Here is a 143,180-nt window from a genome sequence, read left to right on the forward strand (position 1 = left end):
CGCTTTTTACATAAAAAACACTGTCTTATACATTCTACAATTTATTATCAAAGTAGGCCTACACATAGTTATTACCAAAGTACACAAAACTTTACCAAATGACACAGAGTTACATTATGGAGAAAATCGAGATTATCTTCAGTTACAAACAAGTTAATCAATGCATTCGTTTTATTTCGCAGTAAAATTTATCATTATATACATGGAATGAAACCGAAAAAAAACTTTCTTTTAGACCTTGCATAAACCACAGGCTTGTGTAAGCGATACAAATTTCGCTTCCTTATAGACTTCGATTGCCTGCTGTAGCCTAATACTAATTATCCTCATTGAAAAACACTATTTATTTATTTCTCTTTGCCAAAGTATGATTAATCTTTACTCGCGGATGACAGATGTGGCTTGCATGACTTCGTTATTTTTGCCATACATCGGCAGCAAAGTTTTTTAATAAAGAATCATTTTCGTTGCCACATAAGAGTGCTTAAAACATATTAAGCAGTGTAACCCCCTGTCTATTTGTCCCCACAACATAAACCACATCATAGAACCGACACAAAGAACACTAACTTGGAACTGATTAATCGATTTGCCTTTTTTCATAAAAATCTTGAAATAAATATGTCTATTTCCTTTTTGATACACTGTAATAATTTAAACAAAATCAACTCTCCAAACTAGACGATTTCCAGCAAAAGCCGGTAATAAAGGCTTTATTGCCAACGTTTAAAATTACACTTAATTAATAATTATTAAACAATTATTTATATTGCAATCTTTCGTAACCATTATTGCAATTCTTCAAAATAATTACCTTTGTAGTTAAATCTTAGGGTTAAAATCATTATAGTTAAAATCTTGTGTTTTGCCTTAACTATTATTTAGTAAAATAAGTTTTTTATATGACCTGGAAAAAAAATTCATCTGTTTTAAAAAGTAACACAGTTAAAAAACAATTGCATTATTACTTCCTTGTCCATTTATGTTCTCCAGCAATCCGCAAAACAAAACCAATCCGAGGAACAGGACACACTTCATGTTGCAGAACAAGGTTACTTCTGGATTCAAGTTTGTTCAACTTCAGTCATCGTATACTCACCGCATGAACGCCATGTTTTATAACTTGAGCACCAACAATTTGAGCTGCGGGCTACGATTTTTCGTCTTTTTTTCCTTTGGGTACAACCATCTAAACGCGCAAGGGTATTTTCGAAAAGGAACCTTTACATATCGTGAATTACGGCATTCTCTTTGGACTATCTCTGTAAAACTGCAGGATTGATAAACACTACAACAAAATTTGCAAATCGACATTTTGTAACAATCTTTTTTAGACTTACTATAATGAAAAAAAGAGCAATACTCGCCACCTAAGAAAAAAATCTAAACGATGAAAAGCATGTCTAACTTAAAGCAATTTTTATTGCCGTTTATATGAATTGCACCAATGATATGTTGTGTGTTCGCAGGTATTGGTAAAAGTTTTGGTTCTTTTATGAAATATTAAATATTTTTTACACTGCTGCTTAACGATACAGATTTTTTTTAATTGTTAAAATTTCAGTATTATCCGAATATAAAAATTCGTACATAATTTCAACTTGTATAAGCTATTAAAAGTACTTGTAACCTCGCATTTATTGGTCTGATATAGTACTTTAACAGGCGCCAAACATATTATTGAGTTCACTGTTATCAGATGCTTTTTAACATTGGTTGCCTTATTGCATGCCATGTAGGTGTATGGCACATACCTTTACTGTTTTAAATTTTACCTCATAGTCATTGGAAAATATTTAACGCGTAGCTGAAAAATGTACGTGAAATTCACCATTTTGGTCGCGACAAATGTTATAGCCTTAAAAGTTTAAAGTTTTCATTATTACAAAGGCGTGTTCTTTTTAAACTTTATTAGTCATAAATGAAAATATTTTGTTTTTAAACGATGGATTTAACATGTCGGCGATGCGCTGTAAAATTTAAATTTGCAAATATATGATTTTCGCCCGCAGGCTGGAACTTACGTAACAACAGTCGTGAACCACTTTTATTCTTTAAAGCACGAGGGAATTTTTATATTTGCTTATCTCAAGTGCGATTTTATCATTCCAAACGTCTAAAAGTTAGGTTTAGTTTTGTTGGTGGTGGCCGCCCATTAACACACAAAAGTTAACGGGTTTTCCATAGGCCAATCACAAACAACACAGTTCACAGGTTGTTGTTCGAGAAGACTTTAAACGTGGTTGGTAAAAAACAGGCCGTGAGAGATCATTCGGTATTTTTTGTGATTTTAACTTTCGGTTTTGTCTTTTAAACGTGACAGAAGTAGTGCGAAAGTGCGTCTGTGTCTCTGCAGTTATATACTTGTCGATGGGATAGGTGTAATTTACACAGTGCTATCCAACCATGCATTTACCTATAACAGTAGTTAATGAATGAGCTTATCAATGGCTTGAACCATTTATATATAGGCCAATGTAATATTGGAACTTAATCAGCCAATTAGGTAGTCGCAATGCCTAGAGATTCGATTGGGCCTACATGTCCTATCTCTATATGCATTACCAAAGACCACGTTAAAATGATTTGATCGCCGTTTTTCAATCGCTAATATCTCATCATTTTTAATGTTAAAAAATCAAAGAGTTTGTTACTTTTTGTTTCCTACTTTAAATATTACGCAAACAAACAATGGACGAAAAAACGAGAATAAAATACCGCACCGATCAAAGAGCGTGGATAAGTCAAAGAAAATATTCTAAGCGTTGCTGAGAATTTTACGTAACAATGCAGCAAGTAACCAAATTGACCATTTTGGTCTCGACAAATGTTATAGCCTAAAAAGTTTGAAGTGTACATTGTTACATGGGCATGTTCTTTTTTAGGGTAAGGACTAATGAAACTTCATTAGTCATAAATGAAAATAGTTCGTTTTTAAACAATGGTCTTAACATGTCGGCGATACGCTTTAAAATTTAAATTTGCAAATTATATAAGTTTCGCCCGCACTCTTGAACTTACGTAATAACAGTCGTGAACCACTTTTCGTGCTCTTCAAAACACGAGGGAATTTTTGATACTTGCTTATCTCAAGTGCGATTTTATCATTTTAAACATCCAAAAGTCAGGTTTAGTTTCGTTGGTGGTGGCCGCCCATTAACACACGAAAGTTAACGGGTTTTCCATAGGCCAATCACAAACAACACAGTTCCCAGGTTGTTGTTCGAGAAGACTTTAAACGTGGTTGGTAAAATACAGGCCGTGAGAGATCATTTGATTATTTAAGTGATTTTTAATTTTCTGTTTTGTCTTCAAAACGTAACAGTATAGTATAGTGCCCAGTTGCGTCTATGTCTCTGTCTCCTTTTCCAATCGCTTAAATCCCAGCTTTTTAATCTCTAAAAACCAAAGCGTTCGGTATTTTTTGTTTTCTAGTTGAATTGTTACGGAAACAAACAATTGAAAATAAAACGAGAAAAACTGTGGAATCAATCAAAGAGCGCGGTTGGGCTAAAGGCCAGCCTACTTAACTTGATAAATTGGAGTTTTATACAGTTGAATTGCTTTTTTACGACTGGAAGATAAAAATAAACTTAACAAGACATTCGCAATGTGTTTTCATATTTACTACAGCAAGTGTTTCTTAACCTTTTCAATTTTTTTTCCTACTAAAGAAAGCTGCATTTCGTCCACCCTAATGCAAAAAAGTGACAACGATATACATGTGCGACTTGTGCGTGATAGACTTGGGTCGCAGTGTTGCAAAGCATTTGAGGTGTTAGTATTATTGCTGCATGAATGTAAATAATGTTTGTTAGATTCCTTTCCAGATTTGTGCAAGGTAATAAATAATACCAAACTGCAATTTAAAATAAGACTTATTTATCCATCTAAGCTGATTAAACTTGCAAAAATTCCGTTCACCCTGGAGTAAACCCATCATCAGTTAAAGAAACACTGGCTATAATGGCGTATAACGATCCGTATAGCAGTAGGTAATTATAGAAAATTTATAATCAACGTAAATTTCAAAAAGAATACAGGAATTTAACATGAAATATATTCGATATATAGTTATTCTTCTACGGCTTTTTTGTTAATAGCCCTGGTACAATGTGCTAGTGCCCACTAGTGGAAGATGGCCAAAACACGCAAAATTGTATAAGAGCTATAATCCGCAGAAACCCGCATAGGGTTTTTAATTCGATTATTAAAGTTGTACTCAATTAGTTACAATGAAATAACAATAAGTTTCTTTCGTCAAGTGGATTATACATTATTAAGGACAAAGATATTAAACCTAGGGTTGCCATACCCCAGGATTTTCCCTGTCAGGGATTTCAATTCCGTATTGCAATGTGCGTCATGGAGAAATGGCAAAATCTGCTTATGTCCGAGATTTAACTATTCTGTATAAAATATATATCGCCAATAGACAGTGTCGGATTAACATAGTAGAAAACTAGACCTAATACCCGCCGTTGCCCAGGTTAAAGGGTATTTACTTCTAACAATAATATGCAGCCTTTTGCGATAAGCGAGATATATTACGTGCATTCGTGCACTGGCCTGATTTTGCGTGGTTAACCTTGTATTGTGTAGAAAATTGGTCGAGTAAATACTTCCGCACAGTTATAGCACGAGCGGCTAATAGTAAAACAACAATTTGGCACTGGCAGCTAGTCGTCCCTATGCTTTTAGCCGCTGTTTGAAGGTAAATCTATCATACTTCTTCCACTTCATCACCATTGTACATTACGACTTACGTTGTAACAGTTGTGTGCTTTGTTTAAAAGAGCGACTAAACACACAACCTTGGGTTAGCACGTCTCACATATTTTACGTAACGGAAACTCGTGACAAATATTAATCGGAAATTACTAACAAAACAAAACTTAAGTCGTAGCAACAATTGTTCGAATTGCGCGAAATTCAAGCAAATACGTAATCCCGGTAGATACCACACTGCGTACAACAAAAGAAATTCCTGTTTTAAAAGCAAATTTCCAGAAAACGTTCTCGGGTGGCCATTTGACCAATGACGTGTCAGTGTGCTCATATCTCGCTTTAGTACCTATGGTTTATAAATTACTTATTTAGCATGTAAACGATTGGTAATGTTCCGTATTGTGTCTAGAACTAATCGCCGAAATACACGTTCAAAATAAAACTTTTTAAGGATGCAGCAAGTGTTGTAATGACAACACAATTGCAATTTAGCGAAAGCGATGGTCGGCCCTAAAAAGTACGTATTTCAGGCGCCACATCATTCTCGAGATGGTTTAGTTAATAGGCGTTAACTCAACCAGTTCTAACGGAACGAAATTTTGTGATGTATATCGATTTAATCGGATGGCGTATAATTATCGCAATTATATGCGTGACTGTGCAAAATCTATGACATATTTCAATAGGGAACCATTTACAAACGTAAAACCTTAGGTTGTAGCAGCCATTGTTTGCATTACATGCTATTCAAGCAAGTAATCCCTGTGCTAAGTTTGCGTCCAACGTAAGTAAAATCTCATTTGGATCTGAAAATAGGGTACTATTAAAATAGCCGCTTAAAATGCGATATTTTGTGAACTCTACCTCATTTTGCGCGGTAACATGCTTCAAGAAGTTTTTAAACCTAAAAATCTTAAATTGGAAACATCGAAATTAATTTTCATTAGGCCAAATACCTTTTTAAATTTAAATTTATGTCCACGGCGGTAACTGCGCTCGACATATGTTTTGCGAGGTTACGTTAAGAGCGATTTGTTAGGCGACGACGACGTTGCTCTGCCGGTGAGCGACCGGGCGATCTGGGTCACAGTGGGATATTGCTGGTCCTTTTGATAGCCCGGCTTCTCGCTTAAGACAGAGTAATATGTGCGACGTTGCTCTGTCTGCTTCTGGCGAACATGTTGCCACCGATATATAATAATCGTCCGGCGGACAAACTAAAATAAACTGTACCTTATAATTCTCGATTTTTTGCAGCTTGCCGGCATGGTGAAAGCGAGCTTGGAGGACAACCCTGACTCCTTGTATGAAACAGAAAATAACGCCGCATGGCACCGTTAATGTCGAACAGCGGTAAAGTTGTTTGTCGACAACACCGAAGCGCAAATGCAACATGGCGAAAATTAAGACAAATTCCTTTGTAACAATTAAGCAACAAATTACATTTCGATTCTGAGTTTTATAAGGTTTAGGTTTGGTGACGGCTAAGAATTTTTGAAGTAGTGAAACTATTTCATCTAAAACAGTGGTTGCAAAACTTTTATTACGGTGGACCCTAAAAAGTTTTTTTTTTTTTTGCTTTGCGTGAACTATGCAGATTAAGCAAGACATTAGATTACGTCACAAATTGACGTTATATTACAAATAGACGTCAGAAATCTGCTGTTTCCGGTCCACCAAATGTGAAAGTGAAACAGAGTAGCGATCATTCGAAGCAAAACTGTTTTATTTTTTAAATATAAATCGCTCTTCTGGTGTAAACGAAGTATAAACCGACGTTTCGGCAGCAGATACCAGCTGACCTCATCAGGGTTAATAATTAAAACGAGAGTGCGTTAGCCATCTTATATACTGAGAAGTAAAAAATGTAGATTAAAATTAATAATTCTAGACGTCGCTGAAAAACGTCGGGTTATACTTCGTTTACACCAGAAGAGCGATTTATATTTATTGATATGTTGCCTGGTGGAGCTAACTCTATGTTTTATTTTTTGTTAAACTATTTGCTTTAAAAACTTGGTTACTTTCCAAATATACACTAATATTTTAAATAGGCCTTCATTAACTCTCTAAAACTAATTTACTTACCCCCAAGGGTCCATGGATCTGAACAATGCGGGTTAATTACAAGTCTCATTAGTGTCTTTGCCTCATGAATTAACTTCGCTTGTTCAACGTAAAGTCTTATTCAAATGGAATTGTTCATCTTCTGCTTCGTATTAAGCCTTAGCTCAGAAAACAACCACTCAACCTTGCAGCAGCAATTCTGTTAATTGGCTAGACATGACTGGTTATATTGATATAAGCTTTCGCAAATATAAGTTGAAAGTTTGCATGAAAGAGGAAAGGCGACACCAAAAAAGCAGAAATGATTTACAACCCGGAGCCTTTTTGGCAGCCGGGAACAGTGACAATCACGCGTTCACACAGGTGAAATACTTTCAGCTGTAACGGAATATGTGTCAGTTTATACATTAATCATATGTGAACCAGCTGAAGCTTTTGTTCGCAGCGTGACAGGAAGTTTTCAATAAAGGCATGCATAATTTTCTATTCATTTATCATTACATTTTTGACTAATATGCAATTCAATGAAAGATACACACTAAACATTTTAAATCAATAAAAACGTCTTAAAAATGACCCCTAACGCTACAGATCCCAGTTTAAGAGCCCCATGATCTAAGACTATCAGCTAATTCTTTGCTGCAGTTACTGAAATAGGCTGAAGACACGGCTTCATTTGCTGTAAACAATCTGTGTCGTTTTACTACCAGATTAATAGTTTTATTGGGTTAAAATACATTTTTTTTATTACAAAAACAACTATAGTCAACCATCCAAACAACCAAACAATCAACTCATCATCCAAATTATCACTAGGTTTTTGATTTGCACCTAAACAATACATATATCCAACAGTTATTACTTTGAAGGAAGGGGTAAATTAAACTTTATGGTTATCGCTACATTATTTTAAATATGAAATACCTTTATAGCATAAAAACAAATTTTAATAAGGGCAACTATGCCTCTTCCAAAACCATAAAAAAATTTATCTTTCGTTCAGTTTGCTGAAACAAGAATAAAAATTTAATATAAAGTTGATACAAAACATTTCAAAGTACGTTGAAATAGAATGTACCTCTAAGTGATATAATGAAAGCTCTGTGGTGTTTTTGCAGTATATCAAAAATAATTTTTGTAAACGTTTTCGTGAAAATTGAAAGGAAAGTTTATTGTTTGGTTTTAAGGAAGCCTGTATAGCGTACGACAGTGAAAACGAGTAATAATTAGGCTTGGAATTTAAGATTATAAACTGCCTTTGTCGAAATGTTTTCAGATGGTACATTGAAATAGTATGGTTTTTCTGCATTCAATCTATATAGCCTACATAAAGAAGTTTTTCTAACGCGCGGATTGCTATGGTAATGTGTATATAACCATTTTTGATTTTATAGTCTATACTCGACAAAGAATCGATTGAGAACAGATGCTGTTTGAATCCATACTAGTGGAATTTTGGTAAATTTGGAAAGAATAAGAAGAAGTAAAGCCTATAGTAAGCACTGCTAAAATAAATCAGCATTTGTGTTATGTACTTAGTCCTACTAAAACTGGCAACAGGTAATTTAAGCTCTTATATTATGGGCTAAGTTATTTTTCAGCTTGAATATTTGGACAAAAAGCTTTACAGCTTATAACTAGCCAATAACGTACTTTATGAGTTTAACAAAATCCCTAATATCGCAAGTTGAAGGGCCTTTACAACGAGCACTTTATGGTGCAGATTGTTTGCCATTGGCGCAACCAGGACCCATATCAAAGAGGACCGAAGACTCGTTTCGTTTTCCATAGGCCGTCGACTGTCGATCGGTGACAAACAAAATTCATCTGGCAAGCCTTGTTCGTATGTCTATCCTACACTTTTTAGGTGTCGGTCTGTGGTTCGTACTTTTTATATTGCCATTATTTTTTGTCGTTTTTATATTACGTAGGCTAACTAATAAAAGTGCCGTGTAGGACCTGATCGAAAATGGGATCTGAAATACATCATTATAGGTTATACAAAGTGTGACTTCTTTTGAACGGATGCTTTAAATATCCTTTTGACAAGCTGGTAAGAGTATAGGGATCGGTAATGGTATATCTATGTAATTTAAGTAAAAAACGTAAAGGCCTAAGTTTTATTGAAATGATCCGCGGGCTGGATTAAATTGCTTGGCGGGTTTTCAATAAGTTCAATAATGCCTATATAGGAGCATTTCTTTGCGACAAAACAAGTATAAAGATCGAATTAAAAAAAGTTGGAATATTTTTTCTTTACTGAACTTTTTTAAGGCCGGTCCACGACAAAATTTCAGTTTAAAACCGTTCCGCAGTGCAAAAAGGTTGCCGACCCCCTGCGCTTACTTTCCAGCATTCTGCCATGCTACTAACATTCAAGGAAAAAACTTTTGTTTTCATTAAAACACTAAAAGGATCAATGATAGGACTTGGCTTTACTTTTTTAAATTAAAGCAATTAAGATAAATATATATATATATATATATATATATATATATATTGCAAAAGGGTCAAAAGTGTTATTGTTGAAGAGCATTGCTTACTGGTAACCTACACCAACCCAAAGGCTAACCTAACCCGCATCCTAACCTAAATAATGTTAGCAATATAAAACCCTGAACGAAAATGTGATACATATATTTTAATATTTATTATTATTAATACTACAGTATGGGCCTATATTTCGAAAAAATATAGTGAAAAACAATGTTTAAGTTTTTGCAGCCTTAAATTTTTAGTTGTTTTGTTTATAACAATTAGAATGGTCCTGTAAAATTATATGAACATCAAAAGCACTGCATTTCATTGGGCGTTTTTAATTTGCTGTCTGTCTGGTATTCTGTGGTGACACATTGATAACCTTCATAGAGATCCTTGGAAAAAATACATTTTACGTAAACAAAAGTTTAATAACATTTTACTTAATTTTTTTTGAATACCCCTAATTTCTCAAAATTCACTTTAAAATGTACCGGCATGTCTAGTTTTGCACCTTTAAAGAAATTAAATCAAAATAAGCTGATATAGGCCCACTGTGTAAAAAATGAGCTTCAGATTTTTTTTGTTTATTTTCGGTTAGCACTTTAAAAACATTAAAAACCTTTTTACAAAGACATCATTTCAATTTAGGTGAGCTGTCGTAACTGTAGGCGAAAAACGGAAGACAGAAAAAACGGTCTTTAATTTTGCTCAATCAGTTTATGCTTCTGTCGAAAAAACTTAGCCCTCAGCTGGACCCAATCCGAAGTCGGGCTCCTTAATTGTTTGGTGAGGCTGCTTTGATCGACCGAGGCAACAGAAACGCACCTCCAAATTCGGACAAGCCGGAAGATTTTGCAAACCGTAACATTGTAGCCCTATATTGGGTGAAAAGAATGCCAGATTAATGCCTGGTGTTTGGGTTGTAGTAGCGGTTGGGGGGTTGAAGTAGGTTTGCGTGTTGACGATTCTAGCTTGAATTCCGATCCTGTAGTGCACAGATGGATCGTCGACATCGTCGCACACGTAAAAACCAGCTTGTCTTAGGTAAAACACATGCTCACGATCATTGAACCCGGAGGAATCACTACTCATCCAGCCGGTCGCATGTACGTTCTTGAATATATTTCCGTCAAAGCAGAAATCTAAAATAAAAAGAATAATAATTCTACTGAGACTCGACGTGAGAGGCTTAAAAAAACACAGAGATGGCGCATTTAACTACTGTCTTATACATTCTAGAATTTATTATCAAAGTATACAAATTTATCACCCAGAAGTGCACAGCGTGACTTTATTGGAGAAATTCGAAATTACCTTCAGTTACAGACAAAACTTACCAAAACATCCGTTTTATTTCGCAGTCAAATTTAATATTATATACCTAGAACCGAAAAAAACTTTCGTTTAGAAAATAAACAACAGGCTTGTGTAAGCGATACAAATTTCGCTTCCATATAGACTTCGATTGCCTGTTGTAGCTTAATACTAATTATCCTTATTGAAAAACACTTAATATATTTTCTGTGTGCCAAAGTTTAATTAATATTTACCTTCTGATGGCGGATATGGCTTGCTTACTTTTGTACTTTTTTGCGATACAACGGTAGCGAAATTTTTTTTAATGAAGAATAATTTTAGTTGCCACAGAAGTGTGCTTAAAACTTATTCAGCAGTGAAACCCCTTTGGCTATTTATCCCCACACAATAACACGACAACATAGAACCGACGCAAAGAACAAGACTATAACCTAATTCTGAATCGAGATCACAGCTATAACTACCACACAGGGGCAGCCACAACATTAATGAACAGCCTTTTCGTATGTGATAGACAAGGGGCGAAACTAGGATTTTTGTTTGGCAGGCAAAGGAATTTTTTAGGGATGACGTCACAAAGTTGCGTTATGACGTTGTTTCGGGCGTTCTTTCTAAACTTGAACGGATTCATCTTTTTTTATCAAAATCTTGAGTTAAACATGTCTATCTCCTATTTGACACACTGAAATAGTTTTAATAAAATAAATAGCATAACAAAGTATGCCGTAATTTTACTCCAATATTTAGCGTTAGGCGACAACATTAAGCTTTAGGTTTTCTGTTGGACAATTTTCGCAAATTATTTTAAAAATCTAGCATTAACTATTGCGACGCTATAATAATGGCTGCGCAACGTATTAAATTACACTTAATAAAATATTTATTAGGCATTATTTTGAGTTAAAAGCTTTTATAACCATCTTCAGAAAGGTCACCTTTATCGTTTAATCTTAGGTTGCGTTTTGCCAAAAATGTCATGATTTTTTTATATGACCTGACAGAATGTTCTGTTTTTTTAAAAAGTAATACCATTGAAAAAACAATTGCATTATTACCTCCTTGTCCATTTATGTTCTCCAGCAAACCGCAAAAGAAAACCAATCCGAGGAACAGGACACACTTCATGTTGCAGAACAAGGTTACTTCTGGATTCAAAGTTGATTAACTTCGTTACTTGTATGCTGACCGCATGGATGCCACGTTTTATAACTTACGCACAAACAAATTGAGCTGCGGGCTATAATTTTTCGTCTTGGTTTGTTTGTGCACAAGCTTTTAGACGCACAAGGACATTTTCGGAATAGAGCATTTACATATCGTGATTTAGGCTACGGCATTTTCTTCGGAATTTCTCCATAAAACTGCAAGGTGAATGAAAGCTCCAACAAAGTTTGCAAATCGACATTTAGTGACATTCTTTTTTATACTTAATATAATGAAAAAAATAGCAATACTAGCCACCTAAGAAAAAATCTAAGCATTGAAAAGCATGTCTAACTTAAAACATTTTGTATTGCTGTCAATATGAATTGTATCATTGATATGTTGTGTGTTGGCAGGTATTGGTGAAAGTTGTGGTTATTTTTGTGAAATATTAAATATTTTTTACACTGCTGCTTAACAATACAGATGAAAATTTAAATTTGGGTATTATCCCAATCTGAAAGTATAGCTTCGTACATTATTTTATCTTGTATAAGCTAAGGAAAGTACTTAAAAGCTCGCATATATTGGTCTGATATAGTGCTTTAACAGGCGCCAAACATGTTGTTTACTTCACTGTGAACAGATGCTTTTTAACGTTGGTTGCCTTGTTGGGTTGCCCTGTAGGCGTAGGGCACATACCTTCACTGTTTTAAGTTTACCCTTATCCATTTTGGCCTCAACAAATGTTATATCCGAAAAAGTTTAAAGTGTGCATTAAATAGGCATGTTCGTTTTTAGGCTAAGCTAAGGACAAACGAAACTTCATTAGTAATAAATGAAATAGTTCTTTTTTTAAACAAAGGATTTAACCTGTCGGCGATGCGCTGTAAAATTTTAATTTGCAAAAAAATGATTTTCGCCCGCAGGGTGGAACTTTCATAATAACAGTCGTGAACCACTTTTGGTAATGTTCCAAGCACGAGGGAAATTTTGAATTTTGCTTATAGGTCAAGGGCGATTTTATCATTTTAAACATCGCGCCGAAAATAAGGTTTAGTTTTGTTGCTGGTCGCCGCCCATTACCACACGTAAGTTAACGGGTTTTTCCGAACAAAGTTCCCAGGTTGCTGTTCGAGAAGAATTCAAACGAGGTTGATAAAAAAAGCGGCCTTAATGGATCATTCGTTTTTTTAGTGAGTATACCTTTGCTTTGGTATTTTCCAACGTGACAGGAGTAGTGCCACAGCGGGTCTATGCAGTGGTGGGACTCAGCCGGTTCGCACCGGTTCTATATAACCGCTTCACGAAGTATTATGAAATCAAGCGAACCGGTTAGGTTTACTGGTTACTGTCAATGGATTTTGGCATCTTATTTGATACATCGATTTTAGAAACCAGGTAGCTAACAATGGACGAAAAAAACGAGAACAAATACGGAACTGATCAAAGGCTAATGGTCATCTTTTTTATAGGGTTAAACTGCCTTGTTTACCGATTTGAAGATAAAACAAACTTAGAGAGCATCCGAAATTGTCTTTTCATATTTACTACCGCAGTGTTTCTCAACTTTTCAATTTTGTTTTCCTATACCAAAGAAAGCTGCGTTTCGTCCACCCTAATGCAAAACTGTTTTGACCATGACAACCGTTTACATGTACGTCGGTGCGACTTGTGCGTGATACGTATTGGTCGTAGTGTAGCATCTTTGTTCGTTTAGTTTTTTTGTTCGCGTTTTTTTTTGCACTTCTTCCTTCGTGTTTTACTTATGTTGTACTACGAGCGTTTGATGTCATTCACCCTGACGAAGGCGATTATTGGTCGTAGTGTAGCATCTTTGTTTGTTTAGTTTTTTTGTTCGCCTTTTTTCTTGCACTTCTTCCTTCGTGTTTTACTTATGTTGTACTACGAGCGTTTGATTAAATTCACCCTGACGAAGGCGATTTGAATAGGTTGCCGAAACGTTGGTTAATAATAACAATATGCGATATAGCTATTCCATTTCGATTTTTCGAGACAAAAACTAGTACAATGTGTTCCTGCCCACTAGTGGATGCTTGCTAAAACTCGCAACATGGGGTGAAAGCTAATCCGCAGAAACCCGCATAGTATTTCTAATTCGATTACTTACACAATTGGTCGGAGTGAAATAACAATAGGTTCCTTTCGATTCGCGGTTAATTATACATTTTAAGGACAAAGTTGTTAAACCTCCGTTGAAATGTCAAGCTGGAAATCAAATCATGATGCCACGGGTATAACAATGTGCGACCTTATGGGGTATATATATAGCCGTACATTCAAAAACGTAACGAAGCTAATTAAGATCGTCCCTAGTATACAATTCAGTTCATTTGTCAGGGCCGTTAAGCTTACCGTCTATGTCAAAAATGTCTGGTGAGTAGTTTGTTAAACTAAGAAAAATTTAGTTTGTTAGAAGTCCGAGATTCTCAAACTAGGTGCCGCAGCATAATCGTGTGCCTTATACTGCAGTCCAAAGGTGGGTAAATTTTCCCGAGTCGCGCAGCAATATCATGCCAAGAAGGTCTCCGGGGCGTTTAAGTTTAACTGACACAATGTGGTTATAATGTGTAGTTTTTATCTTGAAAAGATTTTCTTAAAACGCAAACACGTGTATGACATAACCTCCTCGTATTACAAATAATAAGGAAGCAAATAAGCATGCTATACCGTACTTGGACGTTAACCTATCCAATAGATAACTGAAAACATTATGCTACCTATCACATTGACGTGTAAATATAGGGTGAATGTTTTGTTTATACTTCTATGGTTTGGTAAAAGTGTGCCATAATTTTTTTGTTTATTTTTAAAATATGCCACAGGCTGACAAAGTTAGAACCACTGTTTCAACAGAAAAAGGCTAAACGTTATAAATAATAGGGCTTTTTAAAGTACGTTGTCAACAATCAGCTCGTCGCTTTAAACTAGTAGTAAGAGTGCCCTCCCCTCAGCTTGTCGTTTCAGCAGTGACGTCACAAGAGCGTCGCGACCACTCCAAGTCAATAACCACTCGGCAGAAAAACAAACCAAACCGAGCGGCCCGCGGACAAAGGCCCGGGTCGAGGGCACAGTAGTGAGCACGAATAGCTAGAAGCTTGCCGAATCATGTACTTTCCGGCGAGGGCAGCACAAGAATCTATTTGTAACGACCGCGCTGACAATGGTGCTTTTGTTGTGCCGAGCGGGAAGTGAATTTTGGTACAGGCGTGGCTTTTTTCGCTCCGTGATAACAACCATTATTCCGAATGTTCGTAACAGGGGCGGCTCTTTGGCGAAACGACAATGCAAGCCTTTAGTCAACAGCTGGCGAGTTTTAAATGCCACACGATTCGTTTAGTAACTATGTCAGTTTGTATTAATTTCCTTCAGCAGGTTAAAGGCGCATGTAATCGATTTCCAAACTCTATTGCTCTCCACGTTCGTTTCGAATTCAAGTTCAGTTGTTTTGCCAGCAAACAGGCCTCAGCTTGAGCGGTGTTCGAGTGTGTGTCAGTTTTAGCAAGCACTGCAAAGTATCCTATGCCTTTTACAGGTTACATATTAACGTTAGTTTTAATCAGTTTAGAAATAGAGGTTTTTGTTGCGCTTTCCTTGTGTCAGGCCTTGCTAGAAGGCTTTAGTCAGCAGCCGCTGTAACAAACAGTTCAGTTTAATCAGTTTAGAAATATTGGGACTTTTTATTAGCGATATAATTCAAGTTTATTCCACGAAGTGCTTTTGTTAATTCACTCGCCCCAGTAACAGGTTAAGTTTGCGCAAAAAATATGAAAGGTCCCAGAAATGTTATTTCTGTTTAAGTTGTTCCAGTACTCCTGATAGATTTCTAATTGTTCTGACAGAGAAATAACATTGTTCATTAAGTTGAGTACAGCTGCCTATTCAAGGGAAAACAAACACGTTAATGAAGAAACATTGGTATTAACTATTTACAGTCTTCTGTTGATCTGTTAACAACATGAATATATTTTGGTCCATTTGTCCCAAAGGCGAGATTAACAACGTTTCATGGCTAAACTTTTTTCTAATTGAGTTTTCACAAAAAAATCCGTTGTTCAGACACAGCGGCAGTAAAAACTAACAAAAATGATACAGTGATGCTAAAAAAGTTCAAATAGTTTTTCCTTCAGTTTTACTGGTTGAGAATTAATACTGTTTGGTATCGCAGATCACAAAAATCTGCTTATTTTGGGACACGACTGTTAGCCTAAACATAACCCAATGCTAAAAACTTACCTGGAGTTGTGAAGTATAATGCACACAGAACCTTTAAGCACTGACGGCCTTATGACGTCACATGATATTGACGTCACTTTGTTAGATCACGCCCGATTGGGCCTGGGCCGGATCCATAAAATACGAAACGGAGAACAAGATCAAACGGTCAACAACAACCAAAATAATAAAGGTATGAAATGTATGTATTTTCACCCGTGTTTAAATAATTAGAATACGAAAGCTAAAGCCATAACTTTAGTGCCTTTTGTGAAATGTATTCTTTTAAGCCGTTTCCAAAAGTGACAAATCTAAACAAATCGATCAAGCAGAGTTAAGAGCATCTTGTCAGTATTTTCATGCTAAAATCAACGTTGAAGTACTAAAATTGCTAGCAAATATAGTAGGGATAGCAGATCATAGGATCGCATCCGTACTCGTCGCTATACTTAACTGATTTCGGTGCCGATCCAATATCGAACTAATTGAAGCGTTACAGCCATGTTTTAGGGTGAAACGTAGCATTTTACAGTTAAAAAGGTATTTTTTTTATAACGCTGTGTATTAACAATAAAAATAACTAAGTTTCCGGAAGCTAAGGCATTTTTCTGCACAACACCCCTGAATATTGTCACCATTGCAGTTTTTAATTTGATCCATTTTCCTATGTCCGAAGAGAAATGACGTATTTTTCAATATCGGATTGGTTTGCGGCACTTGTTGTAGTAAATATCGGTCATCGGTATCAAAATAAAATACTATAGTAGAGGATATCCCTACTACAGAGCACTCTCTGCAAACTTAATTTAACACTTTGCGCATCTTTAAGCAGCGTCGGCCTGTGAGAGCAAGCACAAATCGCCAGACAAAGAAACGCCGAAAAAGCAAAAGCAGAAGTCGACGAAAAAGCCCGAAAGCTCGATAGAGTACGTGAGCCTAAAGAAACCGGCCGAGAGATCGGTGTTTTACCAGCACAGCAAGCAGGGCATGAAGTACTGGTTTGAGGAAAAGAAGCCGCAATCGTGTAAGTTTTGCCTGTAAGAAACAAAAATTCTACGAACCACCATAGGCTTAGCCAGGGGGCCACAGGGGTCATGCAAGGTAGCTGGTAAACGACAGATCTCACGATACAATGGCCATAAGATGTTATACAATTGCCTGCTAGTGGATTTAAAACTGAGTCTAAACACATCCGAAGACACGGCGAGCTTTATGAACGCTTGCACTCTCCGACTTAATTCTATAAAACTGTCTTCCTACATGAATTTTCATGAACAAAACATTCACCAAAGAGGAGCAACAAATATCGTGCGAAACGTACCCTTTTCTAATAGGTAGTGATCTAATGATTAAGTAAATTACCTGACACTGTTTTCAAGTGACTTGACTTGGCTTTAGTCTTTCGGACGAATGACCCGGGTTAGAATGAAATGTGTTTGTTATGCAATTTTTAATAAAAGTGGACTATTTATTGTGTTTTAGGCACACAAAACCATTTGCGTGATACAAGTTTATTTCAACTTTTTAGTTGAGTTATTGCTCATAATAATCAGACCAGTTTACCAATTCTAATAGTTTAACGTTTTACTTTTACACAAGGGCTTGACTTGAAGTTGATTTATGTGACTTGAGCAATTGATGACTTAATTGCACTAGGACTGGACTTGTTATTTATTAAAAAAGACTTGACTTAGATTTAAGATATTTTATAAAATACTTGACTCGGACTTAAGTCATTTTTAAATGACTTGTTTTAACGCTGCAAATAAGTATACGATTTACCAAAAAAAATTGATGCATTAAAGTAAACACATTTTCATATAATTTATGGACTTGCGAACACTATATTTATTTTCTCTACAGGATTGATGACTGTAAAAAATAAAAATATGTCGTGATTCAATGAACATTTAACAACTGACATCCCAGCAACTTTTTGGTGGTAATCGCTATATAGAACCTACTGCTACGTTGATTTTGAGTATAAAAAAACTTTGAAAGCCGCAAATACAAAAAAAAATAAACTTTCAAATTGTTGCAATAAGCAAGGCTTTCGTCGGGTACCGAGCATTGAAATATTGTAAGATCTAAAAAAAAAATGATAGCAAAAAACTATATGAGTAAAGCAGTTCTATATAATGTAATGTTACGGTTAATAGATCAGAACAACAAACCTGTTTTTAGACTCATCAAAAGTTCCGATGGGGAGAAAAGGAACGCTGCTTGGCCTGGTGGACGCTCCTTTTAAATGACTCGTCTTTATCCTGTACATTTTGATGCGCTTTTTAACTTTTTATTTTATGTTTGCGTGTTTCTGCTAACATCAAGCGCGAAATATTTTTTTAAAATGAAGTTATTTTCGCTTTGGATTGGTAAGCAAGTCTTGTGCTTTCATTTAAATAAAAACAGCCTATTTTTAGAGATAGGTTATCTTAAAAAAAAGTTCACTTACATTTGCTGTATCGGTAAGACCACGAATTAAATAAGACATCGCCCATTATATTAATCTCATTGGGTCTAAAAAAAAAGATGAACTCACAGTGGCCGGTTTTCGAAAAGCGATTTTACAAACGAATTTCAGAATTGTAGTAATTAATATCGTTGCATACGCGAATAAAATTAATTGAATTTTGCAAGTTATAAATTTGATAGAACAGGTTTACTTGTTAAAAAAGGTATGTTGCAATTAAAGTTACAAAGCTTTTTAATAAAAATACTTTTTTTAAAAGTTTTTCGATTTTGTTTTAACACGAAGAAAAATCACTGCGTTATTTCGCAGGGCTGTTCCATGCACAATAAGCCGACGAACGCGTTACATATTTCAACTTAAAGATTTTTCTTATCGCGAATAATACAATCAAAAACAAATACTCGACCAGTGCAAAAACAACAGCTGGCAAAGTTACGTGTCGTTTATTTGCAAATTGTTATACGATTTTTAGCACTATAGCAATTTATATATAATATATATACGAGGGGATGGGGTGGGGCGAGGGGCGAAAGTGAAGGCGGATGGCGAGAAAATGAACCGCAATTGGCGCGATAATTGGGGTGATTCTCCCTAAAGGGACCGATCTAGATATGGGGCAAAATCACGCGGGTAGAATTGATTTGAATGGATCGGGCTTTTACAGTGGTGTATGAGCATCGCAGTGGGGGTTGTTGGCTAAAAGTTAAAGTAATTAAAGTCGTGAACTTCAAACCAAGTGTGCTTTTTATGTTGGACCCTAACGAATGCAGCATGTTTTACAACGCGCTTTGGGGTAAGCGAGTGCGTCTGTTAAAAAATAACTGTCGCGCAGGCAGCGTTCATTCGAACTTATTCTATTCGATAAAACGAAAAAAACCTGCGACACATGACAAAAAGCTGCAGAAGGTCACCTATGTGTCAAGTTTGTCGGCCAACCATGATATTTTTAAGCGGCAAATTTTAAAAGGCAACAAATGCGACATTTTTTGGGGGGGCGCTTGGCGACAATTTGTTGTGAAAAAGAGAAAAGAAATGTAGGCGTGAAAAATGCAATCCCTGTTAAACAAGCGTCGTCACAGGTTGGATATCGACATTGCAACATATGGTCCTTCTTCGTATTTAACTTTTTCAGGGAAAATAGATGATACAGAAAACGAAAATTGTGAAACGAAATTGTGGGAAATTGAGTTTTTTTTCCTTTGACTCTTTGTAAGCGTTTGGCTAGCCGGCGTAAGTCTGTCAAAGTAAAATATACGCTCGAATTAAAAGGCGACAAAATACTGTTAAAGTAGGTTGGTAAGTTGTTGTTAGGGCAAACGCCATTAGAAAAAAAAGAAACCGTAGTGGCGGCAAAAATTACGCTGTTGACCGATACACAAATTCGCATACAGGTTAAATTAGGGTGAGTTTCGTTTAACATAAAATAACTATCCAATTAGCATCTTTATAGACTGAAGTTTTCCTATTGCATTTTCCAGCAATCGCACTTATCGTGATGGCAACAAGTAAGGGGTGTACTCAGGCAAAGATTTGGCGAAACAACTTCGGCCCATTTACTGAGGGTAGGCGTCATTAACCGAGCCGCATACTTTGTAAAGCGCCTGTTTTTTCGTCTTGGGAAGCGCAGCGCAGCAAAACCAGCGTGCTTTAAAACACGGCAAAGCATTGCTTTAGGTGATGAAAATGAAAGAAAATAGCATAGAATATTGCAGTAAAGTGAGAAAGCGATATTTTGGATAAATTACAAGGCTCTTGAATTAAAGCATGCGTTTGTTAGTTCTTTAAACAACCCCGAGGCCAGTTTACATGTCACTTTTTCCACTATTGGTTACGTTTTGAACAAGATGAAAATAACTCTTAAGCATGATAACCTAAAAATTAAGAAAGTATGTATATTGTATAATTGTATATTTTTGAAGGTGGGCGGAATTTTCGTTTCATTCAGTAAGGCTCAATAGGCGCCCCACGCTAGCATTCGTAGACAAGCAACTAATTTTGAGCACTCACAAGAACAGAACCAATATTTTTAAAGCGGATTAACGCTTTGTTAGGCCAACAGAGTCAGTTATATAAGCGGCTTAAAAAAAGTGGCGAAAAAACCAAAGCACTTGAAAGGGGACATTGAAGAAGAGAACCTGTCGCTTTCAGAGACGGCAATGAGACTGGTCCAATTTTACGCGAAAGACGTGTGAAGAACACGTTATATATAGTTCACCAGGAAAAGGACGCAATATTCACACCAGGCAGGCAGCACCACAGAAAAATATTGAAAAACGCTTTGACGGGAGCACGCACACAAACACGTGCATACTCAATTACACACACAATTCAAAAAGCGTGCCTGCTTCTGGGTTTTCGATCAAGAGCATAGCGATCGCGCACCTGTTTAACACTGAAGAAATAATAGTTGAGACGACTACGTGTATCACACGATATAACGGAGACCAAGAATTAGCGAAAAGTCAATCTATAGTTCACCGTTACTGGCGTGAGAACGTGGGGATACGACAAAGGACGGTAGGTTTAATGCCTACTTAGAAAGGTCTGCGCTTGGAAGGTTCAGTGTAGAACTACTATAACGTATAAGCAACAGCCACAGCAATGGAGGCACGTAAAATAGTAAGCCCTAATAGCCTTCCAGTGATTCTTTTGCAATCCTGTGACAAAAAAATGCCACAAAATTGTACAGATAGGCACACTTTTGCTGTTGCAATTGACAAAGGATACCTATATATCGTGCAGGGTAAGCAACCGTTCGAATCTTGTCTTGTATGTAGTAATGGCCGCCGCACAGTGAATTAAGTTTATTTATAGTTGTTAACCGGACACCGAAAGTTAACACGATAATTAAAAAAAAAATTAAAAAGAGGCGAATAGGGGTAAGGCGTTATCGTCATACAATTATAGTTCGATAACAATAATCTTCAAAAGTACCTACGGGCGTTACCAAACTTGTCAAATCTACGATTATTCATTAAAACTTTCGCGTTTGATAAAGAAAAACATTTATTGTGGTTTCTGCATGCATTTATTCAATTGTGTCTGATTCGATGTATTTTGCATTAGTTGGTCTATACATACAGTTATAGTTCGATAATGATAATTTCTTAAAAAGTCACCAACAAATTGCACCGTCTAATCAGTGAGGTTTTGAGCACTTAAAAAACTGCGACGATCGTTGGTGGTCTGATTAGCCGTCTTCAAACTGTTCAGCAGTACGTACAACGCCACGTGACCAGATTCGAATTCCCAGTCCTGAGAAAAACTAGTCGAGGGTTTGTACCGGTGTGAAGATGATTTTACACAGCATCGGATGACCGATAATAGTACCAAGTTCGTTTTTTTCGCAAAGCTAAAATTGACTACGAACCGAATGTGACGATGTTAGTAAGAAAAAAGCGAGTACCAGGACAGATTTTGGCCGATGATTATCATGATGCACGTTGTGTTAGGTTGGAACCTCTTGGTGGAGTATAATCACATATAAAAGACAGGGAAAAATTAAGGGCTTATAAAGAAAAAAGCTTCTCTGCCACCTATGGCTAAAAACACGGTTTCAACAGAAAAATGACCCGAAAAACGCAGGGCGTTTAGCAGCGATTTTGGCAGAATATTAATTACGGCGCAAGGGTATGTGGAACTGGCGCAGAAGTTCAACCCTACAATAAAACGGCGATGTTCAAATGGCGAGCACGCTCGGAAATAAACAGTTCTGAGAAAGCATTACAGGCATAAATAGACGAAGTAGTTTAGTACTTCACATTTCGTCTCGTAAGGTCTAAAGGTCAAGTGAGGTCTCCATTCAAGGTCTGTTTTAGAGTTTCACCTGGATTCACTACAAAGAGGGAATAGTACCGCAATAGGCCAGAGAGGACTGTGGCAATTATGAATAGTTCTTGGTCTTTTGACAGGTAGACTTAATCTAAGTGTGGGAAAAATAGGTCGGGCGGCACAAAAGCCGAGGAAAGGTCTCTGCATGGGGTACGTGAAAACGTAGCGAAAAACAAAAAATAAACAGCAAGGGAAATTAAAGCAGTCAAAAGAGAAAAATTACAAAATTACAAAAATAGGGCTGATTAGGTTCGGCGTTGCCGGGCAGCACTGGAAGAACAACTTCTCGACCGGTCTCGGGAGTCAAATCCGCACCGTAAATCCGGCGGGCTGGGCGCGCGGCTGCGGTTGGAAGGGGTCTATCTTTGGAAAGCTGGCAAAGCCGCCACCCTGCTGCGGGGCCGGGCGGGGAAAGCCTGTCTGGTGATTGTTCATGGTGACCTGGCGCTCAACATCGCTCAGCCATTGCTCGGCGTCTGAGGCGCTACGCTTGTGTACGGGCGCGCCACTGGCGCCGAACTGCGTGCTAGTAGGGGCCGGGAATTGGCGCCGGGTGTCGGCCGCCCAGGGGTTGGTGTCACTCACCGGCGACGACTGGCCCAGAACCCCACCGGCCTGCTGCTGCGGTTGGGGCTGCTGGGAAAGCACCTGGGGCTTGCTTGGCTGCAGCGCGAGGGTGGCGGGCTTGAGCGGGGTGTCGAAGCCGTTTGCTGGAAAAGGTGATAATACACAAGTTTTAATGTAATGTTTGAAGGCCTAGCGTTGAACTTATGCCAACTGAAGAAAACGTTTGACAAGCGAAGGCTGGAACGCGTAAACTAAAACCCTATTTACCTGATCGTAAAATAACCCACTGATAATAAGAACTCTAAGATTTGGCTAAGGTATTTGACCAATTTAGGTATTTACTGCGTTGATAAACATGATACAGAGACAAGCTGGTAACCTTTTTTTTCTTTTCTACAAAAGCTTGTTATGTTAGCGGCCAAAATATCATCGAAAACACCACACGATATGTTACAAGTGGCGGCATGAGCAACGTTTACGGTTTCAGAGCTTCTCTCTTACAATCACAAAACCAATGACAAAACACTATTTACAAAGACAAGCCTCAAATCTTATCAACTACAAAACATGCCTGGTTTAGGAGTAAGAGGTGACCCCAGTCGAGGCATGGGGGCTTTGGCGAAGGGGTCGTCGTTGTTGTTGGTCGAGAAAGTGTTGGTGATGTTGGAGCACATGCGGCTGATGTCCAATCCCTCTTCTTCCACTTCCGGCACTGTGACGTCACAATGTAAATAGGGGTTACTTGCGGTCAGAAACACTTTTACATGCGATTGTTGGAAGGCTAACATGGCGGTCTATTGACAAAATTATCTTAAAACAAAAAGTCAAAATAATATTTGTTGGGCTTTATTTGGATGATAGCTTGAGCCAGTGCTTCCCAACCAATGGTTCGCGAAGCACTTCTTAATGTTGCAGTTTTCTTGAAATTTAATTGACGCAAAAACGCTTTGTTTGTCAACAATCTTAATAGTCTTGTTTTCTGCTTACAGAGATCCGCCTCAAGCGCAATTGTCCCACTCGTTAAAGTGTTTATTATGTCAGCAGCGTGTTCTTCTACTAGCCCTCGCTACAACGGGCTATTACAAAATACACCGACGACTTGAGTTTTCTCAGCATTAGTTATTCAAGCGTTAGGGCGCGCAATTCATTCGAAAGTCAAGATGTATTATAATGGTTAGAAATTTACAAACCTTAGAATACCTGCTTACTACTAATATGGCGACTTGCAGTAGCTTGTTAGTATGGGTGGCCGACTGGCCGATAATATTGTGCCGATCCAATACCTAATTAATATAAGCATTTCAGCTATGATTTGCGACAACCATGATTTTGCGAAGGCACTTGAAATGCAAGTATATCAAAAATTGTCGGTTCCTTAAATTGGAAGAGCGCTTAAGCAATTATGTTCTTATAACTAGGAAAAAATCTCTTCGCACACGAGTGATTCAGTTTCGCCTATTTTGCCTTTCTCGGAGGAATGACGCCATTTGGTTTCGGATTAAACACGGTACCAAAAACAATCAGTATACCGCTATCTAAATAAAATGTGAAGTGCAGTACATCATTATTTGGCAATATACCTAAGGGCTTACCAAAGTTGTCAAATCTACGATTCTTATACTTTATTAAAACTTGCTCCATGTTACCTAATGTGTTTTGCATTAGTTTAGACACTTTTAAATTGAGGAAGTCGGAAAAGTATAATAATGTAAAACTTGCATGACGCTGTTGGGGTTGTTATGGTGTACATGACAACAGAGTTTCCAACGTGAGAGAGTGCGGGTTTCGAGTAGCACAATCATAGGTCAACAGGGGGAAGTGCCAAAACGTGCGATGTGGAATGTACGAGTTTGGCAAACGCACACTTCTTGAAAGCCGTAAAAACTGCTCATATCAACATTTCCGCGTACACAACCAACCAGGTTTTATACTGGGGGGAATTCTGACTGACCGAAGTTATTTTTACGTGCATTGTTGTTTTATAAGTACTTCAAGTTGCACGACTGTAGACCAGGTGGTTCTTTTTGTTCGCATGAGTCAGGTGTTTTGGGGGACCGAAACTTTCCCCAAATTTCTCCAGCGGTTTCCCAAATTTTAGACTTGCGACTTTTTGGTATTTAAATGAAACACTTGCGGTCTCTTAAAACTACTTAGCGGTCAGCCAAACCAAACCTTAAAAAAACCCTGCGCATGACTGCTATTGTTTTCGAAAAATTCACACAAACCCTCCGTTTTGCTGAATGGTATATAAACCAGAGTAATTTAGAATCAGGGCTGCGGAGTCAGAGCAGGAGGAGTCGGTTTGTTTAGCTGAAGTCGGTCTCGGGACCCGAGTAAACTATATAAAACTACCAGAGTCTCGAGTCCGACGTGCGCATACGCGTAAGCATAAAGCCAGGTTGTTCTGTCTGTGTGGCCTTTAAATAGAAATTTTGTTTAATAATTAGTACAAAATCAGACCCGTGGCCTTTATATTTAAAGTTTCTTGCAAAACAAAAGCAAACAAAATATATTTTTAGGCCTAAAAATATGTTAATGTCCTGAAAACCTCGCCCAACCAACGAAAAACTTTATGTCACCAGTTTTGGGTAAAGTCCATACAAGCCCTGAAAACAACGTTCGTAAATCTACTAAATAGAGAAATCCTAAAAGAAAAACATGCCAATAAAAGTCGCTAGGCCATACCTGGATTCATAATTTGTCGCTCAGCGATGCTGCTCGAAAGCTTTCCCTGCGGAGGTAGGGAATAGTTGCGCTTAAAGGGCGAAGTCAGCGAATTCTCGTCGCCTTTCTTCGGACCGAAGCTTCTGTACACCAAAGAGTCTGTTAAAGTAGTTACATACACTAACCCAGTGGTTCTCAACCGGGGTGCCGCGGCGCCCCGATGTGCCATTTCTAATGCTCAAAGGCGCCAAAAGATATTTGAGAACTTTTAAAAATTTGTTGTTTTTTCGGCTTAATTGGTAAACTTCTTGATACAGCCATTTGTGTGCGATTAAAGGCCATTATATCTAATGACATTTCACTACTTGTTTTAAGTTGACTGTGTTGTTCCAGATCACTTTACAGTGACAGTTCAGTAAAATACTTAACGAAATTTCCAGTCGGGGTACCAAACATCTATTTACTAATCTTGAGGGGTGCCGTAAGCCATAAACGGTTGAGAAACATTGCTCTAGTGAAATTTAATATTTTATTTGTTGCATAAAGCGGTTATTAAAACAAACTTGAGTTTCAAAATACAACCCGCGTCAAAAAAACCTGTGCCGTGTTATGCACAAGACATCTACAACGAAAATCGCAACAGTCGCTTTAGTGTCGCTTGCATGTCCACTTTGCTACTGAGACGTGTACCCGAACATGTTTATCGTACAATGCCAAACAAATACGACACGGAAAGCGCCATGTTTCGAAGTTCTTTTGGTCGGAGTGCAATAAAAAACCTTCTGGCCAAAAATTATGTTTGGGGAGATACACGATGCCTTGCACTGGTTAGACGATTTGTAAAGATTAAACGTTTAGTTTGTACCTGAAGAAGTAGGAAAATGTTTCTAGCGTGTCAAAAAAGTATTATGTTGCACCTTTTGAGTCAGTGGTTCTTTAACTTTATTAGCTTACGGCACAGTAAAACAATCTCAAGTTTTCGCGGCACACTTACTTTACAATTTCCCCCTAACACAAGATAAACTATGTAAATGTCTAAATATTATTAATTTGTTATAGAAAGCGGGTATTCAGTTCTAAAATGCTTGCGTAAATGCCTGTTTCTAATACTAGTAACTATAGGGCGATTATTTGTAGACCCCCAAAATTGTATATGGTACTGCATTAGTGTCGTGGGGTCATTAGTCACTTGATTTTGATGTTTTACTAACTAACGGTCGTGGAACGCAAATCAGTTATTTTTTCGGGTTTATGCAAACCTCACGTTGATATTTTAACATTACTAGCTTATTATTTGAAATAAGAAATGGTACGATTACAAATCACCACCAAAATAAGACACAACAAATATTGTTCAATCCTATTGTACAGATTAGGTACACAACTATACGAATCAAAAACGAAGTTCCGGCTGAACCTAATGCGATAACTTACGCCTGCGTGGTTAATTCTGCCGGCTCGCGTATACGGTATATACATTGCTCTAATTAAGATATACTATCGTTAAAACGATGTTGGATGAAATTTAAATCTCAACTTTACTCAATTTTTTTTAACTGAATAAAAATTCCAGAAACCTCGCTACCGTTAGTGTTAATTTGGTGAACGATGTTTGTGCATTCTGTTATCGATGTTGACTTGACACATTTTTGACAAATTTTGACCTAAGGTGTAAATAATTTAATTTTTTTTCAAGTCCAAAAATGATCGCCCTACTGACAACTTATTTTTCAAAATTACAAAAAGCTTCAAGACACATTTAACAATCCTCGAGGCACACTAGTGTGCCGCGGCACAATGTCTAAGAATCAGTGCTTAATATGCTGCTAGGTGAATGTAGCAGCGGTCCAGATAAGCCGGAAACAGGTTGCGGTAAAAATGTATTTTTGCAGGCACGCTGTACTGGTAAAATGTTGTTTTTAGTTAGGTCATCTCTCTAATTCACCATATTCTTGAATGAATTTAAACGGAGATTTCAGTTGGATGTTTGCGCACGATAGCGAACGACAAGCCCATGTTTATTATTAAGGTTACTTATTCTAGACGTCTCGTTGATGTAGCTTTGGCCAAGATATCTGAAAATTTTTATCCGATAAGTAAAATGTTCATTTTTCAGGTAAAAAAATCATTCTACTTTCACCCCTGAAATGCAGTAAAGTAAAATGTATATACCAAAAAAAATCGCAGTTGTTCTTGTTGTGCTGAGCAGTTTTTTAAGAGTCGTGCTTATGGTTTTGAGGGAACTGTTGATCTAGCAATGGTTTAATTAACAAGTGTAACTCAGTTAAGAGAGGATGACAAACTGTAGTGCTAAGCTAGTGGAATTTGACACAAAGGAAGTAATTTTCAGCATCACAGCAAGATGGAGCTGACGAAATATGTAGGGAAGGAAGTAAAAGTAGTCGATAGACTCTATACAGCATATTTAAAACCAGTTGAACGTTTTAACCAAAATATAACTATATACTGGTATACAACTGCTAAAAAAAATGTTTGGATTCCAGCTTTGAATATTAAATAAATTATATTTTTCAAATGTTAAATTGTTTCAAACAATGGTCGATATTAGTACTCAAAAAAACAAAAACCTCACATTCTTTATGGTAAATACAGCCATATTGTGGAAGTTTTTTCAAGTGTGCATCAAGCCTAAACCTTCAACCACTGTGCTTTGGGTGACTCACCGAAGAGAGGCTTGTCTTATTAGGTGTAGAGGGGCATGAGGTCTGGGTACCGCCGTTGGGTTGTGTACTTCTACCTTAACTTGGGAAGAGCTGGAAGGGGCTGGCAAAAATAATAATTTAAAAAATTAAACCATTTTTGTAAGAAAAGTAAGTTCAGGTATTTTGTTGCAAACTGTGATGAACATAAAATGTCTATGTGTAAGCGCTAGATTTTAGCGATTCTGCAAACACCGCACTTTACTGCATAAACAACTATGACATCGCATCACAGAACAATTATTTTCCAATATTGTTTATAAATAGTATATATGATTGTAATAATTGCTGATTTACAAAGTCAAAAATTAAAATGTATTTAAAATTTGCAAGGCAATGTTAGCTAACCTGTTTACCAATATTGCATTTTAGCATTAAATAATTTGTTCACCGTTTACATAAAAATTTTTAAACATAATACCTTCACATGTGGAAAACACTACAGCAGACTTAAGTTGACACAGTTAGAATGCCAACATTACTTTTACATATTTTTTTACATGATGAGTACAGATACAACATAGGTTGCAGATAATGCATGTCCACACGGCTGTTTTAAACCTTGAGGTTGTTTTTGTCTTAATTTTTGTTACAATAAAATAACAAGTGGTGACAAATGCTGACATATGGTGTTAATAACAACAAACTAAAACTTACAGGAATTAATTGCTTTTAATTCTTCTTGTTGTTCAGTAAGGGTTTTCACCCGAAACGAGCCCTCCCTGGTAAAAGTGGTGCGATTTTTGTCGTAAGTCACTGTGACACCCGTCTCTTTTTCTCGCTTCTGTTTCTTTTCCAGGCAGGCAGCAAATGCGCATCCAACAGCATGGCTTAGCCGTTCTCCCTAACAAGCAGAAAGAAAAAATTAAACACATGATATTTTTATGATAGGCTACAACAGAAAATAATTACTCTAGCTAATTCTGTGGTTTCGTTTTTTGTATTGCTAGTTCTATATAAAAATATAGAAAAAGACAAATAAAAAGATAGGAATAAATACAGATGAAGACTGTTAGAGGAATTATTGATTAATAATGGTTTACAGCACAGGAGTAGATTCATAAAATATAATAATTTGTTTGAACGATGTCTTCTTTATCACATGATATTAAACCATAAAGAGTTTAAAACATCACTTCTAGTAAATTTCAAGTGCTGTATCGCACAAGTTTAAGTGCATGCTTGATGTGTGTTAAGGGTCAGTCGTTATGGATGTAACACTACAAGGTCTTTCAGGATTGTAGAAACATGTTGCAAACTGTAAAGCTGCAATGTTTCATAATCTGTTTCAGTGATTTTTTTAATAATGCAAGATTGAAACCACAGCCCTAAAATTGTAAGGATTTGCTGTTATGACACTACATGTCTAGTAAGATGTTTTTACTATTAGGGAAAAAGTAAAGAGAGTTTTCAACAATGTGGTCGTACTCCTAAGTAACAAAACTTAGCCAAAACACCACTGTCAAGTAGAAAAAATTTGAAAATCCCTGCGTGTTAAAATCACCAAAGCAATTATCTATGATGAATTAAGATTAGTCACATATCCTGAAAAATACACGGCAAACTGACATTGACAGTCTGCCTCGAGGTTTTCCGGCAGTGTGTTAAAGCGATAATGAACATAAAAACAATGTGACTTGCATATTTGCTGCAGCCATGTCCTTCAATTGACCATCTGCCAACCACATATTTGTTCATTATAGCGGCAATATAAGCAATTTTAGTATTTTGGTATGAATTAAACTCCTAAAAATTATAATGTTTGTATCAATTTTAGATTAGAAACAAAACAAAAAATATTTACATTTAAAGGTGGAATAAAGTTTTAGAAATTGAAAAGATATCAATAGATAAACACATAATAACTAAGCACTAAATGTTTTTAGGATACAATTTAGGGCAGCATTGGCCAAAATAACATTGTGATAAATGTAGGGAGTTTATTTACACTATAAAATTGATAAGTCTGAATCAAGACATCTGTTGCTTTTATGGCATATCACTTTAAGTCAATATAAATTGAATAATAGATGATTATTGACAATTTTAATGCTAATTAAATCAATCAAGCAAGAGCTAACTGGCATTAAAAAATGTCACTTTAACAGTAAAACATCAGATAAGCGTAACATTCTCACCGATTCTTTTATGGCAAAAAATGAATGACACAGCCAACGCCTTGTGGTTCCGTCTCTGCATATGTAGGAGAATGCACGTTCGTAATTGCGATCCGGGGCACAAAAGGAAACTTTTTCGATTGTTTGGTCAAGAAGCAGTGCCTTGGTGGAGTCTTCCACTACACGAAGCGCATCGGGCGAAACATGGAGCATGGCACGGATCTTTTTCTTTTTTCCCTATGGTTACAAGGAATTTGTCGAGCTTTATATGCAGAAAATTCTACATTGAAACATGCAGGTCATGACATTTCAAAATGTACAACAGTCAACAAAAATATATCTTATAAAATAAAAAGGTATGTAGCACATGCTTCAGGTTTAGTTAAAATAGTCTATATTCAGTACTACGATTACAGTTGGTGTGTAAATAGATGTCAACTTTTAACATGCAGATAGAGTTCTAAATATTAAACACTTTAAGTACTGCCCAATAGGAAAATATCTGACAGGTTAAAAATAAACATATTTGCATAACAATGTGTTGTACTGTTTTACAAAATAATACTGATATCTTATCTAAAAACATGTAACTTTATGTTTAAAAGACTATAAAGCAAGAATTTTGTTTTAATATCTTCTATGTTTGATAATTTCTTGAGAAATATTCCAATAAAGTAACAAAAATAAAATAAAATGTGACATATCTCTTCAATAATCAAAATGAAATGTTCATGAAAAAAGGAAATGGATTGTTCATGTTAAAAAAAATTAACATGCCGTTAGTAATAGAACCATTATACAATGCACATTAAAAAAATTAAAAAAATACTTTACAAGCTGCACCTTGGACAAGTAATAAGATGTTATCATTAGCATAAATATGAATATAACCCAGCAGAACATACTAAATTGACACTTCACATTACTATTAGCAAAGTTCAAGAGCTCATTGTACATAAAACTAAGTTTTCTGAGATACATGTGAGGGGGCATTGATTTAAAGTGGCACAATTAATAGTTTATTGACTGTTAATAGGTGCAACATGAGAACATGCATCCATGCAAGCAAGTTACCCGGCCAAATAAGTGTGGAAGTTTTTTCTTTTGATTGTCCTTCATAAACAAACACAACAAAACATAAAAAAAGTAACAAACACATATAATAATTGATGCACAATCAAGATTGTTGAAAACAACAAATGCAGAATTACAGTAACATAACAATTGAACCTGTATAACTCTGTCACACATAAGAAACACAACTTTTAAGAAGACACAACAATATTTGAACTATATTTAACAAAACAAAAGAAACACTAGTTGCCAAAACTTTTTGCACATATCTATAATATTATTATAGTTTGTTATCTATAATATTATTATAGTTTTATTTAATATGTTAAATTATATTGTTAATGAGATAACCTTGTAAGTATTTTAAGTGAGCTAACTATTTGGCAGTTTCATACTCTGTTGTTTTTTCTATGGCTAATTTATAAATCATTGTAGGTCTGGAATATACAGGCTTTCTATTATGCAATATCAACAGGAGAATTTTATCCAATGGTTTATTTGGTTAATTAAACAATATACATACCAAATATTTAACAAGGCTAAGTGAAAGTAATGCCTATCGATATTGAGTGGTGTTTATGGATACAGGACAAATAGGTCAATTAAATCAACAGCCTAATAAAGAAAATTTAAATTATATAGAATTGTATCACAGTCAAGTAGAGTTCTAATAGTGACTAGTTTTAAAAATAAAATCAAGAGTGAAAATGTAAAATATATTGAGGAGCTGAACACACAGTCTGGTCTACATCAATAAAGCACAAATGGCACTGCAATATATTCACTTTTGTAGTACTCACATGCTTTAACTGCTTCACTGCTTGTTCACAAATGTGCATTCCTCTCGATTCCTGGACTTCCACGCTGCCAAGATACTAAACACATTTATATTAATGAATCAGTTTGGTGAGAGAGCGATACATCATCATCATAGTTTAAATTAGGAAAAAACTTGGGTGCAGATAAAGTACATTGAACAATTATGCATTTTGGTTAAAATGTATGCAACTTAAAACACACCATAGTTCCAGAAAATGCTTCTATTAACAATCAAAATAAAACTAAAACTAGAAAATCTTGATTTGTAAACTATACACTTATTATTAAAACAATGAAACACAAACAATTGTAAAAAGGAATTATCTCTAGTTATTTAAATCATAAATTGTTGTTGTACTGAAGATACTTCTGGATGACATGTAACCTAACACATAGGATTTAAGATATGTAACCAATATAGACCTTAACATGAAAACTACACTTTGCAGACTTGACAGTGTCCTCGTCTTGTTGCCATTGGTGTGGCCGACTGCTCTCCGGCACTTTTGGTTTTTTCTTTCGCCTAAAGCTTTTTCTCAGGGTTCGCATCATCTTGAAACCACTATTGGTCAACAACCACCAGGCCAAAATATTGAAAGTAAAAACTGCTAACTTGTAAATGTTTTTTCATTTAACTGTAAGATAAAAAACATAATATGTATGTATGGTTTCTAGATTTAGTTAAACTGTCACTTTAATTTGTGAATAAATGTCACTCACTAAATCTACTTGACTTCTTACAAAAAAACGACAAAAGTTACCAATAATCCGGTCTGCATTTTATGGCACTTCACACTAAGATATTGGGTGTGCAACACAGAATTTTGAGGTGTAAATTAAGGTTTTATGCACACCAGAAGTTCGAGAATCTAGAAAAACTTAACCTATTTCCTGAATTTAGGTGTGCAAATTCCCAAATTAATTGCTTTTGAAAAATCAAGTGTGCACCTGCCACAGAATGCAGACTGGCCATTAATGAACCCATAGGGTCAGCTGGCTAATCTGCTATTGCTCAGGGATTTTTATTTAAATAAATTAACAAAACATCCATGGAACAGTATTTGCCTTATAAGAAAAAATGCACATTTTCTTTGTGAGAGTCAAGCATCAAAAGTAAAACATATCAGTGCTTTTAAAACATGCCCTGAGATAGAAAATATGATTTGTTATGCAATATACATTTCAAATAGCTGCTATTAATCATATTTTTTGGTGTTGAAAACAATGCTTAATAAAGGGAGGTATTTTGACAAGCAGCCAAACACAATTTTAATATGATAAAATAGTTGTGAAATATTCTTTATATCCCTGAAAGTGTTATACAAAAAATACAAATGTCAAGTACTAGCTGAATAAAAAATATTAAGTTTAATAAAACAGGATCCTTATAGAAAAAAGTTTGACGTTGGTCTAGAATCCTAACATACTCAAAATCAACGGACAATATTTGGCTAAGGTGCGGGTGAGCGGTTGGGTTCAGGTGGATCAAGTATTACTATATTTTTTGACGCCGGTTTTGTCACTTTGGCTGAAAAAAATTGAGGGCGGATTCTAGACCAGTACTACAAGTTCTTGAATATATTTAAGTTATACCATGCTTTGATTTTCAAATAACATTTGCATAATAAAGCATGAACACACATATGTATAACATTTGCATAATATATGAAAAAAATATTTTGCCATTATAATTGACAAAATGGCACTGGTCTAGAATCCTGCCACGATTATTTAATCAACACACAATATTTGGGTCAGGATGTGAGTTAGCGTTTAGGTGTGGGTGGGTCAAGTATTAATATATTCATTATTTAATGCCAATACTTGTCTCAGCCCAACCCACAACGCTAACCCACACCCTAGCCCAGGGGTTCTTAAACTGGGGTCCATGGACCCCTTGGGGGTCCGTGAACTAATTTCAGGGGGTCCATGAAGGCCAAATTGAAATATCAATGTAACCTACGTTTAAATAGTAATTAAATTAAAAAAAAGTTTTATTAAAAATAAAACGTTTTACCACTAAATGTTAAACTTCTTTTCACTTAAAACATCAGCACATTTCTGACAAGCTATTTGAGTGTGACGTCAATTTATGACGTCATTTTTAATAATTTCTTGCCTACAGGGGTCCACGTGAAGCAAAAAATAATTTTAGGGGACTGCGATGAAAAAAGTTTAAGAACCCCTGGCCTAGCCCAAATAATGTGTGTTGTGGTAGGATTGGCGCAGACATAATTCCATTGAGATAACATTCAACACAGATTTTATCATTTTATAGGATCAATGTACAGCACAGCAGTAATGTATGTCATAAATATAACAACACTGGAAACAGTCATAAAATACATTTGTTCGAAAGAATAGTAATATAAAAATGTGTTACTATTCATACTTATTAATATATAATTGTCAATGTTTACTATTACCTTTAAAGAACAATACTAAATTAAACAAAATACTTTAATAATTAAAATTATATTAAAAGCACAATATGGATAAAGCATATTTATGTAGGATCTAAACAGAAATGACACTAAAAATAAATCGATGATTTTCGCAACCTGAGCTGAGTGAAAACTTTTTTAAATCATCCAAACCGAAAAATATAGTGGTAATCTGAGTTTAACAAACTGGTAAACCTATCTTGTAAACATATACTACAACTGTTTACGATAAGAAATCTCAAAGCTTAAATTATTTATGCTCGTTCTCACAACAATTTTACTGAACAAAGTCCTTCACTCCCTTTTTTCGCGACAGGCAAATTGTCCAGCTTTTTCTCCAAAGCGAGAATTTCACAACGGTTGATCCAAAACCACCGGGGCGAATGCTTGACCGAAAATGGTCACTTGGTCAGCAAAATTTAATACATGGGCATTTGCAATGACATGTAATTTCTTTATTATGATTTCTAACTTAAGATCAATGTTACATATGTTTTGTTGTGTCAGTTCGTCGTTTGAAACTGTTTCGTTAGTTTCACATACTACTCTTTACCAATTTTGTTATTTTTGTTGACTCATTTTGCCTGGACGAAATTTCGCATTCCTTATGTCCGCTTGGCAGATTTTTGGTGCACGTACTAAAAAGTTTGCCAAATATCAACCGGTGGCTAGGCTTATACAGTAGAAATCGCTTATATTTGCACGTATAAAGATCGCGGAAAAAGTGTCGCCTTTAACGAAGTGTCACTATAGGCTTAGTCAAGGTGAAATGGCTGTGCAAATAACCACAGGAGAACATAATGAGCTAATCGGGACCACCGTAAAATTACGGTATATGAAAATTTGTTATTTACGAGGTATTAACTGTTTTTTGGAGAAATTAGTCCGTTGTTTCTGGTTATGTCCGCCAAGCGAGCCTAATTTTGGTTGATTACTTCGGTAGCCCACCTACGTTGCAAAAAATAATATTTTTTTAACAAAACATTGCTTTTTATTTTTGAGCTATGCTATTAATAATGAACTGCTTGTATATTAATACGCCACGAAACCAATTTTATAATTCTTTACATTTTTGACACAGATTTTTAGGTTCAACGCATCTCATGTTGTATCCGAACTGGAACTTCATCAACCGGTTTTGAAAATAAAATTAGTTGAACCGGAACTTTTAAACTGATCCGAACTGAAACTAAACCGGATTCCGAAAAAATCCTTGAACCCGAACCGAACCTGAAAAGTCAAACGAATTGACATTTAAAACCGGATTTGCTTATTCAGCCTCTAAAGATGCTAACGAACTCAATGCTTCATACATTTTTTTTGTTTGTTTTACAATGCATAGAAGATTTTCGTAAAAAACTATAATGTAGGTCAGTGATCTTCAACCTTTTTTGGTTTGGTGAACCGTTAAAGTTGTAACGAACTTATGCACCCTGTTTATACTTAAAAGGTAAACTGTGGTAAAAAGCGATATGAAATAGTATTATCCAGTTGTACACACTGTCGGTAAGAGTTCGATTATGGCTACAGGCTGCTTGCGAGTACTATTGCATGTCACAAAACAGAAAACAAACTTGAGAAGCAAAATATTAATGATTTAATATACGTTTGTGATGCACCCTTGTATAATACATTTTCGTACTGGTGCACCGTGCACACCGGTTGAAGAGCACTGATGTAGGTTACATGAGTTTTCTTAAAGTACCGTACACTTTTAATGACGTAAATTCGTCGTATAAAGAGAATCAACAAAGGCCTGGATGCACCCTTATTCCTTGCAAGTGTTTAATAAATAATGGCTGATATCGCCACTTATCATATATCTGAGTGAAAACACTCCCTAGGCCTAAAATAAACGGCAACTGACGAAAACAGCGGTTAGTTTTAATTACCCTTCAAAACGATGTATTTCATTTCCGTGCTGAAGAAGAAAGAAGCGGGGGAAAAAGCAGCTGGCGACGGTTAAAAGCGATAAGATGATGGTTTGGGAGTGCTTGGAAAGGGTGCGGGCGTACAGATCGCACGATACGACTGTTACAACGTAAAACGAGGTCGAAAAACGAACGCAACACACACCACACGTGGTGACGGTAAAAACGTGTCGAAAATGTACAGTTGTACACATATACTTACAAACCGAATGTAGAATCGACGTGCGATGCTAGAGCTCGCGATTTCGGGGAATATAAACAGGCGAGAGGGAGAAGAAATAGAGCAGCGTCGTAGCCCATCCAGTGTTGTGTGTGTCTCATATGAATGGACGACGCGATACAAAAAACAGGACAACCGAAACTTTTACAATGACCAAAGAGGGATAGTTCTATCCATCTGCTGTGGCGATATCATCATTTGCTGGGACGGCGATGGCAGGTTCCAGCTTGTGTGTAGCGACTTGGGCAGCATAAATCTTTTCCATAACATCGTCAACGATCTGTAGCGCACAGCTCGGTTAAGATTTAAAAACTACCTAAAGGCTTGAAGACTTGAGTCATCAGCTAGGCTACGGTAAACTAAAGGTAAGGTTTGACGTTATTTTGTCCTTAGGAGTAATGGTTTCACCTTTACCGGAAGATTAATAAATGACTTGATAATGGTATTAGTTGGACGTTTCGGTAGAAAATTGTGTGTTTTATAATCGCGCTGAAAGTAGATTGTGAATTTTAAAATGGTCACATTGGTTTTAGTTTCATGTGTGGTAAATTTTAGTTTAACCCAAAAGCCTTCGCCAGCTTCGATGGAAGTCAGCGACGCGGAAATTTAAATGTGTTAAAAAGGTTAAGCTTTGAAAACTGAAATCCCAACAAAGAGTGGAATTTGTATCAGCGTGTTACGAATTCCACACGTTGTTGGTTAAATTTATTAGTGCTATTTTTATATATGGGGCTTAATTGTACCTAATCTAAAATTACATTTTCCCGTGTCAGACCTAATTTAAAACCTCTTTTTATATCAGTTAGGCCTATATCTAAGATTTGTTATTTTTTCGAATCAGGCTCAACCCAGAAAGTATTTTTTTGGTTTCATGCCTCCTTTAAAACCTGTTCTTTTTATCAATCAAGTGTAACCCATGGAGTACAATGGTTGAAGGCTGTAGTAAAGCGTAGTAAAAATATCAATTAATATACAGAAGTAGGTATCATTTTGAACGTTTCGAATAACTCATTATTCATTTTTAACATAATCTATGACATCTACTTCTATATGGGCTTTGATATTTTTACTAAGTGGAACCCAAATTCGGTTGTTGTTTTTTGTTTTGTTTTAGGACAAAAGTCTTTGGTATCAGACTGAAGCTCTACTCGGCCTTTAAATTTCAAAAAAATCGCCGTCGCCAATTACCGTTTTCAGCCAAGCATCGTCGTCCAGCAATCGATCCAGTTTCGAACCCGCGTCTTCAACGTTTTCGGCCTTCGGTTTTCCATCATCATTATTAGTGCTTTCCCCGCCACTCTGTTCGATCACCCGGCCGACCAGGTCGCTGAGGAGCAGCTTGACGGCGCCGGCGGCGTCTGACGCGTCAACAGAACCGGAGCTGGTGGGCTCGTCGGTTTGGTCGGTAGGCCCGCCTTCCGATTTCACGGGTTCGCTTCCCTTCTGAAAGAATACGCTGTTTAGTTTGCAGGCTCTAATTATGTAATTTTAAACACATGAGAAAGGTCGACGAAACGCAACAAAACAAAAAATCAGTGTTGCGACACATTTTACAAAACAAATTGAAAAACATCCAAAGAAAATTTATAGGTTTCAAAACGTCTATGGTTGAATTACTCGACATGTTTGAATACATATCGAAAACCATACAGCATGAAAGCCATGTTTACTATACGGCAACAGTAAACAAATTTAAAAATACGACAACATTAAAATAAAACAAACCTACATCGTTACGTGGGATACGAATTTAAGAGCATTTGGGTTTTAACAATAAGTCAAATTGCTAAAGGCAATATGGCCATTTTTAATGGACTAAATGTGCACTGTGCACGTAAGACTATGAAAAACGAAAGGCCTAGCTTTTCCTTTAAAAATACAATAGGGCTTGTCAATTTCCTGTAAAAACACGAACAAATTGTGATAAATGAACTAACGGTTTGTTCCAGACGAGACTTGCACTGATCCAGAAGTTTGCGCTCGAAATGGTGCAGAGCGTGCCAGGGTAGAGAACGCTCCAACACTGCGTTACAAGCGAAATACTTGCCGCTCTCGACTTCTTCAAATTCCTTTAGGGTTTCCCGGTCGTAAGCTGCAAAGTAGAAATTCAAACGCAGTTAACATATAGGGTACTAAAAAGAAAAATACGAGGTACTAAAAAAACAACATGGACATTCATTTTTTGATTAGCGAGACTTAAACGCAAAAATTGGGAACAGTTTATAAATAAAGAATAAAATAGTGTAAAATAAGTTGGATTACCTATTTGCTTATGTAATTAATATCGCTTTATCATCGAAATTAATATTCTTTTTCATTTTTATTTGTAGTAAGTATTTTAAAAGGGTTTTATGATTTACAGCTTTATTTTACCCTTTTTTGACAAAAACACGACAGGACAGGAAACACTGCCCATTTACTATTACAATCTCAGGTGAGAAGCGAGCAGCACCCGTTTTGACCACATCTTGTTGACTTTTGTCAGAATCTGTCGCTGAAAAGCCAGCGCGTTCATTTTAATATATAAGTACACTTGACTTTATCGTAGGGGTTTATTATGTGGTCTACTCATTTTTAAATCTTCAATAACATGAAGCGCATTATACATCCCGCGAAATTGTAAGCAAATTTACATTTCCGCGGAGGAAATTGAACAAAGCAATAAAAAATATGTGGCCTTCCTATGGCAGTTTTAGAAACGTTCAGCATTCTTTCTAACCATTAAAGATAAATTCCAAAAAAATAACCTTTAAACTTATAATGCCTGCTAACCTTTAAACCTACATAAGAGAAAAAAGTAAACTGAGAGACTTGAAATATCACGGGATGTGCTCGTACCTTTCGAAATTACAGAACGAAATTTTCTCAAATTTAGAAGGGGGTCTCCATATTTAACAGGATGTTTGTCCGCAGAACATGGTCGCATTTCAATCCTCTTGGTTACAAACCGCAATATTAATCGCTATAGTTTGAGCGATTTAATTTATCGATTTAAGATGCGCTCACCTTTGCCATCAAGCACTACAACACTGTTCGCTTCAATGTCGGCGCCGTTTGCCAGGGCTTGACAGGTCGACTTTTCTTCGGACTTTTCGACGACAATAGAAGGCCTCGTTGAGAGTAAGTCCTATGAAAATTAATAGGTTACAAAGCGTACGCCGTTTGTCGACAGATTTCAATCGTTTAAGGCTTGGTGATTTGCGCGAAGCCATTTCACACTGGAGAAACAAAACAACGTTTTGTAAAAATGGTTTGGACGCTTCTTGGATTATAGTTTTTGATGGAACCCCACAACATGAGCGAATGGCGTAAGTATGTAACGTTTACGTAACAACACGGTTTGTTTCTATTGCGGAGACGTGTTATTTATAAACATTAAAGTGAACTGTTGATGTTACCATGAAAGCGGTAGAAAGCTTTGTATCTTCTAAGACCTTGTCCTTTAATGTTAGCACGCTTTGGTCGAACCTTATTACATCTGCAAAGCAAATAGCTTTGTTAAAAAATGGAAAGTACAAAAATATTTTCAACTGCAGCCAATAGCTAATAAGTTCCAGTATGGTAAGAAAACAGAAAATTATTAGTGTCAGTCCTAAATCCAATATTGTGGACATTTTAACATTAAACAAGGTAACAGAGCACATTCTATTTGAAAATATGAACATATACAATACATCTACAGGTGAAGGTACGACACTTAACTTTAAAACAATTCTATAACACAATGGTTAACATGTCCTTAGCATTTCATACTTCAATATTCTTTACTTCGATAAAGAATTACTTGTTATTGGGTTGGACGACTAAACTTCGAAGTTATTTTATGGAAAAATGAAGTTGTATAAGTATCAGATATCTCGAATAGTGTCATGTTTCGTGTTAGAAAGGTGGAAAGAAATGAAGTAAACTTTAAAGTTGAACAACACGGTGCAAAAGTGACTCCATTTGACAAACCCTAGGGGCTTTTGTTTTACAGTTTTTAAATAAATACCTGCTGTTTTGACCGCGAGGGCTTCGCTGCTTCCGATTATAAGCTGGCACAACCTCTGCAAAAAATAAAAAAACAAATCCGCATAAATTTTGCTCATATCACTTAAATAGTCTTGCAGTCAGAGTTAATATAAGCCTACATAGCGAAATATGGTAAACCGTGGAAACATTAAAGTTAAAAGATTGTACGGGTCCAAAAAATACGGGCCAAATTTAAGCAGTAAGATCCTTTCCCTAAGAGTTAAAAAAACACTAAACAAGCAAAGGGCACAATACAAAACATTCACACAAGTCTAGTTAACTTAACATTCTCATAAAGTGTAGTTCATTCCTCTCAACAGCGATGTAAAATTACACTCGAGTCAACTGACCAGAAATTGCGTTGACTCTATTATCAACAAGTGCTGTTAATAGCGACACAAGCGTCACAGTACCTTAACGTTGTGCTTTACTACAGTGAGGATAAAGTTTCTGTCGACCAAACAGTCGCCTGTGTCTTCATTCTTTGCGGTGGTATCGGCGGTGGGGAGCTGTTCAACACTAGAACATATAACATCGAAATGATCACAGTAATAGAAACAACATTCACGAAAAACTTTAAAAGTAATACAGGGATTTTATGCCCATAACGATTAAAAATAAAGGATTGAACGGGTTACAGTGGAAAACGCAGCACAAAAGTTTTAAAAAGGTAAGTTATTTGAGAAAAACTTACTCTTCCACTGGTTCTGTTGGGGCAACATCTACAGATTTCCTGGGACGACCCCGTTTGCGACCCGGTACCCCTGTAAGGTAAAGGTAAACAATGTTAAAGATTGCAAAACATTTGATCTTTTTAATTTATGTTTTTTCGCTTTGCTGAAATAGCAATAATTGAAGAGTTTGTACCGTATTTTCGAGAAAAATAGACCAAAGTATCGGATTTCGCCGTTTGTGAACTACTTACTCGGAGAAGCTTTTTTTGCTGGTTTTGCTTTATTGACACTTGGGGGCCTTCCTCTTCTACGTTTTGCCTGGATTTGAAAATAATAATTTAGACATGGCACCAGGTTAAAGCTGGACAGGTTACGTTGCTTTAACAATACAAAATAAAATCAGAGACATTTCAAGCCAAATCCAAATTCCAGAATGTTACAAGAAAAACTAAAAAACTAAAATTGATTTATCTTCAATTATTGGGAGCCACAAACAAAGAAAATAAAAAAACAATTTTTTTCAATTTTTTAAACCAATATGTGCTCCTATTTTTGTCTAGTAGTAATATTCGAAAAATCAAGTTAAACACACATTCATGCGAAAACCACATCAATACTGCACGTTTAATATATTTTTATTAAATACCTGTGGCTGACTGGAAGGTACATCTGCCTGAATCGACGTCCTGTAAATATATAAATATCCCTTTGTTTTGCTAAAATTACGTGATTTTCGGGAATTCTAATTAACATTGTATTACACAAAGTACGTGAACTCAAAATTTAGAACAACTTACGTGTCAAATAGCTTTACGACCTCACAGTCTTTGTTCTTTAGGAATTCAATGCTTATCGGGATGTAACTGTCAGCATTATCCTCATTATACTGTACAAGGGTAGATGTCGCCACAAAAGACTGAAAAAAATACATAGAAAAAAATACTTAATGCAACATGTCGAATTAAATAAAACGATATTACCTATTATCAAGAATAAAATGAATATTTGAAACCAAAGTAAAGATCATTACAAAAGTTGATTGAAATTTTTAAGCTTAAATATCGTTTAGTTCAGGACGTCAAATTTTGATGTAATACTAGAAAGTCAAACAATAGTTTTTGTGCTAAATTTTCTACAGTAGTGCCATTATGCCTGATTAAGTTTTCCTATTGTTTACTCGTACATTTGAATCGCCCATTTGCTGAAACTTCTGAAGTTGCAGGTTCTTTAACCTCCATATAAAGTTGGTTGCGGAGAAAGGACATTCTTCAGGCAGGTTCTTAATGGTTTCGTGTAAATCGATGTTGACAAGAAACACAACATCGTCGATTGGATTCACATTTACCTGTTAAATTGAAAAAAAAATATTTTTTTTGATTTTGAATATTTTTCATTCATAAATGAAATTTACTTACGGCTTTAGAAGTTGGTTCACTGCACTTTGAAGCTTTGCGTTTATTGGAAACAGGCTGACCTTTGAGCAGGAATATTTCCTCCTCGTCGCTGTCCGAGATTATTCGAGAAGAGTCAATCGGAGCCTGGTAAACTAAAGGTGCTTGTGGTATTGAGCGCGTTCTCGGTCTACCGCGGCGACCGGTCGCCTTCGGCGTTTTGCTTGTCGAAGTTCGCCTGCCACCAGAGGGCACATAGTCATCGTCACTTAAGTCGTAGTCAGCACGGGAAGCGGGCTGGCCTCTGCGCAACGGCACGGCGACATAATCATCATCATCGTCGTCCTCGTCAAAGTCAGAATCATCCTCCGCAATTCTTCTTCCTTTTCTTTTTCCGGAGCGAGTGCCTCCGCCTCTCTTGGAGGTCGATTGGCTTCGTGTTGTTCTGCGGCCACGGCCTGATACAGTTTTGCGAGGTTTTCGCTTCCGCCCAATTGTGAAATCCTCATCGGATCCGGAGAGATCTGGAACATATTCCTCTTCCTCTTCTTCCTCCGGTTCAAAACTGGGATCCTTGATGACATCTTTCAGGTTCTCTTCTTCCTGCTCATTTTCGATCTCCTCCACTTCCATTTCCCCTTCCTCCTCATCTTCTGCAAGATGAATACAAAGTAGTTTTACTAATGATACACAAACTGTAAGTGTTGGTCAAAAAGCAGCTTTAGAAGGGCTAGATCACAGTTCTTAACACACATATGTGTGTGCATGTTTCATTGAATAATGATATGGTACTGCAGATCCAGTTCAATGTGAAGTATCTTGTACTAATAGAATGTGGCAAGCATTGGCGTATGGTTGTTTCTCGACTCGCTCCTATCTGAGCCGGTGTAGCTCAGTTGGTACAGCGCCGGTCCTGGCTTGGCCGGAGGTCGTGAGTTCGAGCCTCACTGCCAGGATAGTTGTTTTTCTAGCCTGCCCTACTTGTATCATTGATCAACAGATTTGGTGAGTCTGCAATAGCTTGCGGTGTACAAAGTAGAATGCACACACGCACAAACACACACACAGGATAAAGTATAAATAACAAGCAAACTGTAAAAAAATTTACTAAATTCACTTACTGGAAACCGAAATATATATAATAGGGTAACTTTAAAAACATTTTGTTATCAAAACAGCAATTTAAAAGAAACAATTAAGTATTTTAATGAAAGAGTCTCTGATTTATATGCAGATCAGGTCCGACTTTTGAGGCTGTAACTTCTTACATATTTATGTATCATAGAACTTTGTTAAATAGAACCTACCCATAACCTTGCCAGTTGGCCTTTTCTTGATTGGAGAGTTTGAGTATCGACTTGGTTTGGCTTGAGTAACTTCTACTGAACCTTGATGAGAAAAATTGGAAAATAAAATTTGCTGAAACAAATGTATAAAAAAGTTATTTGATAAACAAAAAACACAATGTGTGTCCAATAGCCATCATGACTTCATAAAGATGATTTGTTTTATTGTTAAGACCTCCGAAAAATTTTAAAATATTTTCAAAGAATGATAAAACCATGAAACAGAAAAACGCCTTTAAAATATGTTTGACCAAACTTGAAAACAAAACTTTATCTGGCGTTGTAGTAATTAGTTTACTAAAACAATTATTTCGGTGATCATGAACATTAACAAAACTATAATTTGCTATTTTTCTTTGGTAAATAGGTACTTTATATCTTTAATTTAAGCTTTTATCTGGTAACTCCTACTGTATTTTACTTTGACGAAAATATCTGTAAATTTGTATTTCATATTAAATCAACATTTGAAACATTATGTTTTACATGCACATAGTTACTTCAACAAAAAGCAGCAACAAATTCTTTTGTAGTACTTAAGCTTATGTATGTATATTAGCTGTAAATCCTACTATCCTGGTTTAACCTAACATTATAATGTTGGACATTGAATGCCTTGCAGGGTCAGTTTTCTCATGAACTTCAGACATTGAATAAAAACATTCAACAATTCAATCCAAGCTTAAATTACACTTATCTTGCAATATTACCCACCATTCTTGCCAGGGTTATTTATTTGTTGTGTGTTCATTTCTGGAGGTGCTTTGTTTTGTCTAAGAACCGGTTGGCCCTGGAACAATTCCGCTTCGTTGAAATCCTCGGAGAAGTCTTCCTCCAAATGGACAACTCCCATCGAGTCCTTTGGTTTGGGCATCAGGACTGCGCAGAATAAAATGTAAAATACATAAGAGTGGTGACTAGAAAGTATTCAAATATTGAGCATTGTATCCAGTTATTAATAATTATCCAGGCAATGTTTTAAAACACAAAAATAATAACAACCTAAGTAGAGGATAATTTAACAGGGAAATTTGAAGTTTAAATTTCTCAATGTGCAACAGATAAATAAACCTTGCAAAACATTTTTGTTTATTGTCTTTGTGAAAAATAACAAACTCCTATGTCTCATGTTATTGATTGGCCTTCTTCTGAATAAAAACACATAAAAAAAACAGTTAAGGTTAGTACTCACCACTGTTATTGTTGGCAGACCATTGTTTATGGACACTTTGGGGATTGACGGCATACTGTTGTGGCTGGGGAGGAGGGGGCTGTGAAAGTTAAAAAGTACATTTTTTTGTATCCCATGAAAATAACATCTTTGTTTTTAAATAATTGTTACATGGATGAGTTTTCATGGCCATGCATATGTATTTCATAATTGATTTCCTAATTTTGTACAAACTAATATTGGGCTTGTGGTATATATGTTTGGGTTTTTTTCTATATATGAAATATTGCTTCAATAAAAGTTACAAACCAATACTTTAATATTAAACCAGATTGTCTTGTCAGGGATTTTGATTTGGTCATGATTTGTCTTTAAGTAGACACAAGGATATTTTTGTGTTTACAACACTAAAGCAAATACCTACTTGTACCATGGGTGGTCCAGTTGTGATGACAGACTGTGGTGGCATAGGTTGTCCTGCTAAAAAAAAAACATTGGTAAAGGTTAAATTAAGGGTAAAACATATTGTAGTTGTTTTAAAAATCACCAAAGAGCATAACAGTTTTGAATTAAACAGCAATACAATTAAAAGCACAGCAAACCTAAGATATAAATTTAGCAAAATGTTCAGATGTTTACAAATTAGGTTGTACCTGGCGCAATAACCCTTGGCTGTTGTGGATGCTGTGGATAATTCCAGGACCCTTGCATTTCACCCTAACGAAAAAAACATATAACAAATATATAAATAATAAATCATAGTTAATTGGACAAAACAAAGTCTGGAACAGGATTTTTTTAAAGTGATGACCAGCTTCCATGGGTTCCTTAACAATTTACCCCCCTTGCTGACAAATTTGAATTTTTAATTAACAAATATTTGTGAATTATGTTTTCGGGAGGGCAAAGGGAAGAGTTGAAAGACCCTGGTCTCAACCAACGCCTTCCACACTTGAGTCTGACACCCTTAATGCTGTACAACTTTCTACTCTATCAACATTTACTGAGAATAGAAAAAAACATTTGCTTGTATTTATCTTGTATAGTGCAGCGTAGTGTGTGAGTTAAAGACTCTTTTTGCATCTAGTCAACATTTGCTTATTAAAAAAGTACAATTGGACCACAATTACATTTTGTGTGAAACTGAAACAGGCCAACTCTGGCCCCTAAAGTCTGCATTCCATGGCACTTCACAAAGAGATCTTGGGTGTGTAGCACCAAATTTTGAGGTCTACAGTTGTGCAACCTTGATTTTCTGGTTGAAAATCCTACCAGCAATTTAACCTTTATATATTAAAAAATAATGTAAGCAAAATACTTATTAAGGTGTGCACAAAAACTGCTTAAAAAAATCTCGGGTGCACCTGCAACAGAATGCAGACCAGATGTAGGATGAAAATCTATATTGTATGTCAATTGTGCTTTGTAAGTAAATATTCATCCCCAACTGGTTAAATTGGCTAATTTTAAAGTTAGACTAGGCCATGGAACACCTAACATTCTTATAGACAGGAGAACTGTAAGGCCTAAATATCACAGGTCTGATAGCAGTATGGATTCAAGATCGCAGGAAATATAAAACAGTCATAGTTTTGTTAAATACACACAAAATCTTTAACGTTTTCATATTAATGGGTGCAGGTACACACAAACGTTTACCTTAGTTTATAGGTTTTTATGTCACAGCATATGATTTTATTCCTCCTTTACCTTGAAAATATTCTGTAGCCTATTTAATAGGCATTCAATCAAATGATGCAGAAAAAAACAAAGCAACCTTGTTGTAGCCCAGTCTGGAATGTATGTCAGATCTTGACAAGATGTCGCGGGAGCACTGCCGAAAAAATCTGGGTGACGGGGGCAACAAATGTCAAAAAAGTGATCCATTTCAAATTTTCAGGTACACTTTTTAATCGAAGCTGCACTCTATATTGCATACATTGCGCCTTTACACTTTTGGGGTGCACTTTTACAATTGAAAAAAACTTGCGGCTGCACCCGCCATACTTTCGACAGGGGGTTGTAGCATAAGCAAGTAAAAGTTGAAATAAACTAAAATGGTATTTTAATTACCCTTGGGTTTGGGTGTTGCACTTGATGCTGCATTGGTGGATATTGATGAACAGGCTGCATTCCACTTGGATTTGTGGGAACTAAAATTGGAACAACTTAATGATTATAGGCTCCAATTTCTTGTTTTAAAATGTATAACATAAATTTAAAGAAAATAAAAAGTAAACATTTTAATGTTAACTTGCATCTGTGCATATTTATTTGTGCTTTTTGTAATTAGCTAGTGTAACGAAGTATTTGGCAGGATTTCAAAGCGGTACAAATTTCTAGTAACTAAATAAAATAATTTATGTTTTAAGTTGTCTAACAACGGGGCGTTCGTTGTAAGCAAGAAATACCGATTGCATTTGAGCACAAAATCAAAAACGACTTACCTGCGTAATTTAAATGCGGTGGCGGTTCCTGTACAAAACTCTCCGTAGAGCTGGCATTGAAGCCGTACATGTTGTGATTCATTTTCACACCTTTTAGGTTAGGGCGAAAACCCAGTTAAGCTAGTTAAAAATAAAGCAAATCGACTTGGCAAATGACTTCACTTTCTTTTAGCCTAGCATTGTTGCTAGAAAATTCGAAAATAAAAACAGGTTAAGCTTAATCCTTAAAAAAACAATTCACTACATGTGCTTCTGCAGAAAAGTGCACGTTTTACATGGCTTCCTCTTTCGCGGAAACGTAGTAATGGCCGCGATGTGTTTGCTAGTGCAAGCGCGCGTTCTGTATGGACAGCTTTTCGCGCTTTGGACAATCGTTGGTTTGTTTTTGTCGTGAAAACTCCCCTGTTAAGTCAACAGAATAAAAAATAATGATTGTCACACAAAATAAAGGAAAACCAAACGCGCTTTTTGCAGGTTTCTTCTGAAAAACTGTTTTTTATGTAATTTTGCAACTAATTCTGCCCCTTTTTTAAATAAATTAGAGGTTTCTAAAATCACCAGATACGTCGATGCTCCAGGTTTCCACCTTGAGTTTGTTTTTTTCTTTGACAGCTGAAAGTTTAAACTAAATCAACATGTAATAAAAACTATGCTGTAATGCTAACTTTGCAATCAACTAAATTTTTATGAAATAAAAAACTGCCTAACGCTGACTTGAAGAAATACAAAAGCAATTAAATTTTGCTTGAAAATGGTGGACGAAGAACGAAAATCCCAAATGAAAAGAAATACGTATAAACGAAACCAGCGCATTAATTTAGAAGAGCTTTACTTTCCCTTAATGCACTTATTAAGGAAGTTTGGCAAAAACACGTCAACATGGTGGAGAAAATTAACGTAGTCGGCATGGCCGCCATCACCGGCGACAAAACGAAAACTCAAAGAAATCGAATTGTCGTTCGTCGAGCTCAAATCGACAGCAAAGTTGAACAATGGCTCAGCGCTGCTGTCGGTGGAAGAAGCACTGACATCCAGTAGTTTCATTTCAGGCGTTTGGCGCTCGGAATCGGTCAACAGCAGCTGGGAAACCTTCCGTTCTAAGTCCAGCAAATCGCCGCGACCCTTTTGCACCAATTTTCGGCGCGCCTTTCGCCTGCCCTCCCAGAGCTTGTGTGTGGCGACGCAGCGAAGTTCGCACGGCATTTCAAGCGACGGAACCGACTCGCTCTGCAGACAAGCCGCCGTTGGAGAGTCCAGGACCACTCTGGCGCGTTTGCAGACACGGCAGTCGTCGGGACTCGCCGGCCTCTTTTGGCCAGTTGGTTCTCTTGGAGGCGAGCCGGCCACATTAGGTTGCAATGAACCGCCATTAGGTAGTATTGCTTTTGCCAAATGGACTGACTCTTTTTCGTGGATCACTTTGCATTCCATTCGAAAAACATCCCTGAAAATTAAAAGCAGGATACCGGCCGCGTGTTGCGGCTTCACTGTGGCTTCCTTGAGGGTCACCGAAACCATATGCGCTGTAAAATCAACGCCAGTGGGAGGCATCACGTCGTCGGATTGCGTGCGCTTCTGGTGGTGGTCCACAAAGAGGTTAAGCAGTCCCCAGGTGGAACAGCTCGGAGCTTTCTGTCGGAAACGCTTCATTTTGACGGCCAGCGCTGCATTATTAACGCGTTTGGTAAAGATAAGCATGTGTCTGGCTGTAACGTTGCCGGTTACGTTGTGACTGCGCTCGAAAGGGTCGCGCACGTTCAGTGGGCCGTGTTTAAACGTTCGGGCCTCGGGAGGAGAAACGATTGCTGGAGAATCGGCGCTCAGTTCTTCGTACTTGGCGGTTCGCAGGTCGAGTGCGACCCCAGAAAACTCGACCTTGGCGTAGAACTGGAAGAATGCGGCGAGCCAGTCGACCAGGCTGCCTTCCTTGGCTGCGAGTAAGCTGCTTTCATTAGGTAAAGTGCAATCCCAACCGTCTACAGTCGTCCGTCGTTCAGGGCTGACCGAGGCTGTCATCTCTTCTAGCGTGCTAAGCTTGTTCGTGTTTTGTAGAAAGAAGAGCACCAAAAGGGTGACAGCGTAGTTGTTCAAACGCGGGCCGTTGACGTGAAGTCCGCCTAAAAATGTATAGGTTCTTTTTTTTGCGCGCTGGAAAGTAGTGTTTCACAGTGACGCTTTTAGATTTATTGGAAGGATTGAAGAGTACAAATTTGTTTGATGAACTTTATTAATTTGATTATATTATCGCTGAACGAAGAAAATATAAATAGCTGCAACAAAACTGTAGTGGGCTTTAATAAATTGTCGTTTAGTTTAAACTTTAAAGATTCGACACAATTTAGTTTGAAATTGTGCAAGTGTACTTCATCTTTACAATGGAAACATGCCGCGGGCCACTAAAATTACCTCAGTTTTCGTATCAGAAACTGATGTGCCAACTCGTCTAAAAGCGCGGAAATGGGCGTCGGCAAACTCTTACCCGCGAGCTCCCAGTGTCGCATCCAGCAGCGAACGGCGAAGGCCAGCGGTCCAAAAGCGGGGCAGAGACGGCGGCAGGCGCGCAAGTAAGTGGTGTTTATCACGGCGAGGCGGTTGGCCAGCGACAGGTCGCAACGAACCGCAGAGCCCTTGTGCTGGAAGCGAACCAGCGGAAAGCGAGTCTGCGCGATGACCTTGACCTTGTGGCAGTCGGGCACGCAGCGCTTAATGACCTCGCCCACGGCTGGGGCCACCTCGTGAGGCGAGGGGTCGCCGGGGTCTTCGGTGTCCGACCCCTCGCCCCTGTGGCTCAGGATCTCGTGTAGGATGTCCGGGTGTATTCTCTCGTAGGCGAAGTGCAAGTCCAAGTCGCAGTCGTGCGTACCGAAGCCGTTCGCCTTGGAAAAGTTCGGTTTTATAATTATATGTATAGAAATACAAATTCTGAAATTAAAACAAAGAAAATGGTAATTTTTTTGAGCGACACTAATGCTTGCTGTACGCTGTCCATATGAGGCTAGCAAATTAGGTTATATAATGGTTCCTGGGTCTGTACAGCTGTTAACATTATAATATTGTTAGTCTTTGGGGAGCTTACTAAAATCAGTGGAAACTTTGGTGAGATTGAAGCAAATTAAACAGCCTTTAGTGTGTTATAAATTTGTGAAGGGGCCCAACCTGGAAAATGCTAAACAAATTATATAAAAAAAGCCTGATAGTTATTGGGTCAATAAAATCACGTTGGTAAACCTACAGAAGATCCATATGGGGTGAGCGAACTCCCGGGAAACGCTTCCGACAAAGCTGACAAGATTAACTGACAGATTAAGTCTCTCATGTGCTTGTCGTTTTCCGTTAGTCGCAACTCAGTTTGTAGTAACTGCATTTGGCTGTCAACCTAAAATTTTTTTTTGGTTATTATGGGGAAACATAGTAACAATCAAACTTTAACTTAGATAAAGGCTTAGCCATTTAAAACTTTTATGAACATGAAAAAAAATTAAGAAATGACAGCTACCATACATCACTGCAAGCAGCCAAGTTTTTCCAAATTTCATCTGGGATTGCATCGACTTTGTGTGCATCTTTGTGTTTTTTCGGGCAAGCAGATTTTGCTTCTTTTAATTCTCTTGTAAATAAAAAAACATGTTAACATTATGATTATGCTGGTAAATGTTTTACTTCAACTCATCCTAGATAAAAGTAATACAACAAAAAGACAACATGCATTTTATCAGGTGTATGCACTTTTATGCCTAGGTTAGGACGAAAAAACGAGTATTTTAACAACAATTATATAGATTTATTATAACTAATTCAAATTTAGATTAATTAGTGATACCTTGGTTTTATTATGACAGGGACTCCATTGATAACATGCTCTTCAGACTCAAGCAATTTTTTCACAACTTCTTCGGAGTCTAGTTCTACAATAGCATACTGTCTCTGCAGTAGACAAAAAAGTGGAATAGAGTTAACGCGATGTAGTGATGTAGTTAGCTATCATTTTAATCTGGATTTTCTTTCTAGCCTCAGAAATCCTTTCAAGTCATTTTCCACAATTCTTGCCGAACAAAGCAACAGCATACTCCTTTGCTACTTATTATAATTGTAACAAGCAGCCTTTTGGCAGCAAAACACAACTTGGTTGCTGTCACATGAATGCCTGTATTGGGTATATTGTCAGTCTAAATCAAAACAAGTTTACTATTACTTCAAGTAACTTGTTTGTTGACATTAACTGGAAGATTTGCTGAAACCCAGATTGGCAAGTAGAAAGTGGATCAGACCTTTTACTAATCATCATTGGCTAATCTTATTATTTTCAACAAAAACCCACTAATATAATTGAATAATGCAAATGCATTTTTACCATGGTTTTGTCAATTGTGACTTTGACAGTGGAGCCAAACTGATTGAAGTAATCCGGAATTGCAAGTTCGGCCGCAACAACTGATTTGATTCCACCGACATAAACTGAACGTTTTGCAGCATCATTCCATTCCTTCACCCTTGCCAGGTTTCTGGCATGCTTTTGTCCCTGTAAGTGAGCCAGCAAAGTGGTTTCTGAAATATAAAAAATAAAATTAATGTCCAAATCAGGACTGTCTATGGAAAATGTGGCAAATACAGCCTCCAGATTGAAATGTTTGGCCAGTTGCACTCTCAGGTGTTACCTAGTATGCATTTGTGGCAGGTGACCACCCCATATTTTTATTATTATGTTTGTAATAATATTTTTTTTATTAAGTATTTTTTTACTAATTTTTTTTAATAATTAGAGTGCACCCCTGAATTGATGAGTTGCACACCTTAACTTTAAAAAAAGAGTTGAGAATTTTCTAAATCTCCGGTGTGCAGATAACCTTGTACACAAGCACAACTATGTAAAATGTGTCATGCAGGTGGGCCGCAACCATGTATCACGTGCGTTTTCTTAATACCACTTTTATACAGCCGCTCAAATTTCAGCAGTAGCTTAATTGCAGTTTTCGCCAATTTAACTAATACTGTTATTAAAGCTGTGCAATATATAAAGTTTTGACTGTAGTACAGAATTTTTGGGCCATACTTGGGAGAAAAACACGTATACCGGTGAGGTGTTGAAGCACACAGTATAGTTATATTTCATTGTCCTTTAAGAACAAACTTACCATTTGGCATTGGCGCAGAGCATACTTCACAAAATATTGCATTGGATTCAAGCTTTTTCTTTTTTTCAACTTCCATGCTGCTGCTCCAAGCCCAAAGTGAAACAGTTCCACAAAGTTTTAAAACGTTTTACTTTGCTTTGCGAATGGTACTTTTTTATTACTTCTTGTGCCCAGAGAGGTAGCAGAAACCTAGTCATGCAAATCAGACCGGTGTTATTATCATTTGATTTTCTCACAATAACTATCATTTTTTTTCAGCAGAAATATTAGTATTTAACATTGACTCTTTATGTGTTAAAACCGCACAAAGTCAACCATTAAACATAAAGCATGCATTTTTAAAAGAGACTTATTATATTAGACTACACCATAGAAATTTAAAGTATTATTTAGTACAAAAATTTAAATATTTAAAAAATAATACCGGTAATGAGAAATCCTCTTTATTTTACACGTACAAGTCGTTTTAAAGTTAAACCATGGTAATGATCTACGTTCAACGAGGCACATACACGCGGTTTTCTAATAGTTATAATAGTACACCACTACAGTATTGATGGCATCTCACATCATTTCGCGTATACCGCCAAAATATTAATGAACCGTGTCTGCAACATAGTTGCCATTCTAGATTATTTTAGCTTATCCCACTATTTTACACAACTAAAATAACGTGGATATTCAGCAATCCACTTGTAGGGGTGTCGTATAATTTTTCATTGACTCACAATACATAGTTTGAAAACATCGACCATTTGCTATTCCACCTTTGTACAATTTACAGTTGGCAGCCATATCAGTTTTTAAATTTGGTACCCCCCGCATGCGCATGTGGGACTCGGGTAGTTTTACGTGGTCTTACTCGAGTCCCGAGTCCGACTCCGACACCGCAGCCCTGGTCTTGAGCAACCGATGACTTGGACTGGAACCTGAATTAGTATTTATTCGAAAAGTCTTGACTTTGGACAGTTATTTTTCTCAAAATGGCTTGTTTATAACACTGCTTATAAGGGAGTCGAGCCGGACCGGAACCTTATGAACCAGTTTACCAGTTTTGGGTCTATATTTTCCAAACAAGAACCGTTTTTTGTAAGATTTTAAGGAGCCGAATCTAACCTAAACCGAAGAGTTTGAAATAGTCTGAACCTTAACCTAACCCGAACGTGTAAAAAGCCGTTTACATCACCATGATGTCACAACTTCAATTTAGGAAAGTTAAAAAATAAAAAAATTGTTTATTCATTGAAAAACGTTGATCTTTATTTTTCAAATATTTCAATATCAATGTAGTGCCGTTAGTTCTTTTTAAATGCTATTAAATTTGGCTGGTAAATTAAGTAGTTTTGCGTCAACGTAGCAACCTTTTGATAAGAATCAGATATAAGGAGTCTTACGGACCTAACATTAGTCCCAATAAAAAAGGCATCACCTAAACCGCTACATCACTCTGCTTGTTTTAAATACGTCATAAAACCTATTAGCCTAAATGCGAGATACAATTAAAAAAATAATTCATTCTCTACATTGACACATGTTTTAAATTAGATTTCTCATAACAAGTGACATATAATTTCTAATCTTTGACATTGCAGACAAAGTCTAACGTGTCTTGCCAATGAGGGTCACCAAACTATGGTTTAGGACTTTAAGCCTATATTCCGACCTAAGCCATATGTCATGACTATAGGGCGAATATTTTTTGACCAAAAAACTAAGAAATTTTGACCTAAAAATGTAAAATTTTGACCTAAAAATAATATATTTTGACAAAATTTTGACCTGTTAAAAATACATTGGTTTAGATAACCTAGGCGTCGTTAATCACACGTTTATATACCCTATATTGCTCTCATGAAGATATAATACAGTTAAAACGACTTTGAATATAAATCAAAACTAATTTTTTTGATAAAATTAAACGATAAATTTAAAAAAACAAATGAACGACCAATTTTAAAAATCTGACTATAGTTGTTTTTTATTGTTGTAAACGATTTATGTGCATTTTTATTCCATTTTGACTTAACAAATTTGACAATTTTTGACTTAACGTGTAAATTTTGACAATTTTTGACAAGTCAAAAAAATAATCGCCCTATAGTCATGACACTTATAGACTAAATCACTAAACCATGAAAATTGATGATACACAAAAACAAATGGTTATTGTCCATAAGGCGTCGTGGACAAGACGTTTCAAGATGCCTTTAATGAGTTTACTAGAATTAAAGCGTTACACAAAAACATATATAGGTTTCTATAGGGCCTACAACTTGAAAAACACTTTATTACACTTAACCAGAATGTACAAGAGGGAGATCCTGAGGAATGTGCTAACACATGTGATTTTTACTGACTTAAGTCTTTCTTAATACCGTAAATCCAAGGCAAATCACACTCGTCTTTCGCATAAAAAGAAATGAACTCTTTTTAATGCTAATAAAAGAAGAAGAAAAGTTAATGACAGTGGTTTATTCTGAAAAATATTTCGCAAATAAAATTAAAAAAACGAAACAAATAGCAAGTTAACATTTTTAGCTTAATTGATTGACTTACTTCGCAATTGTATTATGCACTTAGGATTAGGTCATTTGCGTAATCTACATAAGCACGAAAATGTTCTAAATTAAGTTAAACTGTTGACTTAAGTAATTACAACAGTTGGTTTAAGCCTCAAAAGAAAAACCGAATCCATTTTTTTATATTGTATTGCAACTTCGCATGCTTTGTATTTTCGTAAAAGCCTATTATCGCACGTCATTCTACCTTTAAGCTATACCTTAGATACAAAAAGCTTCCTACTTTTAACTTAAAAATAGAAAACCCTTGGATCAAAATAATGAAACTTATTTTAGTTTATCACAAGGCAGTTAATAAGAAGTAAATAAAAAGTTTTATGAGAAATAAATGTGTATTTTAGATTTTAATTAACAACCGCCTCGGATATTTTAACCTACCTAGTTTTCCAAAAATAAATACTATTAAGCGTAAATATTTAAGGAATGTTAAAATATACAGCGTGAATTTATATACCGCTAGGTGACATTGAAGAGTAAACTAGGCTAATTTGTCTCGGTCTTTTTGCTCTAAAGGTTGCCTTTTAATGTGTTAATGGTTTATATTGATTATTTTTTTAATGTTGTTATTGGAGTACATGCCTAAACTTGAGCGCCGCAGTCGTAGTCGGACTCGAGACTCGACAGAGTCGATTTATTTCTCTAAAGTCGGACCTAGGACTCGGCACTCGAGTGAAACTGCCCGCTCCTCCACTGCGACGTGTGCATGCACAGTACCTAAATAGAAAACGATAAGACCGCAAACTTGGCCAAGTATTTTCTAACCACGTATTGTGTGTGGACGAGTTATATAACAGCTTTATAAAATGCTCGATTTTTTTTGTATACAATCTTTTTTTAAATCCCGGTAACCACACACCAGATTTATAAAGTTGTATCACAGAGGCTTCATCCAAAGTGATGCATTTAACTCTTACAATGACATTACATTTCGTGAAAGATTTCCTTCCTGGCGATTTAACTATAGGCGTTGCCTCGTGCATTGTCCTGCTGCAAACTTTTCAAAAATGTGGGGGCTTCGCTTAACGTCTAACCCATAAAAGAATCATTATATAGTTGACGTATACCCACAAGGCTTAGTATAGTTTAAATCAAAATTGACAGATTGTCAATCAACACGGCAAAGAATTGTGAAATTTTAGTTTCGCGGTCGATGCGCTAAAAATGGTGTTTTGCGTTTGAACGATAGCTTTACTTTTTAAGGATAGTAGTAGCTTTGTTATAATAATTTTTATTACGTATTTAAATTGGCATTTCTATGCAATAATGTACTATTCTCCCTAATGAAACATAGCGGAGAATAGCCACTCTGGCGGATGAGTCTATTGAGTCATGCAGGGTCATCCTAATGTTTTTCATTTAAAAGCGACGCATAGGGTGAACCGGGTTCCGCCAAAAATCCAGATTTCCCGGAAGCCGGTCTGGTATAATGCGACTTGTTTGCGAGAGATATGAAACTATAGCCAAAGGTTGGCATTTTGTCCAACCACCTCTGTTGTATGTTTTACCGCCATCGCAAGTCAAGCGCGGGCGTACCATTTAGTATTCAGATGATCCGCGGCAACAATCAATGTTGTCGGTCGATTGAGCTTTGTCGCGCGTCTAGACGGAAACTAAGTTGGTTGCCTTGAGTGTTCGCACAACCGGCGAAATCAGCATGTTTTTTTATTTTGCTGCAAACACGAACAAAAGGGGTTGATTCTCGTGTTGTGAGGGCGTTTTGTTAAATTCGTGACATAAAAGATTTTTTGTAGAAGATCCAGGAAATTGTTCAAGAAAATATCAGCAACTTTTTAAACAAAATCTATAATACCCTGCATTAAAACCGTTTATTCTGACCAATCACAAGACATTTTTTACTTAGTTTTAAATAAATGTTTACGGTGCTTCTCAATTTTTTTCCTTCCGACGCTTTGTTGAACCTGCAAAGCACCCAGCGAAAGGATGTTTACAAATGTTATAAATTTGCTTGTTTGTAACAGAAAATCAAAATCATTTAGTTTTTGTTTCATAATAGTGATTCACATGTCAATGGATTATATTATCGGCAAGCATTTGATTACCGAACCTAAGATCAGATGCCAAAGAAAGTCTGCAGTTGGGGAATTAATGCGACGCACTAGGTAGGGCACCGCGACGCATAGTTTGAGAATATTTATGGTTCTACAGTTAACTTATATTGGTTAGTCAAAAATATTTCTTCAAGCTTACTGCAAAATATTTGGGCGTCCAGCCCAGTTATAATTGTCATGTATTCAGGGAACCAACTCTTTAAAAGTCACTGCGTTAGCCTATAGCTAAACTAACACTAAGAAGGTTTACGTATATCAAGGCACGATTGCAGCCTTTTGGGCGCAGGCCGGTTGCAACTTACTGTCGAAATGTCAATTCAACATAGAGGAATTTTATTTGCTGCCGTTACAGACACGTTTGCCACGCTTCACCATATCACGTTGCGTAATCTGCTTTAGTGGGCGAATGACACACGACTTCATTTTTGTTAGTTTGAAAGAAAATAAATGCCGACACCAAAAGATGCCACAACCGATACAAAAAAAAACAGCGTGAAACAAACTATTTCAATGGGTCTATGTATTTTCCAAATGAGTCGAAACTTTCATTGAATATTTTCCGCTTCGATTACTTCTAAAGGGTTTTCGGATTCGGTAAAACGATATCATGGACAAAACCCCAGAAGAGTTAAAAAAAAAACAGAATAACTTTTAGAGTCTCAAACAAATTTGAAGTATTAATTTTATGAAAATGTAGGAGGGTAATTGGGTTTGGCATTTATGTTCAAAATTTGTTTCACATCTAGAATTTTAGTAAATTTTCTGCCTTCTATATTGCATTAGGAGTTCAATGTAACCACCTATAATTGCCCACATCTCACCAACCCCAAATGCATTTCTCTCTACATTGTAAAGTCCACAAGATATCACTGTTATACCAAAGCGACGCAGCCTAGAGAAGTGGAAAATATCTTCCTCGAGTTTTAAAAATAGCGCGGAAAGTCGTGCTTCTACCTGCGCTATAGGCGTCGCGTCGGTATTACCTAACCGTTTCAAAACTGTACTTTTGCCGCACGCGCCAGACCGCCAGCGACCTGCAGAGAATGCACTCTTCCAAGAAGCGAGACTGAAATTGGTAGCGGCGCGGCCGAAATTGTTGATGCCCGGAGATGTAATCCCCAGAGCTGCTTACATTAAAAGTGCTGCCTGGCAGGTCGAAACAAAGTTAAGCGACGCCCACGCGCTAGGCGAACAATAACAAACAGTTTTCCGCGCGGCTGATGTTTACGTCGGAGCGCTCGGCGATCTAAGGTGCGGCGACCACAGCAATTCCCTAATCTCTGTTTGATTTAACCACGCGAAACTGACTAGCCCTTGAAAACTGTTCGCTTGACCTTTAGCTCGAAGCCACAATGCCGGCAAATGCTTTCGAGGTAATGTTGTTTACGTTCGCGAGTGCATAATCTTCCGGGAGCAGCTTAGGCGACAGGAAGAAGAATTGTTTACGCAATTTAAGGTGTGGCCACTTGCACATTTGCGCTTCCTCGTTTACGGTCCAAAACATAAAAAAAACTTTGAAAGTAAAACATTGAAATATCTTTCATGCAAATAATATATTTTTTCTTTTGGCATATATTGTGACGACTATAGTCGCACTTGGTACCTGCTGTAATTAATAGAACTATATATTTTAATAAAAAGTATAAAAAATTGTATATTTTAATAAAAAGTATTAAACTTATACAGATTTAAACAATGTTTACCATTGCAAGCACAACAGCTTTGATCAAAATTACATAAATGACAAACAGCGGGACAGACGAGTAAAGTCGTTGCTTGTTATTTAAACAAGCCGAGTAAAAAAAACAAAGCTCTCTCGTTTTTTCGTAGATCTCGTTAAACAAAACTCTAACAAACAAACACAACTTCCATTGCTTAGCGAATAACAGGCGACCCATCCCCACACCTGCTATGGAAACAGCCATTGCATACGTTGACTCGACCCACGGGCATTGACGCGCCACGGCAAAGTTTTAGCTTTGCTTGTTTGTGTGTTTGTTTGCTTTGCGCTGCGCAGTCAAGTGCAAACAAACAAAAGCGCCGGCAAAATCCTCGCCGAACGCCATCGGCCTTTCTCGACAGATTTGCATTCAAAAATTTCAGCAACCTGATGAGGTGCTGATGGCGCAAACGATTTGCTCAACAGACATCTCGATTCTCGACTCACTCCGGCCTGAACCTATGTCACGTAATGCAGCAACGAAGAGACAGCATTACGTCAGTTAGCCCTCGGCGCCGGAGCCGAAAGCGATCGCCGAACGCACCAACACCTGAGGTGCCTGGTGGCGTCGGTCGAAAGCCTTTCGGGCGGTTTTGCCAAAAAGACAAACTGAAATTTTGTGCGCCCGGTACGCCACTTCAGGGAATTCCGGAAAGCCTTAAATGGAACTTGCGTTCTCGATTGACCGGTTTGCATTGCGATATCATTTATTACTGACAGACCTGCGATGGCTTTCAAAACAAGAGCCGCCTTATCTACTGACCACTATCAACACCTAAAAGCGTAAACGGGAAAGAACCTTTTGGACAATTGGCCTGATGTGAAGCAATTGCGGAAGCATATACCATGCAGCAAGGGCCAATTGGGACTTATTGGCAGATTTTACGTTACAAAATGGCATTCCTTGCCAAGCATCGATTACCCTTACAACGTATTCGCCTTTCAAATGTATATCATCGATGTAAAGTACTAGACCAGGGGTTCCCAATCGGATGGTCGCGACCCCCAAGCAGTGTTGTAATGACTTAAGTCATTGACTTGACTTAAGTGCACTTACGTCACTGTTTTTAAATGACTTGACTTGACTTAAGTCTTTTGATCCGAATAACTTGACTTAAGTATTTTGGACAAATGATTTTACTTGGACTTAAGTCATTTTGTCAAATATCTTGGGATTAAATTAACTGTTTTTCATTAAAATTTACCGCATCTAACGTTTTGCACAGTAAACAATTTTATTGCTGTTTATTGTGTTTGTGTTATATTTCAGTTAAATTGTTGCCCATAATCGGCAAGTTTACCAATTTTAATAATTTAACAGTTTACTTTTATGTTAGTGACATGACTTGAAATTTTCGACCTCATAATGACTTGACTTGGACTACCGTACCGATTACTTGGACTGGGACTGGACTTGTTATTTTTGCTACTATTGACTTGACTTGGATTTAAGTTATTTTTCAAATGACTTGTGACTTAAACTGAAGTCATTTCAAAATGACTTGTGTACAACACTGTCCCCAAGCGCAAGGGGTTATCTGGGGGGTCATTATGTACTATTTGATAAAAGGAAACTAACAACTAAAACTATTCGAAAAAAATGGCAGTGAGATAGAGCGGAAGGATGCGCCAGTCTAATATGTTTATGAAAAATTTGTGTGTTTTATTTTTAACTATATTAGCAATTGTGTTTATGATGTCACCATTGCGTTTGTTTACAATTAACAGCCGAAGCTCAGCTTCAGTCAAAATAGTATTTTTGAGAGAAAGAGAAGTGTTGGAAATTTTACGAAATTCCTAAAAAATTAACTTAGCAATTAACAGATAATAATGTCTCTTGGGTTTCGACCACCCTGATTCAAAGTAAGCGCTATCGACCCCCTACCCCGCCATGGTTTTCGCCCCCATTGTTTCTCTTCCACCCCCTAAGGGGCGATAGCGCCCACAACCACTGGACTAAATACTTCATCACAATTAGAGAAACTCCTTAAAGCCAATGCGCAAGCGGCATTCAATCGAATGTAATTGTGTAAAATGTAAATTACCACTTTTATATGTATGACTGTAAAAATCTAATTTTTTGTATTCGTAAAGTAAAGTTCTCATATTATATTTTTGCCTTTATTAATATACAGCTTGCAATAAGAACGTATTATATAACTTGAAATGCAATTTTAACCCATAAGAGTGGTTCTTATCGCTTTCTAAAAATAATTAATATAATCAAGTAGAAGTTTTTACGTGCTAATAAAGTCCAGCGGCCGTTACTTAAATACAGAGCATACACAACGCCTGTACTTTAGATAACTGAGGGAAAATATGAAACTTACCCCCTTTCCTGCCTAAAAGTTTGTTAGCTTTCACATCTTACATGTGCAAACATGGGCGTTCACGTTTTTTCTTTTTACACATCTTACATGTGCAAATATGGGCGTTCACGTTAAATTTTAAGTTGTTGTTGTTGTGCTACTAACGGTTGGAGTTTAACTATAGTGTTTAACTAAATCTATAGATTTTAAATTGTGATGGTGGTCGTCATGGACGTCTACAAGGTGCCAAGACTGACAAGCAACGCCTAGGAAGTTTTCTGTATCTAAAAAGAACATTGAGTCGGTGGCGCAAATGAAGTTTATCAATTTTCAATAAATGATTTAATAACCCGACAAGTCACTTACGGCGATCATCGAAAACTATTTAGACGTTAGAAGCCTCACCTTTCATAAACATCACTTTTCAATAAAAGCTTACGTTTTTCACGGAATGTGATGAATGCGTCACGCGACCCGAGTTCTTCGTTAACAAAGACGGTTAAAAATCACGGATAGAGTAAACGTTCGTCACCTTAATATATTTCGTAAATGTAAATGAGGCAATAGGATTAAAACGGACAAAAGCGAGAATAGAACACGTTTCCAACTGAGACGCACACGTTTTTGTTCGCTCGACTCGAAACAAATGCCGTCGTGTCGGTCTGCAAATCCCGACTTTGTGCAGCAATCTCTTAACCATAAACAAACGTGTGGATGTATGCACAGTTTGTACACACGTATCATTGCGCTCACCATCGCTGGACCGCACTCAGCTGGCTCTCGGCAATGTTTTAAAATGCAAAACAGTCCACGACGAGTTGTTACATAGCGCTGGGAAGTTAAACCTGAGTTTTGACAACCAAAGCATTGCTCACCGCTGCCTTAACACGCAATGTAGGCACAATGTTGCTATCCTGGTGGCGATGTCAGAGCACGACATATGACACACCTGCAACACGGTTGAAAATTTAACAACACAGATATCGGAAAATACGCATATTCAGCAAATTGTCTTAATAAAAAAAGATGAAAATCAGTCGGTAGTACGACAGTTCCGGTATGACCGGAGGTCGTGAGTTCGAACCTCGCCGCAGGCTACTTGTTTTTCTGGCTCTACAATCTTGATCAGACTGATTAATTTCAGTCAGCCTTTCAAAAGGCATCGTGTGTATATAGTCTAAATTAAGATGTTTGCGCTTTCCTTAAAATGTGTGCGCTTTTTGACAGTATATCCCTAACGATCGCCACTGTTACAACTGATACTCCAAAAGGGTTAAAATTCAAATAATTTGCGACGGTAAATACTAGGATAACAACCCGGGATCTATAGGACGATTCTTCCAGCTTTCCTTGCCTTATTGGTATAACAAAGTTTTAATGTAAATCATCGTGGTGTCAGGAGGATTAAGGATGTCAGGTCCTAGATTTTGATGGTTACCATGTTTTTGTACCATCTAAATTGTATTAGGGGCATTCGGTATTTTAATGGGGTAATCCTTAGTACCAGGGACACCCTTCGTTGCTGTTTAGTTAAGCTTTGGTTGCACTTACAATACCTTTAAAATCCTGCATTAAAATAGAATAATCTTTCCGACATAGGAAATATGGAACTGAAAAGTAATCCGGAACTGTTCGGCCTTCCGGTAAAATGATTTTTGCAGGTCGCAGTAGGCTACGGCTCTCTTTAAAGTTATCAGTTGCCTTTTTGTGTACGACATCGTACGATAACCTTGGCCGAACTAAGGTTACTTGTTTTAGAGGACAGCTGTTACGTCGTACCTTTAAGACGTCATCCCTGATTTTTTTGCGTTGCGATCCGAAAATCATTCTGGTTTCACCCCTGGTCGAAATATATTCAAGGGTTTAAATATATTCAAAATTGGTTTATTTTGTTTAAATCGGTCAAACCATAATTTTATAAAGAGGCGTAAAGTATAGGACACCCAAAATAGAGTCGACAAAAGCGCGTTTTTGGTCAGGTTGGCATATATGCTATTTTAGAAGTGTGCGTGTAACCTACAGAAAATAAAGATAAAAATCGAGTTTACCATTATGTTTTGTAGGAAAGGGTAGTTTTGGAAAAGTTTAATGCGAACAATAGAACTTACTGTACGTTTGATCGGCGTTTTTTGGGAACGCCGTTCCGGGGCGGTTTCGGGGCTTTCGATATCAAAGTATTAAAGCTATGTTTTCTTGCGGCCTTGAAAGGCGAGGAAATAACATTTTCTTCCGGTAACTAGATTTCCTTTTCTCATTTATTGGCGGCGGTTCCACAACCTGAGGGCGAAACGTCGTAAATATATCCACATTTCGGCTTCCAGACGTTCAAAATAAACGGCGGTGGTAAAGTTGCACAACACGCTTCGGGGGCTTGGTCGATTGTTTGGCATCACATGACCGGCATTTAGCCACCGTGTTATCTGCCTGAATTACAGTACGTTTTGTTTTGAGCTTTTCGTAGAGAAAAATCGTGAGACAATACGTTACAGCAATAACAATAGGGTCGCGAATTTCTCCAACCAGTTAATATCGAAAAACGAGCAGAGAACAGTTAATTCGAATACACCTATTTACATGCTTGGATTACCTATTTCAAAAGTTTTATAATTGTTATCTTATCACAAAAATCTTACCATTACCAAAGATAATTCGAAGTAAAAACGTAACAATCGCATGCGTCAACGTGTTTAGTAATTATATTGAATTAATACAAAGAGTCATTACAGTTAAATATTTAAATCCTCCCTAAATTACTTAGTGCTCCTACAATAAACTACCACTAAATAGTGCGCCGCACACCGCCGTTTTATTGCAGTTATGAACTTTTATAATCACTCATTTTAAGATGATTTTTTTTTTCTTAGTATTTTGTCATACATGTAAAACACAAAAACGCATTTGAAGTACCTATTAAGTAATGTCAACGTATATTAAACGCGACATTTAAGACTATAGCGAATGTAACGTACGTACATCTGCATGTGAAAAGTCTTTATGACGTTATAGCACCACTCCGCAGTTTTACTGTTTGGCGCAATAGGCTTTTACCTGATGTTACGCATGTCGAATATATACCTTGTCGCTGTCCGCGTTGTCATCTAATTGTGAATACACTGTGCTGCTATATGCACATGTAAAACCGTGGTGTTTTATCCTATTGTGAGGTACGTGGCCCGTGGTTCGCCAACCGTTTTGTTTGTTGTTATGTTGGTAAATACCTCGTCACATTACAGATAGGGTCAGTATTTTTACAATGTATGCGTGGGTGACTAATCGGCTTATATGGCATCTAGAATATACCGTCCATGTCTTTGTTTGTAAGGGGCTATTGACATATTTATTGCAAGAGTCTATTCTACATTCCTGTGTGCATGTGTCAGGTAGGTGAGTTGACTGGTCCCAATTAAATAAAAAAGGAATTTCAAATGGTGGCAATACAGATTTATTTGCCAGTTATTGAAAAACAAACACATTACTGTACATTTAAATAAAACAACGCAGAGATAAAAATCTCATAAAAGCTGTAAGAAGCATTTAAGTTTTTTACGCTGCGCCAACGTATCTAGCGTGGACGTTGTTTAACACTATTTAACTAACGATTTTAGCATTGTATTGTATATTTGGAGTACTATACATTTTCGTTTGGAAGACGAAGTTACTTCAATCTTCATTAATATTTATTCATGCTCACTATGTTTTACAACAGCCGCAAGGTGTCGCTACCACTCAAGACAGTTCTTTTTTTGACGAAATTATTAAAAATCAAGAAGAAACACATTCTGTCTGCCTATCCGTTGGATCAAGGTGATATGTCTCCAATGTTTCTTATTTTATATTTTAGTTATAACAACATGGTGCATTAACATTGTCCCTGTAAAGCTCATTTTCATAGCAACATAGGCTATAATAACAGTTCAAAGTCATTACTTCGAAACCAAATAATATGTATCCAAGTTTTTATTTTCGTATTGGAATTTGTTTTGTCAGTGACACTTGGATATATATTTATAGTAGAGCATTATGTGTGTGATGAATAGGAGTTACGTATGTATTTTGGGAAATATAACGCGGATGCAAAAAATGTGAGAGGAGTGTAACGTTGGTTAACTTACAAGAGCTGATATATTCTTCAAAGAGAAATATAAGAGGTGGTGATGATGCAACTAGAGGGCCATCTGTTGCCATTTGAGGTTTCATGGCACAATTATAGACCACGTGCTTACATACCAAAAAAACATTCAAGTCTTGTCTGATCTTATTAAGGCACTGGGTCTCGTTCTGTAATATATTCCCCAATGACTGAAAAAATAATCATTTTAAGATTGCAATTCCCACAGATCACAGCGTTTAGCAAATCTGTAATGTTGAACTGTATATTTCTGCTAAAGCCATTTAAAAGTTGTTTAGCAGACATTCCTGATTCGCTCCACAGAACTTCTGTTTCATGGCACGGTTTGATTCCGCTTGACGCGACACATGAGTTTCGCGTCACGTGGTTATTTGTAATGTTCTGCGTGCAATCAACACGCCGCAAAGAAACGCGGCGAAAGACAAGTCATTTGTAAAAAAAAGTTAAGTACAAATAAAGTTTTAGCAAATAAAAACAAGTCCTTGTACAAATCACCAATTTGCCCAAGTCATCAATTTCCCAAGTCGCTGTTAGAGCAAGTCAATTCCAAGTCAAGTTATTGACATAAAATCTAACGTTAGACTATTAAACTGGCAAAGCTCGTCCGTGTATGAGTAATATCTCAACTTAAAATAACAACCACAATATACAGCAAGAACAAGGTTGAAAAAAAAAATTAGGATAATGTTTAACGAAAACACTTGAGTTCAACCCTCGTTATTTCACACAATGACTCAAGTCCAAGTCAAGATATTTGTCCAAAAGACTAACAAGTCGCGCGATTTTGCCTAAAAGACCTAGGCCTTGGTCAAGTCAAGTCATTTGAAAAAGTTGACTTAAGTCATTGGGACACTACTTTTTTATGTGCTTTCAAAACACACAGCAGAAATCGAACCTCCAACACTGGTGTGACTGTTTAGGCTACCTGGTAATGTTGCCAACTTCGAAAGGCGATCAAAATGCGCAAAATCATGATGTGAAGGGGCTGGTAAACAACTAAATTAATGTGTGAAGAAACCAGTTCGAACGAAGTCGCTCGCTTGACTGACAGTCAAAAAAGGCCAGGAGGTGCGCATTGAGGCGACAATCGCTCAACCGTAACAGCGGCTGTATCGGGGCAAAACCTTTTACTCATGTTTACAATTGCGTGGACGTCAAACAGTCAACATACCTTGATCGTTTTAAAACCAGCTCGGAAAGACCCCGCGTTTTTGGTCGTAAAGTTGTTTGATGATTCCCCAGTATTTGCCGTTATTTAAAAACACGCCTGGGGTCTAATACGACTGCGAAATCAAGTTTTAGTTTGGTGGGGTTGTTTTGTGTCATGACACCAACAGCATAACGGAGGCCCGAACTGGTCATGTCCTTTACCAATGGTGCAGCTTGGTTGCTTTTGTCCACAGAGGCCAAAGCCAAGTTACCCATTGCCATTTATCATAACTGATTGTATAATTTAATATGGAATATTTGTTTTGTTTATTGGGCTGCTTCTTCTCAAATTCGTAGAAATGAATATCTTGTGAATGATGTTGGTCACTGCTACGTTATTTCTGTTGTCAAAATCTAATCGTCTACAACTCTACAGTTTCATGTTAGAATTACTGATGAGTTTGACGTGCGCCTAACGTTTTTTTTACCATAAAAGCAATCTCGGATTAAAATTTCTTGTGCGTTTCGACCCTTTAGATTTGCAATCGAACAGTTTCACATGCTTACGCAACCGCGGGACAGATACTTAGAGAACCTTTGTGATACAACCACTCGTTGGGTTGGTAATCATAATAGGCAAGCCTGTTTTACAATCAAGTTTGCCACCGTTCAAAACAAAATGTGCATAAAACTTCACATTATTACAAATGATATTTCCCGAGGTGTTTTTTTATTGCGCATTACACACCTATCGCAATAAACACGCCACAAGGTTTAATCGGTAAACGTATGGAGCGTTCGCCTGAGCGATTGTGTGTCGCCAAATTCAACAAAAGAAGGAACGCAATTGTCTGCCGGTTTCGCTTGGAGTTTCGCATCTCCTTTTAGGCACAGCCCGTGGCAACACAATCAAAATGAAGCGGTAGCCACGCCTCCTACAACCTTGAGGGTATGGAACCATAGCCTTGTTGTCGGGTACAATTCTCTCAGACTTTTAGCACAACGCAAACTTTGCTAAGTTGGTAATTCCAAATTGTGTAAGCGTGTTGAACTACTGGTTCAATGCATTTAAGACACGCAACAAAATACGTCAAACGACGGACGAATGTCATTCACTTGGTTTATGCGGTCGAAAACGAAAGATTAAACCAAAGTTAACTGCAGTTACTAAACAACTCATCGGCTTAGGCAACGTCATGTATGGCCTTGAAAACTATTTCTAAAACAGGTGCCGTTGTACAACACAATACGCAGTGCGGAAAAGAAGCAAGGCGTCATTTACTAGCGTAACCATTCCCAGAGCCTGTGGTTAATAGCTCGGTATCCGTGGCCATCCAGTCTCAGATTCAGGGAAGTACGAAAATAGATCCCGCGTTAATTGGGCGTCAAGGAATCCCGCTGTAGGCGCACAGGCGGTATTTTGCCGAATTCTCGTCGACAAACTAAACACACCATTCTTAATCGAAACACCCACACTCCCTAAAGTCGCACGGACCTAATGGCTCAATTAGCCGGTCTCTGTACCATTCAAGGACCGGCTCGACATTGTTCAACGGCGTATGGCCCGGCGCTAACGACCTGTCTAATCCCTTACGATGAATGTGTAATTGCGGCCAAGCGTTTAAATTATTAGCCCACGGTTAAAGCTGTTCTGCTAAACTGGTGGGATAATAGTAAACCGACCCGGGTCATGAACTTGACAACCAATCGCCCGGGGCTATATCATTTCGTCATTTAATTGGTGTAAATTACTAAACGTGACAACAGAAGTTCTGTTGCCAAACCGAGGAGCGAAATTTTCGCCAAGCGAATATGGTAATTTTTCTGTGAGGTGAACACGAATTGTAGCGCGTCTTGCAAGGTAGCCGTAAGATAATTCCTGGAAATGCAAAGGCGAAAGCCGAACGTGTATGATTATACTTTCCATTTTGGGAACATTTGCATGATTCTATAAGGGATTGGGACGATTGGTCGGTGTTTACGTCGGAATCCTTTGCTTTTGCAATTTTTGCAAACAGAAGAAGTTTTTTTTTAGAGGTTGTACCGGGTTAATTCGTCTCATTCTTTCAAAAATATGTCCACACTACGAACATCCACATTTTTTTACAGTATTCCAATGTCCAAACCTCTATATTTTAGGCAAAACTACGGCTGATTTGATCAAAACAAGGAGATTCATTTACACACGCAAAGGTAGTGCAAAAATATCGTACATGTCCCTTTATTAGATAACAATAGATCTTAATAACTTGCTAAACCAGCGCCTAAATTTGGTAGTGTTCTACAAATAAATAAAGTACGTGCCTAAATTGATTGACTAATTTTGAGCTCATCACAGTTACAGAAAATTTTGAGCTCATCGCCTACTTACAGAAAGTCTTTAAAATAATTCGCGGAGAAAAAGCTTTCAGCAAGTTAGGCTGATTACGTTCTTGTCGAAAGATGCACGTGTGTACAACCGCGATCCAGCCCACCTTCTATAAAGCAAACACAGTGTACATCTTTAGTGTTGCTATGAAGGTCAAGCAATTCTTTAAAATCGGTAAAAAATGAAAGTCTTTTTCAACCAAAAATGATGTGTATCAACAAAATTAGAATGCAATAGCTTTGAAGAAGGACTTATTCCAAAACTGTGCCACACTGATACGCCTCAAACGATTACGATTTTCAAGTGTGATGAGTAACTTTTTATAATTTGGGAAAATAAACGATAAGGTTGGCTTTTGAGATCGAAATAATCACTACGTATATGGTTAACTAATAACATGGTGACACTTACCAATTGTTTTGTCTTGCGGTAAACTCTTATTTAAGTTATGCTTGTAGTTGGTTGTTATGCAATGATCGATTTTTTTCTATAAATTATAAACAAGTTAAAAAATTCGAGAAACACAGCGGTAGACCTCGCATTGATGTAACCCTCTTTGGCGACACATCAGCAACATCAGGCAAAGCGCAAGTCATGTTAAAAAAGATTCGCTTTACTACTACAGCTAGTGCCAATCATGAGTTGCTGGCGTTGGCTCAAGCGCGATATGAAATCCCAGCGGCAGATCACGAATAACTGGCGAACACCAAAATATCCCAAACTGCAATTAGTGCTTCCAGACGCATTACACGCTTCGTGACGCCAGCGACACCCTTCGGGAATCGACATCGATCAGGCCAGAAAATTCGGAAGTGACGTAACGGGCCTGGAGCGGAGGCTGCACTTCCCCAACAAGGGTGACGTCATCGCGCGCCCGCTGTCAGTCATGGGGCCTCGGTGTCGCGCGAGACCTTGATTTTGAGCAGGTGAAAAGGATAATGTCGGAACATTTAGTTGAAATGCAAGCTCTTAATGGTGTGATAACGTGCTGGACATCATCAAGCATTCAAAGAGCCTAATGCCTGTCTGATTTTAAAGAAGTATCCTAAAACGTGCATTAAGGGTTACATATCCCAAAAGTATTTTTACTCGTAGTTGGAGAACACTGACGTCGATTAAAATAACAAAGTTTATTTTAGTTTTTCCAAATTAAAATAGAATAAGATCGTTTTGACTTTTGTCAAATTGATTAGAATTAGAATTACCAAATTCCTAAACAATCAAATTTAACTAGAATTTAAACTAGAATTAAACTTAATTACTCACAATCAATTTAGTTAAAATCGCAAATTAACAGTATGTTGGCTCGGAGTAAGCGAACACTGACATCGATTAAAATACCAAAGTTTCAGATTTTTAAACATTTTCAACCGCCTCAAGTATCGATGTTGCAATTGCAGGCGAATTTTCGACTGGCATAGAGTCCAACGTGTGTTTCTTCTAAAAGCAAACGCAAATCTTATCAAACGGTTCGCAAACAGCTGAACAAACATTTCGATGTTGACCATAGATGCCAAATTCATTGCTAACACAACAAACTATTGTCGCGTAAAAACGACAGCCAGCCCTGGCGCAAGTTAAAGGCAAGCAGAGATTGTAAGCAAAGCGCGTAGATCATTTCCTACGAAATGTTTGTTTTGTAGTGCAGAGTGATACAGCCAAACTTATTATAATTGAAATATAATTAAACAAGGAAAAAATAAAAAGTTTTTCACCTCAATTTAACCAACAAAGATTCGTTATAATTTTGTTAATTCTTTTCCGAAAATAGACTACTATTTTAAAATTATTCTTAAAGCGTTGATGTCAGTAAAATATGTAGTTGGTTGCGCTACACCAAAGCGTAATGGTGCAATCAAACTTTAGATGCTTTTCTCCTTTAGCGGCGCGTCGTCCATGTAAGATACATAGAAAAACAGAAGGCAGAGTGTTTTTTGAGAACTTTTATTTCATCATTCCTACAAAATGTACAGCAGAGCGGGCAACCGAAAAAAGGGAACTTACACGTCACACGGTTATGCTACATGTCACACTGGTCATTTTACAAAAATAACAGGGCGGAACTGGCAGAGTTTTCGTTCCGTGGAACTTTAAGAAGTTACATCGTAAAGCGGGCGTATACCCCAAATTGCGCAAAAAATACAGCCGTATATTGACTCCATGTATTCATCAGATACGTGTCGACGCGCAGCTAATGCGGCGATATCGCTACAAACTGAATCACAGCACACTCGAGCTAAACAGCTTGCACCAAAGTATATACAAAAGGTGTCGCGAACTTGTACGCAAATAGGCCCTTCCTGTGTGGCCAAACGGGCCAATACACTAAACACTATAGCAAGAGGTGCGACGCACAAGAAAAATAACGTCGCACAGTCAACGGCGACAAAGCAGAACTCTACAGAGCGCGGAACAATAACAAGGGCGAACGAACAATGGGCAAAGGCGAAACAAAAAAACGCAAGGCAGACGTAAGCCATTGTTTAAAATCTATGAGGGAGCGGTTTGGTTCAGGAATGGGAGTCTGTGTACGAAAACGACAAAAGCGCGCCAGACAGGTCGCGGGATATAGTAAACAGGTGACATTCCATCTGAACCCTGGAAAAAAATTATAGCAAAATGTTCTGTTTGGTGCACAAGTGACTGTAACTGGCGTCTGAACTTGGAAGGATTTATCTTGCCGATTAACAAAATTGGTGATTTTGTCTTTTTTTAACACCAATACCGACAACAACGCCACAATGGTGGTCATATTAAAATTAGGAGTACATTTTGTTATTTCTGATGACAGCAATTAAAGCGATAACAACACAATACACATACGCACAAAAAATGACAGGAACGTTACGACAACAGGAAATGCTGTACAGGAGACAGGGGCGAACAAAAAGTGGGCGAGGCCTCGAGAATAAGGCAACCAGATTAAAGGAAACGGTCCCGCTTCTGGTACCGCGGAAAAGCGCCCCCGGCCCCCCTTGGCCGCCGTTTGGGCGGTCAGGGAAGCTTTGAATGGGGGTCGCGCCGCGGTGCCGCGGGGCCATTTCATTCTTCATAGAAGATCACAAGAAAATCGAGGTACCCTGTGTCACGCTGCGCCAAGATGCGGAATAAATAATTCGCGAACGAAAAACGTGGCGGTTTTTTTTGGACGGCCCGCGCTTGTTATTTTTGTATCGGACATTTTCAGGCGACGGGCCGGTGCGAGTGAGCTTGTTTCGGGGACAGGGTGACACTGGGTAGCCTCAATTATAGTAAATTCTGTACGACAGAAATTCATTCCAAGTAGTTGATTCGGGCGAGTCCCGAAGCGGCGTTGAAGCGCATCTGCTGCTGCTGCTGCTGCTGCTGCTGCTGCTGCTGCTGCTGCTGCTGCTGCTGCTGCTGCTGCTGCTGTTGTTGACCAACGGCGGGGTGCAGGGGCGGCAGGTTGAGGTTAAGTTTGCCGCTTCCGTTACCACCGCTGTTGTTGCTGTTGTTGCTGCTGCTGCAGACGTTTGGATGCATGTAGCGCCGACCCACGCGCAGACGTTCGCAGATCTGCAAAGATACGATGAGACGCGTGGTAAACACGACCAACGAGCACTTAATATAGCCGTCCAGCTTTTAAGTTTGCGCCCTGGTTGCAGGAGTCTATTATTAAAGTATTGGTTGCGCGAGACAAACATCGGACTGTAACTTCAGGCGAATGGAAAATTTAGGCGACGGGGTGTGTGTAAATGACGTGTTACATTAAAAGTATGTCGGGCTCTCAAAAATGTTAAAAAAAAACAGTATTATGCTTTAGATGTGTTATTGGTCATTCACCCTAAAGAAGGCGATTTGAATAGGTTGCCAAAATGTTGGTTAACAATTACAATTACCAGACGAGCTGTTTTGATTATAATTACTGAGAATATTATATTATAAAAACACGCATACGGGCGACACTGTGTAATTTCCACGAGAAACTTTTTAGTTTTACTTTGCTTACCTGCGCGTTAGTGGTGGAGAGCAGTTGGAAGGGAAACTGGTTCTGGTGGTTCTTGGCGGAAGGGTCAGCGTCGTTGTCCAGGAGCAGGTTAATGATCGCGCTCTGCGCCTCAGCCAACTGAACGTTGTTGGCCACTTGCAGTTCTGGGCGTAAAAACATTGACTTGTTAAAAATGGCATTTCTAAATGCTGGTGGGTTCTGCCGCTTTAGATTAAAATGCCATAGTCTGAACACATCAAATAGAATTGGACTCTCGTTTTTGTCCTACTTCGCCGAAAAAGGTACTCAATTATTTTTCCAATCATTTAAAATGGCAAAGGGCGTGGACTAAATATTTGATTCAATTGTTTAATTTTTAAACAACAGTTTTTGCAAAAACATCCTGGTCAGGAGCGGCCAAATTTTTTGCACTATATTCCCAAATTATGTAAGTGATAGATAATCGAAAAAATATAAATAAACCATTTAACGACACAAGTCCTGGCGTTTCGGGGGCGCCACAAATAGTCGTGCTCAATTTCGACCCGCCAGCTCACTTTAGCAATTAAAAAAGTTACAGTTCGCCGTCTGGCTTTCGAGCACGCCGCTCAGGCACGACTGAACAGTAGTCGCATTGAAAAGGCGTTCGCGCTCTTAGGTTTTCCGCGAATTAAGCGCTATTGACGTCACCATGGCGCGTCTTTTCCGCAATTGTAGCAGACCAGCACTAACTGATTGCAGTGGCGTTTCTGCTTGTAGTGCCTTATCTGGATTTACCGCGAACCGATATAGCGTGCTAATGTACAACAGGGCAACTTAGCAAGCCCTTTTGGAGATTACAGGCGCTTTCCACCTAGTTTGATTGCTTAGCGTACGCCGCTACATTTTCTGGCAACTCGTATAGGTTGCTCTAGTCTAATGAAATAATAAGATTTCCTATAGCGATTTAACTTGAAAATATAAGGCACCGAAATACTGTTTGTTGCATCCCATCTACAGTGAAAAGTTAGTTTTCACAAGGCGGGATATAAGCTGCATTAAAACAGGACATCTGAACAATTTTGTCGTAAGTCTAAATGCGTAACACAAGCCGCCGCCGGTGCTAGTTGATGCCAACCGGCTGCATAAGAAATATCTTAAAAATAGGCCCAGAGCGGCGCCGCGGGCACCACTCGATAGGACAGGCCATCACAGGAAGACCTCCCATTTTACAACGCGGCCTGCCTCACCGCACATTTTCACGCCACGTCTTTCTTTTCGTTTTCGACGGTTTTAATTGGTGGAGCGCCTGTTTGTCGACCGCACGATCCTAAGCGGTATATGAAGGGCACATCGGTTCGCTACGGTTGTTTTTCTGCGTTCAACATTGCGCAATCTGACACCGGCGTTTTCACGGAAAAATCACTAAAGCTGCGCACGAGGACGCTGAAACAAACTGGAAAATTTGCGATTGAATTTCAGTGTTTGTTGAAATACTCGAAGTCTCAAGCGTATGGCATATGGCAAGAAAAGCGCACTACAGAGTATCCGGTAACAGCGGGGTAGGCATATAAGCGGCCAAAACGTCATCAGCACAACTTATGACATCACTACATCAACACATGACGTCATTCTTAATTTCGGGTGCCACTTACCAGCAGCAAAGTGCAGCGCTGTGTTCTCGTTGTGCGCGCACTGGCCGACCACCTTCCGCGCGGCGTCGGTGTCGCGTTGCCGAAGTCGCTTGCAGCTGTCGCGTGTCGCGCAGCCGTACGCGGCGAAGCTGAGGATTTCGCGCGTCGCGACAAGGTCAGAGTTTTTAACGGCCATGTGCAGAGCCGACCAGCCTCCGCGCTGTTCCTGTGAAGATAAAAAAGGTTGGTCGTCGTTAATTGACAGCGCGCCCGCGTTTCGTGCGAGAAAAACAAACAAGGGCGAAAAATCGCTTTCCCTTTTTTTACACGCGAACTGATAGCGAAATTTAGTGGCTCGGGCAAATGTCAACAGCGCCAGAGCTAATAAGTCAGTCAAAAAAACTCACGCAAATCAATTCTAATAGTCTATTTTTATCTATAAAGATTTTAATAAAATAAAAAATAGTTTTAAGTGGCTACATTGCTAAAAACAGGAAAGCCGAAAATCGATAAATATGCAATCGTTAAAACAACTATATAGCACTAGTTAACGCTCTTAAGAGAACTAAAAATTTTGCACATGTCACTGTTAAAGGTTTTGAAACAGAATTACTCCGCTAGCGTATATCGTGGTTGCAATGAGGGTCCGTGATCCTTACCTTTGCAGTGAGCGACGCTCCTTGCCGCATCAGGGTCACCATGCTGTCGATTCTACCCTTCTCGGTGGCGATGTGGAGCGGTGTGCGTCCTTAAGGAAGCAAGAACAAAAAAACGGGATCAATGTCGGGTAAGGGCGGGCGCTAAATCACAATCTGTCGCTGGCAATGTGAAAATGCAAGAAGGACCAAGGCAAAGACAATGACTCGACCCTCGCCGACAGCCGTTGACGGAGGACGCCGAGCTATATTCGATTGTGGCAACCAAGGGATGAATACCGCGTCTTATTTGAATAAACAAATGAAGCTTACCGGCTTTCAGGGCGGCGGTTCCGTTGCACAGGTCGGCGAACTGCTGTGGCGCCTTCTCGGCGAGGAAGTTCTGCGTTAAAGAGAGCGCAGAAGGTTAGAGAATGTCGATTGTTCTGTATATATAGAGAGTATAAAAAGCGACCTTGTGCAACGCGCTATAAATAGACTGGGGGGAACTGGCCATGCAAATGTTATTTCGGACGCCATTCTTTCCGAAAATAAACGTCCGCGCTGGCGCGACCCAAACGGCATTAACATAGCCGAAGCGTCAAAACAACACAATAAACCCATGCGGTAAATGCCAGACGACGGCGCGTCGTTTTTCAGCCATTAACATGAACGCTGCGCCAGAAAAACGGGAAAAGGGCGTTGGCTTCCGCAAAGCATGAAGCTGCGGGCTTTTCATATGAGTCTAGACGCGCGCGTGTGACTTTTTGTTGCCCGAGTTGACGAACGTCGTAAAAAGCCATTAACCCCGAATAATTGGCAGCCGAGAGTAATTCGCCAAGCGAGGTGACTAAAAGACCTGCGATATTTTTTCGGCATCGTGGCCTGCATTGCACGGCTAATGCCGCGCTTGCCCGCGAGCCGGTCGCGGCGTGATGAATTATTAAAAAGTTCGACCCGCGGTGGCACAACATGGCACGCGTTTTGCAAAACAACCGTCGAACATGTAATGTTGGCGCTGCAGAAATACGATCTGGGCGATTAGCGTTTGAGGTTCGTATGTGGTAAACCGATCAGTGTTTTTAAATATAAATTAAATGGTCGTTTTATGGGGGTATTTTTAATTATGTAGAATAATATCACGATTTCTTCTTTTTTAAAACAGGAACATTTAAAATATTTTAATATACAGAGTTTTTTAAACCTATACAACACATTACCACATGAACAACAAAGTGCTTCCAGCAACTTACCATCATATCGGAGGCTTCCAGTTCGGCGGCCAGGTGAAGGATGTTCTGTCCTTCGGCGTCCTGCGCATGGGTGTCGGCTCCCCAGCGCAGCAGCACGCTCGCCTTTTCCACGCTACTCGTCTTCACGGCGTAGAGCAGCGGAGTCTGTATAAAGCATAGAGAGCCTTGTGAGTTTGGCAAATCGCTGCTATTTATGTATAATGTGTTTTGAGAAGATGGACATCGCCTTGATTCACATTTTTAGCATTACAATTAACCTATGTCTTATTATATTTAGTAATGTATAACAGAGTGATTTTTACTCTACATAGTAGCAGTAGCAACTACCCCAAACCCAACGAAAGTACAGGCAGCCTGGATGTTCGCAGCGTTTCAAACAGAGCTATATCCTTCTTTTGCAGCGCTATCGTTTACATTGATTCATGGCGGCGACAGGGAAACAATAAAGCGAAAGAATACAGACTCCCCCGATCGTAATACCGGGCGCAATGTTGGGACCGATATGACGACGAATGGGACGCCTGGAGCGGTGTATGACAGCAAAATACACGCGCGCCCTCTTAAAAGCCTGTTTTGAGAGCTCCCAGAGTAAACCTTCGCCTTGGATAGAGGCAACACGCGACACTATTTTTTCCATTGTCACTTCAAAGAGAGTGGAGATATGTCTAATATGCGAGCGAAATCGCTTGCTATTTTGGAATGTAGGCGATAAAAACGGGATAGAGAACGAGACTCTTTTATCAGTTTCAGACATCGCGTCTAGCACCTAGACCCCCAGCACATCACACAAAATCGATATACCCAGAACCACACATGACGCCCTGTTTTGACGTCCACTCTTCACTGATTTAATTACTTGATCTCAAAGCCAGCTAAGCTCGAAATGTTAAGCACCTGTTTCGCGTGTAACGTTTATTCGTTCAGCTAAAAGTGGACTTGGAAATGACACTAGGCGCACGCCCGCCGCTTAAGATGAAGACCGACGTCAAACGCGCATGGACAGTCGTTCTCACAAATGCAAACTGCAGTCACGGCGACACGTATTGGCTCCGAGCGCCAGACGCGAACCTCAAAAATTGTTATTTCGCGGAAAAAGGCCATTAAGCGCCCTTGCCAAAGAAACACCCTCAAACGCAGCACCGCTGCTTGTCGCCAGCAAAAATAACAAACACGCTCTCATGACGATTTGGGATGATTGTTAAATCATAACCTTGACTACAGTACATATGCATTACTAATTGAATGTAGAACAACGACAAGAAGTTTCCAACCGAGCAAAATGTCATCATACTAATCGCATAAAAATCTGAGGCTATAGTTATTTAAGGCTATAGAACAGCGGTTCTCAACCAGTGGGTCATGGATCACTGGTGGGCCATAAGAACATTTAAGGTGGGCCACAGACCAATTTAAAAAGCTAGATTTAGTTTCATTTGTGTCATTATATTTAATTTTACAGGAATAATGGCTTGGGGAGGAATTAAAAAGGAATGTAAATTTATTGTTCAGCCATAAGTGTCTTACTAATGCACGGTTGAATAAATAATCTTTTTTAAAATATGTTCTGCTGTGTTTTGTTCTAAACCTATTTTAAGGCTTTCCTTTCATAAAAATTCTATTGGTCACAGAATTTTTTGCAACGTAAATGGGCCACGAGAGAAAAAAGGTTGAGAACCACTGCTTTAAAGTTATTTAAGGTTTTGTAAATTCAGGTATAATCATATAGCCATTGGAGACTCAAAACTGGTCGCATTTCATTTTTTGCCAGTTTCGCTTCACGAAAAAAAAAAAAAAAAAAAAAGTGCGAAAGCCAAGAAAAAAAAAACGTTACTTGCGAAGAAAAAAAATAGCGGTATGATGCAAATACACGCGACATGACGACCTCTTCCGTGACCGCACGTCGTGGTCGGGGTCTGACTGGTCGCGAGCGTCGCGAGCCCTTACACATGGAGCTACACGAAAAACCAGTTTTAACACACTCGATCTCTTTTTTTTAGCAACAAGCGCCGCGAGACCGGAAGAGCGCCTTGTTACGTCACAAAAGAAGAAGCGTCGCGCCTCGCGCCGTTGTTGGAATGGACCGCAACTGTCTTACCTAACGCCGCCCTGTTTCTAGATACTACATCACGGGAGTCGGCGAGCTGTTTATGATTTCTGCCCGCCACTACCTTTTGGCGCACGTAATGAATTACTAACCCGAAGAAATATAAGTTGTTCCAAACGAAACTAAAACAAAAAACTTAACTTAGTAACTATATATTTTTAGGATAGGGCTCTTCTCTGTACAGTGTACGTTTTCGTTACCTTTCGCCGCAAGTCCTAAATTCCCAAGAGAGAACGGTTTTGATAAAAACTGTGAAATGTCGCAAATGGCAGCCTGCCAAAAATATACGCTTGGAAATTCCCGAATGCAACACAGAGATTTCATCATTTGAATGACTTGGCTAAAGCAACAGTAATTCCCGTTTTCAAAAGACCTTTCCAAACTTCCGTGAATACCGTTGAATAAAACTGATATGGGTTTTCCAAAGTGATCACCGACAAGGATCTAACCCCATGCCCTTTAACCCACCCGCCCCTGAGCCACTGGCAACCCCAAAGGCGGGCTAAGTTTACGCCATGATGTCATATTCGCAGTGTCTCGGCAAGGGGTGTAAAAATTCCGCCGAAACAAAGAGGCCTCTAAGCGGCAACGAGGGCGAATGGCGGCCCCAAGACAATGGCGCCGGATTTCCTATTACTACTTGTATATTGGCCGGCGAGCAGAAGTCTAAAATCAACCTCAGCGTCGGCTAAAAATAGATCGATGAGCTATCGCGGACTCAACGAGCACTCGACAATGGCGAAATTTACGCGGCGCCGAGAAGCGCAGGTAGCAGCAGGTCCTCAAACGCGCGCCGATTCTGAAAGGAAAATTTCCCGTTTCGCACGCGCCAGAGCGTGACCCCTTTTTTTCTGTCATTTTCGCGACGGGATTTTTTTCGTTCCTCCAAAAAGCACGCGGCAAAAAGAAGCGCCCGCGACCAGCGGAGGTGAATATAGCTACGAACTATTAAAAAGACTGAAAAATATTGAACCGAAAGGAAATGCCCGGGTCGTGGCCTAGATCGCGATCTTGCAAGTAAATTTCCCAGGTTTTGTTCGTCGGCAAAGCACAGCGGGCAAAGCCGGGCTTTGTCACGATTTCTGCTGGCGGCGTGAGGAATTAGCGACGAGGCGAAACAACGCCAGAAGGCTCAGGCACGTTTTCGGGCTTACTATGCGCTCGGCGTCTGGGAAAATTTGCGCAGACGCGAGTTTTTTTCGAGGCACTTTCGGGCGCCTCGAGGCGGTCGACGGTAGCTTGGTTTTCTCGTAGTTATTTGTAATTGGCTAAAACTCCTTTAGGCTGCCGAAGCCCTTCGACAGTCGTGAAGGTTGAAAGCTTGCGGTCTGCCAGCAGCACGAGGCCGTGGTGACACGAGCGCTGCCAATCAGACCACGCCACCTTTCTAGCGCCCCTTCTAAATCAAAGGCTAAACACTGGTGGCGCATCGACGTTAGGGTGATTTTCGTGCTGACTTTAAGCGCTCTATTCGAGGAGACAGACACGTCAAAAAGCGACCATCTTTTAGTAGGTTTCGTGTGCTTTCACCCAACCCTATCGTTCGGCATCCTAATAAACGTCGGTGTTCGTTTAATTATCTGTAAAACAGAACGAAGTGCAGCGCGGGATGCGAAGCAAACAAACGAACGGGAGAACCGGTCCGGGAATTCTATGTATAGGGCCGAAATGGGATGGCGTAGGTCGAAAAGCGCGCGCCCACGGTGTTCCCCGACTAAGTTAAATATCAACCAATGCGTTGCCGCTTTACAGGGTTTTACAGGCTTGTGTAAAACCAGACTGACAAGAAGGCAGGCTGGGCACGCACCCGTGGCCCTAAAGTACACACTTTAAAGAATTTGCCATATGCGTGTCGCGAACGCTGCAATACCTTTGACATTTGCGCTTTTAGCACGGGCTGTTGCTGCCTGTTGTTTGCTTTAGTTGGGCTGTACGGCAAAGGTAAACCCAATTTGTTTTGCCTGCGGGATTCGCGATGTTATACCGCTCTTGGTTCTCAATGCAACTTATCAGGTCTATTTTTTTAATCTTAATCTGCGTGACGACATAAAACGGATTAAGAAAAGAGCAAACTGGAAAGACAGCGTTGTCAGTTGCCGGCCGCAAAAAGACGATATGCAGCGTGAATGCAAAACCGTCTATTGCACGCGGCGAACACGATCTAGCGCGCAGAAATTCCTCCACGTTTTCGTTTAGTTTTAACCCAGTGGAACGAATCCGACCGCCGTAAAGCGCTAAATCTGGCGGTTTTGGCATCCGCGACTACTTTTAGCTTGACAGTGAAACTGTGCAAATTTGGAAATGACGGGCCTTTCACCGATTAAAAGAGTACGCCAGTGCGAGTGAAGGCTACTCGGTCCCACTGCGGCAGCGCGCATGCAATTAGGGATGCCTGAAACGGGAGACGCGGGAGATGACAAGTTGCGGATGGCGTCGGACATATCCTGAATCCTGGTCGGGTGGTTTAGATGCAAAACGGCCTAGATAGGGTTGCACAGAGACCCTTCAAGGGTAAGAAAGAGAAAGGCGCTTCAGAAACCCTGAGATGCTTGGCTAAAAACAAGTTTTTAGCTTTTTGTAAAAGTAAAATCCTAAACCACAGGTTGCAAAATACATTAAAAATGTTGAGGGTTTTACGCGTATTTTAAACATATGTATACCTCGTTTACAGGCATCAGCCGTAAATGCTGAAGTAAAAGCATAAACCGGCACCCTTCTGGGCTAGTTAAGGTTAATGAAAAGGGGTGCCATCGATCCGTGTGCCGCGTCATGGCCGTTGACATTAATTCGCCGCTCGTTCTGCACTTTTGGCTGGCATTTCGCGACACAATGCAACCCAGAGCGGCACGTCGCGCGTGTAAAGCCGCCGTCTAAGTCGTGCTTTTCTATTTCAAAAGAAGAAAAAAAGGGACAGCCCCATTGGTGTCGAGTGCAAGGCGTTAGGTAACGAAACATTGCAACATTCCATTTTCGTGCCTTCTCATCGATGTAGGTACAGGGGTTCTTAAACAGGGTCCATGAACCCCTTTGGGGTCCGTGAACTAATTTTAGGGGTCCATGAAGGCCAAATTAAAATATTAGTGTATATTTAAGAAGTTATCAATTTTTCAAAGAAAAGAGTTTAATAAAAAATAAAACGTTTTAGGAATGTACTTTGATGGGATTGTGCCGTCATTTTTGAAAATTTCTTGCCTACCGTGGCCCACGCGAAGCAAAAAAATTAAAAAATTAGGGTCCGCGGTAAAAAAAATTAAGAGCCTCTGATGTTGGTCGATAGGCGTGCGGAATATCAAAGTAGAACATTTATTAAGGCTAAAAGGTTGGCCTATAGCCGCGACTCACCATCCCTTTGGCGTCCTTTAGGTTAAGCAGGTGCTGCAGATCAACGGCGGATTGCATCTGTCGCAGGTTGGCGATTAGGTTCTGGACACTGTCGCAGATCACCGCTCGGACGACGGCGCCCAGCATGTCTGCCAGGCTGCTGTCGTGGCCTGGAGAAACAAAACGTTGCGTCAGTGCCCCAGGCTAACAAGCCTAAACACGCGCGCTCGAAAACGGCACCAAACAAGCTAGACTTGCACCCAAGGACTACAACCGACTGTTTTTAATGCACAAATAGACGCGAATAACCGCTGCTTACCTGAAACAGGAGCGTAGCTTGACGACGACATGAAGGTCACATTTGTGTCTGGAACAAAAAACGAAATATTAATTATAACTGACCGGCCTAGTTTTTATAAAAGTGGAAACAATATTTACCGAATGCCTGCGAGTTATCGAGACACGAATAGCTCGGAGGAAAGCTGGCAGCGGCGCTGGCGAAATTTTGACTGGTGACGAAGCTTTGCAGGTCGGTAAACTCCGGGGGCGGGTAGGCGGGCTGGGGGCTGAAAGCGGGGTTGCTGGGGGTTTGGTAGGGTGAGTTGCAGGACACGCTGGAAGCGGCGGGGCTCATGGTTTGGATAAAGCCGGGGTCGGATCCCATTTGTGCGCCGCAATTCGGGATCTGATCGAAAGCCATGACGTTGGGAGAATGCTGCATCGACATTTCGCCCAGCGGCGAGGCGTAGGGCCGGCCTACGAGACTTTGGGGGTAAGCGCAATCGGGGAGATTGGAAGGGGGAGGGGTGGAGGAGTAGTTGGAGGTGGGTGAGGGGTAACCGATATTGTGGCCCATTGGTGGGGAGGCAACCGGCTGAAAGGGGTCCACGGCCAGGCGCTCCAAGTACTCGGGAGCGATCGGCTGTTGGTTGCCGGGGGAAACGGCGAAGTTGTTCGGGGACTGGTTTATGAGTGGGTTTTGTGGCTGGAAGGTGGCAGCCCTTGGCTGCTGCTGCTGCGACATGGATGCGTGGCCTGAGGGCCTATTAGCGGCTTTCTAAAAATAAAAATAAAAGTAATTAGAAAAAGGTTTTAATCAAGAAATATTGACAAAATATTAATCATTAAATTTTATTCAATAGGTATTAAGTATTTAGCGTTAATTTAAGTGGGCAAATATTGATCCACTTATGTTGACCTACCGCTGACTGTCGCAGTTGCTGAAGTACTTCGCGTACTGTTTTCGGTCTCACTCCAGGGTACACAACTGCAGTTAAAAAATAACACTTTACGGTAAAGGATAAAACGGCAAAAAACGTGGTATACAACTAGAATTTAAGCATATTCATCACCTTGCAATATGCATATTATAAAAACGTGTGGGCACGAAACTTTTCTGCGATGTTAAAGGAAAGTAATCGAGGCAAAAAATTAACATCTAACCAGGTCGATTTCCTTCGCTGCGTTTGGCTTGGCTCATCTTTCGCTTGGCTGAAGTCTGTCTCGGTTTACCGTTTCCCGTCTTGGGCTGCAGGCAGCGCTCGAGCTTCAGGCTAAAACCGCAATAAGCCAGCATAATGTTAGAGGTAGTACACAGTGCATATCATGGCTACATGGATTCCATAGGACGAATGTTGGGCGCGAAGTAAAGTTTTAAAACAATTGTAGGTTACTGCTGAACTTACACAAACAATCTGTACAAAAAACCTCCGGGGGGCCTAACTTATATTACCAACAAGTGGCGCGTGGTGGATGATTTGAATGCAAGCGCGCCCGTCATATCATGTAATTAACCACCTGCGCGTCACTCTGTTTAAAGGTAAACCCACGCTGCATATCAACGCATCGGTCGACTTATTTTAATTTATCGAAGTAAACGTCGCGGGCTTACATTTGCTTGCTGTTCAGGTCGACGCCGCGCAGACGCCTTTGGCTCGGGTTGGCTCGCTTGCGATTCTTGGCGCCGGGGAGGGTTTTGTCGACGCCTGGTAGCTGTAGATTGCGGACTGTTGCAGTAGGGTTAGTGCTATTGTTGACGGTCGGTTCGATCGATTCCAAGAAGCTGTCTATTTCTTGGAATTGGCAGTCGCTGTCGACTTTGTGCAGGTTGAACGCAGTTGGCTTGCTGTCCACCAATTGATCGCGAAGGTAGCTACTGGCGTCGTAGGCCAAGCCCGGCTGGTTATATGGCCAGGCGCTGAATGGCGGGCGGCCTTCCGTGTATTCTCCGGCGCAGAAACTTTTGGTGACGAAGTGGGATTCCGGGGGACTTTCCAAGGCGGCGGCGACGAACGTGCCGTTGTTGTTGCCTTTTCGCAGTTCCTGGATAGTGGGCGAGTGGGGTGAAAGGCCGATGCCTGAGTCGTCGCTTCCAGACGGGCTGGGAACTTCGCCTTGAAAGTTTGAAAAGGCGACCAACGCTTCCATCATTTTTGCTCGGGGAAATGCTTGTAGCCAGATCAATCACACACGCATTAACACACGGCGTACTGAGGCAGCAGTTGCTACTTTGCTGTACTAGCGCTTTCCTTTACTAATGCGTTTACACTGCAACACAGAAAACAAAACAACGCTATGTTAGAACCTTTACAACGACCGGCGGCAAACCACTCAGTTTGACGGCTGCGCGATAACGGGCTTCAGCGTGACGGTCGATTCAAGCTCCTAGGAGCGACACAGCTGTACAGAACGCTCAGTGCACAATGGCCTTCTGCTCAACTACCTCCCGCTATGTTTCGCCCTGCGCGTAAACAAGTGCGGTCCAGAGAGAAAAAAGGCGCTCGCTTTGGCGCGGACGAGCCACGGCGAGGGCGATCTTTGTTTCTCTTTCGTGAGGCTCGATTCTCTTTTCTCTCACCCCGCCACCGACGATTATGGGCCTTCTACGTTGCGACTGGGCGCGGCAGCCCGCCTGCTAACGGCCCTCCACAGAAAAGGCACGGACAAGGGGATGTCTCGTTTTTGTGCCAATGAATCTCCCGCGCCGCTATTTTGGCACTTAAATTTACTCTCTGTTTATTACACGAGGACACGTACTTTCAGAAAACGGGAAAGCTGCACGACACAAAAAATGTTTTTTTCGTAAGGGTAGCTTTTATTGGAATACGAAGAGTAAAATATAGTTTTTTAGCAGGGTGATTAAACCACTGTTTTAGTTGCTGTATTTATAAAAGCATCGTTTTTTTTTATAATTTCTGCATTTATGTTCTAGAGCCATTCGAGAGAATATTGCATTCGTTTGGCTGTTTTTAGTCAGTTTGGAAAATTTTGCTCTCTTGCACCGCATGTGTCAATAGTTTACGCATTTTTAAAAAGCGTGCGAAAAAAAATCAATAATAAAACGATGGCCGTTTCATACAGATTGAGCAGTAAGTTTCCACTGTTGAAAACATATTTTATTTATTACATCTAACCGTTAAGCTTAAGCACATTAATATGTTCTGGCATTATAGGGCGTTCCAGCTAGCTAGAACGTTACACAAATGCATGATAGTGCTTCCTCCATGATGAGCTATTTGTTTCCACAGACAACTCGCCACGCCTTAAAAAATGCAAAATCAGAATGTTGCTAAACTGATAAGAATACTTTAAAGATGTCATGGTGACAAGAACGATTTACGCAACATAAAACGAAACAGGCTTGGATGTAAAACAGCCATTTCGAAGACAGCACACGAATCTTTGTAAACATCGGTAACCGATCTAGCTACAGATGAACGTATTTCATGAATTTCATTATTTAAACAAATTTCATTAATTTTATTATTACTTAAACAAATTTTCACCGATTTGAGCCACGGTAACACCTAATGCAATAAAATAATTTTGTGGAAAATAAAATCACAGAAGTTTGGGAATAAAATGCATTGAAACAAATAACACAACATATTTTTTTTTACTTTAAATTTTTCGTAGTGCGGTATCTGGGCGTGTTTGGATAAGCACAAAATTTACATCCGGCCGTTTTATTGTGCATAAACAACAACAGGCCTAATATTTACAATTCTATACGCGACTAGTCTTATTATTACTCAACATTAAATTAAGCAAACCACAATGGAAACTTTAAACTGGTGATAATGATAAATTACCTTAAAGCTATACTTAAATACATTGTGGTATACCAAGTAATATTTGATCGGTGGTGTTTTCCAAGGAACACTTGTAAAACTAATAAATATTTTGCGGAACACCTAGCAATCATTTACGGAACACAAGTGTCCGGCAGTACACCGGTTAAAAAACACCGATTAAACTCATTAAACAATATCTAACCCTAACCTTAGATGTCCTAAATTAGAATTTTATTAGATGCTGTAGCATGCATTTCCATGGATAAATAACAATACCAATCAATTTAGGTCAATGTTTTAAACATATCAGTTTAACTGTAAATTGATAGCAATATTTTCATACTTTTGGACGATCTCAAATCTATTAACGACCAAATGTAATCGACCTTAAAGTTATACTTAAGTAAGTTTCAAAAACATCACGTCTCTAACTTTGAATACAATCTAACTTTGAATACAGAATTAGTCAATCTCACCAAATTGAAAAAATGAGTTATTACCATTTACTTTAAAAATATAGATAGGTCGTGATAAATAGGTATTTGAAACATACTTATCTGTACTGTAATGCCTGTTGTATTCATTTTTACGTATAGGACGTATATACCTTCGACCAAATCTCTAACGCCCTCCAGAGACCAATGGATGATCTACATTGTACAGCAGTGTTGTAATGACTTGTGCACTTAAGTCACTGTTTTCAAATGACTTGACTTGACTGAGTCATTTGGACAAATGACTTGACTTGGACTTAAGTTATTTGTCATATAACTTGGGATTAAATTAGGTGTTTTTCATACAAATTTATCTCAAGTTTTACACATTAAAATTAAACAAACACTTTTATTGCTGTGTATTGAGTTTATTTTTTTAGTTTTTTTAGTTAAATTATTGCTCATAACCGGCAAGTTTACCAATTTTAATAGTTTAACAGTTTACTTTTATGTCAATGACATGACCTGAAGCTGACGTGCTCTCGTAATACCTTGATGGACCGGACTGGGACTTGTCTTGTTATTTTGGCAAAAAAACTTAACTTGGACTTAAGTTATTTTTTAAATGACTGGGACTTGAGTCATTTAAAAATGACTTGTTTACAATACTGTTCTACAGTGCTCTCAAACCTTTTTATCATTGCGAAAACCTTGATGTACTTCCGCGTTTGTCACGAAACCCCCTAAAAGAAAAAAATGAAAACACTTTTGCTTCTAACTAAGAAAAATCAAGCTGCTTTCGCTTCACGTAAGGAAATATGCTATATTGCTTCATCTGGCTTGATTAAACAATAACAATTTGGTTAAACAATATAAAAAGGCTGAACAGAAGCTCTGCTCTAGCTCTGTGGCCTACTACTATCTAGCCTACTCCCTTATCAGTCTTGTCTATTTTTACAACTGCTATCTGTATATCAGCGACAGCAACATCGTATAACTGTATTTGATGCAACAATTATGCTCTTGTTAGTAGTTAAACAATAAACAAAAGTGACGCAACAACTACCAATTTGTTAAATTAACTGGCCTACTTGGAGTTTGAATTCGACAGGGTGATCAAAAAATTCTGAATGACGTATCAATCCCGTATACTGAATCAAGTAATCAATTCCCTTAAAAAACAAGGGATCCTCGCGTAACCCTTACCTACTGAATGTTTCGAACCCATGTTGAAGAGCACCGGGCGGCATTAGGAACAGTTCCTCGCTCGCTAAGTAAACGACCTCGTTTTAGAAAGGAATTAACGAGCAATAATCTCGCAAACGCATTTGGTATTACGAACAGTCCTCGCCAACACCTCGCTATAACAAAATGCACGCGCGAGAAAATGCGCCAAAACACAAAAAAACACTGACTCAGCAAAATTAAAAAAAAAACGTCGTTTAAACCTTAGTTTTGAGGAATCGTTGCCTTTGGTTTTAAATGATAAATTTATTATGAAATAATTGTTGATGTCAACCGCATTTTAATTCCCAGTTAATCCTTCAGAAAACGGTTTTCGGAAACAACGTCTATATTAGGGCTACCATATTTTCAGCACCCAAAAAGAGGACACTTTTATCCGGCAAGTAAAACGAAAGTAGAATTGTTACTTTGTGTTTAATGATGCTTTATTCCGAATTTCGGGATGTTTGGTTGTTTTGGGATTTTCGGGTTACTTTTCGATATGAAATTTGATGTTACTGGCCGACTCGAGCGCAAATATTGATCTATTTGTTGCGAATTTTGCTGTTGAAGGATACGAAGAAAGTTATATGTGACGATTTAAAATCTTACGTTTTGAAGTGAATAATCACACACCTTTGCTTTAATAGGCCTTTTTACATGTGAAGTTCGGTTGCAATTTTTCTGGCGGTGGGCAATTATTTTTAACCGCTGGCCGCATGAGAGAAACTTCAAAAGTTGTGGTGGGCCAGGTCAAACATGGGATTTCAAATACACGCAATATGGTGTTATACTCTATAAAACAAAGTGAATTGGTATGATGTTTAGGAGTTTAGAAAACGGTCGGTATTTCGTTCAATTTTAAAGACGGAATACATTCGTCAGAAGCGCAAAAGATATATAATATTAGTGGACTAAGTTTGTTAAACTATGTTGGAGATAGTGCCTCAGTGCATATAGGACGCTATTTGTCTGTAAAGATGCCGAAAAATCGCATACGAGAAAGACAGAAGAGATTCGCGCAAATCGCAAAAACAGTTTCCGTTTTAGTATTTAAAACAGGCTTAAAATTTAAAATAGAGGTTGGCGGGGTCATGACTAGATTTTTTGCTCGAAGTGTTTACAATACAACAAAACATATAAAAACTCGTCCTTGTTTTCGCTTAGCCTATGTATTTTAAGGAAAAAAAGCCATGGACCAATTATTTTAATTTTTTGGTTCATTTGTAGCTATATTTATTGAGGTAACTTCGGTAAGAATTTTTTTCTATATTAAAAAAAGTTAAAGATTCATATTTCTTAGCAGGAGAGCAGAATCACCGACAAAATTGTATAGAATAAATCAAATGGTAAAAAACAAAAATTATTTCTGAATCATCTCACTCAAAAGAAACAAAATTGCAGCGAAGGGAAAGACAAGGGAACAATTGGTGTGATCAAAAGTTCTAAAACATAGCTACCATACAATGTCAGCAGTGAAGCTTTGGTAAAACAATTTTCTTTGAATATAAAAGGAATGGATTGGGCTGCCTTTCAACTATTTATATTTAAAATCCTAATTTGCAAATGTCTTGCTTTAATATTTTACTGTGTGATTTTTCGACTTGATATTAAAGTTATGTTTAACAACAGCTTTCAAGTTTTCTTTTTAATAATACACTTTTTTTTGTAATTCGACCATTTTTTTTACGATTACCAAATACAACATTGTACTTCTTGCCAGGTTTATATGTTTTAATACAGAACTACTTTGTTCGTATAAGAGGAGTTTATATTATACATTTTCTCACTTTTAAAGATCTTCTTTCAAATTAAGGTAAATGATTGACTAACTGTCGGAATTTATCTGGAAATAGTACCTTAAATCGTACGCATTAACAGAAATATAATATATTTTGCACAAAGATCTATCCCTCAAGTTTTCACTTGGGATGCTCTTGGCAGCCTAATAAGCACTTTAAACAGGCGTACATGTTGTGTAGATAAGAAATCGCACAAGGCCAGTAAAAAAGGTGAAAAAAAATGGAACAAATTGCAACAGAAGGTTTTTTTGTTAATTCGTGACGAGAAAGGGGCCAGGAACTCCCCCCAAAAAAGTCCCCGAAAATTAAAAGTGTCCACCGACGCTTACACGTACAAATTGTTATATTAATAATACATGATATGACATCAATATGACGTCACCAGTTACAGTTAAAACTTAAGAATACAACGCAATCACAAAAGTTAAAAACAAACTAAGTTGCATATAACAGTTGTTACTTACATTCTCGTTTGAAGTTTCGTATTTAACAAAACTTCTACAGGACATTGCCTTTCATTGACCGCATACAAACGTACATTGCAAATTATGCTTTTCATGGTATGATATTTTATAGCAGCAGATGTAGGGGCAAATTTTGAGGTTCAACCAACTTTGTCGAATTGCTAGCTATCTTCAAGTAGAATTTTCTCCGTCTTAACTGGTCTAACGTTTCACCGGCGTTATTAATATAAAGCAGTGTTTCCCAACCTTTTTTACACTAGTGCCCCCCCTGGGCTCAATATTATTTCATATCCCCCCTAATCTTGCGTTACAGTAAAGTATTATATTAATCGTAGTCTAACATCATATTGTCTTCACTTTCGTATCGATAAGCTGTCAGTGATATTTTACGTTGTCAAACATACATTCACTATTGGAATTTATACATACATTATTTCACCAGGTTATGTCATTAACAGGAAAAATACATATCTTTCTGCACCAAGACTTTAAATCCTTTTCTAGTCGCGGGCACCAACCAAATTCATAAAGGTCTCTGTGGGACGCACAAAATGTTAACTAAGAAAATGTTAGAACAACTGTGAATCAGGCGGGCCTCGGATTTTTTTCATCCATTCTACTAATGAAAAGTGTAATAGTGTTTGTTAATCTTTTTAAGTCCGGGCGCACGTGGCAAGCGAAGCGAGCACTATTTTTTTTGGGTATTCCGGCATTTCTTTTAAATTTTCTGCTAGTTTGTATTACATTGGCGAAAAAAAAATATTAAAAAATATATGTCTAATATTTTTGAATACGTTTTTCGTTTGTCCGCGCCACACTTGGCAGCCTTCCACGTCCCAACGGTAAAGAAGCGCTGATCTAGTCCAAAGACAGCATCAAAACGTAAACAAACTGGACGTAGAAAGATCATTCGCGCGAAAATTTTTTGTCTGTGCTAAGTTAAAATAGTCAAAAAGTGTTTAAAATGGACTCGTGTCTATAGTTGTCAAAAAGGCGGCGGGTAGAGGGCCGTAGATTCGCGACCCCTGCTTTAAATATTCAAACATTTTGCCGAGTATAAAACGGTGAAATGCAACAGCAACCAACAGCTTTACATAAGAAAGCCAATTATGACCTAACAATGTTCGGGAAACTACTACAAGTTGGCAGTACGGAAGTTTCCATTTAAGGTTAAAAGTTACCTACGTCCTACAGTGCTGTTTGTTACTATTTTTATGTGAACTTTTTATAAAATTTTGATATAAGTACTTTCATGTAACGCCCCCTTATGTGCGTTCAGCGCCCCCCAAATCATGAAAAGACTCAAAACGACCCCTTGTAACTCGCCAACGCCCACAAGGGGGCGGTACCGCCCACGTTGGGAACCTCTGATATAAAGGAATACTGCTTCACCCGGTTTAAATGACCTGAAAAAAAAATGATGCAGATGAATGGAATGTTCAGGCACAATCACGGAACCCTTTGCTTTTCGTAAATAGAGTCGACGCTTTCGGGTTCCTTTACCGAATAAACGTGACGTCGTGTCGCATACAAGTATTGTGTGCAGGAATAATATACTCTGTGATATTTTTCCGAGTTGACGCTTTACCAATGTGATATGCCAAGTTTTTGTGCTGGATGAGTTACTTTATGGAGCAGGACAAAAATACAACTTGTAGGGACTATCCTCATCTACGTGAGCGTGATGAATTAAGAGAACTAGGAGATTTTTGTCATCTCCAACTACAACTGTGTTGGATTCTTTAAATGACCGGACAGCCGTTTGAACAATGGGGACGTCAGTGTTTTCCGGAGCAAGAAGGAATGTACATTTGCTTTTAGTAAGATATGGGCCAAGCTATATAAAAAATGCTTTTTTTAATTTCTCAGAAACTACTTCTTTCGCCTGTTACATAGCATGTCACCACAGAAGTCAACAGTTACTCCAGTATTTAAATGTGTTCTCTCGCGTTAGTGGACGATTTAATTGAAAGTGTCCCACATTCGTAACCATCGAAAACTAGAAGAAGAGCTGACTCCTGACTTATATTTAGTCACAAAATATTCCAAATAGCCTACGTTTAACAAATTTCATCTTGAGTGTGGATTACTGGGATTCATGGTACTTTTGAAGTAGTTGCTTCTCCATCAACCACATACCGGACTGGTTCAAGGTCGTTAGGAATACCCACATTAACAGTTTTTGATTTTGCCCATAACGCATTTGCAAGATGGTTTGCACGCTTGCCGCATTAAGAAATGGGATTCGAAAAGAGCTGGCGACCGAGTGCACAATTCAAACTTGAAACACTCTTTGACAATATTTTCATCTAAGTCCCTCACAGCAATTACCAAACTATAATACAATATTTGTGGTTTGATGTGTATTCCATCACCATCAAGTTTACACATAGACTAATGGCCAATAACCTCAACCTGTCAATTTTTGCAAAAAAAACAAATTCCAAAGCATTTTTCGTGTTCATTAATTTTAGGAATTTTTGGCCAAGTGAATTTGCTTTCAAAATGTTAACATCGTTGTCAACGTAGGTCTTCGTTGCAATGTTGCAAAGCTCAGCTTTCGACACAAAAGGATTTCGGTCTTTAATAAAACGAACTATATTGTTTGTACATCTCGGTATCGACGTATACGTTTGATAAATCCTTATGCTGTTCGTTGTTTATGTATTTGATACAAGTTAACACTGAAAAGTGTGAAAATTTTGCACATTTTTGCTTTGTTAAAATCCATGTAATTCTTTGTTCCTCCATCATTCCACGGCCCCTAGTCGAGCCACCAGTTGATTTTACGCTTCTCATAAGAACTTGTTTTGTACCAAGATCGGACGAAAGTCCAGCACAAACTTTACCACTTCTTCTGAGTTCTGACAACGTGGAAATCATCTTTTAATTTCGTATAAATGTCCGGATGAGTGTTAGGGAGTTGCCTCAGTACTTGGCGGTTCCTCAACAACTGTAAATTTTGCTACTCTACTAGTTGGTCCGCAATAGTCCACATTACACACTTTAAAGCTATCTAAAAGCTATATAGCCGGTAATCAGACCGTCCACAATCTACACCTACAACAGCAAATGAACCATGACTTGTCCTTTTTTGCACAAAAATGTTAATCTTGCATATATCTTTATTTGTAGAGTCAATATGACGTCATAAAACACTCTATCTTTAGACTACTAGGTAGGCATAATAAAACATTCATAATCTGAATACATATTTTGAAAAAAAAAAGGATAATTGAACTGAATTAAATGTTTTCGGTCTACAATGGGATACTGTTTACGAAAGCATTTATGTAATACTGTTTCCAAATGAATTGTTAAATTTTGAATTGACCCGTGGTAATGGAACGTTTGCCTTAAAGTTTACAGTTGTGATGTTACTTTAACGTCATATGCTGGTCTAATCGTTTTTATTTAAATTACTTTTGGTTTCTTTAAACTCCACCTTTCATATGAGACTAATCTCGAGGTATTAGAACTATTATAAAGTTTATTGACATGATTTTAGTTTTAAAGTCATTATGACGTGTTAGACACTATATTTTCCGGGGACTTTTTTAGGAGTTTCGGCCTTTTTTCACTTTGATTTACTGGCCTAATTAGGCATGGAATTCACAAATCAATTACTACTCTTTGTTATATTATATAGGTTTTGGTTTTTCATTATCATAATCGTTTATTATTTTTTTTAGTATACCTAACTTCTCCGTTGTTTAACGCCCGCTTCATCCACACAATCTTTATCAAAAGTATAACCTAAGCGATGAGAAAAAGGTGTAAGTGCAGAAAGTGACCAATGATAAAAGGTCAATGTAAAACGTAAAAAGATAAAAAATGAAATAGGTAAAATGAAATGTGCCGCAAGACTAAAGATATGTGAAAAAGCAAACTAAAACGCAATGGTGAAAAAAGCACATACTAAACCACTAAAATATTTTGTGTACCACATGCGCTTTCCGGTTAAAAGACTGTTCCGGATATGATGTTGGTTCAGTTTGTTTCACGAGCATTTTGTGTTTAGGGTTGCGACTGCAAAAACGCGAATGCCGTTAACGGGACGTTTTTGTAAGATATTAAAATAACATTTAAAGTGTTTTAGGAAGTTAGGTTCATTTCAGGACAAACGTCTTTTGGCGAGAATACTCGAAGTTGCAGAGTACAATTGATGAAATAATAATAATATTATTATTATTTTTCTTAATTTTGAGATCTAAGCCTGCTCCAACATTGCTAGTTGTTGATCTCTTCTCCATATCGTAAAATTCAAGCAAAACCACAAAGGTTGTAAAAAAGATCCAAAACAACAAATGAATCATTCGAATTAAGAATATTAGCAGAACTGACGATGCTTTTTGCGTAACTATATAGTATTCTGCTTTTGTTGAATAAAGTTGTTTTGGATCTTTTTTACAACCTTTGTGGTTTTGCTTGGATCTTGCAGAATACAATTTCGACCCAAATGCATTTTGGCACTTGACAGTTCAGACGTATATTTATAGAAAAACGGGGGAAAAAATGAAACTTGGAAAAATAATAAGTTTATTTAAATTGAGAAAAAGAAAAAGTTTTAATGATGCGATTATTTATAATTCGCTATAGTTTGGCATTTCGGCCATATAAGCTACAACTGAACAAACGCAGTAATGCAGATTAGTATATCATTATCGTTTAAAGTTTTAACATTTAGAAAGTTAGAAAAAGTTGCAAACCTTCCTACCAGCGTGCCATCCATGTACACCAAATTTCATCTGCGGTTTTGTTTAGGCCAGTATTGTTTACTATGCAAAGCGACGTTCAAAAGTCTTCCTTCATTCATTCTAAAGCGAGTGTGTATTTTTATCTTATAGTACAGTAGTATTTAATAGAGCACTAATGGCAATGAACGCAATTCCGATTGTCGATTTCGCTCCGTTGTCCGTGCTTCATGAAAATGTTTCTAAGGAAGACTTGAGAGCGGTCGGTAAGCAAATCTGCAAAGGTTTCGAAGAAATTGGATTTGTGTACTTGGAGAACATCGGGGTGTCGAGGTTAGTATGCACTACAACAGCTCTTATACAAAGTATAGAATAATTTTCTTACCGGAACGCATGCAAACGTAACAAATTTACGTCATCGCTGGACGTCTAAAACAAGTCGACTAACGAAACCTGTGGCAATTGTTTGTAGTGCACTAATATGCAACTAGATTCAAAGAGATGGAGGGACGGTACTGCGTACCTGCAAAAATGATACGGTACTGTGTACCAGCAAAAAAATGAGATATCGGTGTATTGCGTAGGGCGGCCAGCTTTAAAGACTTTAATCCGGATTGAAAATCGTTTTTTAAGTCAAATAATAGATTGTTGCTTTTACTTGGCGGCGTTCATAAAACATTTTAACCATTGGGCAATATATAAAAGAAATTACTGTAAGCGTTACTTTCTTCAAGTTAATTTGAGTTATCAAACATCGAAAATCACACTTCTGTGCACGGACAAGCAATTCCCTTTTTAGTTCAATTATAATCCGCTTCAAGCCGTATAGGCTAGTATCATCTATTAGCAGGGTTACCATCTGCTCAGACCAAAAAATAAGCACGCTACTCAAAAAAATAAGCACTGTACTCAAAAATTAAGCGCGCTACCGAAAACCAGGACCAGATCCAGGATTGCGAGGTGAAATCCAAGCTTTCAGGAATGATGTCATAAAATAAAATAAAAACACTTATTTCTGTATGTGCAAAACGTAGCTTAATCGCGCGAAACACGAAGAAATGCGTTTATTTGCTTGAAATTGGCAAGTTTATCCCCTTATTTAATGCAAGCTTTGTTAACTATTTTGCGTCAGAGCGCAACTGTACACCTTTTAAAACGTGGTGCATGGCAGCATGAAACGCCTGCAGCTGACCCTGCCTGCCTTGTAGTAAAGTTTAGTTCACTTGGCGGAGTTTAGCTCGTAATAAAATTATTCATTGAATGATTTACTGGAATGCTTCTAGCATTTTTGTTGTTGTTGTAACATTGTGATTTCCATAGCCTCTGGGCTGATTTCGCAATCACAATAACAGCAATGATCATAGCTCTATCCCTTTGACTTCATTTGACATTGGAAAATTCATTTTCATGTTTATCACATAAAAACGTGCATATGCTGACTCATTCTCTTAATAATATTTTGTTGTTCTTATGTAATTTAATGCACTGTTGTTAAAATCTGTGTCAAAGAACCTGGTAAATATACATAAATGAAGTGTCTCACTCCTACGTCGATGTTAAAAGAATTGATAAAGAACTTTTTAAAAACAAAAATAAGACAAACTAAGCACACACCTCTAAAATAAGCACGTTACTTAGAAATAAGCACATTTCTGTTTTCTAAGACACTGCACCCAAATATAAGCACAAATCTTAGAAATAAGCACGGTATGGCACCCTGTCTATTAGTCTAGTGCAGTGGTTCCCAAACTGTGGGCCATGGCCCAGTACTATGCCACCAAGACATTTTCAATAGGCCACAGAGCCAGTTGAACAGATTCTACTGTTTTGTTAAAATGTAGATATAATGAGTTTTTTTTAAAAACAATAATTGTTACCAAGAAAGGTCATTGTCTCCTAACAATGGGTTTTAGCTGCTGTGTTGGAGATAGCAGTTCAAAGTGGGTGAGCAGTAATATTGCCAACCTTGCGTTTTTCAAGCGAATTTGGGCTTGCTTTATTCTGAGTTTGTCTTTTTTTCTCAATTTGCGGGTTGCTTGTTTTGGGCTTGTTTTTTCTTTTTTTATTGTGTTTTTGGGGCTTGTATTTTCATAGTAAATGTTTCTGTCGAAATTTAGAACACGCGTTGAGCCACGAATCGCTATTAAAAAGACATTTGAGCCACAGACCAAAAAAGTTTGGGAACCCCTGGTCTAGTGGATTAAAAGCTGTCCACTGCTCGGCTTTAATGCCGAAGAAGAGAAATATTAACCCCAATAACCCGTCTACGGCGTCCAAAGAGGTCATATGGGGTTACATTTCATAGGCGATGGCAACTGGTCCTTTTTCGAAACAAATCGACCTATAAACAAATGAGCTGGTACCATATTATCTCCAAAAAAACTTGCGCCTACGCAGATAACGAAACTATCCAGAATCAATTGCGCAATAGGCGGTCACAAAATTGTGCATTTTTCATAAATCGGTTTTCCCGTCGTTTTCGCGTCGCACGCCTAACTTCCTCTTTCAGAAGAAAAAGCATTAATATCGTGCATTGCATCAAAACACAACACAGCTTCCTCAAAACAAACCCTCGCCATATGCATTTCCTTGTTAGATTTCACTTCTGCAAACTCCAAAATGCCTCGTGAGGCTTTCATCAATTATAATAAAAATAGAATAATTTTTTTTGACTGGTAGGATTCAGTTTTCACAACCAATCCGAGGCTGTGAGATATTCAAAACGGTCAAAATGCTACCTATACCCCTGTATGGGCTTAGATATATTCTTTTTACAAAACAAGACCAATTTTGACCAGAAATGCAATGTACATTTTGAAAACAACCATGTAGCATAGGTCTTTTGGTTTTACTAAAAAAGATATGACGAACGTCAATGCCTAACAGACCTAGTGTTGACATTTTTTTAGCGAAAGGCCGTCCGCTGTACTTCGACACAGCTTTTCATGCTGATTTTTTGCTTTTAGTGATCTAATTGACGAGGTAAACCGACTGTCCGGCGAATTCTTCGACAAACCAGAAGCGGACAAGACGAAATACGCCTTTACACCGGACACTCTTTACGGTTACACCGCCATTGGATCAGAAGCGTAAGACGAATTGTTTTAAATTGTGTCTTACTACAGGCACCAAAGCAACTTATTAAGCTGTCAGCAGGGATAGGAAAACTAAATAAATGAAACCCCGACTAAGAGCGTATGTGTTTTAACTGCAACTTTCAGCTATTCTGGTTTTTGGATTATGAGCAAGGTCAACAAGCACAATTTAGCCCACAAGCACCATTTTCACTTCGAGAAACATGCAGCATCAATGTACAACCTTAGGCCCTAAACGTCACACTCCAAATTCGCAGTAGTTTAAATAAAGAGCAAAAGTTAGTTTGCCGGTGGTCAGGAGTGTTTTATAAAAAACTTAACTTGACCTTAATTGCTGGAAAATGTTTCAGAATACAATGAAATGACTAGCTATTCAAGACACCACGTGAGCCACATTCTAAAAGTCGTGCCAATGCGTTTCCTAAAAGTAAAAATAAGATAAAAACTTTATGTTACAACCTTGGCCTATACTTCTATAGAACCATAAACCACGACATGGCACCGTACTTAGCTCAAACTTTTTATTTATTGATGGAATACATTTGGTATAAAACACTGCTTATCGTGACTACTGCTGGAGCATGGGAAACCAACTTTTTTTCTTGAACAACACAAGGCCTGAAGAAAAATATACAAATAACCAAGGAAATATAAAATAACCATGCAATAAAGCTGCAGTAAGCTTAAAAAATTTAAAGTAAGCCTTCAGTTTAAAATTTTATTAAAATATGGTTTTGAATTTCATTCGGCAACATTTACACTGCAGTTCATCTGCAATAAGAGAATCTGCCGCGGGCCGGATAAATTAAGGACAGGATCTGACCCGCGGGCCGTAGTTTGACCCTTATACTAACATGCCAGTGTTTCTCAACTTTTTTTTTTCACCGCGACCCAAATACTAAGCGTAAGTAAAAGCGAAGCTTTGGCGACCCAATTGTCTTCTATGAACTTTTTGCAAGCTCAAACTGCACAAAGGAGAAATAAGACAGTAGCATTCTTAACTATTATTAAATAAATTTGAATAAATATGGGTCATGTATTCGTATTGCTTCCGCAATTCTAGTAAATTTTAGAAATATCTTGCTGAGAACCAATCCCAATAAATCTAACCGAATAACAGTCGGTGAACCAACCAAATTAAAGGGAGAGCCAATTTTTGGTCCTCTAGGTTGATAAACACTGTACTACACTTGTCCCGAATTATGTTGTAACTCACAGGTTCGATGCGGAAAACCCGGGCGACTACAAACAGGCCTACGATTTCCGGTCGGTGAAAGGTCCGAACCGTCAACCGCTGCCGGACGATATGGTACCCGGCTTTTCCAAGGCCGTTATTGAATTTATGGAGCTAAACAAGCTGGCTACTCTGCGAATGCTCGAAGCTCTCTCGCTGGCCCTCGAACTTGAGGTAGGCGGTATAGACTAAAACAGTCTAATTTCGATATGAGCTTACCACTCTTCAAGAAAAATTTATAAAGATAGGCTACTGGTGTATAGGCTACACTCTGCCACTGAGCACCCGTTTGCATTTCATAACTTGGACGTTAAAAATTCACGCTAAAAACAATTTGCTTGGAAAGCAAAGTGTTGCCGCTACCATGGTACTTCCGAACTCTACTATATTCACTCACATTTCTTGCACCTTTATATCAGTTTTTGTGCAGTAGCGGCCATTAGAAGGCTGCAGCCGGTTATCACGTTTTCACGTTATTTGCCTTGTTTCCTTTTTTCGCCTCGTTTTGCCACCTTGCTTTTTCGTCGTTTTTCTTCGCTGTATATAACCTTTGCATAGTTACAAGTTAATATGCCCTGAAGAAGATTACCTGGATAGGTTATCTGGAAAAACCGTATCAAAAAAATCCTCACCCCAGATCCGCAACCCACCCCACCCCAACGCCTAATATTATTTTTTAATAACTCTATTCGATCCCGGTGCCAAATTGAACAGGCCAAACCCAACTCGCCCCACGTCGACCTGTTCATATTAACCTCCCTCCTTTAGAACCAACTGACCTCTCCTGTCCCACCAAGCTAAATCGTCCCAACCCCATGTCAATCCAAAACCTTAGGTTATCCCTCCTACCTCCTTAGTTATCATATCTCTTTTCTTTGTTATTGTTTAATTTTGCCTTTTTCGTTTCCCTTCTCTTTTAATTCTTACACGTAACCTTATTTATATATATACTGGGAAATGTAGCCCGGTCGCCAGTTTTCAGGACATCATTTGTTTTTCGGTCCGCAATTCCTCCGTTCCCCTTCACGTCCTGTTTTACTTGCCAGAGCTTCAAAGCAAATAAAACAAACGGGCAATGATGAGCCCAAACCGAAGGTGGAGTTAGCAAATTGCTAACCCCACCACCCCTGAGGTACCTGAGCCCTAAAAAAAAAAACGTCGGCACAGGAAAAAGTACCCTCTTCGTAATTAAGATAATGCAACAGTACAATGAAACATATGTACACACATATATGTGTGCTTACAACTGAGATCTAGCCCTTCTGAAGCTGCTTTTTGACCAACGATAACGGCTTACGTATTATTAGTACACCGAAAAGCCATTGCAGACTCACCGAATCTGTCGATCAATGATGCAAGCAGAGCAGACTAGAAAAACAACTGGCCTGCAGTGAGGTTCGAACTCACGACCTCTGGTCAAGCCGGGACCGTCGCTCTACCAACTGAGCTATGCAGGCTCAGAGAGGAGCGAGTCGAGAAACAACCATGCACCAATACTTGCTCAATCTGTTAGTACAAGCAGCTTCATAACGAAGGGGATCGCCAGTATCATATCATAATACAATGAAAGAAAGTTTCAAAATGTTCACCAGCAGAAGTTGCGTAGCGTGGGAGTTAGATCAGTGGTTCTTGGTCTCTGCTACATAATCTGCCGAAACTATCACACTTTATTCTGAAACCTAAGCTTTTCGCTCAGTCACAACAAATCTATACCACATTTGATCGTTAGGCCTACGATTTAAAAAAAATGTTCTGGCCGCACAATCAATGGCCACAGAAGGTATAACGTCTAAAGTGGTAACGCTTACAAAGCTGATATCTGCTTGCGTCTCTGAATGCGACCATCAGTAGCCGAATGTTTTCACAATGAAACAAAAAGTAAATAATTCGATTCAAACACTGTAAACTAGCGATTCTCGGCCGGTGTGCTGTGGAAGGCTGCTAGATTTCAAAAAAATTATTCAAACTAGGTATATTTGTTACGTATTTTTAACTTCGTATTTTGGCTTAGCTCACTCAGCCAACAGTATATACTTTAAAGAAAACGCAACTATTTCCTATTAAGAAATTGCAAGCAATTGAAGATAAACACCGACATAATAAAGTAAATTCGCAAGCGCCATGTATTTAAACTAAGATTTCAGTTGCATATTTGTGCACATAATAGTCTAAAAAATAAAACTTGAACTTGAAACTAAAGGCAACCTTAAGTTTGCTAAGGTTAGTTCTTTTTGACGTCTCGTTATGACCTATGACGTGTAATTTTATGCGTTTCGGTAGGACAAATATTCTATACCTTCACCCCTGCTAGAACGTCAAGCTAAAATGTTTAACCGCCATACAAAAAAATACTTTCTACAGGGCCCGAGGTACCTTCCAGGATTGCACAAGGAAATGCTGACTGAGGGCAGTACAGCCTCTTGTCGCTGCTTGCGATACCCACCGATCAAAGGCGAAATCAAAAAAGGCCAAGTCCGTTTGGGCGAACACACAGACTACGGGTCAGTTTCGCTGGTTTATCAGGACTCCGTCGGCGGTTTGCAGGTAGGCTAAACGTATATTTGCACCAGTTGTAGAAGATGGCCGAAACAGCGTTTTGTAAAAGAATTTCTGCAGGGACGCAGCGATACCGTAACAAAATGCTCAAAAAAATGTTTTTTTTTAACTAGTATCCCACCAAATCTTTATAGTTATATGTCTTAATTATTATTGCACTCAAAAAATGTTTTTTTACCTAGTATCACACTAAATCTTTGTAGTTAGGCTATATGTCTCGTAATTGCATACCTTTGTGATGTCATCTCTAAAAAATCCCATGTGTTTCGATGAGAAATTATTCTAGTTTTGCGCCTGATATGTAGCCTACAGCATAAGTCGAGTCATTCCCATCTAATACCAAACTCAAACTTAACATATGTCCAATAGTCAGGTCTTTAGAATCAAAATTAAATGTTTTAAATTGAAACAACTGTTAACCTCATTCCATCTCTAGCATTATTTCACGCAGCAACCACCACAACAGTAGCAATCCAAATTGTGTAGGCTATAATTGAAACAGTTAATTTTAACCTAACGCATTTGCCAAATTACTCAAGTCTATAAGTAAAGTCTTAGTACTAAAAGCTTAAAGTCGAGACACTCCATTTAAAAACAATGATCTAAGTGCAGTTAATGACTAACGTCTTTACAACGCTGGTCTTTTAAACTCAATTAACGTCAACGAAAACCGTATAATTTGTCCGCGAAAAATACGACATCATTGTTTTTTTTTTGTTTTTTTTAAATCATTTTAAAATCTCCGAAAATAAATGTTTCTAAATAACAAATCAATTTAATGTTTTTCAATTTTTTCTGAGCAAACAAACATTGTTAAAAACCATTAGTGGTGTATCAGACAGAAATGTTTTTAGGCTAAAAAGCGTAAGAAAACAATTTTTTGTTCTTAAGGATTTTACATTGAACGCCAATACTTTTTACTTTTTAAACCCAATAATCTTCGTTGAAAATCTTACAACCACCGTTTTCATCCGGTTAAACTTAATTATTATTTACGTCTGGAAACCAGACATCACACGGTGTCATTTCGGCAGGTAAAGATGAAAGATGGAAGTTACATTGAGGCAGTCCCGATTCCTGGCACTGCCCTGGTCAATGTTGGCAACATGCTGCAGTTTTGGAGCAATGGAAGACTTCGATCCAACGTGAGAAAATCTACGCCTATACGGTCACTTTGAAACAGGCCTGCGGTTCGAAGTTGAACTTGAGAATCGACGTGGTCGTTTTTTTTCGGTTGAGTTCGACTCGGGACTCGAGTATTAGGCCTACTGTGTAGAACGTAAGACTATACGCAAGTCACGAGTCCAACGTGCGCATGCAAACTGTAAATCGTAAAGGTACAGATTAGAACAGGCTTTCCTAAACTGTGGTCCGCGGACCACTGGTGGTCCGTGGCGATATGACAAGAAATTAAAAATTCACACATATACGTTGTTCAGTACGTACTCTTTCAAAGATAATTTGCCGCAGTTATTCACGATTTAATGATTTTAAAAGCTTTTGTTGTCCAGTAACGTAGATCTTACTTTTTGCGCCTTCGTTGTAGTCAAAAACTGGTTTACGAAAAATTGTCATATTTCTCGTCTATGGCGTAATAATACGTTCTTATTGCTATTCGGAAAAACACAGGACCAAACTTTCCGTTGACTTTGACTTAGGAGATTAACTTTCACCAATAACTCCTAGAATTGACGATTTATGCAGAAAAAAGCAATCGCATCTGTCCCATTGATGTTGTCAGTTTTGTAAATGAATAAAAATCGGTTTTATTTATTTTTTGCTTTATATTGCGGTCCGTGATAAAACAGATTCACAAATAGTGGTCCGTGGTCCAAAAAAGTTTGGGAAACCCTGGATTAGAACATAGTGTAACACTTTCCAATCGCGTATTGTTTTTTTTGAGTTATATGACACTCATTGGCATGAATTATTATATATGCACCCTATTCGAGCTACGTAAATTGGTGAAATTAGACCGTATATAGTCGGACCTAGACCAGAAACTCGACGTAATCACCTTATTTGGCCGGATTCGGACTCGTGACTTGGATGTTTTCAACCGACTCAGAAGCCCTGCATTAAAGAGTTGTTTTTCTGGAAGTACATTTTTTATATTTGTAAACCAATCAAGACATTTTAAAATAGGTTGTATAGGTTATAGTATTTTACCGAAATTGCTAGTATGTCTTATAATTGGCTGTAAATGGAATCTAAAAATGATCTGCAGGCTTTCGAGTAATTTCCTATCTTTTAAAAAATATATTTAAATTTAATTTTAGCTCTCAGTGAATTAATTTGTTTAAACGGGTGCGGAAATCAATAATATGACTTCGAAAAAAACGTACAAAATTTATTTTCTCATTCATAAACGATAAAGGTCTGCATGTACTGGCACAGCCTTACAATATATGTTTAAAAGGCCTAAAAAATTAAAATTCGTTTTTCTCAGTAAATATGAAATTGGGCAAATGGAAAATCTGCGTTTGTCAGCTATTGGTAAAAAAAAACATCTGCCGCATGGCAATTAATTACCCCGACTTTTGCACGTCAAGCATTTTTTCTATGATTTTGTTATGTGAAACACTGCTTCGGATAGGATAGTTCGTTCACTATTTTAATAGCTCAGCGTTATGTCACAGGGTTTAAAACAAAAACTCATTCTTTAACTAAATGGTCAAATAGGCGAATTAGACAAAATGCGCAGTTAATGTTTTTCATGTTTTCTAAACGAAATTTGCGCAATGAACCTTATAGTTGCTCCCGGTAGTAATTTTACCTTTTTCTTGACTTAGGTGCACTTAAGTCAGTATTGTTAAATGACTTGACTTGACTGAAGTCTTTTGGCCAAGTTACCTGACCTGGCTTAGGTCTTTTGGTCAAATCAATTTGGTAGAAAACAATAACGTTTATATTAAACAATATTACAGGAAATTGTGTTATTTAAATCTTAATTTTTTGCTGTAAACGATTTGCCTAATTATGCTATGTTTTTGATGTTTTTAAGTTTAATCATTGCTCATATTCCGACGAGTTTACCAATTTTAATAGCTCAAAGTATCACATTTATAAAAATCAAAATTTTCTCCATAAAAATACTTGACTTGGACTTATTTTACAAATCACTTGACTGGAATTAAAGTTTTTCCATGAAGTCACTTGTTTACAACAGGTCTGTAGAATTGGAGTCGGGACTCGAGAAAGACTACCCGAGTTCGACGTGCGCAGTACCAAATTGAAAACTGATTAGGCCGCACAAGATGAATTTTTAACAAAGTGAACTAGCATATTGTTGAATACTTGCCAACAATGTACTGTGGGTGGATGAATTATTTGATACCCTTTGAGTGGGTTGCTGAAAATTGACCTTATTTACTATACGTTTGGACGGAGCCGGACTCGATTACTTTAACCGACTCCACAGGAAAAGTTTACTCGCACCCTAACAGATTGCCCACTTACTTAGCCTCATCGAATCCTTGCTCCGGTCGACCCGCAGCAGCGCGCCTCCAGCCGGCGATCGCTTTGCTTCTTTGCGCACCCGGACAAGCACTTGCCGGTCGCGTCGGGCTTCATGAAGCGTGACGTCATCAGCACGGCCGGCAGCGCTGACCTGCAATTGAGCGCCAAGGAACTGGAGGGAATGACGGTGGGAGAGTTGGCGACCAAGCGATATGCCCATACCCACGTGCCAACCAATGCGACCGCTTGAAATGTGGGCGTCACCTCGGAGGGGCGTGGTCTTGGACAAAAAAAGTCTTGGACGTTTCTTAAAAGTCTTGGACGTTTCTTAAGCTTCTTCTTTTATCTAAAGTATTGTATTTGATCAATCACTTTTGAAAAGAAAATTCTAACCTGCTGTTACAAAATCAAAAATTACAAAGTAATATCGTTTAAACTAGGCTGAAAAGTGAAAACTCATTAGTATGTTCCACTTGGAAGTGTAATGCAGTGGTTCTTAACCTTTTCTTTGCTGTACCCCTTTTAAATCACCAAACAATTCTCGCACCCCTTACTAATTTTGCACCCCATTCTAGAAATGTTTAAATAACAAAATTATTAAAAAATATTATTATACAAGTTTAACCGCTACACAAGTAACTAATAACACATTAATAAGCGGCTTCAATAGTTCGAACAATAAATATTAATAAACCAAGCACTCCAGAATACTTTAGTTACTTTGTAGGCCTGTTTATAACGGCAGATATCATATTCCTGGTGTTTTGTATCAATCGCCCTCTTATTGTGTCTGGTCTTCCTTGCTTACCCTACACCCGACCTTCTGTGATTGAATAACTTATACAGGTCAACAGTACACCCAATAGTCAGCAATATACATTTATGACATGCCCTACCCTACAATACTACAACTTAGTGTTCTACATGTTAAATGACTTCGGTCCCAGTCGTACGACATTTTCAACAAATAGCAAGTCAACCAGGCCAACACATTAGTTACACAAGTCAATTTCGGTTCACAGCGTTGGCATCACAAATTAATATTAAACTTCTAAAAATGTTATCTTGTTTTATTGAATTATTCTGATCAATATTTCGCCAACCAAACACAAAAAAATGACATAAAGAGCATGTTAGCAATAAGCGATGAGAGAGCTGAGTTACGGTTACGGGTAAGAAGGCGCAGACAACGGTCACGTGCACAGTGACGTCAAATTGGGCAAAAAATAGTGGAATAAGATGTAGAAATAAGTTCCAAACGCTACAAGCATTTATTATAATTAATCTTAACTTAACATTTTGACTAAAACACTTAGATTTCGCTTCAACATGCCCCACAAAGAAGCTTAAAGAGCTAAATGCTTATTATGAATCAGTCTGCGTTTGGCTATGTTATAAGTTAAAGGGTCGACAAACTTAGTATTAGTAGAAATGTGGTTGGCGTTTAAATTTGTTGCTCCCTGCCTGCTAAGCGCAATAAATCACCAGGGACATAAAATACAAAGACATTCCAGTTTAATAAAAGACGGCGTTAGTATTTAACAACCTTTTTACAGTCGGCAACAAATCCTTTGTGTAATTCGAAGCCGCGTTGTTTCGAGTTTGTTGCGCGGCAAAACCTCTTGTTAACTCCGATTACGTCACGCCGTAGTAGGCTGTGATTGGCCAAAAGCATTTCGAACCCGCTGCGTTTCGCCGCCCAAGCCGCTCAAAGCTGCAGTGCTGGCCAAGTTTTGCTCAAGGAAATATCTTGTACAAATGAATACAGCGTATTTTAAAAAGGATTTTTGGTTTTAGTATATACAGTAGGTGAAAAGCTCATATTGAAATAAAGGCAAATTTAACACCATCAAGTTGAAGTTTTAATGAAGTGGCGTGACTGGCTATAAGGTTGTGTCCACAAATGTTACACAACGCGACCGGCATTGCTTGCAGCTGTTTTGGCGTTGTGAGGTCCCTTACACAAAGTTAGTCGGAAGACGTCGATTCACGAGACATTTTGTCGTAATGTATTGCGTAACCAACATTTGTTTTACGTTACGTTACTATAAGGGCTATACAGGCTATGGCGTTATTTGATATGGGTATTAAACGCTGTATAAAGCTATACAGGATCGTAAGTATTTAATAGACTTAGTCATATTTTTAAGAATATTTTACTTTTAGGTTTACCATAAGTTATTAAATTTGCACTTTACTCGCTAATAGAGTAGCAATAGTGAGTGTATAACACTTGTGAGTCTGATTCACCATGACCTTAATCGGAACTTTCACAGTATGACTGTTTTACGTAAATTTGCGTAATGCAACAGCACATAATTTTTGTATTTACAATAATGCTTAACAAAAATAAAATTGTGACTCCTGATATATTGAACAAAAAGTATTAAATATATTGAACAAAAAGTATTAAAATCGATTAAAATAATTTTTTGTTTGGTGAACTTGGACTGTTGCGCATATCCTTCCCAACTCCATTTTAACTTGGGGTTGTAGAGACTTACCTCTAATTTTTTTGTCGCCCAACAGATTTGTTATTTAACAACAGTGGGTTAATTATATTTTAGTTTAAAAAATACTGAATCATGAGGTTTAAACTTGGAGAAAAGGTAATGGCAAAATGGCCCGGAAGTGGTCTATATTATCATGCGGAAATAAAAGAAATTGATGAAGATGAGGAGGTGGCTGGAGTTATCTTCGAAGATGGCACGGAGATGAACATCCTACTTAAAGAAATAAGCAGGGTTAGATAGACGAAGTGTAAATTCCACTGGCAACATATCAATGAAACGAAATCGCTAACTTTTCATGTAATCTGTATTAGAAACGTACCCTTTGGTTTGAATTGAGTAGAGTACCTTAACTAACTCATGTAGTAGTAGTTAAAAATTTTGAAGAAAAATTGCCAGGTTAACCATAAATCATTTGTAATAACATAAAACCTATTATTTCACGAAATACCGAATAAAATGATTTCGGATGGTGTTTTTGATGTCCATTATGTGTATACTTTTTACTAGTAAAACCCAACACAATGATTTTAAAACAAAATGAGGGACCATAAATATTTTTTTTAGAAAATCTTCACAAAAAAAGCAAACACAAAATGTTGTGCACAAAAATACAAATACCACCTAATTAATTTGGTTGACAGTGTTTATTTTTAACAGCATCTTGTTGCTTTTTAAGCCTGAAAAAATCTTACGAAGAAAGCGTTCAAAGTCACCTGCTCGCCTAACGCGAAGGAGATCCAAATCTCCAGGACGCAGCCCTGGAAGGCCAACAGGATGTAATATATATATTGCTAAAAAAAATTTACGTATGCCCAAAAGAAAAATTTTGCTACACTCAAAAGTTTTACTTAAACTTATCAGCATGTGTAAATTATGTCATACTCAAGCTAGTCGAATCCCCACTCATTCCAATGTAGCTAAACTTTGGTGAAAATTTGTAACACCTGTTGAGTGAAAGTTTTTTAGTTTATTGCCCTGTTTAGTGGATAAATGGTATAATACAAACTGTGTAGTTTTTCTAGACCCCAGAAAATATTTTGGATTTGTTTTCAAACACAGCAAAAACTGAAAAAGATGGTGTCATTAAAAAACGAGTCCGTTCATCTTCGCGGAGCAGGAAGTTGCCGAGTCTGACTTCATCATCATCATCATCTGTTGAAGAAAAAGAGGTTAAGGTCACAGTTAAAAGTCTGAGCCCCAAAGTTGTTTCTGCAGCTGGTGGAGTAATCGCCACAAAGTCTAATGTAGGTATTTTTTAAATAAAAGTGAATAATTATTCTTTCAAAGTGTGGAATTTTCGTTACCCTAAACCAGTAGTTTTCAACCTATTCCAGCCATGTATCAAGTGTATCACCTAGTGCTGTTTAACTTGCACTGCAAATTGCTTGGTTTCAATAGTAATATTTGCAAACTCTTTATTTTGTTTATTTTACTGATACAGCCATATAGCTGAATACCTCTGATTACAAATAGGTTTTTAAGGAAAAGATGGAAAATGAATTATTTTCTCACACAATAATGTTACACTTGGTTATGTTTCACAGCTGCACAAAACAGCTTAGTGCTGCTGGCGCACTACCAGAAAACCTTTGTGGACCACAGGTTGAGACCACTACCCTAAACCAAATGCTTTTTATTTTAGACATTGATAACAGAGACAAAGGTCAGTGAGTCTCGCTACATGGTAACCAGGCAGCGATTAAGTGACCAAAAAAAGATTAACAAAGTTTCTGCGGAGCTGCCTCCTGCTTCACCAAAACCAACTGAAACAAAGGAATTCGGAGGAGTTCTTGGCACATTCTTGATTTACTTGACCGTTCCAATTCTGCCCATCATTATAATCATTGGTTGCAGCGAAAAGTCCTGCAATATTTTGCAGGTAAATTGATTTGGTGCATATATTGGTTTTTAAATGCATTATGTGTGCAATTGCTGTCATCTAATAGTCATGTTTCATAGGACTTGTTTTTTAGTCACATTTAAAAAGGTCCATTCTGATCGATTATAAAACAACTGATATTTGACTTTTCATATCGTTTTTTTTACCAAATTTTTTAATACTGCTTTTTAGTTTGTTGTTCGTTTTTTTCCTTTTTTAAGACAGATTCATTACTGGATAAAAAAAATCTACTATTGTGTTTGTAGCAGTTACTGCTATCAAAGAGGAGTTAGCCAGGAGTACCATTGGATATATTAACCACCAAATTTTTACATTTGTTTCAGTTCAAAATGTCCATGGTTCCCTGTAATCTAGAAGCCTACTACGATCCAATGTCCATAATGATGTTCATTGCATTCATGCTTTTCCATGCAGTGATATATGCCCTTCCATTCGGCCACATTATTCAAGGTCCAACCACTCCCAGCGGTCACAGCCTGCCATACAGAATAAATGGTAAGATGACAATAAAGTCTATAAGTTAATGTAATATTGCTTGAGTGGTATTCAAACATATATTGTAGTTTTTTTAGATTTTGACAGTTATATATGTACCAAGTTTGTATAGCATTTTTGTATACCCTCTGATTTTTCATATTTCAAAATACCTGACAGGCGTCTTATAAAACGGTTTGTTTTTTTAGCCATGTATCACCTGGTGTTTACAGTGGCTGCATATGCGGCCCTGTACCATCTGAAGTATCCTTTGACCCTGGTGCACGACAAGATGTTTACAATAGCAGTTGCTGCTGCTGTGTTCAGCTATGCTGCCACTTTCCTCTCTTACATGAAGGTTTGTTAAAATACTGAGTATTAATTTCTGAATCCTTCATATTTCTCTTATTGTTTAAAAGAGACCGTGGGCTTAATAATCGATTCCTGTGCTTATAGCTTATTGTTTTTAATTTAGATAAATAATTATACATGAAATGTAAAAACAAATACTAGAGCATAATAATTGTGAATTGTAGTAAGATGTAGTAAGAATATCTAAGCCCATACAGAAGTAGGTATCATTTTGATTGCTACGAACATATTTTCATTAATTTTCTTTATGAAACGTTTACAGCCAAATATTTTTTTATGTTTGAAACATGTCAGACTATTTTATTGTCGCATTTGGTGTTGCTAGTGTAAACATGGCAATGAAAGCACCTTTCCTGTTTACAGTCACTGAAGATCCCTAAAGACCAGGTGAACCCTAAGGCTGACACAGGTTCTCCTATCTATGATAGTTTCATGGGCCATGAAATGCACCCTCGTATTGGAAGCTTGTTCGATCTTAAGCTGTATCTCTACCGTCCTTCGATGGCAGGTTGGGTAAGTGGACGATTTCATAACGCTGCAGTTTTGATGGATATGGAAGTGATATTCGTTGATTGACAGGATTTTTATTTTATGTCATGGTAATTTTTGCTGTGCTGGGTAGTTGATTGGTGATTCAAAAATAGCTTGCCACTAACATAAATATAGGCAACCTTTGAAATAATAGTTGTAGGTTGAAAATTACAGGCAATATGTAGTGTCAAATCTGTGGTGCAATACATCATCGTCATTGATTAATTGTTTTAAAATAGAAAGTAGTTGAACTGGTAATTTTTTTTTATTTAATTTGGCAAAAAATGACCAACAATATTTTGTAATGATAGGTGTATTCCTCAATAGTCTAAAAACACATACACAGTCATAAATTGAATTTGACTTTGAAGTGCAGTACATAAATGTGTGAAATAATGTTTTACAGCTTGTTGTTGTAATGGTTGAATTACAACGAGCCTATGAGAGCAACACTCCCCCTTCCCCACAGCTTCTAGTGGTTGGTGTTTCCCAGATACTGTATATAATTTACGAGTTCTTCTTGGATGAGGTATGGATAACCTGCTTATCAGCATTGTTATAATATATAGTATGTCCTGTAGTTTTGCCTGCCGCATGACTAACAGTAACATTTAAGTATGGCTGCCGACAGGAAGTGAATCTGTTTTAAAGTTTTTGCACACACTCAGTCCTTCGTGTGTTACTCTATAGGTTAATGTTTAATTTAAAAGGATATACTCTGTGCAATTAAGTGTTGTGTGTTCACCCAACTGACTTCATAACACAAACATAGAGTCATTGTGTTGTTCATGCAATGGAAACACACACTAATCATTTGCAGCTAACTGACTGTTAAAGTTAAATGGTATTTGATTTTAAATACTTTTATGTACCTTTAGGTGTTAATACTGAACATATGTCAAAGTGCTTTTATTAGTTAACTGAAATCAGACTAAAAAAATTGTCCACATACATAATAAAAGTAGTTTCCACACCAGTTAGATGCTGCCTCGCAAGCCATATGTGGCTCTTTTTGTGACTCCATATGGTTCTTTTGATGAAAGCATCTTGCTTGCAAATAAAACTAAGCTATCATTTCACATGAATAAAATTGCAAGCGGCCACGACCGCTTTTCTAACTTTATATTTCCTTTTTTTGCACAAAGTAGCAAATTTCCGGCGCTTCACATGAATCTCCTTATATCCAAAAGGCCCCATTTTTTCAACGGAACTTCGTAATCAAAGTTGTGCAAACTTAGCAAATCGATTTTTGGTGCATATTATGTTCTGTCCTCAAATGAGAACAATATAAACGGCATGCTCAATTTACTACGCTTTGCCAACCTTTAACTCGATGTTAAAAAGTTTTGTATGGCTCTCATGGAAACACAACCAAAAATATTTGACTTTTATGGCTCCCTTAGCTAAAAAGGTTCCCGGCCCTTGTTATAGTACAATGACTTCCTTGCTAAGAAATTTCACCTTTGCATTATAACTTCTGTCTTTTAGGAGCAATGTCCCTTCATGTTTGACATCAAGAACGAGGGCCTTGGATTTGTGCAGTTTTATGGCGAACTGGTTCTTGTGCCTTTCGTTTACTCTCTCCCAACCCGGTTTGTTGTGGACCACCCAAACGAAATCTCGGTCAATGCTTTGGTCACCTCGATTACTCTGATAGGTGAGGCCAGTTTTTAACTTGACTGTTTTTAATGTGAATTGTTATCAATGCCTTCGCTACTGAGTAAGGGGAACGGAACAGCCTTTTGTTTTTGTTAAAGCAGTTGGTCTTAACTTTTTCTGTCGCCGTACCACCAAGTGTATTTTTACTGTTGATGCGTGCTACTTTAAATTTACTTGATAAATTAAATCCTAAAAGGAATTTAAAAACCCTTCCAGAGGTAGCCGAAGACTTTAGAGATAGTGTCAAATATTTTCCAAAGATGTATGTTACTTACATCAGGTGCAGTGATATTGCACTTGTGGTAATTACTGTAAACAAGACCTAATTTTATATTTGCAGTTGTTGGCTCTCTTTTCATTGTCGTGTCGGGCATTCAAAAGAACCGCTTCAGGAAAAATCCGTATGATCCAAGTTTGTCACGTAAGTTGCGCATTTCTATTTTGTCATTTCCTATTCCAAAATCGTTAAAAAAGACATGGTTTAAAGAAATTTCAAAATGTTTTAGATCTAGAAAGCCTTCCTGCATCTCGCCCTGGTGGTTACCGTCTTTTAGTTTCTGGTCTTTGGGGCGTTGTCCGCCACCCCAACTATCTTGGAGAAATCTTCATGGGCCTGGGCTGGAGTTTTGCATGTGGTAAGTGCATCTATAGCAGGACTTTTTGCGTAAAGCTGTTTTACAACAAAACTTAGCCAAATGAGATGTGATTGCCAGAAAGGAATTGCTCTATTTTTGCCATGTCAGGTAAAACGTTTAGCGTCAAGTTTGAATAGTTGCATAATAAATTATCAACCTAATACGTTAATACTCTACTTTGAATCAAAGAAGACAGTTTTAACTATTCCACAAAAACATTTTCGAGAACCTAATACTAAATATTTACCACCACGTAAAATGAACTCTTCTACTTAGACATTTTGTTAAGATTTGGCTTGACGCTATCTTGTGTATTACACAGCCGGTCTGTTAATCTCGTTTTCCTTTATAATTTGTCCAGGTTTCACGCATCTCCTGCCCTGGTGGTATCCCGTCTTTCTGACCGTGCTGTTGTGCCACCGAGCCCTGCGCTCCGACCATCAATGCCAGGAAAAGCACGGCCACACTTGGAAGGAATACTGCCGGCGAGTGAAATACCGAGTCATCCCATACGTTTTCTGAGGACCTTTCAGGAAGGCAGGCGCGAAGACTCGTCTTTTTTTTCAGCCTCAGGGTCGAAGCTTGTTTTTTTTTCTTTCTGGAGAGTTTTGCTGTTGTTGCCACTCACAGCCCTTTCAATCCCCGGACTTTGCAGAAAAACAGGCTGAGCTACCTGCTACATATCTTAATTTTGTTTTATTTCCATTTCCAATTTCGTTTGGTTGATGTGTCGCAAACTGTATTTTTTCAATAGAAAAGAAAGGGCGGTTTTCTTTTTTTGTAATCGGGCTTTTCTGATTTTCTATTAACTCAATATCGGATAAAAACCTTGCACGACCTAATTGTTTTTATGATTGCAGATAGCTTTTGTCTTTATTTTCCATTTGGCCATGTCTACTCAAAATATGTTTATTTGCATTAATGAAGAAATGCACTTTACTAAAAAAATGTAACTGTTGCTCGTTTAGATTATATATGTATTGTGCTTAAGAAAAAAATAATTTGAATTTTCTATTTTGATTAGAGAATTTTACGCAGCTCAGCTAGTTGTAATATGTATTTCCTTCAGAATTGTGCTGCTGCTAGGTAACACGATAATACAAATATTTACATTTTGATTAAAATTTCATTTGTGTTTTGCAATTTTTATAAAATTCATACAGTTTTGGTCACGAAAAATGTACTATGACGTCAACTATAACAGTGTAGAACAGTAGCCGCTTTGATTTTTTGTAATCGCGTCTAGTGTTTTTAAGAGTTTGCGACGGTTTGGTTGTTTGTTAAACTGTAAAAAACCTAACTGCCATTTGTTATACAGTAGATTGTGTTACTTCAATGTGTTTAAATTGTGAACTAAGTTTGACGTTTTTCCTTCAGCAAATATAGAAGCATGGATTCCATAAATTATAGCTTCATTTTACCTAGGATATTCAGCCTAATTTGTACTACCCTTTTCTCTACATTGATTTTTGTTAAATGCCTGTTAGAGTATGCGTTGATTATGTCACAAAACACTGACTTTACGTGGGATAAGAATCTTGCTGCATCTTGATCAGTTAAATAAGCATTCCTAATAATCATTTTGAGAATAAAGTATTTTCGTCGCATCCTCATTGGTGTCATTCCTAAATTGCATTCAATTTTATGCAGAGAATTCGCATTGTGTAAATATAAAACATTGTTGTAAATGAATGTTCCATCAGACTAATACCTCCTTGTGAGCAAAAACAGACAATAAATAAAATTTTGTAGTCAAAAACCTTGATTGTTTCACCTAGCAAATGTAGTTTCTGGTTTGTAATGTGCATTTATAAAACTGCTTTAGTGGAAAAAACACTCCGTATCAGCAAGAAAGCCACTTGTCTAATCCTAGTTGGGAAATCGATTTTTCTTTAAATTGGTGTAGTGCAGCAGGTTTGAAATGTGAAGATTAGTAAAAATTATTTTTTGTACAAGTTATATATGACTGAAGTACAAGTTACAGGCCACTTTTCTGAAACTAGATGTAATGTGCATTCTGCAATATATTAGTTATTTTATAGCATGTAATCCATTTATAAAATACTAAACTTAAAATTGCTTAAGTCATTCTGTATAAAAGAGTAATAATTGTACAAACCCTGAACTGAATAAATGCCAACAAACACTTAAAAAATTCAAAGTGTTGTAGATATATTAGTATATGCAAGGCAACACAACCATGACCTATAGTGAAGTTGACAAACTTTATTTGAATAAAACTGCAAGCTAAAAAGCATTATAAACAACAAAATATACAGGACAATTGGGTACACTATGCACGGATCTGTAATGTAGCTTGTCAAGCAGCCACAAAACACTTGATAATAAATTGCAAAGCCAAAAAGGTCGAGTTAAGAAAACGAAACGTCTTAATCAAGTTGCTGTCGATTTACTCGACCTTTTTGGCTTTGCAATTTATTATCAAGCTAATTTATACAGGATTAGCTTTACAAAAATCATTGAATACATTGTTAATAAGTAACTTACTGCAATAGAAGTATTCCTATATAAGGTTAAATAATAATAAACAAACAGTATTCTATTTTCCTGGTAATATTCGGCTTCCTACATATTGAATGCAAGGGAGCTGCAGGTTGATCATTTTAAGAGAAACATAAAACCGCACAATTATTTTGTCATTTAGAAGATAATCTATATAAGATTATATCAGAAACAAACCTAAAGTCATGTTTGAGACAACATAAAACTAAATGACGCAGCACATGTATTGCACTAAAACGTTGCAAGCAACAAATATTAGACACTTTGAATAAACCTCAGATTTAATGGATTTTTTGTTATTGCAGCATAACATCATTTTTTTAAAAAGTGTTTGTTTGTCAAATCTTCAAATTGGTTAAAATTTGGTGGCATGTTTATTGAGCAGTTAAATAAAGTATTTTTGCATTTGTTCCTTATGTGCATTTTATATTGCTTTACAAATTTAAATTTAATTATTCATATATTAATATTTTTTGTTAGAGGATAGATGTTGACTGACTATCTGTAACAGAAGTATTTTTTTTTACAATTTAGCAAGATGAGCTGCCATTCACCACAAATTTGTTTAGTCACAAAAATTCAGGTGAACCAATTTCTACCAACACCTTCTTTGCCATATTGAAAGATTTATTTCGCCAGGAGGCTGAAGTTTTTCATACTTCTACTGTAGATGGCGTAAGCAATAAATACTTGTATTACTTTTTATGTTTTGAGGTCATACAGAAAAATTATGTAGTACCAAGACTTTACTTGCTACCTGTTAATGACACTTTAATACAATGATTCCCAAACTGTGTGCCTGAAGAGATCATCAAGTGTGCCGCGAAACTTTTTGTAATTTTAGAAATAGTGAGTATTTGTATTACCAATAGGCATACACGCAAGTAATTAAAACTTAAATACGCACTATCCATTACAAATTAAGAATATTGAGACATTTACATATAGTTTGTTGTGTGTTAAGGGTGATTGTAAAATTACTCTATGGTTGTTTTGTTTAAAAGTGTGCCGGAAATATTTAGGATTTGTTTAGTGTGCCGCGAGCCAAAAAGTTTGGGAACCACTGCTTTCAAACAATGAGAAGCACAAATAATATTTCAGTGGAAAAGTCAATCTAAATGTTTTAATGTTGTCCGAAGGATTAGGATGAATTATGTCAAACAGCCTGTTTATTTATAAATATACGTGGTAATAAAACAGAATTTGCGAACAATCATCTGTATAAATATAATAAGATAATACATAATTTTAAAGTGCTGTTTCCAATAAAAGCTTGAAACATTTGTGGCGTTTCCTTACTGGTACAACATTGCAGGTAAGGATAGACAAAACAAAGCGACTTCAGCTTAGACCTAGGGTTTTGTTAGCACTGTTAGTCTAAAAGCTTTTCCCCTTGAAGCAAATACAAAGAGATGCTGTTTGGTTGTTGGGAGACAGAAAAAAGCAATAGCTTAAAGTCTTGCGATAAGCTGACTAGCAGCCCACCATTAGATCAGTTCTTCTGGGACCAACAAAGTCTTGTCCGTGGGCTTCAGGCTTGTAGGTGAGCAACACTATCATGACCCAAACATGAAGAAGTCCCTTTAAAGTGTAATAAGTTGTGATTGGTGAATTTAGGAAATTTGTTGACACTAGTAAGCCGATAGTTCTTCATGTTCAGCCAATAGGCAAACAATTTTCTGTTGCAAAACTTTTTCTAAAGCTAATTAATTAGTATAACAAAACAATAAGGTTTAGCAACATTTTGGCGGATTGGTGCCATGAATTTAATTTCATTTCATTACATAAAACTATACATTTTTTGCAAGACAAAGATACAAAACCTTGTTAGCCGTACTCACCATATAAAATAAAAGGAATATTCTTGCGGGTGGATAACGTTTTAGAAACACTCCAAGTTTAATACTGAAAAATAAGTTGGTATGTTATTGAGTTCCAGTGCACTGCAAGGTATAAATAATTAAGTGCATGCATAACCCGTTTATGTAATGTACCATCGTACAGACCTGATTCGATCAAGGATTGAAGCAGCTTTGCGAACTTTTCCAACCACCCCGTAAGTAGAGCCACCGTAGCTGTACTCAGGAATGTGTGATGTGTTTTGGTGTCGTCGACTATTATCGCCGTCCATATTTACACGGACATGATTGCCACCCTCTTGGCTTAAACGTTTTATTTGACCCTGAATCATGTAGAAACCAAGCTTTAGACGTTGGTATATACAAATCTGTCAAACTTGACACTGAATGCAAAGAGATAAATCCAAGTAATGTTATAAGATCAGTTTGCTTAGGTCTTATAAAGGTTTATGATCAAATATCTGCGATTCTGCGCTAGATATTGTGAATAATGGGCATGTGTAAATAATAAAATACAGAAAAATGAGTTACCAATAAAAAAAATGTCTCAAAATAATTTCCTATTGTTGAATAGTGAATACACAACACAAATTATTATAATATTGAAATTATCTACAACTTTTTACAGCAAACCACATTAGCACAATCGGGGTTAAAACACATCATCAATTAGTGCTGAAAACATTTTGCCATATATTGTTTCTGTAAAAAACCTAAAGCTCAACATTACCGGTACTATGTTATTTAAAACCTCTTTACACCCCCACCTGAAGTTTCTCGCTTTAAATACTTACTTTATTTTAGTTTTCTAGCCTTTTATATCATTCGATCCAGTACAATAATTAACACAAAAACTAGATTGATTAAAGAAGTTAGTTTTATTTGTGTCACTGAACTTAATTTTACAGAAATAGTGGCTTTTAAAGGAATTAGGAAGCATTTATTGTTCAGCAGCAAGTATCCCACTAATGCACAGTTGAATAAATAATCTGTTTTGAAGTGTGTTGCTGTTCTTTGTTCTAAACCTATTTTATAGTCTTTTTCTTTTAGTAAAATTAATTGGGCCACAGAATGTTTGTGCAACAAAAAAGGCCCACCAAAGAAAAAAGGTTAAGAACCACTTATCTAGTATGTTCACTGCATACCTCCATTCTTTCCATTTGCACCAGGAGCGAGTTCTTTTCAGACGACAAGGTCTCGACAACAGCCTGCTTTTGGATTACTGTTTCAGTCAGTTGACGCAGTCTTGACTCCAGTTCATTTGCTTGTGGTGAACTTTGACTCTTGATCATTAGCTGCAATCAGAAAATTATGTTTGTTTTTAACGCAAGAGCGGCATTTAAGGATGTTTTTGGTGACACCAAAATTGTTAAATAATAATTCGAATACAATATTTAGACTGTTTGGTAAACTACTTTTTTGGCATTTTAATACATGCTTGTTTTGTAGTGCAGAAACTAAGGATCAAGGATGCTAGCTTTTTACAATTATATGGTAAAAAATGTTTTTATGGTAATTTAAAACAATATATTTTATGCATTTATACTTGACAAATATCGACTGATTCGAAAGATTGTCTGCAGGAGACCCTAATACAAAAGTTTGGCATATTTGAATTTAATATAAAACCATCTAAAACCATTAAATGGCTAGAATATTATAAAAGGTGTACAGTTTCTAAGAACAATTTAAGCCATCGCAGACTCGCCAAATCTGTCAATCAATGATACAAGCAAGACAGGTTAAAAAAACAATTCGACTGCAGTGAGTTAGAACCCACAACCTCCGACTATACCGGACGCTTCGCTCTACCCACTGCGCTACACCGGCTCAGAAGGGAGCGAGTCGAAAAAAACATACGCCAATGGTCGGAGGCAGTGAGTTTAAACCTCTCTGTACCTCTCTGTAACAAATGTCTAAATAACTCTTTAACTCGTCCACACTAACGAAAACCAAACCTGGTTTCTGAGTCTCTCTATCTCCAGGTCTTTGTCCTTTAGCCTTGCTTGGGATGCGTTCCTCGACCTTGATGCCTCCTCCCGATCCTGCCTGATGTCCTCCTGGATGCGAGCCAACTCCGACTGCAGCTCATGACGAGCTCTTGACTCCTCGTCGGCCTGACAACGGAGGTCATTCAGCTCTTGGGCAAGGGTGGAATTTTCCTGTTGGTATTGCTGTTCCTGATCCTGTCAGGAATAAGTAAGGCCGGTTATAACTAAAACAAACAATTATACCAAAGTTTTATTCAAGTCATTTACGACTAAACCTTTAGTAAATTATCTTTGAAAAAAATGAGAAAATTTAGAATTTATCTTAGAATAACACAATCTGCCTGAATCCGAACGACAAGAAATAAACAATTCTGGTTGCACATTTAAGCCAAGTACGGAATTTAGTAAACCGAAAATCAGTTTGTTTGGATGTCACTTAATGAATACACTTCTCTCCTAAAAGCATCATTACTATTTCATTCAAAACGAATCTAGAAAATTAGATGTGTGTTTAAAATAAGAAACAATTTTGACAGGAATATAGCTAGGAAACCGACCAGTTTGGTTGAGTTTGTAGACAAGATTTTTTTTTCCCTTTTTAGTAGAAATCATAATTTGCCATGCTGCTGTTACAAGGAGTTTTGTGAAAAAATGAAAGCTTAACCGCATATTTTATTATGTCTTAGTTTTGCAAAATATCTGGCTTGGCAATCAGCTGTACAAATTGTTTTAGCGGTTAAACTTTAGCCTATAAAATTGGCATTTACTTGATAATCCAGTCGGAGGTTTTGTAATTCTATCTGCAATGAAGCAACATGCTCTCGGGCTGTGTCACGCTCCTGACGTAGATCTTCCATCTCCAAAGATGCAATTGTTGATGATGTCATCTCAGTTTCACCGCTACCCTTTAGGCTAGAGATAAGTCGCTCTTTGGACTGAAAAAGAGTTTACAAAGACACTGTTTATTTACTACAAAAGCATTTAAACTGTTCGCAATTAGGACCAACAAATTTAACAATACCTTGTACATATCCATTCATAACAAGAATAGGGCCATGTATGCTATTTAATACCAGCAAATTTAAAAGAGACCAAAATTAAAGGCATATATGCACAACAATTGGGATGTAACGTTTCCTGAGTTTATATTACTGATATAACTAACAGCAAATAAGTAAAAATATAAAAGCAGGGGGGAGATCTAACTGGTGTAATATAGATCAGGTTTATTCTCCACCTAGCCAATTAATAATTCAGGGGTTACACCGCATAACAGGGACACAAGGATTTACTGATCAATGCCAGAATGTGTACAGTACATAACTTCAGTTCCTTGACACTATATTTGTGAGCAAAATATGTTTTCCAACAAATTGTAACATCTGTAGTAAAATCAAAAGTCGAAATTTACCTGCAAAATCCTGGTCGCCTTTTGCTTGTAATCGTTTAGTTCCTGTTTGGTTTGGGTCAAATTTGTTTTTAAAGTTCGATTTTCTGATTTCATTTCATCAAGATTTTCTAAAATAATATAGATATAAATTTACATTAAAATAACAAAAACATGCAAAAAACACAAGATTCCATTAGTAAATTTAGGTACATCCAATGTTAAAAGCCTGCAAAGTAATGTGCATATTTAAAGGATTAAAATTGAAATGATACATTGCGATAGAATTTAACTAACACATTCATAGCATAGTATGCAAACAAAGAAAGTAAATCTAAAAAGTATACCACATACTTGTCATACACATACTTTCTCTTATTTACAACACAATAAAAAAAGCTGTAATTACAAAAAATGGACCACACAAAAGTTACTTTTGTCAAGTTGGCGATCTCGTTCAGACTTTTGATAAGACTCAACAATTTTCTTAGTCTCTGATTCTTGTCGGTTGTTAGCCAGAAATAGTTCCTGTCTAGTATCACTGAAAACATAAATACATTTTAATTTGTTAATATCCTGGTTAAGAAGTAACAGTAATACTATAATGAATGTAATTAAACAAAAGCACAAATTTGTGTTATCATAGTAAGATAAAGAGCACAGTTAAACATAGTGCTTCTATTTAAAATCTGCTTTACGGGTAACACAAATTAAGAAAATAAGAGAACATGCTAACGATAAAACAAAATGAACACTTTATACAACTTATCCTACCTTAAGATTTAAAAACACAACACAAATATATATGGTTTTGTAAACATTCACTGCATTAATGTCAAAACAAACTAAGACAATATGAGCTGAGTATATTATTACTGGTTTCAACCAGCAAAATATCGACTAAGCTGTGTTGACACAACATTCAAAAACACTTTTCTACATTCAAACCTGTACTTACTGAAAATGGGTCGTTTTTAAATAACAAAGCACTCATATTTGAGGCCAGGCACATGTTAAACGTAGCTGTATGTGTGCTATGTGAACAAAACCATCCAAACAATAGAGGTTGTGAGAAGATTGGCGGTTTACCAATAAGACAACTAAACGGCATAACTTTGAGTGTTTGCTTTAGAGTTGAGATCAGTATATACATCAATCCATTATTAACTGCCAAACTGGCAGTGCATTTCTTTTAAATATTTTTTAATGATTAATAAAAAACAAGAGGCAATGTGTTGAATATAATATTGGCTAAAAAACTAAGTTGAAAAATTCACAAGATGGCTTGTTACATAATAGCTATCTTGTTAAAATCAAAGTGTGTTTACAGCTGTGATAAACCGCTCTTGTGAAATCTTTATTTGCTTGCAAATTGTAAAAAACAAGTTCTTACAAATTTATGGCATTAGCCTTGGCCTATATTACTTTTTGTTTTATATCATATATAATTGGATTTGAGTTTAACTGCTTTAGTGGAGTTGCAATGGTGCATTCAAATTGTTTTTTTGTTTTTTTATATTAGTTGTGTATTAATATGTTACTCAACAGTACAATAGAGGGAGAAAATACAAGTGAAACGACATATAAATCAAATGCTATTCAGGTTCATATCTAAAGGGTGACATATGATATTAAAATGTAAGTTATATATAGTACATTTTACTGGCAAAAAAAAGTGTGTGTAAAAATGTTGTTTTAAATAGTGTGGCCAGAATGGTCTTCAGGCCAGTGTAAAGACATTCATACAAGATTGTTTACCTTTTTCTGCAACAATATATTTTTCAATATTATATATATGCTGCATTATTTTACCTACTTCTGTATGGGCTTTGATATTCTTATTACGTCTTACTACAACCTCCAACCAATAATATTCTCCAAAATATATGTTTCCTTAATAAATTTTTTTTCATTCAAAATACATGGTAAACTCCAAGACAGCAGAATAATGCTGGTTTAGAAACCATAAAAATGTGAGTTGCTGATGGCATGTCAACATTGTATGTATGTGTTTACATAAGTTAGTGGTCAAAAATTTCACTCATTTTCTGTGTGGCATCACAATTTATTTTAAGTTGTCTGCCAGAAGTGACAATATACAATATACATATTTTGAGATATGTTTACTAGAATGTACAAGACTTTTTGTGGTCAAAGCTATATTAAACAATGCATATCAAGTTTCAAAAACACAACTGGAGCTGGTTAACTTACCTATGAGTCTTCCTTTCCTGAGTTAACTGATGTTCTGTTTCTTCCAACCTGGCACGTAGTTCATCTAAGGCCCGAATGTGCATGTCCGATCCGTCACTTTGATCTCTTCTTAACCTGTTTTCAAAAGTAAATTTCACATTTATTCATGCCAAACAAGTCACTTTGAATTGTACGTTTTCAATATAAGTCATGACCAACAACCAGTTTACAGCAGTTTTTTCAACACATGGTTTCAAAGTAAGTTTAGAAAGTATAAAATTTGAAAACTTCAAAGAAATCAATACACTGGTAATTTTACTGATTATTCTCATAGTTGATATTTATACAAAGAAATTTATTGTAGAATTAAAAACCTAATGCTAAAGTGGGGAAGTTCCATGCTTTTAAGAGTCAAAATTGTGTCAAAAAAGCAACTTCAGGGAGTAAAAACTTGTCGTTTACAAAAGCAATTTATAGAACAGCCCAAAAATATTCATTTTGTCATTAGTGATTATTACAGTTGCATGAAACCAATAAATTTATTCAAAACTAATTACCACTGTTAGAAATCAAATTTAACAATGCCTCTTTGCAGGAAACACAAATACTTTTCAATCAATACAAAACTCCTTCTACATGTCAACGTCGATTTGTAGTTTCCCAGAGTTCTCCTGCTCCATAATCAGAAGGTTATCCGACTCTCTCAACTTCATGTGCAGCGCGGACAACTGTGAGCTTTTCACCTTCAGCTCTTCTGACATGTCATCGCATCGACTGCGAAGCTCATTGTTAGAAAGTTGCAGTTCTGTTAGAAAAAAAAAATAATTTAGATAAATTGCTTATTTGTAATTCACTTATAAAATTTAAAACCTAAAAAATATAGATTTTTATTTTTAATTATTTAATAATTTTAACTATTTTCTTCGCACTACTAGATTTGGGGTATCCTAATACTTTTTAGAGCGATACTATAAAAAACTAAGGTTGTCACAGGTTTGCAAGTGAAGCGTCTAAAAGTTTTTATATTTATACATGGATTATATATATTTTATGGAGTGCTATAGTCCAATGGTGCTTTAGTAAAAAAAATGGGCAAAAAGATTCACACAAGCAGGACAAAACACATAAGAAGTTTTAAATAAGATTGTATTTTTGTAAAATAGTTTTATGGAAATTATGCCCTAATTTAGGTTAAGAGTTACCATCCACTATTGGTGCAATAAAGCAGTGATTTCCAACCAGTGTTCCGCAGGACATTAGTGTTGTCAGGCGTTCCACAACAAATTTATTATTTTGACTAATGTTCCACACCCAGTTTTAATGTTCCAATGGAATTTTAGTCTTTTTGTGGTGTTATAATAAGACTCGATTAGTTTAATTATAAGGTTCTAATCGTGTTGGCCTGTTGCTGCCAAGTACAATACAGCCCTAATATCAAGTTTTTGCTAACACCAATGGGCTAAGCCGCTAAAATATCGCACTAGTTAGGAAAACATGTAAAAGTAAATAAACTGTTGTTGTGTATGTTTTTTTAATGCATTATTATATATTTTCAGTTGGTGTTCTGCAAATATATATGTACATACACAAGTGTACCGTGGTCAAAAAAGGTTGAAAAACACTGCACCACAGTTTCAATGTATTGTTTACAGCTAAATGTGTTTATTACCAGTGGCAGTGGTTATCAACCTTCCCTCGACTCTCAACACTTAGTGTCAACCCTGTTTTCTTTTCAGAAAAATATGTCACATACTGTCACCAGGGGGGTTTCTGTAGTAATAATGAACTTGCAAATTTCAGTTTATTTGGCAAGAATTAAAACATTACAGGCTTGTTGGCCAACCAAAGACTGCTCTGTGGCCCTTCAGAAGGGGTTCCTAAACTTCTTTAACCGCAGAGAACTAATATTTTTTTTGCCTCGCTTGGACCATGGTAGGCAAGAAATGTTTAAAAATGACATCACAATCAAATGGGCTTCAGAAATATGCTGATGACTTAGGTAAAACAGAGTCTAAATACACTCAGTGCCAAAACGTTTTATTTTTATTTAAAATTTTTTCTAAAAAATTGATTACTTTTTAAATATACACTAGTATTTCAATTTGGCCTTTATGGACCCTCAAAAATTAGTTCATGGACCCCAGTTTAAGAACCCCTGCCCTACAGGAAATGTAGGAAACCCTGTCTTGGATAGAACAAACAAAATGGTAAATATTTCCTCACCTGACTTTATCTTCTTATATCTTTGGTTGGTCTGGGTGAGTTCTTGGTGCAGTGATGACATCTCGTTTTTGAGGAGGCGATTTTCCACGGCCAAGTCGCGTGATGACGAAATGCTTGGCAAAACTGCTTCGGCACTGGACGGGGAATCTCTATCTGAAGCCAGGGAAGCAGCAGCTGTACTTCCGACCATTTCAAACTCGCTCTCGGAATTCGTGGAGTCCGTTGGCAAGGTGATTACATCTTAATAAAAAAAGCTATTCAAGAAATGGCATTTTTGTTCAAATTTTCACATTATACACTTTTTGTTTGGTTTTACCCAGTAGTTGCCAAAGCTTTTCAGTCTGTGGTACACTAAATTAAAAAAAATTGAGGGACACTTTTTACAAAACCAAACAATTATAGCTTCATCACCCCAACTACATAAAGTAGTAAGTAAATAGCTTAGCATTATACTATATTTTATCTAGTGAATAGGAATTTGCATTTAAAAACAAAATACGGTATTTTCGCGGCTATCCAGTATCGAAACGGGACTTAATCCATTTTCCTTATGGAAGAATAAGTTGTGTCCCGCAGTTCCAAATTTGAAGTTTATGGCATGGTATAAAAATAATTTGCAACTCAGAAGTACATTATTGTTATACGCTTAACATCAAAATATACTAAGGTACAGAGCTATTGACTAAGATTCCAGAACTGAAATTGCAGGCAGCATTTGGTGGTCTCTCGCTCAGAAAATATACCTATAGATAAATCCTAGACAGAGATAAAATTGCCTCCCTGTGCGCAATAAGAATCCAATGTAGCTACTATACACAACTATAGAAAAAAAACTATTAAAATTTTGCAGATCCGTCTATAGTAGTGCAAGTTTCGAAGTTTGGTACATGGGCTAGCGGTAAAAATTGGCCCTTTCGCCAAAAAAACAACTAATCCACAAAATTTGAGTAACCCGTTAACACTTTATATCCTAAAAACTATAAAAACTATATCGAAAAATAAATCATAAATAAATAATTATTAAAGCACTTCTTGTTTTTCAGTGTTCTCTGGCAAAATAAAAGTTTAAAGTGTAATTTTACGTTAAAATTTAGAGTTAGACATAACAAAAACCAAGTTATTTTTAATAACAAGGATAAGAATTTGTAAATTCTAAATAAATCTTTTCCTACCAGTTTCAGAAATTACTTCCTGGGGTTCAGATGAACTTGATCCATTGTCGACATGGTCCCTGCGACTTAATTTTGAATGATTTGAATCAAAGCTCGAACTTCGAGAGATTTCAAGTGAAGATGGAACAACAGTAGCCTCCACATCCTTGACTTCTAATTTACCTTTTGTAGGAGTGTTTTGGGAACTCAAATTTCCACCATTGGCTGGAGTTGGCCTTTTGGGCAGCTGAACATTGGTTGTGCTTTTAGTCCTTTTGATTTTTTGGTCGCTGTTTAAGAAATCAAAGAGAGCGTCATCTGAAGTAGTCGGCTGTTTGACACGCTCAACTTCACGAAGTTTTGTGGCTGCCAAAGGGCGTTTAGGTGGTGTGGAATCCACTAATGGTGCAGTGGCTATTTTCTGCCCAGGTGTTGGCACTGGATTGTTTTGGATTGGCTGGTTTTCGTTGGGTTGATCTTTAGATTTGGAAATTGCCTCAGCCGCTGACTGGTCAATGTTGTTGAGAAGTGACTCAGCCTTTCCAGCCAAGTCTGACAAATTGTTAAGCCAGGACATGGCACTAACCTAATAAGATAAAACGTTTCTAAACAGTGTAAAAAAGGCGCTGGTCTACCACTGTGGAAAGTTTGACAAGTGCACTCGCGAGTTTGTTTCAACCTTAAAATAGTGCACCCCAAAAAATAAAAAAAACGCTTGTGCACCCTTATTCATCGCATCGGCATACGTTTACAATGCAATATATATGCAATACAGACGAAACGAGTTGTCATAGTTGAAAATGCAAGGAAGGCATAAACATGTAAGAATAAATATAATAATAATACTTGACAAACCCAAACGCTAACTCGCACACTAACCCAAATATTGTTAGCAATATAACCCCCTATTGTAAGGCAGTAAATAAACTATCATAACAAACCAACGGGCATTATTAAATCCACCCTGTTTACACTTTGCTTAAAGGGTGCTATGAAGCGGAACGGACAACAAGAACAACAGAGACATAGAGACAAAACATTCCGTTCGAATTCTATAGAAAAAACATTGGTCACCAGGTCATTGGCCTTTTACGACTGGGCCAATGGCTTAAGAAAAAAATCATTGGATATCCACAGCTGTAGACGAAACCTAATAAAAAAACGTAAAAAATACAAGGTTTGTTTAGAAAAAGATAAATGGATTTGTGTTTAATTCAGGGAGTCGAACCAAAAGTTTATGAACCAGTTTTGGGTAATTTTTTCGGCACCGTACCCAAAACTGAACCAATTTTTGTAAGATTTTAAAGGGCTGAACCGGAACTGAACCGAATTGTTAGAAACAACATGAACCTTAACCAAAACCGAACCTTTAAACAAAAGCGGTTAACTCTAGCATGACGTTACAACTGGTATTTTACAGAATCAAGTTATGCCATGTTTTCGAAATTAAATGAAACAAATATAAATATTAATTAAATAGAACGTTGAATTTTGTTTAAGATATTTCAATATAATGAGTTGCTGTTTTTTAATTTGAAACGGAACTTAGATTAAATGACTTACAATTCAAAGTTTATTCTCAACATTTTTTGACCACCATTTTTTTTTATTTAACGCAACTTATATTGTATCCAAACCGGAACTTTATAAACCGGTTTTGAAACAAAAAATGGTCGAACCGGAGCTGAACCGGAACTTTTAAATTGCGCGAAACCGAAACCGGAACTAAACCGTATTCCGAAAAAATCCGTGAAGCCGAACCGAACCTGAACCGGAGAAGTCAAACGGTTCGACTCACTAGTTTAATTAGGTTACTAACGGTACGATACTTGTATAGTCATATTGCAAGATTGTAGCCTACATACAAAATTTTTACACTTTGCGGGAAATTTTTCCGTTTTTTACTAAGCTTTTGGATGTTTCAATGAAATCCATTCAGACTATTTAACGCTATGCACATATAGCCTACTATTTTATTTTGCCCCGCATGACCCCAACATATTTGCCATTAAAAACTAAAACAACTCATTTGTCCGCGCTTTTCTCGATTAAACTACATTTGAGTCATAATTGAGCACCAGTTCGCTCGAAAACAACGCGCTTTTCAGGATTATTTGTTTTATGAAATCATATTATGAATTAACTATGTGCCCTTCAACAAAAATTCAGGAACCGCGTCTGAGATAGAGTTGCACAGCGCTAGCCTAACCCAGGTCTATACAACAGAAGGCCCGCCCGCGCAATTCTTTAAAGCGCTTTATTATAGGGATGCACAAAACGTTTTTTATCCAAATTTATAGGAAACTGGTCTAATTGATACCAAATGTGGCGTGGCCCTTAAAGTATTTGTAAGTTAAATAGGAAAAATAGATATGGCCTGCAATTACAATATGAGTATTTGAAATTATACACACCTAAGAATAACCTAAGACACTCATATATATTATTTGTCTAACTAATTTATCTTTAAAATTACAAAACGCTGCATCAGATCGTGAAACTTTTCCAAAAAAGAAATATTCATTTTTGTATTCGACATCATCGGGCATAGGCTATACCTACCCAGAAAGTACATTTAGGCCATTGAGTTTTCTATCGAATAAAATAGTTTACGTAAATGCAAATTGTGAAACACAGACGACATTATGGACAAAGTACAGAAGAATATAAACAGTTAAACAAAAATAAGTTCGTTTAGACTACTTTATGCAGTAGTTTAGAATTAGATGTTTGGATAGTTATCTACCAATGAGCATCGTTGTAACTAGGTACCGATATTTCTTACAATGAAGTAAAACATCATTATTTTTTTTTAATTCTATGCAAACTGATGTTTGGCCAGCGATATAGCCTATAGTTACAATTTTTAAACCTCACAGTAGTCTAAGATATTGGTAGTTTGTTTCTTCACAAAATGACATTACACTCGGCTTGTTAACTTTTTTTCTATTCCGGAGACATCTCCTATAATTATATGATTATCGCCTTATATAGAGTTTACAATAATTAGATCAACAATTTATTCTGTACCGACGTTTCATAAAATAAATTATTGTCGGAAGAACCCTCTTTATAATTAATATAATGCCTGGCAGCAACAGTATATTCATTAATTAGATCAACGTTATGTGAACCTTTATTGATGTGCTTTTTGTAACCTGCTATAGATAGATGATATGGAAAAAACACTTAATGACGTTAAATTTCATCGTTTAGCAACAATTTCGAAACGGTTTGGGAGCTTCAAAGCGTTGACCAAGGGCGAAAATAAAAAAAATCCCTTTTATATCACCGGGATAAAAACAGTGCGAACCCTGTGCTTTTTGTCATATCTCAAAATGTCAAACTCAAGTTGTTGGTAAATATTTACCCCGCCTCCTTAGCCTGGTACGACTTTGGTTCCTGCGTAAAGGTCGGTCGGTTACGCAATAATTGCCTAACCTGACTGTTCTGACTCCATGATTTGCATATATAATGGATTAGCGCCTGTCCAACCAAACGCGATAAAAAAATTTCGATGTATTTATACTTTTTGGAGCGAGTGGATTATGTGCAACGCCAGTGGCAGATAATATCAGCTTCTCGAAAACAATGCGCAGTATAATTTGTCTCGTTTCTAGCTGACCAATGTGAAACTTTGTTTTTCAAAGTAACACTCCTAGAAGCTACAAGTCAGAAACCGTGTATTTTATTCTTCATATGTCAATCATACCATCGTAGGGAACCTGTGGACCCTGCTGTGTTCTTCAACATTTTTTAGTTTGGCTAACCCTTAAATTTATTGTGACGAACTCATGCACCCTGTTTACTTAAAAAGGCAAACTGAGGTAAAAAGCGACATAAAAAATCATTATGCATATACATATTATCATGTGAGTTAAACCGAGCGGAGCTGCCGACGTTTTACACACTGTCGGTGAGAGTAAGATTGTGGCTGCAGGCTGCTTGAGAAAAATAAAATAGCAAAGAGACTTTTTAATGACTGTTTTGTCATTAAAAATGTCAAATATGAATGGTTCACTAAAAGTTTGTGATGCACCCTTGTGTACCTTTTCGTATTGGTGCACCTCATGTATATTTTGGTGCACCCTAGGTTGATGAGCACTGAGTTAGACTACACATCAAGTGTTGAATATGTGGCGATTTTAAGAAAGTGTCACTTCATCATAATGTCTAATGAGGAGTGTGTTGTAATGTTGAAATCACCTTAGGTAAATATTTGTACATTTGCATTTATAATTCAATGTTGCCAACTTTCGGGCGGTAATGGAAATCTGACGCGGGACACATCAAATTCTCAAGCGGTCCCCTAAAATATGTTTAACCATTCACACTTTATCCGCGTTTTATTACACAAGGGGGAAATGTTATATAATTTCGCTTTTATTGCTGGTGTCCAAAACAGTCCGGTCAGGCATTATCAATGCACAAGGGACCTGGTCTTAAACCAGTTCAACAACAAGAGCTGAAAACGTTTGCCACACGGAGATACGTGTAAGACTGACAACTATTGTGTTGTATAGAGTGAACGGCATAGTTCTATACAAAAGAAAACAATACCCCATTTTGTTCATTAAATTGTTCGAACATATATCTCATGTTGGTTTTCGCTTTGACAAAAAGTTATATCGTAACGGTATATTATCTCTGTTGAATCGTGGAAACTTAAACGAGTTCAACACGCCCTTGATGGCATGGGTATGAGTAGGGGAATTTAAGTTTAAGATTCTTTGCTAATAATTTACATCGGTTTGTTTGCCCAGTTCTTTGTGACGAAAATTAGTTATAACCTGGCAATTATACAGTTGGCTACTGTGAAATATTCATCTGGGCTAGGGTTTTTTAGGTTAGGTTTCGCGCACTCTTAGGGTTAAATTTCAAGGTTCACGACCCAGTTCGTTTTTATGGCAACTTGACGATTTTCCGTAAGAGTTAAAAAGAAAACGTTACGAACGTTATATTGTGTGCAAGAAAAAAACTTTAGGTTTAAACTAACCGTAGTTTTTGCGCTAAAACGACCGTGCTGCGCGGGCTTGTAACTTGCTGATATACATTAACAAATAGCTGTTATCTAAAAATAATAAAACGGAAAGTTTGTGAGTTGGCAGTCGGCAGTCGGTCGTCAGCATGTTCGCGTAATAGGGAGACAGACAGAGCAACCGTGACTTATTTCGCTCCCTCTTAAGCGAGTTGCGGGCAAGTGGGAAAAATAGAAAGAAACTCGTGTGCTCCCAGACAGAAAAAAACTTGTTTCTTTCTATGAGAGGAAGTCTCGCATCTCAAGCGAGCGCCGTCGCAAACCGGTCACGGGTGACCAACTTTTAATTTTAAGACGTTTGTTTGCAATTCTAGATCGATAAATGTCGCTACATATTTTGTCGTGAAAAACCTCTTAACATAACCGCGCAAAACCTTTTTTTCAACGGGTTACGGATTTGTCTGACGTTGGACGCAGCTTAATTAGGCGTTTAGTGCAAAGGTTTAGCAGTTTTCATTTTTTTAAACATACTTCGAATAAACATCAGGAAACCTACAACAAACCGTTTTTAACCACGCAATACTTGCCGCAGTTTATCAGTAAGCATTTGTTTTTTCAAAGAGGATTTTTCTCACGTTGGTCGCAGTTTAGCACCGGGATTACGAATATCACGCTATCAAGCAGGTCTAAACAATTTCTGCTACAACCTAAAGTTTTACGTCTGAGAGTTATTCTCAATTGACAAATGTTACGGGGTTTCGCTACTTGAAAGATGTATGACACCCAAGTGACGTGTAATATAGTTGATTATTTAGTCGTACAATTTCAAAAACATCACACAGCATTATACTTTGTTTGCATGTTAAATACAAAGGGCGCGCGTGCGACTTCTAACAAAACCTCTGGACGTATAAGGGTAAAACGTTTCCAAGCATTTATAGGGCAATAACCAGTGTGACCGTAAAAATTAAGTCAATTAAATTGCCTTGGTAAAAATAAATTTCATGTGGAAAAATTTCTACCTTTATGTTTAATGCCTTTTTTGCAGTTTGTTCCATGTAAATGGAGCCTAAGTTCGCAAAATATTGCGTTTATTGCAGCGTTTTCTTAACATTCTATCACCAGGAAGTAAGAGACTTACACAGACAACGTACAGCAACCCTCACCGAATATAAACTACGCAACATTTGGACTAAGTTTACAAAATATCGCGTTTATTGCAGCGGTTTGAATAACACTAAGCAAATTTACTTTTCAAACTTTTACTTTTCAGTTTTTTTTCGTTGGATGCAGTATGGTAGCTACCGTGATTTCGTATTTGCTTGAATTTCCCGCAATTTGAACAATTGGTGCTACGACTTTTTTACATTAGTTAGTTGTTTTTGATCGACATATGTCACTGGTTTTCGTTACGTAAAATATGCAAGACGTGGTAAGCCAAGGTTGTGTGTTTAGTAGCTCCATTTAAAAAAACATGTTGAATATATTTCTTTTAAATTATCGGGTATAACATGCGGCTTCAGGAAGAGGATTATACAATGCTGGTGGTCAGAGCGTGTTCGCGCCTTTCCTTTAGTGACCTATTTCAAACACAAAACTGCTTTTTATACGTCATTTTTACACTCCTTTAACCAAATGCAAAAATTAACTAACGGACACCAAGAATTAGATCTTTAGAGCCGCGCAGATCACACCAATAGCCCAAATAAACATGCCATTCCATTAATGCCGCTTTCACACAGGCTGTGGGGTGTTACTCTGATTGTGGGGAAGCATTAGAGGTTAACCTTTTTTTGTTAGACACACGATATGACATGATTTGAAACACATCACATGATTTGAAATTTCTATTTAGTGACACGCAGTGCAAACGTTTAATCATAAGAAAAATTGTTATGACATTACAAAATTATGTTTGCATTTATGCGTCTTACGAAGTTCTTACGCTATCCGTAACATCACTTTTTGGATACATTCTGATTACCACATTTATCTTCCATAATCATGGGCTATGACATGAGGCGAGCAGTTTAACATGTAACACTGTAATATATAATAGTGATAAAGAGACCACAATATGTCGGATTGTTTCATTTTGTTTAACTAGACCAAATTCAGGTAGACTTCGTACATTATGGTGATTATTGTGGTGTAATTAATTTTTAACCTGTTATTAAAATAACTGGTAAAATTCTATTTAACCTGGGCAACGCCGAGTATTTCGTCTAGTTGTAAATATAGCGAATTTCATTTTATTCACTGCCGTCAGATTTTGTAAGCTAGGATTATTTTGTCAATTATGCGCTAATGATTCGAAATTTTTTTTAGTCTATAAAGTTTACATTTTATTGCAGATAGAATAAAAATATATGGATTTATATCCGTAAAAAGCGTTAGTTTCTCTTTTAATTCTATATTTTTAAGTGACACGCCGCCAATCCATGTATGCATATAAATCGAAAGGGTATACATAGCTCAAAAAAGAAAGAGCCCTTAATCTAGGCGGCATATATAGCTAAACAACTTTGTTATTTGTTTTTTATTTGTCTTACCCTAAAACATTTGCATCGCAGGACGTGTTTTCCTGTTTTAATTAAAAACATGTTAACTGGGACGGGTTTTGTATCAGTATTTGTAATGGCGACTGCAATTTTGCTCGTTTGGCTACTCAGCGATGAAAATTCCCATAAAAGAGAAATTAGTGGATCTGATTATGAAACAACACATATACGGTGAGACTTAAGGCACCATATTTTCCTGAAGGTTCGCTCGGTTATTAAAATTTCATCATCGAAAAAAAACTGTACAAGGTTTTATATCCGTGGCCCCATAAATTTTAGGTCTGGTAATATTGCTTGAAGTTACTGATACAGACTAGAATAACTACAGTTCCGTGAAAGATGTAAAACTTAAAAGATAAGGAAAAGGTTTAACTCAATTTTTTCCGCTTTCGGCGCATTATATGCCTAACCGTAAAACTTTGCTCCGGCTGCTTAATACTTTTTCATAAGTCTATTTTTATATTGGATATATTTTAGTAGGTGTGGCATCGGGTTTTTTTTTTACAACCCTGTTAGTGTGCCGCAAGTCAAAGAAGGTTAAATCACTGGTCTGAACTCCAAACCAAAGAACTACACATTCTAATTCTAATCTAATTTGTAAATGGCTTGTTGCCTCTAACTCTGGTGTTAATCTGATTCTAGTTTTTCCAAAAATGCAACTTTGTGTAATGGCATTTTATCTTTTAATTGGAACAAATAATTTGATTTAATGCTGTCAAGTACAACGAATTTTACAGGAATATATATCATCCTCATGAGAATAAACTGTAAATTAAACTGAACTGATATAGTTTGCTTTGTTGTTTTTTCCTAGTCTACTCTAGAAAATTAGAAATCTATTTTAGAAGCGTGAAAAGATCTAGGCTAATTTTAGGTCTAATTTAACTTTAAAAAAGTCAAATACCGGTAAAGCCATTTTTTCAAACGCACTGATTTAGTCAGACCGCTATGGGAAACCTGTGGAATACATCGTCGGATATTGAGTGTTCACCAGGCTATGGCTCCTTCAAAAATCTAAATATTGCCTACCTTACCTACGTAAATAAAAATACACGCGCTTTCAGCGAACCATTTGTGAGTTCCCTTAAAAAACTGTTTTCGGTCAGAAGGCGCCGCGCAGTAATCTCTACAAGATAAGGTTGGTCAACTTAAACTGAATAACTGAATCTTTTAACATTATTTGCATTTTAAAGATGAACATAACCTAGAGAGTACTAGGATCCTGCAAATTACACCTTTTTCTTTTACTTGCTGGCCATACAAGTAGGAAACTATGATTTTAAGATTGTTTGCTAATAATTAATTTATGTCTTGTTTTCTGACTTTGCTACAACGACGACAAACCGAATCACTTACTTCCAGAAGTGCGTTTGATTTGTCTTAAACCTATATAGGCCATTTTATATTACCGCACATGGCGTGTTTTGTATAATAACTTAAAACAAAATTAAAAATTGACAAATTTAGAATTATGTTTCGTATAGCTATAGATAGTATATTGCTTGTCGGCCTAAATTATTTTGCAAGTTTGTTTATATTGTAGCGATGAAAATGGTCAGGAAACAGTTACGAAAACAATCATTGGAATTGATCTTGGAACAACATATTCAAGGTAAGATTGAATAATGTGCAACCTTAAGGCTCGTCGCGCTTTTAACAATTTTTGACAACAATTAAAGAAATGCTAAAGAGGCCAACTATAATGGAATTAAATATCCTATGAAATTTACCCTTAGCAAAATTGAATGATGTGTCTTACCGTTATAGTCTGCATGCAATTAACAGGTCGCCAATAAAAAACACTACATGGGTGGCTCCTAAAGGGGTCAAAAGGCTACTATAACTATACAAAAAAGATATTTTGCATACTTTGATTATGTAAAAATGATAAATATTTTTGCGATTTGTTCCCAATAAACTTATGTGCCCCAGTTCACTTCTACTTGGAAAGAAAATCCCAAATTTGCCACCGGTCGAAAAAATCCTAGGTTAGGCCCTGCTGAAAAAATGGTAAATTCGACATATCCGCACAGTAATTTTGTCAGAGTTTTTGTCTTTAAACCTACTAATAATATAACAGCACAATCACTATAATTCTGTATGATATGCTGTCGCTCATCTGAAATCAGTTCAGTAGGCTTAATATAGACATTGGACAGCATCTCTCGTAGCTGCAAAATTGGAATTTGTATATTGTACATGGGTGAGCTTTTTCTTTTGGTTACACGAAATCCACTCATCAATTATACTGACTATATTGAACACCTGGAAAATGGTCAAGCACAGCGCTTCGGTTATGATCAATATGATCTATGCGTAATATTTAGCCGGCGGTCTAATGCGCTTATATACATATTTGGCAGTGTTGTAATGACTTAAGTCAATGACTTGACTTAATTGCACTTAAGTCACTGTTTTCAAATTACTTGACTTGACTTAAGTCATTTGGGCAAAATGACTTGACTTGACTTAAGTCTTTCGGAGAAATGACTCGACTTGACTTAAGTCTTTTTAACATATGACTTGGGTTGAAATAAAGTATTTCTTTTGGTATTTTATTCGTAAAATTGAGCTATTTGTCCAAATTTTTGCACAAAAAACAAATTACTTGCTATATGTTCCGTTTTCCTTATTTTTTTAGTTGAATTATTGTTCATATTCATGCGAGTTTAAAAATTCTAATAGTTTAACGTTTTATTTTTATGACAAGGACATGACTTGAAGTTGACCCACCTATAGGGGCAGTTGTAATGTACTACTTATTATGCGTATTTAGCATTTAACTTTTTAAAAACACAAAAAAAGATCCATTACAATTTTTCTCCTAAACTAGATTGCGGAGAATATAATCCCCTAACGGACATAAAGTGTATCACCAAAATTCGCCCTATTTTAGTGAGATATTGCAACTGATAATCCACTAACAGGCTTATTGATTTTGGATCACTATGATGATTAAATATTATTTGTGTTGTATGTTATTCGGTATGTCTATCTAAACACTTTTCCTAAAAACACTTATTTTTTGGTACTTCATCAAGCGTTGCGGTTTTCAAAAACGGATATGTGAAAATTATTGCTGATGATGAAAATAACCGAATCATTCCTTCATGCGTCGCTTTTCCCGCTCATGGAGGACGTTTGGTCGGAGTTGATGCTCAACGACAGCTCACTTCAAATCCTAACAACACTGTGTTTAACGTAAAGCGATTGATCGGTCGACAATTCAACGACCGCGGAGTGCAAAGTGGCATGAAATATTTCCCATTTGGTGTTATTGAGAAAAACAAAAAACCCTATATTGAAGTGACCGTCAATGGAAAGAAAACGGTATAACTGTTATTAGTAGGGGTTAGAATAAACAACCTGAATTTGATTAAATGTAATTTGTCATATTGTGGTTAAATTTATACCTGCGGTTACGTTTATTTTAGATATTTGCCCCTGAAGAGATAAGCGCAATGGTTTTGCATAAATTAAAGTCAATGGCGGAGGCCGACTTAGGCGAGGTTGTTACCAACGCCGTTATCGCAGTTCCAGCATCATTCAACCATGTGCAGCGTCAGGCTACTAAAGACGCTGCTATCATCGCTGGTCTGAATGTCGAGCGTCTTATTGTTGAACCGTAAGCTGTTTATGTTGACATAAATCCGTCTGATGTTGAATCTGGGTTAATATTGCCACTAAAGTGTAATTATTGAATTAGGACCGCAGCCGCCCTTCGTTATGGATTGGGCAAGAACGTCAGCAAAACAATTCTAGTTTTTAATATGGGAGGTAGCACTGTAGATGTATCCGTTTTGCAAATTGACAACGAAGTGTTTGACGTTCGTGCAACCAATGGAAATACACGTTTAGGTATGATTGTATAGTTTGTGTACTCGTTAAACTCCGTGTGATTTCCTTGAAGCTCAGCGTACAAAATAAACAGCAGTTCTTAAAAACAACTGTATGTATACTATATAGAAGAGTTTTGTTACATTTTTCCCATCAGACCCCTATTCGTATAGTTGTTCTGTGCTTTTGCGCCCCCTTAAGATAGTAATGGATTATAATAAAAGCAATTCAACTAAACCTTGCAACAACTGCTGATAATCTTAGTGTATAACTCAGCAGCAATTAAAAAAATGGCTTACTTAACAATCGGGACTCCCTATCAAGAATCCTTATCAAAAATCGTATAGCCTTTGCTTTCTGCTTTTTTTTTACTGAAATATATCACATGATTGCGTCAAATATTTTAGTAGATTTGCATCCTCCTAACTTTAGATATGTTGGAAAATTTGTAAAAGAAACGCGCACTTAATGCAAATCTAAAAAAAAAATGCAAAAGTCAGAAAACGTCGTCATGCCTATAATTGAAATATTTCTGAAAATACTGTGGTAGGGTTTCACAAAACAGAAAATTAACAAAAAACACTTGGCTGAATTATTTAGGAATAGGAGAATCTTTAAAAAGGACTGTATTGGCCTTCATAAAAAATAAAAAAAATAAACTGGCTCAACGGTCACTGTTATTTTTTGGTTTAAATTTGATTTCCAAAATGTACGTTGATTCTTTAAATACCGGTAGTAGTAAATTAACTAGTACACATTTCATTTACTTTTAAATTTCAGTTTTTAGTAACTATATTTAGCGAACGTATAATTGCTCGTTTTTAAAATGAAAATTGTTTCTGAAATCGCATTTGCGAAACTGCGAGGAAATTAACAATTGAACTATTTGTACTGTTATAGGTGGCGAAGATTTTAATCAAAATGTGATGAAACACCTCATTAAAAAGCTCAAAAACAAGACAGTTGAAGATGTGTGGCATGACAAAAGCGCTTTACAAAAGCTAATGAGAGAAATGGAAAGAGCAAAGCGAACCCTTTCTTCGAAAAAGAAAGCAACACTTGAAATAGAAAATTTTAAATTCCACAATCGAACCTTGAGCAGAGAACTATTTGAGGAAATAAATAAGGTAATTGCGTAATTGTGTACAAGGCTGCGGCTACGTTTCCGTAAGTTGCGCGCAACCCTTTACCAACCTTTAGGCGCCCTTTTATCTTCTAAGTTAAGAATGTCTTAGTCCTTACCAAAACACTACACTACAATTAGAGGCGGGTCCACGATATTAATTTTTAAGACATGGCATTGTCAAGTTACGTTAAAAAACAAGTTACTATTGGAGATGTTCAAGATCGCCTAAATATGACAGCATGACAGTAAGTCGTGAAAAATTTGGGCGATTCGAATTTACCATATAGCCTACGTTAGATATATAGTCATAAAAATCCTTTGTAAATGAAGTGTTTGTAACATTTTATGGCCACCATGGAATGGCTGAAAATATTGGATTTTTTGGAATTCATTGAAGTATGTTTTGAAGTACATTGCCTCGTACTCAACCTTGCGATGTATCCTCCGAGACTTAATGTATCCTCCGAGACTGATAAATAATTTATGATATTAATACCCAATGTTCAGTTTTTTAGGTTGATAGAACTATGCAATAAACTTACACTGCGTTTATTGCAGTTTACAGGATATTAATTCCAATCAGTTTTAGTCTCAAATCACAAAGGTGATTTCTCGTTTTACATTTCGTTGATTTAACAGGCCTAATTTAGACCCCCTTCGTAGACGTAATAATTATGTGTGTCGTTTCAAAGTTAGTTCAAGCCTTTACAACATTAACTGGTGTTGTCAAACCGTTCAAGCATGTAATGTACCACCTTGTCGTTTTAGAATCTCCTTGCCTCCTTAAAAGATACGGTAATTCGCGCTTTGGATGCTGCTGCTCACACAATTAAAGATATTGATGAGATTGTGCTTGTTGGGGGGTCCACCAAAATTCCTATGGTTCGACATCTTCTCACAACGATTTTTAACGGAACAAAGATCTTTAACAATACTGACACAGTGGAGGAAGATGTTGCTTACGGTGCCGCAGTGTTAGCAGGAGTACTTGGTGGCCAGAAAAACACGGGTAGGATATAGCTTAGACCTGGGGAAATACGGCCCACGGGCCGGATCCGGCCCGCCAAGCATTTCAATCCGGGCCGCGCAACATTTTCTTAAAAATAAAACCAGGGCGACCTTCTACATGTTTGTTGAAACATAAATATTCACTCTTTTCTAGTGGATCTATGTCCCCGCCAAACTCCATTTTCAGCCTGTTTTAAAGACCAAAATGGAATTTGTTTTCGCGTTTCGCGCGAATCTCATTTGTCTTTCTCGTAAGTACCACGTGTTTTTGAGCGTCGTTACAAATCAAATTTCCCCTCTGCACTGTGACACTCTTTTAAAGGAAAATTTGTCAAACTTCGCTTAATATTTGCAGATTAATTTTTTGCGCTTCGATCATATGTATTCCGTCTTTAAAATATGACTGAAATAGCGGCCGTTTTGCAACCTCTGAAACATACCGATCGACATTTTGTCAACCTATTTTGGTTAATGCGATTTTTGTGTTTCTACCGATTTATACTGTCTTTGCAATATGTCCATTGTAAGAAACACATTGGCAATTTAAAGTCCCAAAAAGAATAAAAGGCATTGTAAGTTGTGGCGTGCAAGATTTAAGTTGCTGGGCTAATGCCCAAAACCACTTGATAATGCCAACATATCAAGGAATGACACATATACTTTATGTGGTCAATGCGTCACATCTCCCTCTAAATTGGATTTAAAGTTTGCATTTTAAACGAAACACCTGCGATTTTTTCGCGGTTCGCGCAATGCCTTTTGTCGCTTTTTCTGCAGATCGACTTTAGTTGCGCACAACTTCCAACGTAATGACAGATGTTTAGCTTACTTGTTTTATAGTGTCATAGTATGACGTCATATGGCGTTTATTTGGGTATTTTTGACTCGGCCCGGCACAACATTTTACGTTTTTTTATGTGCCCGCTGTAAAATATAATTGCGCACCCCTTCTATAGCTGTATATTTTCTAATTAAATGTTCCGATATTATTTAATCGGAGCCGATACCCGATACCAGCAGGTGTTAGCATCGGTAACCGCCGGAAGCGAAAGTCGCATTGATTGCCATTCGATTTGTATAAGTATGTTTTGCAATCCAAAGCAGCTAGCTTTGCCCGGGAATTTGTTGAAAATCGAATGACAAACTAAAATTAACAGAACATTTTCAGCCCAAACAAAATATAGAATAGTTAACATGGTCTTTGACTTGTTTGAAATTCAACTTTTTTCAGTTTGAATATTTCTCAAAATATCGGGTATAGGTATTAAAATAAAATATCGAACATCGCCACGCTTCGAACATTTTAGGATATAACGAAGTTGTGCAGGATAGAAAACAAAAATTGCAGTCCTAAAAATTGTATTTCTGCGGGCTATTGACAAAATAAAACACTTATTTTAGTTCTAATCCAACTATTCAACACGGTTTTAATACAGGGCGCATTTTTGTTTTTTCAAAGTCGGAATGTTGCGATGTGTTTCAAGTTCTTGGATAAACGTAAACACTTTATTTAAAGAAAAAGGTTTAACTAAATATTAGTAAAATTAGAAAAGAACAATTTAGCAAAAAACACAAAGTAAACGCATCAAATAAATTACTTGTTTTAACTAGAGGTTTTTAATTGACTGTTTCTGTTTTTTGTGTTAGACAATGTTGTACTTCTGGATGTTTATCCAAATAGCCTTGGAGTATGGCTTGAAGGCAATGTCAAGAACGAAATGATCCCACGAAACACTGCTTTGCCCCAAACTAAGTCCGAAACTTTTAGGTCGGTTGGGACTGTAGAAGCTTTTGAAATGTATGAAGGTAATCAGGTGAATTATAAATAACCTACTGCAGTTTATTGAATGTAGCCTATTAGTTTCACTTGTGAAACAATGAGATAGGCATATTAACTTCGGTTCAGTTAAATTCCGGTGGCTTTCACATGTCGCCAGCCGCCAATTTTGCCAAAAAATACAGATATAACTATTTTGTAGAAGATATATTGGGCGATGGCATCTATGACTTGGGCATATTTGATTTGGGCAAGATCGTCCACACACCAAATAGTGTCAAAATTAAGGTGACATTCTCAATGGATGTCAGTGGTCTACTCCACGTGTCCGCCGAAAATTTAATTACTGGTGTAAAAAAAAGTAATTTCATAACTTACCATTGGAAACTGCTCTCCGGATATGAGATTTACAAGATGGCCCAGAAGGCAAAAACTTTTGCTGCTGAGGACCAAAAGGTATAAAAGAGTTCCTATATATAAGTTTGAGTGATATTTATTGAAATTTTGTATTTTGACTACCAGATAAAAGAACGCGAAATGGCCAAAAAGGACCTAGAAAAAGAAGTTTACAATATGAAGTACCTATTTGATAAACTGTTGAAAGTTAACATAACTAGCATCAGTAAGAAACTGGAGAAAACCATTTCTTGGCTTGATGAACACCAAGAGGGTACTAAAAAGGATGAATATGATTTAAAAAGGAAAAAAATAAAAGGCTTATTTTCACTATAGCTGTTTCTATGGTCCACCAGTGCGAAAAAAATGTAATGAGAAAATATTAAATTTTTCCGTCCGTCGCTGTAAAATAGAAAGACTATTTTTACCGATGTTCTTAAGGTGAACAATTTTCCAACGGTATTTAATCTTTGCTTTCGCGAGTTAAAAAAAACATTTAAAATTTAATATCTGTTCAATATTGTTGTTTTCTGTAACTATAAGTGTAAATTGGCGTGACATATAATTCAAAGTTTAAATTATTTAATTACAAAGCATTGCTATGGTTACCCCGAAGCTTGTTTGAATCGCTATTCGTTGTACGCAAAATGACAATTAACGCCCAATATCTCTTTTCACATCTACAGTATATCTATTTTAACACCAATATCTCTTTCAACCACTCTTTAGTTGTGACTATAACACACATTATGCTATTTTAATCACTTAATCTATTTTCCTCAGTGATAATAATCTTGTTGTTTTTATTTCTGTAATCAGCGCGTGGTTTAGTCATGCGTATACATATATAAT

The 143,180-nt window shown here is 37.4% G+C and overlaps 10 protein-coding genes across 12 annotated transcripts; 4 read left to right on the plus strand and 6 right to left on the minus strand.

Moving 5' to 3' along the window:
- The first annotated feature begins 15,929 nt into the window (after positions 1-15,929).
- Positions 15,930-18,581, plus strand: LOC146139892 (uncharacterized). Of its 2 annotated transcripts, none has more exons than XM_083392310.1 (3): positions 15,930-16,165; positions 16,802-16,996; positions 18,157-18,581. In XM_083392310.1, the coding sequence occupies exons 1-3, from the start codon at positions 16,012-16,014 to the stop codon at positions 18,222-18,224; spliced, it is 417 nt and encodes a 138-aa protein (XP_083248436.1). In that variant the 5' UTR covers positions 15,930-16,011; the 3' UTR covers positions 18,225-18,581. The 2 variants fall into 2 exon arrangements, with proteins under 2 accessions (XP_083248436.1, XP_083248437.1); XM_083392311.1 differs by having other exon boundaries at positions 16,805-16,996.
- A 2,581-nt stretch (positions 18,582-21,162) lies between these two features.
- Positions 21,163-32,857, minus strand: LOC146139893 (protein numb homolog). Its single transcript, XM_083391236.1, has 9 exons — positions 32,658-32,857; positions 32,216-32,290; positions 31,416-31,454; positions 30,363-30,578; positions 28,882-29,068; positions 28,189-28,288; positions 25,526-25,647; positions 23,412-23,552; positions 21,163-22,983 (listed from the first exon to the last, which is right to left on the minus strand). The coding sequence occupies exons 1-9, from the start codon at positions 32,784-32,786 to the stop codon at positions 22,577-22,579; spliced, it is 1,416 nt and encodes a 471-aa protein (XP_083247362.1). The 5' UTR covers positions 32,787-32,857; the 3' UTR covers positions 21,163-22,576.
- Positions 32,858-36,438: 3,581 nt separating this feature from the next.
- Positions 36,439-40,041, minus strand: LOC146139894 (uncharacterized). Its single transcript, XM_083392551.1, has 5 exons — positions 40,000-40,041; positions 39,836-39,956; positions 38,767-38,921; positions 38,018-38,272; positions 36,439-37,109 (listed from the first exon to the last, which is right to left on the minus strand). The coding sequence occupies exons 1-5, from the start codon at positions 40,039-40,041 to the stop codon at positions 36,999-37,001; spliced, it is 684 nt and encodes a 227-aa protein (XP_083248677.1). The 3' UTR covers positions 36,439-36,998.
- A 55-nt stretch (positions 40,042-40,096) lies between these two features.
- Positions 40,097-48,050, minus strand: LOC146139895 (uncharacterized). 2 transcript variants are annotated; one of them, XM_083392151.1, is made up of 16 exons: positions 47,870-48,050; positions 47,496-47,575; positions 46,076-46,139; positions 45,847-45,899; positions 45,444-45,522; positions 44,966-45,130; positions 44,213-44,293; positions 42,930-43,558; positions 42,698-42,859; positions 42,312-42,430; positions 42,161-42,200; positions 41,766-41,832; positions 41,535-41,604; positions 41,254-41,359; positions 40,821-40,875; positions 40,097-40,307 (listed from the first exon to the last, which is right to left on the minus strand). In XM_083392151.1, exons 1-16 carry the CDS (start codon positions 47,949-47,951, stop codon positions 40,192-40,194), a joined length of 1,968 nt encoding a protein of 655 aa, XP_083248277.1. In that variant the 5' UTR covers positions 47,952-48,050; the 3' UTR covers positions 40,097-40,191. The 2 variants fall into 2 exon arrangements, with proteins under 2 accessions (XP_083248277.1, XP_083248276.1); XM_083392150.1 differs by having other exon boundaries at positions 45,847-45,902.
- Positions 48,051-48,697: 647 nt separating this feature from the next.
- LOC146139896 (speckle targeted PIP5K1A-regulated poly(A) polymerase-like) lies at positions 48,698-53,158 on the minus strand. Its single transcript, XM_083392552.1, has 7 exons — positions 53,002-53,158; positions 52,221-52,414; positions 51,690-51,793; positions 51,371-51,476; positions 51,102-51,245; positions 50,349-50,745; positions 48,698-49,986 (listed from the first exon to the last, which is right to left on the minus strand). The coding sequence occupies exons 1-7, from the start codon at positions 53,075-53,077 to the stop codon at positions 48,698-48,700; spliced, it is 2,310 nt and encodes a 769-aa protein (XP_083248678.1). The 5' UTR covers positions 53,078-53,158.
- A 19,370-nt stretch (positions 53,159-72,528) lies between these two features.
- Positions 72,529-84,741, minus strand: LOC146139897 (uncharacterized). The gene is made up of 13 exons (XM_083392008.1): positions 84,091-84,741; positions 83,643-83,752; positions 83,402-83,466; positions 82,638-83,256; positions 82,519-82,566; positions 82,221-82,369; positions 76,775-76,918; positions 75,855-75,924; positions 75,546-75,634; positions 74,908-75,112; positions 73,295-73,437; positions 72,703-72,861; positions 72,529-72,648 (listed from the first exon to the last, which is right to left on the minus strand). Exons 1-13 carry the CDS (start codon positions 84,627-84,629, stop codon positions 72,598-72,600), a joined length of 2,391 nt encoding a protein of 796 aa, XP_083248134.1. The 5' UTR covers positions 84,630-84,741; the 3' UTR covers positions 72,529-72,597.
- Positions 84,742-95,068: 10,327 nt separating this feature from the next.
- Positions 95,069-105,484, plus strand: LOC146139898 (uncharacterized). The gene is made up of 7 exons (XM_083392553.1): positions 95,069-95,223; positions 97,857-97,979; positions 98,112-98,201; positions 99,204-99,393; positions 101,581-101,763; positions 102,810-102,920; positions 105,239-105,484. The coding sequence occupies exons 1-7, from the start codon at positions 95,069-95,071 to the stop codon at positions 105,482-105,484; spliced, it is 1,098 nt and encodes a 365-aa protein (XP_083248679.1).
- Positions 105,485-107,772: 2,288 nt separating this feature from the next.
- LOC146139899 (delta(14)-sterol reductase TM7SF2-like) lies at positions 107,773-115,064 on the plus strand. Its single transcript, XM_083391449.1, has 12 exons — positions 107,773-107,978; positions 108,424-108,523; positions 108,807-108,991; positions 109,390-109,626; positions 109,971-110,142; positions 110,331-110,479; positions 110,857-111,006; positions 111,431-111,553; positions 112,513-112,681; positions 113,024-113,104; positions 113,190-113,318; positions 113,680-115,064. The coding sequence occupies exons 1-12, from the start codon at positions 107,820-107,822 to the stop codon at positions 113,838-113,840; spliced, it is 1,815 nt and encodes a 604-aa protein (XP_083247575.1). The 5' UTR covers positions 107,773-107,819; the 3' UTR covers positions 113,841-115,064.
- Positions 115,065-115,529: 465 nt separating this feature from the next.
- Positions 115,530-127,596, minus strand: LOC146139900 (golgin subfamily A member 5-like). Its single transcript, XM_083391258.1, has 12 exons — positions 126,667-127,596; positions 125,495-125,734; positions 123,908-124,076; positions 123,293-123,406; positions 121,513-121,619; positions 121,103-121,209; positions 120,459-120,626; positions 119,659-119,886; positions 118,846-118,995; positions 117,848-118,023; positions 117,683-117,746; positions 115,530-117,422 (listed from the first exon to the last, which is right to left on the minus strand). The coding sequence occupies exons 1-12, from the start codon at positions 127,220-127,222 to the stop codon at positions 117,315-117,317; spliced, it is 2,187 nt and encodes a 728-aa protein (XP_083247384.1). The 5' UTR covers positions 127,223-127,596; the 3' UTR covers positions 115,530-117,314.
- Positions 127,597-133,134: 5,538 nt separating this feature from the next.
- LOC146139901 (endoplasmic reticulum chaperone BiP-like) lies at positions 133,135-140,167 on the plus strand. The gene is made up of 7 exons (XM_083392554.1): positions 133,135-133,180; positions 135,712-135,796; positions 137,226-137,514; positions 137,619-137,809; positions 137,891-138,042; positions 138,922-139,148; positions 139,916-140,167. Exons 1-7 carry the CDS (start codon positions 133,135-133,137, stop codon positions 140,165-140,167), a joined length of 1,242 nt encoding a protein of 413 aa, XP_083248680.1.
- Positions 140,168-143,180: the final 3,013 nt, after the last annotated feature.

Source organism: Ascidiella aspersa, chromosome 6 (assembly GCF_963924565.1).
Source record: "Ascidiella aspersa chromosome 6, kaAscAspe10.2, whole genome shotgun sequence".
NCBI classification, from domain to species: domain Eukaryota; kingdom Metazoa; phylum Chordata; class Ascidiacea; order Phlebobranchia; family Ascidiidae; genus Ascidiella; species Ascidiella aspersa.

Excerpts from the sequence above, each read along its gene's own strand:
- LOC146139892 (XM_083392310.1), top strand. The coding sequence starts at position 16,012 with ATGCACACAGAACCTTTAAGCACTGACGGCCTTATGACGTCACATGAT. Across the intron at positions 16,166-16,801 it reads CAACAACCAAAATAATAAAG|CAGCGTCGGCCTGTGAGAGC; the intron begins GTATGAAATGTA and ends CGCATCTTTAAG. Across the intron at positions 16,997-18,156 it reads GGAAAAGAAGCCGCAATCGT|ACTCATCAAAAGTTCCGATG; the intron begins GTAAGTTTTGCC and ends ACCTGTTTTTAG.
- LOC146139893 (XM_083391236.1), bottom strand. The coding sequence starts at position 32,786 with ATGATGCGAACCCTGAGAAAAAGCTTTAGGCGAAAGAAAAAACCAAAA. Across the intron at positions 29,069-30,362 it reads TTTTTGCCATAAAAGAATCG|GGAGAACGGCTAAGCCATGC; the intron begins GTGAGAATGTTA and ends TCTGCTTGTTAG. Across the intron at positions 28,289-28,881 it reads ATTAAAAGCAATTAATTCCT|CCCCTTCCAGCTCTTCCCAA; the intron begins GTAAGTTTTAGT and ends TATTTTTGCCAG.
- LOC146139894 (XM_083392551.1), bottom strand. The coding sequence starts at position 40,041 with ATGGCTTCGCGCAAATCACCAAGCCTTAAACGATTGAAATCT. Across the intron at positions 38,273-38,766 it reads AGTCTCGTCTGGAACAAACC|AAGGGAAGCGAACCCGTGAA; the intron begins GTTAGTTCATTT and ends GTATTCTTTCAG. Across the intron at positions 37,110-38,017 it reads ACGATGCTTGGCTGAAAACG|ATCGTTGACGATGTTATGGA; the intron begins GTAATTGGCGAC and ends TGTGCGCTACAG.
- LOC146139895 (XM_083392150.1), bottom strand. The coding sequence starts at position 47,951 with ATGAATCACAACATGTACGGCTTCAATGCCAGCTCTACGGAGAGTTTT. Across the intron at positions 42,431-42,697 it reads AGCAAATGGGCGATTCAAAT|TCTTTTGTGGCGACATCTAC; the intron begins GTACGAGTAAAC and ends TATTTTTTTCAG. Across the intron at positions 42,201-42,311 it reads GTCGTAAAGCTATTTGACAC|GACGTCGATTCAGGCAGATG; the intron begins GTAAGTTGTTCT and ends ATATATTTACAG.
- LOC146139896 (XM_083392552.1), bottom strand. The coding sequence starts at position 53,077 with ATGGAAGTTGAAAAAAAGAAAAAGCTTGAATCCAATGCAATATTTTGT. Across the intron at positions 51,794-52,220 it reads TCACAATTGACAAAACCATG|AGACAGTATGCTATTGTAGA; the intron begins GTAAAAATGCAT and ends TGTCTACTGCAG. Across the intron at positions 49,987-50,348 it reads GCGACACTGGGAGCTCGCGG|GCGGACTTCACGTCAACGGC; the intron begins GTAAGAGTTTGC and ends ATACATTTTTAG.
- LOC146139897 (XM_083392008.1), bottom strand. The coding sequence starts at position 84,629 with ATGATGGAAGCGTTGGTCGCCTTTTCAAACTTTCAAGGCGAAGTTCCC. Across the intron at positions 76,919-82,220 it reads TAAAGGACGCCAAAGGGATG|ACTCCGCTGCTCTACGCCGT; the intron begins GTGAGTCGCGGC and ends TGCTTTATACAG. Across the intron at positions 72,862-73,294 it reads TCTCCACCACTAACGCGCAG|ATCTGCGAACGTCTGCGCGT; the intron begins GTAAGCAAAGTA and ends GTATCTTTGCAG.
- LOC146139898 (XM_083392553.1), top strand. The coding sequence starts at position 95,069 with ATGGCAATGAACGCAATTCCGATTGTCGATTTCGCTCCGTTGTCCGTG. Across the intron at positions 97,980-98,111 it reads ACCGCCATTGGATCAGAAGC|CTATTCTGGTTTTTGGATTA; the intron begins GTAAGACGAATT and ends TGCAACTTTCAG. Across the intron at positions 101,764-102,809 it reads ACTCCGTCGGCGGTTTGCAG|GTAAAGATGAAAGATGGAAG; the intron begins GTAGGCTAAACG and ends TCATTTCGGCAG.
- LOC146139899 (XM_083391449.1), top strand. The coding sequence starts at position 107,820 with ATGAGGTTTAAACTTGGAGAAAAGGTAATGGCAAAATGGCCCGGAAGT. Across the intron at positions 108,992-109,389 it reads TAATCGCCACAAAGTCTAAT|ACATTGATAACAGAGACAAA; the intron begins GTAGGTATTTTT and ends TTTTTATTTTAG. Across the intron at positions 113,319-113,679 it reads GGGCTGGAGTTTTGCATGTG|GTTTCACGCATCTCCTGCCC; the intron begins GTAAGTGCATCT and ends TAATTTGTCCAG.
- LOC146139900 (XM_083391258.1), bottom strand. The coding sequence starts at position 127,222 with ATGTCCTGGCTTAACAATTTGTCAGACTTGGCTGGAAAGGCTGAGTCA. Across the intron at positions 123,407-123,907 it reads CTACAAATCGACGTTGACAT|GTTAAGAAGAGATCAAAGTG; the intron begins GTAGAAGGAGTT and ends TTTTGAAAACAG. Across the intron at positions 120,627-121,102 it reads AGGCGACCAGGATTTTGCAG|TCCAAAGAGCGACTTATCTC; the intron begins GTAAATTTCGAC and ends ACTCTTTTTCAG.
- LOC146139901 (XM_083392554.1), top strand. The coding sequence starts at position 133,135 with ATGCGGCTTCAGGAAGAGGATTATACAATGCTGGTGGTCAGAGCGT. Across the intron at positions 137,515-137,618 it reads CCGTCAATGGAAAGAAAACG|ATATTTGCCCCTGAAGAGAT; the intron begins GTATAACTGTTA and ends CGTTTATTTTAG. Across the intron at positions 138,043-138,921 it reads CAATGGAAATACACGTTTAG|GTGGCGAAGATTTTAATCAA; the intron begins GTATGATTGTAT and ends GTACTGTTATAG.